General features: G+C 42.5%; 8 protein-coding genes, 1 non-coding gene and 1 pseudogene across 14 annotated transcripts; 5 read left to right on the top strand and 5 right to left on the bottom strand.

The window, feature by feature from the left end:
• Window positions 1–10,654: 10,654 nt before the first annotated feature.
• Window positions 10,655–22,853, bottom strand: mtnr1ab (melatonin receptor 1A b). The gene is made up of 2 exons (XM_077021306.1): window positions 22,453–22,853; window positions 10,655–15,065 (listed from the first exon to the last, which is right to left on the bottom strand). The coding sequence occupies exons 1-2, from the start codon at window positions 22,637–22,639 to the stop codon at window positions 14,197–14,199; spliced, it is 1,056 nt and encodes a 351-aa protein (XP_076877421.1). The 5' UTR covers window positions 22,640–22,853; the 3' UTR covers window positions 10,655–14,196.
• Window positions 22,854–28,814: 5,961 nt separating this feature from the next.
• Window positions 28,815–55,113, bottom strand: fat1b (FAT atypical cadherin 1b). The gene is given in 31 exon segments (XM_077021305.1): window positions 28,815–29,864; window positions 30,328–30,363; window positions 30,522–30,549; window positions 31,393–31,506; window positions 31,627–32,237; window positions 32,381–32,491; window positions 32,592–32,745; window positions 32,924–33,392; window positions 33,892–34,046; window positions 34,412–34,423; window positions 34,426–34,542; window positions 34,681–35,479; window positions 35,750–35,947; window positions 36,094–36,237; window positions 36,378–36,515; window positions 36,668–36,882; window positions 37,068–37,451; window positions 38,613–38,846; window positions 39,479–39,632; window positions 39,852–40,048; window positions 40,497–44,558; window positions 44,912–45,122; window positions 45,293–45,568; window positions 47,264–47,403; window positions 47,581–47,649; window positions 47,870–48,080; window positions 48,233–48,547; window positions 48,988–49,049; window positions 50,242–50,556; window positions 51,005–54,276; window positions 54,991–55,113. Coding segments are annotated over 29 exon segments (13,170 nt in total). The 5' UTR covers window positions 54,270–54,276; window positions 54,991–55,113; the 3' UTR covers window positions 28,815–29,864; window positions 30,328–30,353.
• A 21,033-nt stretch (window positions 55,114–76,146) lies between these two features.
• Window positions 76,147–82,001, top strand: asah1a (N-acylsphingosine amidohydrolase (acid ceramidase) 1a). The gene is made up of 14 exons (XM_077021304.1): window positions 76,147–76,301; window positions 76,431–76,474; window positions 76,619–76,709; window positions 77,427–77,510; window positions 77,638–77,716; window positions 77,932–78,006; window positions 79,468–79,513; window positions 79,658–79,802; window positions 79,893–79,947; window positions 80,097–80,178; window positions 80,302–80,433; window positions 80,541–80,664; window positions 80,789–80,845; window positions 81,023–82,001. The coding sequence occupies exons 1-14, from the start codon at window positions 76,233–76,235 to the stop codon at window positions 81,110–81,112; spliced, it is 1,173 nt and encodes a 390-aa protein (XP_076877419.1). The 5' UTR covers window positions 76,147–76,232; the 3' UTR covers window positions 81,113–82,001.
• A 3,454-nt stretch (window positions 82,002–85,455) lies between these two features.
• Window positions 85,456–88,432, top strand: fgl1 (fibrinogen-like 1). Its single transcript, XM_077022930.1, has 7 exons — window positions 85,456–85,700; window positions 85,849–86,017; window positions 86,122–86,281; window positions 86,436–86,533; window positions 86,718–86,806; window positions 87,476–87,663; window positions 87,948–88,432. Exons 1-7 carry the CDS (start codon window positions 85,635–85,637, stop codon window positions 88,105–88,107), a joined length of 930 nt encoding a protein of 309 aa, XP_076879045.1. The 5' UTR covers window positions 85,456–85,634; the 3' UTR covers window positions 88,108–88,432.
• Window positions 86,853–86,924, top strand: trnaa-cgc (transfer RNA alanine (anticodon CGC)). Its single transcript has one exon. It is a non-coding gene; the product is annotated as a tRNA-Ala (tRNA).
• Window positions 88,433–88,647: 215 nt separating the features above from the next.
• Window positions 88,648–91,559, top strand: LOC143526716 (uncharacterized). Its single transcript, XM_077021302.1, has 5 exons — window positions 88,648–89,168; window positions 89,511–89,623; window positions 89,944–90,104; window positions 90,296–90,428; window positions 90,506–91,559. The coding sequence occupies exons 1-5, from the start codon at window positions 89,030–89,032 to the stop codon at window positions 90,959–90,961; spliced, it is 1,002 nt and encodes a 333-aa protein (XP_076877417.1). The 5' UTR covers window positions 88,648–89,029; the 3' UTR covers window positions 90,962–91,559.
• Window positions 91,056–92,757, bottom strand: LOC143526717 (uncharacterized). Its single transcript, XM_077021303.1, has 2 exons — window positions 92,583–92,757; window positions 91,056–91,975 (listed from the first exon to the last, which is right to left on the bottom strand). The coding sequence occupies exons 1-2, from the start codon at window positions 92,702–92,704 to the stop codon at window positions 91,189–91,191; spliced, it is 909 nt and encodes a 302-aa protein (XP_076877418.1). The 5' UTR covers window positions 92,705–92,757; the 3' UTR covers window positions 91,056–91,188.
• Window positions 92,758–92,799: 42 nt separating this feature from the next.
• mtus1a (microtubule associated tumor suppressor 1a) lies at window positions 92,800–125,257 on the top strand. 5 transcript variants are annotated; one of them, XM_077021297.1, is made up of 15 exons: window positions 92,800–92,911; window positions 98,576–100,051; window positions 100,810–101,038; window positions 102,337–102,516; window positions 105,732–105,833; window positions 106,351–106,458; window positions 112,446–112,657; window positions 115,992–116,058; window positions 121,137–121,351; window positions 121,678–121,783; window positions 121,954–122,027; window positions 122,107–122,202; window positions 122,784–122,900; window positions 123,109–123,206; window positions 123,814–125,257. In XM_077021297.1, exons 2-15 carry the CDS (start codon window positions 98,699–98,701, stop codon window positions 124,031–124,033), a joined length of 3,177 nt encoding a protein of 1,058 aa, XP_076877412.1. In that variant the 5' UTR covers window positions 92,800–92,911; window positions 98,576–98,698; the 3' UTR covers window positions 124,034–125,257. The 5 variants fall into 5 exon arrangements, with proteins under 5 accessions (XP_076877412.1, XP_076877413.1, XP_076877411.1 ...); XM_077021298.1 differs by lacking the exon at window positions 92,800–92,911 and adding an exon at window positions 95,497–95,702; XM_077021296.1 differs by lacking the exon at window positions 92,800–92,911 and adding an exon at window positions 95,497–95,980.
• A 6-nt stretch (window positions 125,258–125,263) lies between these two features.
• pdgfrl (platelet-derived growth factor receptor-like) lies at window positions 125,264–128,840 on the bottom strand. The gene is made up of 6 exons (XM_077021301.1): window positions 128,656–128,840; window positions 127,399–127,678; window positions 127,030–127,181; window positions 126,517–126,816; window positions 126,265–126,401; window positions 125,264–126,029 (listed from the first exon to the last, which is right to left on the bottom strand). Exons 1-6 carry the CDS (start codon window positions 128,708–128,710, stop codon window positions 125,838–125,840), a joined length of 1,116 nt encoding a protein of 371 aa, XP_076877416.1. The 5' UTR covers window positions 128,711–128,840; the 3' UTR covers window positions 125,264–125,837.
• Window positions 128,841–129,289: 449 nt separating this feature from the next.
• Window positions 129,290–134,311, bottom strand: LOC143527596 (exocyst complex component 3-like; annotated as a pseudogene). The gene is made up of 6 exons (XR_013134190.1): window positions 134,221–134,311; window positions 133,094–133,739; window positions 132,868–132,981; window positions 132,210–132,302; window positions 131,656–131,779; window positions 129,290–129,409 (listed from the first exon to the last, which is right to left on the bottom strand). The product of XR_013134190.1 is annotated as an exocyst complex component 3-like (transcript).
• Window positions 134,312–143,331: the final 9,020 nt, after the last annotated feature.

Here is a 143,331-nt window from a genome sequence, read left to right as displayed (position 1 = left end):
AGTATGATGGGTAATGGGCATGTAGCACTTAGTGATGTCTGGGCAAGTGCAAGTGACTGAGAATATTGCTGTGAACAGTGTCTCTGTGAGGTGAAAGGTCATTTAAAAAAGTGGTAATAGGGAATGGGGGATGAGGATTTTTTATTTTAGTATCCTTTAGTATTATGGAAACGTGTCATACTTAATGAATAAACATTAATTAAACATGAATAAACAGCAAGGTTTTAATGTGTTATTTGTATAATTTGTTGTTTGCATGTGTGTATGTATGTGTATTTCACTCTGCTCCAGCCCGTAGAGTAGAATTGTGGCCTCTGAGCTCAGTGTTCATATGTGAACAGAGCAGAGAATAAGCCATGATTCAGTGTGCATATGTGAATAGAGCAGAGATTAAGCCATGATTAGTGTGCATATGTGAACAGAGCAGAGATTAAGTCATGATTCAGTGTGCATATGTGAGCAGAGATTAAGCCATGAATAGTGTGCATATGTGAACAGAGCAGAGATTAAGCCATGATTAGTGTGCATATGTGAACAGAGCAGAGATTAAGCCATGATTAGTGTGCGTATGTGAACACAAGTCGTGACTCAGTGCTGAACCTGCAGGTCACACAATACACATGATTGGCAGATCCAGTTCTGTTCTGTCTAGTTCTGCACTGTCCAGTTTAGTGCTGTTCCAAGAGAACGTGGTGCAGACACAGAGAATGAAAGGCCTTTGCCTTCTATACACAGGTTGAAACATTTGAAATGATGGGTTATTAACATGATGTGTACAAAGTGTTTTTTTTTATGGCATCCCAGAACAATGCAGATGTAAGAACATGGGTGACGCATCTCAAATTGATTTGATTGAGTATTTGGCTTCTATGAATAGATTGTGTTTCATGATCAACAAATACAAAAAACCTTACTGTGTGGCCTAGACTGGCATGGCTAAGTGAACTAAACACCTCTTGTCTATTTTATTGCACTATTACTGTGAATGAAGCACTTTATAAGACCTTAAAGGGTAACAGAAAGACAAATGTCATAAACAGAAGGCAAATACATTCTACTGCATTTGATTTCAAAGATTTTGAATGGACTACTTTGTCATATAATATAACAGCAATGACTTCATCACACCTTAACTGAGGCCGATGTTGAATTTCACTACTGCTACATTTTTCAGAACTTCAAACCTGTTGTGCAGTGCTACACTAACCCACAATAGTTGTCCATCCATTCATTCCCTAACTTTAATGTTCAAACTTCACTTTGTCAAAATTAAGTTTTGATGTTCATATTATCCCAATCAGTTGGGCACAGTCAGTCATGGAGATCTCACCAGTGCCAGTACAGACTTTGTTAGTCTTATGGCCCATTTCCACTAGGGCCTGCTTGGCGCGGTACGGTTCGATTCGCGACGGTTTGTGAGTGTTTCCATTAGTACCAGGTCCCAGTTTGCCGGTCCCTTCGGGTACTTTTTTCGTACCTACTCGCTCGAGGTTCTAACCATTCCGAAGCGATACAGTTCTGTGACGTGGAGGAACAGCATGACACTGATTGGCCAGGGAGTGTTGTCACAGGTTGCGTCACAGGAGAGCGACTCCTCCGCTATGGACTCCTCAGCCATTTTTAAAACCCAAGGAGCGAAGTCTGTTCCCTGGTCAAACGCCGAGGTACAAACCTTTCTGTTAATAATCAGCGATCAAAAAATCCAGGGCGAACTGGACGGGCCACTAGAAATGTAAAGGTTTTTAGCGAGGTTTCCGCACTAATGGCCACTCATGGCTACCAGTGGTCCGTTCAGCAGTGCCGGTCGGTCCAAGCTAAAAAAGCTTAAAAGCGATTACCGGGCGGTGAAGGACCATAACGGACGCAGTGGAGCAAACCGCAAAGACTGGAAATGGTTCCAGCAAATGGATGCCATATACGGTCACCGGCCAGCCAGTAACGGAAGAGAAAACGTGCTGGACACGACAATGTCGGTGCTGCAGGCCACGGAGAATGGTGAGTGTATTGTGATTTCACAGTTTTACTACTAGGCTCATAAAAGATGTAATATGAACGTAATATGAACGCATCTATTGTAAACGCAGGAATTTAGAGCTGTGTTTGTAGTTAATGTTACCACCACAGTCACTACTGTACAATAGCTAGCTCTTAGCCTTGCTAGTTGCTAGGTAGCTGTAGCCATAAACAAAGCATGAGCAGCGATGACGTGCTACACATTTTGTGCAGTTACGTTATATTGTTGTTGCTTTCACGGGAATGCTTGTGTTTAATATTTGTTATTTTTTACGTTCAAGATTCCCCTTCCACTGACGAGGCGAGCGGAGTTCGCAGAAAATGTTTCCTTCAACCGGGCTTTCTTCGGGGTGCTTGGTGAACTTGTGAACACCATGCGAGACAGACGCCAGTAAAAGCACACAAAATGTTGCTTGTAGTACTATAAATATTTATTTCATATAAAGCTATACGTTATTTTTAGGTTATTTGCTTTTTGCACTTTTGTTAACTATAACTATATTATTTACATATGTTGTACTTTAAATATCTATATTTCATAATAAAGTTTGATTTCATTTGATTGTATGACTGATGCTTTTTATGCAGGGTGTGTTTAGCCTGTTTGAGTAATACCAAATTATCAATAATTAGAGCAACCACATACAATAATGAAGATAAAGATAAATAAGATACAATAATGGTATGTGTTAAAGGGCATCGACCGGTGTTGTGGTCGCATACAAATGATGTCACGACACTACAACCCGTGCGCCAACAGCGACTCCACCCACATTGTGGTGGTCCACCATTGTAATGGAAACACAACGTGACCTTACCGTTCTGTTGCGAATCGATCCGTATCGAACCGTACCGCGCCAAGCAGGCCCTAGTGCAGGGGTGGGCAATTAATTTTTACAAGGGGCCACATGAGAAACCTGAATTGTGTCAGAGGGCCACACAAATGAAAATGACGTCATCGCGGTGGCTCCGCCCATTTCGCGCGAACTTCCGCGAACGGCGGAGGCATTTATACTTGCCGCATCACATTCTGTGCAGTGTTGTCTGAAACGATATGTGTTAGTGTAAAGAAACACCCCTCAAAAACAGGGGAAGTAACATTTACCTGACCAATTTTAATGTTGCTTTTTGTTTCAGATTTGAAAAGTGCTGGAATTTAGGCTAAATACTTGAAAATGCTTGAAATTGTAACTACTTCGTTTCACAACAAATATCTGTCTGACTGAACAGTTTTTTTGTATTACGTCTTGTAATTCCAGGACGAAACATGAGAGAAAGCGAAGACGTTAAGACGTTTTGAAAATAAACCACCATTAAATAATGTGATTAAAAGCGAATTATTTCGAGTATATGTTTAAATATTTAACTTAATTATGTTTAACGTGCTGGGAAATATTGAAATGGACCTTGAAAGTGACGTACAAGTGCTTTAATTCCACCTTGTAAAGATGTATAAACCCTGCAAACATGACTTTGTTCTAGTGATGTGTCGGTCGCGAACGAACCGGTTCAAAGAGCCGGCTCTTTTAAGTGAACTACGAGAGCTGGTTCCCCTCTAAGACCGAGGCGGAGTCACCGCGATTACGTCATTTTCGCCCCGCGGACCCTCGCGCCGCGTCAAGTATAAATCACTTCTACGGCACTTTCAAGGTCCATTTCAATATTTCCCAGCTGACTCAGGTTCTCTCTAAGCTCGGTTTCTGGAACGGAAAACCCTGAGTTTTCGTTAACTCTGAGTTTACTTACCCGGTTTCTTCACTGAATCCGCTTTCTGGAATTACCCCCCTGTTCAGTCAGCTATTTGTTGTGAATCGAAATACAGTCACAATTTCAAGCATTTTCAAGTACTTTAGCCTAAATTCCAGCACATTTCAAACCTGGAACACAATGCAACATTAGCGAAAGTATAAATTCAGCCTTAATTTGTCGCTGATCACCTACCTAACCCTACTGTTTCCCGCAGAGCTCACACATGCGCACGTACGTCCACACGGAATTAACACAAATGTAGCGATTTCAAAATAAAAGCATCACAGTTGTATTGCACGCACGACATAGATATTTGTTTCATTTATGATTGGCCTCTCGCGGGCCGGGCAGGGACGCACAACGGGCCGGATATGACCCGCGGGCCGTGGTTTGCCCAGGTCTGCCCTAGTGGAAATGCGCCATTAGTTAGCACAGTGTAACTCCAGTTCACCCCATTATGTCTGGACAGAGAGCGATGGCTCAGGGTCAACCTCATGACACCATCCATCCAATGACTATGAGAAAGAAGGCGTGTCTGTGTGACGGGGGCATAGAGGCAGTCGGAGGCAATGGTTGTGTGTCACGATCTTTATTATCCATGACCACAGACAGAAGCGAGAACAAAGAATGCAGCAAAGCGAAGAGCAAAAGCTCACGAAGAGCATAGAACACAAACAGAAAGAGTTTTAACTTAAGCCTGGTTTATACTTGACGCGGCGCGAGGGTCCGCGCGGCGAAAATGACGTAATCGCTGTGGCTCCGCCCGTGCGCGTGCACCTCTCGAATCTTCAGCGCGATGGATAAAGTCATGTTTGCCGGGTTCATACACCTATACAAGGTGGAATTAAAGCACTTGTACGTCACTTTAAAGGTCCATTTGAGTATTTCCCAGCACGGTAAACTTAATTAAGTTAAATATTTATACATATACTCGAAATGAATCGAAATAATTCGCTTTTTTATCACATTATTTAATGGTTGTTTATTTTCAAAACGCCCAATCTTAACGTCTTCACGTTCTCTCATGTTTCGTCCTGGAATTACAAGAGGAACGTATCGTTTCGGACAACACTGCAAAGCCATATTTTACACTGCAGTGACGCTCGCGAAAGTATAAACGCCTACACCGCTCGCGCAGGGTCGCGCAAGGTGGGCGGAGTCGCGCGCTACGGTCGCTCGCGAAAGTATAAACCAGGCTTAAGCCGTCTTCTTTGTAGAATGCAGCTTGCGTAGAAGGCACGTTGTCCTCGGGGAGTGTGCAGCACTGGACTATACGACCTGTGGGAAAACAAAGGGTGCACGCTAACAAAGAAGGTGTCAATAATCTTGTGGTTGGGACCGGGGGAGTGGCTTAGTGCAAGGGGGCGTGTGCCGTGTACGTGCACGAGTGGGTACACGCTCCCTCTGGTGGTCTCCCGGCTGACCCACCGTAACAGTCTGTTTACCCTTCCAGGTTTGTCATTTTAAATATCGGTCACATATTAAATTAAAACATAGTTTAAAAATCTTCTGAGAGTTTAAGGTTTGCTGAGAATTGCTGAAATCGCTAAAGAGCTGCGTCTTTTGTCCTCTGGTGTCATACAGTCACAAACGTAACCCCAGGAACATGAAACTGTTTTATGGGCAGATGAGCCGAAACTACAGAAGGTGGGATTTGGTTTAAAATGGTTATGCACACCAGTGATGATCTCACCTGGACACTGAACACCACACAGGTGCTAAAAAGGGCATAGCAGCGGCTGTATCTCCTGGAGGAAATTTGGTATGTCACCCAAGATCTTCAGCAACTTCTACAGCTGCCTCATTCAGTCCATCCTGACCAACCGCATTACTGTGTCGTATGGCAGTGATCCTCTGTGCAGAGCATTCACCAACGCAGGGTCCACAGGAGAACTGCCTCCATCGCCCCCCCACCCCGCCCACCCCCAACACGGACTATTCACACTCCCACCTTCAGGCTTGAGGTATAAAAGTGAAATGCAAAACAACCAGATTAAAGAACTCTTTCTTCCCTACGGCTATCGAGAGGTGCACAACCTCACGATGTGACAGCATGTGGGACCAACCCGCATGGGCGAAACCACCGCTATTTTATTCACTATTTCATTTTATACTATGACATCCATTGTGGACAGCAAAGTAGAAATGTCACTGAACAGGGAAACATGTTTCTTACTGTGCATTTGACAATAAAGCTTTGAATCTGATTATTACACAAGACTGATATCATTACACATGCCGGTTATTATTACACAGGGCTGTAATTATTACATAAGACCGTTATTAATACACAGGGCTGTTATTACACAGGACTGTTATTATTACACAACACAGTTATTACACAGGACTGATATTACACAGAACTGCTGTTATTACACAAAACTCTTATTACACAATAATGATATTATTACACATAACTGTTATTATTACACATGGCTGTTATTATTACACATAACTGTTATTATTACACAGGACTGTTATTATTACACATGGCTGTTATTATTACACATAACTTATTATTACACATGGCTGTTATTATTACACATAACTGTTATTATTACACAGGACTGTTATTATTACACATGGCTGCTATTATTACACAGGACTGTTATTATTACACAGCACTGTTATTATTACACATGGCTGTTATTACACAGGACTGCTGTTATTATTACACAACACAGTTATTACACAGGACTGATATTACACAGAACTGCTGTTATTACACAAAACTCTTATTACACAATAATGATATTATTACACATAACTGTTATTACACGTGGCTGTTATTATTACACATAACTGTTATTATTACACAGGACTGTTATTATTACACATGGCTGTTATTATTACACATAACTGTTATTATTGCACAGGACTGTTATTATTACACAGGGCTGTTATTATTACTCAGGGCTGTTATTATTACACAGGACTGTTATTATTACACATGGCTGTTATTATTACACATAACTGTTATTATTACACAGGACTGTTATTACACAGGACTGTTATTATTACACAGGACTGTTATTATTACACATGGCTGTTATTATTACACATGACTGTTATTATTACACAGGACTGTTATTATTACACAGGACTGTTATTATTACACATGGCTGTTATTACACAGGACTGCTGTTATTACACAAGACTTATTGCATAGGACTGTTATTATTATACAGGACTGTTATAACAATTCAATTCAAATGTATTTGTATAGCACTTTTCACAACACGTTGTCACAAAGCAGCTTTACAATAACACAGGGCTGTTATTACACAGCACTGTTATTATTACACAGGATTGATATTATTACACATGACTGATGTTATTACACAGGACTTATTATTACACATGGCTGTTATTATTACACAGGGCTGTTATTATTACACAGGGCTGTTATTATTACACAGCACTGTTATTACACAGGGCTGTTAATATTACACAGGGCTGTTATTATTACACAGCACGTATTATTACACAGCGCTGTTATTATTACACAGGGCTGTTATTACACAGGGCTGTTAATATTACACAGGGCTGTTATTATTACACAGCACATATTATTACACAGCACTGTTATTATGACACATGGCTGTTATTATGAAACAGGGCTGTTATTATTACACAGGGCTGTATTACACAGGACTGTTACCCAGATTTGGGTGGTTGTCTATGAGGATTGTCTAATGTGTCTTACTCCCTTCCCGTATTTCCAGGTTTCCAGGTTTGAACAGATTTATATCTGATGAAATACTCAGGTCATTCACTCAATCTCAAAACAGGTATAAGCTGCACAGAAGACAAGCAGTTCATGTATGTACCCTGCTGACCTGGATTCACAAAACGTTCTGCCTCCCTGCACTACACAGGAGACTCTGCATTGCAGGACACTTTTATAGTAAACACGATTGAAGTCATACTGAAACACTCGGCACACTTTGTGCTTGTGAAATTGAAGTAATAATGTTTGAACAGTATTGCCCTGGTCATGGTGTTTAGTGAGATTAATGCTTTCTGACCTTCAAACATATCTTCTTCCAGCATGGAATATGTCAACCAAGCAGTTATTTGGCAGGCATTATTCTTAGCCACCTGCCTCTGGGGAACTTTCTCTCTCTCCCTCACTCTCTCTCTCTCTCTATCTCTCTCTCATGTTCTCTCTCTCATGCTCTCTCTTTATCCTTCTTTTCCTCTCCCTAAGGACTTGATGCCATCAGGACCTGAAGACTTTTTTTTGTTTATGCTTTGAAACATCTTAATTACATCAGTCTTGAATATGGGTAGTGTCTTGGTTCACAGGTAGTTTCATTGTTAGACATTGTTTCAGACCATGCATAGTAAACATTGAATTTATCTGGTATTGAGGCAGACCTCAATATTTTTTGTTTCCTGACTTTGTAGTCTGGAATGTGTAGTTGTGTGAGTTGTGTGAGTGTAGTTGAAGTTAGACTGCACTTTATTCTTGTAGCCTCTCTTACGTTTTATGGCCCTCTGTAGGCCATACGTGGACATCCTGTAGATAGAGAGCACATGCACTCCATGCTGAGGGGAAAACAACTCAGCATTTTCCATTAGTTTTTACTGTGCACTTACCTTTACCGGTTTTAATTTCAAATATGCCAAAGGCTATTGCATGTGATGCATCTAACTAACTTGAGTTTTCTAGACTGCTGATTCTCATAGGTCACCCAGATTTGTCTGCTTGAGGTTGAGTGTAGACAGCTGTAAGTTGCGAGCTTTGACAGAACTGAATTCCTGGCAGACAGAAGGGACGAACCTTGATAGCAATGAGATGGATGTTTGGAAGACTCACAAGCTAAATACACTCCCACAGAAGACTATCCCACTGCTCAGCCTTCTGAAGACCTAAAATTAAATTAATCCAACTTCTGAAGGTTCTCTCTCTATCTCTCTCTCTCTCTCTCTCTCTCTCTCTCTCTCTCTCTCTCTCTCTCTCTCTCTCTCTCTCTCTCTCTCTCTCTCTCTCTCTCTCTCTCTCTCTCTCTCACACACACACACACACACACACACACACACTCATGCCTTTATTTCTCTTGGCCACACTCACGCAAACAATAGACCTCACTGATGTGTTGAGTCTGGGACCTGAACTGGTTGATTGGAGAGCAGCTATGATACCAGTCCCTCTGTACCGACTCTCTCCAGGCCTGATGTCATGACAAGGCCACATTGTTCATAGATGTGCAACGCTGTGACATGTCATCATCCTGCTCCGGGGCCTTCCAGGACACAGTCAGAAAAAAACAACAGTGAACGGTCACATTCACCATCATTCATGCCCGCCCCAGTGCAGGACACTTCACAATCACTCTGTCATCCCTCCTTCATTAGATCCTTCTGTCACTCCAGGCGCCACTGGACTCTTGCTGTTGGAGGATGAGTATCACCACTTCTTCCAGAGACCCTGTCCTGAGAATCAGGCTTTGCATTATGAATTACAAGAAAAAAAGGTAATTAATTGTTTATGGGTGGGAGGGGCAACGCCAAAGCCAATCAAATAACTCCTTTAATCTTTTCAAAGGGAGGTTATTACAGCTTGAGCTGCCCAGGGAAAATAAAGAGACTTAGTCAAAGCTTTACAGAGACACGCAATTATAAAAGCGTCCTCCAATTTTTGAGACACTACTTTCGGCTCCATTCCCAGAAATAACCCTCCGTGGGCATGGAAACAGGTCACTGTTAAAGCCTTGAATTTACACATAGAAATAACTCCATACGTAGCTAGAAAGCATGGGGGAAATGACCAATTATGTATGCTAATGTCCAAATGAACTCAGTAACAATGGAAACCTACCAAACATGGTCCACATCTGAATTCCTTGCTAATTTCATTCCCATGAAGATACCATGAAGCACGAAGGGACACAGACGTTTTCTAGAACGTAAAACCATATTTGTTATAGCAACTTCAGAAGGTCCTAATGAGCATAGCCCCAGCTCAACACCCACCATCACACCACCACCATGCCAGTGTTCCTGCTGAGAATAGCTCTTCTACCACATCTGCTCAGCAGTGGCTGACTAATTGTCCATGGCCACAGAGGGGCTACGGTATGCAACACATACAATGCTAATATAAGATGGTTCTAGCTAATAAAGCAGCCAATGTTTGTTTATGATTAAGTGCCCAGTATGGTGGATGTTGTAAATTGTTTATTTCATTTTGACACCTTTTGGACTGGTTAAATAGACAGCTAAGTTAAATAGAGAGATATCAATATCTGTTTATTTCAATCTGATAAGCTTGCACTGGTCCTGAACCTATCATGTTGAACATTTTCAACAATCTGTGCTCTGTTCTCACACTAAGCCAGTGATTTAAACAAGATACTTTTGCGAAGAATGTCCTGCAACATAAACGGAGGTGTCAATTCCAGGTTCAGAAAGTAAAAGTCCTCACCAGGATTTTGCTCAGGCTTCCTGGATTGTGTTGATTCCACTAATTTTACCTGGATTGCACTAATTAGAAAATCTAGCAAGCTTGAGCAAAATCCTGGTGAGGACTTTTACTTTCTGAACCTGGAATTGACACCTCTGAACATAAAATAAAAAACCAGACTTACCTGGGGTACATGAGTACAAACATTTTATTTATGGTATTTCAGCTTTTTTATTTTTACATACCATTACGCACACATGATAATGTTCAAACAAATTCTATATACAAACTATAATTTACATCATGTGTGTACAGAATCCATCAGCCTCTCACTAGATGATAATAATAATACTATATGTATTAAACATAGTAGATAATAGTTAGATTGTGTGTGTGTGTGAATGAGACAGTTCCTGATCAATATTTTATTGGCTTATCTAAATGCCATATGGCAAAAATCATCAAATGCATATTGAATTGTGAAATCTGCTCATTAAGGTCTCTCTTCAATGTATTTTGTTATTTTGTAAAGACATCAAATAGCACTGATGACATTGTAATGTCCGTAAAGGATTCATATGCTAAACAAACATGTCTGTGCTCCTTAAATAAATGTACATGGAGACAGAGGGCAAGCAGCAGTTAAAACACACACCCACACACACACACACACACACACATTAGATTAACCGTCTGCACTTTTTAAATATCCAGTGTATTATACTGTTCACTGTTTAGTGGCTGGAAATGGCTGAGATGTTTTTTATAGTGTCCCATAATTTTTGATTGTTTATACTGAGTCTTTGTTCACTTCATTGTTGTTTGTCATTAATGTACATGGTTTTGATTCTGCATGTGACTTAATTTAAGCTGGTGGAGAAAAAGTTCAAATTACACTTTTTTCTCATCGGTTCTCATTGATCCTGAAAATTCGGTTTTACTTTAATTGTTGTAATTGTCACAATAAACTTCCACCAGTTCACATACAATAGAGGTGGCCCATCAAAACCAGACCAAATCATGATATCTGTATGATATCATGATATCATATCCAACAGTCTGTTGATGATGACACTTATGTCTGTAGTGTGTTGATGCAACTGCCATATGTCCACATTTTGCTGGAGAGCAGTGAAGGTCTACAGTGAGGAAATACATTTTATTGCAACAACAACAAAAAAACATTTTGGTACGTGTTACATATAACAAAGCAGAAAGGCCAATTCAGAGTAAAGTCATCTGATGTAATTGTTTAATCAAATCTGATTTCAAACCCATTTAAACATGGAGCTGACAGCTTAAGGTTAATCTCCTTGATAGAATGACCAATTTTCACACATTAAATTAATACATATCCTTCCATTATGAAATATTGTAAACATTGAGACTGAGGACATGTGCAGTGTGCTTTTTTATAAAGAACCAGTAAATTGCATCCACCCTTTATACTTAAATATGTTGTTTATACTTTTAATACAGTACGGTATTCTTCCAACGCATTCTCAATCTTTTAATACAGTACGGTATTCTTCCAACGCATTCTCACTCTTTTAATACAGTACGGTATTTTTCCAACACATTCTCACTCTTTTAATACAGTACGGTATTCTTCCAACACATTCTCACTCTTTTAATACAGTACGGTATTCTTCCAATGCATTCTCACTCTTTTCATACAGTGCGGTATTTTTCCAACGCATTCTCACTCTTTTAATACAGTACGGTATTCTTCCAACGCATTCTCAATCTTTTAATACAGTACGGTATTCTTCCAACGCATTCTCACTCTTTTAATACAGTACGGTATTTTTCCAACGCGTTCTCACTCTTTTAATACAGTACGGTATTCTTCCAACGCATTCTTACTCTTTTAATACAGTACGGTATTTTTCCAACACATTCTCACTCTTTTAATACAGTACGGTATTCTTCCAACACATTCTCACTCTTTTAATACAGTACGGTATTCTTCCAATGCATTCTCACTCTTTTCATACAGTGCGGTATTTTTCCAACGCATTCTCACTCTTTTAATACAGTACGGTATTTTTCCAACACATTCTCACTCTTTTAATACAGTACGGTATTTTTCCAATGCATTCTCACTCTTTTAATACAGTACGGTATTTTTCCAACACATTCTCACTCTTTTCATACAGTACGGTATTCTTCCAACACATTCTCACTCTTTTCATACAGTACGGTATTCTTCCAACACATTCTCACTCTTTTAATACAGTACGGTATTTTTCCAACACATTCTCACTCTTTTCATACAGTACGGTATTCTTCCAACACATTCTCACTCTTTTCATACAGTACGGTATTCTTCCAACACATTCTCACTCTTTTCATACAGTACGGTATTTTTCCAACACATTCTCACTCTTTTAATACAGTACGGTATTCTTCCAACACATTCTCACTCTTTTAATACAGTACGGTATTCTTCCAACGCATTCTCACTCTTTTAATACAGTACGGTATTTTTCCAACGCATTCTCACTCTTTTAATACAGTACGGTATTCTTCCAACACATTCTCACTCTTTTAATACAGTACGGTATTCTTCCAACGCATTCTCATTCCCATTTCATTATATGATGAAGTGTGGGCCAAACACTTTGATCAGTGTACACACTGGTGCACTTTCGGTGTCAGATTCTGACATGCATGGCATATATAATTTTTTTATACATATCTTTGTCATATATTAGACGGTATCATGATGTTTCACTTATGGAAAATTAACATAAACCTTTGTCAGCGCGTTACCCATATTATACAATAGTAATGCCAAAACACTTTTTGCTGTGTGCTGCAGTAACACTACTGAATAGCACTGTCTACTTTCCTGTTTTCTGGAAAATGACAATATCTTGTTTAATTTCATAAACAACAGAGCTATTATCTAAAGGCTAAAGAAATGTCCTTTTTGTTATCTTCCTCTGGACAGGGCAGGCAGGTCAGAGATAAATGACCCCATGTTTGGACAATGTAGACCGCACCATCAGCCTTCTGTGACCCATGCATTGTGCCCAAGTACAAATATATTTAAATTAAAAAAGATCAAAGCAACATTCCAGAGGCCTGCGGACCAGCCGTGAGATTCAGAAGCCCCAAACTAGGTGCGTTACACATTTGAAGGCTTTGGGTCAAAAGGTCGATGTTACACAATCCTTTTGTTTGGCTATGTAGGGAGTTCACAGGTTAATTAGCATTGTCACAGTAATACTCAGCAGACCCGCACCTTGGCTGGCCAAGCAGGTGCCCATAAATTGATTCATGGACATGGCTTAAGGGAGACAGCATCTGCTGAGTTTGAAGGCCTAGGTCAAAAGGTTGGCATCCAGTGACCTTTCACATTTCCCAATACTGTTCTCATTGTCACGTAGCCCTTTAAGCAGTGAGTTAAAACAATATTGGTTTCCAGAAAACATGAAGTCATAGCTCTTGTCAACCTCAAGCCCTTGTTATGTAAAATAAAAAATATATTTTTGTTATGTTTGTAGAATAAATGTGTGATGATTTACATATTATGGATAGTTATTCCAATGATACTATTCCTATATATCCCCAAATTCCTGTGCAGTTTCAATTTTCTCTGTGGACAGACTGCTATTTTTTAGCATTGTAAAATAGAGCATGGATTATGAAAACAGCCAGTGTACCTGGACAAAACTTTTGCAAATCTGATAAAAATAAACTATAGTTAAAGGAGTAAATCAGCATTCAACAAACCAATACCAGACATACTGTAAAATAAATTTAATCAATACAAGTGGGTCTCTTTTTGCCATACGCATTGAATTTCGATGTAGTACAATTTAGCTTGATACCTGTGGGACTGTTATGTGTCATATTGGCACCTGAAAACAGCACTTTGGACTATACATATATTGTCCATGCTTCAAAATATGACACGTTGGGAATGAGAATGAGTTGGTATACTTGTTTTTTTGTAAAATGGCTAAGATGTGTGTTTGGTATATTCCTTGTTCACAGTGTCCCAAGTCTTTGAGGGATTATACTGAGTCTACTTTTATTTGGTTGTTGTTGGTTATTAAATGGGATGGCTTGCTTTTGATTCTGTCCACGGCTTCATTGGAGATCTCTGGGAAGAACACCTTAGCAGTGCAAAATGAAACAATAATCTTTTTGTACTCTCGACGGAAGTTCTGATTGAGCAGCCCGTAGACGATGGCATTAAGGCAGCTGTTGAAATAGGCCATGAAGTAACTGGATACGAAGATCCACTCAGGGACGTGTGGTGCTACCCGCTCTGGGTCTGCGGCCACGGCCAGGCCGATGAGGTTGAGCGGCGCCCAGCACACGGCGAAGAGCACGAACACCACGAACATGGTGACGAAGTTCCTGACGTCGTGCGGCGTGAGCTTGGGCCGGAGCTCCGGTTTGACGCGCTTGCGAACCTGAATGACCAGGATCCAGATCCTCATGTAGCAGTAGGTGACGACCAGGATGGGAAGGAGGAAGTGGAAGGAGACCACCGCGATGGTGTAAGCCGAGCTGGCCGACTGCGCAAACGTGCAGGAGAACACACGGGGGTCGTACTGCAGGGAACCCACATAGAAGTTTGGCACAATAGCAACCACAGTTAGCACCCAGATGAGGAGGACGTAGCACAGGGAGTTTTTTTTGCTGTAGAGCTTGTCGTACTTGAGGCTGTGGCAAATGTAACAGTAGCGGTTGATGGCGATGGCCGTGATGTTGAATATGGAACCCACGACACTCAGACCCATCAGGAAGCCGCTGATTTGGCAGTGGATGAAGCCCAAGTTCCATCCGTTCTGGAAGATGGAGGTGAGGACCAGGGGGTATGGGTAGACGGCCACCAGCAGGTCTGCTACGGCCAGGCTCACAACAAATGTGTTCCCTGCAAGACAACCACAGCACACGCTCAGCGTTCCTTCATCATCAGACATTTATATTCACAAAATAATTCAAAATGCCAAGGACAGATGATGCTCATAACTTTCTTTAACTTTCATAAACAAAAATGCTCATAACTTTCTTTAATTGAAATAACAAGCTAAGGGTTTTATCTTAAACAAAGATTTTGCAGAGAGCCTGGACATGTTTGCAGGAGACATTTTTGCTTTTCTTCCACACAAAGATGAAAGGAAATGTTCTCTTTTTCAGTCACCAGCGCATAATAAAAGCACATGGAAAACAGATGATGACACAAGCCAAAAAAATAAATAAAAACATGAAACGAAAAACTTTCTTGTTTCTCCTGACATCTTTAAAGCATAAGGTCTAGACATGCATGTCCTATCTTTTTAACTTGCATTTTAATAGCCTGACCTTTATTGCATATAATTAAGTTAGGTCTTTTCTAAGTAAGTCAGCTGCCTACTCTATTAAAAGGATTTGGGTGGCACCTGCTACTGTCACATGATATGTAGGTCTCCTGTGAAGAACTATTTAAACTTCTGAGCCTTGTCTCAGTACATGAATTCAGCTTTAATATTGAGAACACTAACAAGTAACGAACAAGAACTTGATTCACTGGATAAGAACTAAACTCTGTCGGCTGGCAGATCACTAGTACCAGGCTCGGGCACGCCTGGCCTACTCACTCGTTTATATTTTTAAAATATGGGAAACCTTATCTTTAATAACCAGTGTAACTTCCTTTTTAGCAGTAATCAATCCTTCTATAGCTGCAGATAAATCTTGCTCAGCAGTATGGAGGTATTTCAGGACATTTCTCTCAAAACTCTCAGTGTATGAATCATTTTAGGATATCCACCTAGGATAACCACCTGGGATAACCACCTGAGATACCCACCTAAGACTGCCAGCTGGTTGATTGATTTGTTTGCTTATTTTTCAGTGCTTTATTTATTGTTTTGGATGCTGTTGGATCCCATATTTTGGTTCACTGACATGAATCCAGTGCACATTTAGTAAAGAGTTCACCTGTCTCCTGTGTCCACAGAACAGTGCGCTGGCAGTGATGTGGTGCACGCCAGACAGTGAGGTTTCTTGTAGAGCAGTGAGCTGCTTGTGTATGTTAACCACACAATCTGTGATGACCTTGCATTGAACAATATACATGCTCAGAGTGGTTCTTATGTGTAGACTGGCAACAATGTTATCAATAATAAATAAATAAGCAATTCTATTTATAGCAAGAAGGTTAAAGGAAATGTACAAGAAGTGAACAACATACCTCAGGCTCATATAAAATGAATATCTACTAATGTAGAAAGGGCCAGGACAGTTTAAAGAATGGTCATCTCTGAAAAGTATATATGAAAGAGAAGCACACAGAGGGATCGGAGGACTGGTGTAATGTGATCTCTAATTCTAGCATGAGTGAGGATTATAGCTGCCACATTCTGAACTCATTTCAGAGTATTAATATAGCTCTTGGCCAGATAAGAGTGTTACAGTAACACAGTCTAGATGTGACAACTTTCTATACATTTCTCAGTGGTAGCAAAGGAGAGAATGCCACAGGCTTTAGAGATGCTATGGTGGTTATGTACAGTTTGAAATTTTGCTAGCAATGTTCTTGAAACTGAAGCTACTGTCAACTCTTAGATGTACCATATATGTGAAGACAAAGAATTCTTCTGAACTTCATTTCCAATGATAAGAACTTCATTATTAACTCGACTGTGATCTGAAGGTCTTGACTTGTTTGCTCTGTTGGCTTTTATTACAAAAATCTTTTTATTTCATCGTAATTGTTACGGGTTTACACACATTCTACTTCCAGCCTAAATCATAATGAACATGCACGCACAACAATAAGCCTTAAAACATTTATAATGCCCTAAGCTAGCAAAGGCCATAATTCTCTGAGCTGATCGGATGTGTCAATCAGCTCACATACCGCAGGCGAGACCTTGAGGCGTGCACAATAATGTGATCAGTGCTGACCTGCTTCTCTCAGTCCTACATTATTATTACATCTGTGGGACCCTGGCCTTCATGAGTCACTGCAGGAAGACACAATTACAATTTAAAGTGTTTTGAAATATCATGTGTGTTCCATCTTTAGTTTGATGCACCCTGTTCCCCGTGGCTTTGAGAATAAATTAATCTGGCTTTCATAACAAGGGGCTTCTGACCCTTTACCGACCTGGCCGGTTTACCGACCTGGCCGAACCGATCTTGTCATCAGTGAAGGCCAGAACACGAGATCGGATTTTCTTCTCTCGTGTCATACTGTTGTCACTCTGCTCACCATGACAGATCATGTGGTGGGGCTCCAGGAATACCCAAGCACATCCATTCATGATTTAGTGGACGCTGGAGGCCACCACTGGAGCAGAAGAGCGCTCCGTGTGGGGGAACATGTGGGGCCTGGAGTTGTTCTTGCAGTGGTATCTCCATATCTTCATCTTCTGGATCTGGATTGACAGATTCCCCCTTTACGTAATGATGAGGGATGAGGGACAAGCATGGAGACGTAGCCATTCGGGTGGAGACCTGCTACACCCAGCAGGCGCCCCCGGTGTGGCCCTAGATAATCTCACAACACGTCATGGCCATCTTTTCCAGCTCATAAGGGAAGATGTGGCTCTCTGAGAACACAGGCGATAAATAAGACTAGAGTGCCTCACTGAAGTACTCCATCCATTGGATGACCGTACCATAAAGACCATTATTAAATATATTGCATAAAGGAACAGTAAGACATATTATACATTAAGGTCTGATGTGAGCACTTAAATTGAAAGCTATGAATGAAGGGGTTTAATCTCCTTGTCCAATCGCAGCCCAAATGGCAATTTGCTATTGATTTTTCGACTCCCACTATATTTCTCATAATTAGAAAATTCAGAATGCCTGGTATTATATTTTAGGACCTGATCAAGAATTTTGGGTTCTGTTATGTGGGCAATATGGGCTGACAAGAAGTCCTTTAATTTAGAGAGGGGAGAAAAATTACAGACATGCATAAACAAATACTGCTAATAGAAGGTAATTGAAAAACCATGCAGTATTCCTGTTTCCAAAATACCTTCGGCATATCTTCAGAAAGGCTATCACCTGCATTAACTTATTCTAATATCGAGGCCATTCTGAACATGTCAAAGCTAAACAGTGAGGACTGTATTGTCAGTTTGCCCATGACACTAATGGCATTTATGCTGAAGGGCAAATCTCTCATGATGACTTTTCTACACACAATAAGAGATGCTAGTTTTGTCAAATCCTTTCAAAGCCAAAGAACGTCAAAGATCTCTTCCTCATTCTTTCAGTGTACTTAAGGTCAAAAGTGCCTTTTCAAGCCACAAGCCGATTTCTTTACATCACATGCTATGTTTAAATGTTACATTTTACATTTGGCAAATTATTAGCAATCAATCTTTATAAAATCAATAAAAATTCATTCCCGGGGGATGGGGCAGTGGGCACAGAGAGAGAAACTCTTCCCAGCTCTAATTTTCATTGCTTTTTTAGGACTGGGCTAGTCAGTTGAACAGACACAACCACAATCATATGAAACCAAACCAAAAATAAAAAGAAAATAGAAAAATAGATCAGCTTCAAGGGAGTAAAACCAGACAAAAAGGAACAAGCTGTTAAAAAGCAGGACGGATCACGTCGAGTGAATAAGAGAAACAGCTGGTTGTTCTTCCTGACAATCTGACCAGCTTGTGTGGACTTTCTCTCTGGCAGGATCGGCCCCTAAAGTGCTCTCTGTATCCGGCGGGGACCGAACGTATCCATTCTTCACGGTTGAACATCAGGACTGAGCTCATTTTATTATCTCCTTTTCCCACTGATAAGGCTGTATGCAGACTTGGACAAATAAATGGGATGTGGAATGTTCACTTTGCTTTGAAGAGTTTTCCAGCCCTGCAATCTGATCCAGGGCTGATTTTGTTAAGCCTTGGGAACAGGAAATTGATGATGCTCTAATTAATTTGAAGATGATGAATACACTGCATCGAGCTATGTTTACTCATACCCTGCCATAAGGTAAACATAGACACCAGAAAAAGCAAAAAAAAAAAAAAAAAACCCAATCACTCTTTGCAGACTAACACACCACAGAAATGTCCTGTACCACACCTCTGTATCTTTTGCATAAGGTACCATGATCTCAAGGTGACCCAAGACGAGTTGGGTTTTGACTGAAGGCTGTCCCATTACTGCAGAGATACGACCCCTGGCAAAACAACAGACCTGCAACCCAACACACTCCTTGGCATGTGAACTATGCAGAAAAGCTTCCCAGAGCTGAGGTCTGTTGGCAGCCTGCACTCGTGGGTGATCCCTGTGGATTCACACTCCTCTCAGCTATGTGCGTTTTCACATGGGCTTTGGACTTAAGGGTCAGCAGCACCTCGGTCTATGGCTGAAAGACAACACTTGCCAGCCCACATGACTCAGACGGAAGGTCTATGCCGCTCCGTTCGCTTCAGTGTCCTTAATTCACCACTGTTTAGAACAAACACGCTGACATACTGCTGAAAAGCTCTTATTCATCTCATCATAAGGCAGTTTCCATATGAGAGGCAGCAAGAGCTGACGTACATAACACAGGGCTCTCTTTGCCATCTATTCTTTTTTTAGATTCGCTCATTCCTCTTTCGGGCATGCTGAACGAACATGACAACGGTGTCTGGGTTTAAAATGAGAGTTTTAAATCACGGCACTAGGCGTGATGTGTTTTTTTCCATTGGTACAATGAACTTATTGGATGCTCAAGTGCTCAAGGAATCGATGCTATAAATAAACGGACTGCCTGTTTTCCAAAGCAGCTGTTTATAACTCAAGAGTTTATAATTATTAGGTTTAAGGTCGATATAAACATATGTCTTAGTTTTGTACGTTGTGATGTAAAAGGTTTGGCACTGGAGAGGCACGTGTTCTTAATGGTGAGTGAGAAATTGTGTAGGTGTAATTTTGGGGGATGAGAATGTTTCTCCTAAAAACAAAGCAATATATTTTGCAGTCATGCTGGCCCCCGATTAATATTAAACTGTAGCAATAAAATGTATTTATGAATACCATGCCTGCAATGTTTAAGAAGAGGAGTACAGGAGAAAGACCTTCATGGAACTTTACAGGCGGAAGAGATGTTGCATTTGATATTCACCTTTTATGACTGAGAGTAAATTAAGGTTCACGGTGGACCCGAAAATGGCTTCACTGCCATGTATTTAGAACTTACCTTCTCTAGCATCCAATAAAGTCTTAGTGCAGCAAGAGGCTTCTTGGTAGCTTAGAGACCAATAAGGTAACAAGCAGCACACTAACACAGCCGTGAGCCAGTCCAACAGCTGAATCAGACACACAATGCCACAGTGTACCAATTAATAACTTCAGCAGCGGTTTGTACCTTGCGGCAGTGGAATAACCCCGTAGGCAAGCTAAAGGCCAAGCCACAACTGAGGATGTGAACTTCAGTGTCAACTACACCCCATCACATGGCATGAAGCCATAGCCAATGATATGTCCAACTGATTTGCTTGCCAAGTTATGGCACTGACATTGAGACTTTGTGACATAATAACAAACCATTAAAACAAACAAACGACCCAAATCTACATTAGTTAAACGATCAGTCACTCCACGGCTATTTGCCCTAGTTGTCTCACTGTGAACGTTAAATGAATGCCTGTCACCTTTCAAATGAAGTACTCAACAGAGAATATTCTATGCCCCCACATAAATAAGGTTCATTAAAAGAAGGATTCCTTCTGTTACACAGCCCTTTTGCACAAAGTGCTGCATTGTTCTACTTGAATGAACAGCAGGCTTCACTTAAGTCTGCCGCAGGCTGCTAAGACATGTCAGTGCCACTAAAATAAAATGAAAAGAGAGACAGACAGGCAAAGTGCAAAGAAACCCTCTGTATGACAGCTTCAACATATACCAACTACAATATCATCAAGAAGCAACTCTCTGTTAACCTTTTGAAAAACAGAGTTGAACTTCCTGTGCACACTAACACGGTTACACACTAACACCTAAGGAAGCAGCCTTCGGTGGTGAGAGTAGCATCACGTGTGGCTGGATGTGAGGCGTATTGGCAGTAGAGTGCCGTAAGTAATGCTGCGTGAGACGAAACGAGTCCCACAGAGCAGCAGGGAGTGTCTGCTCTGAATAATCCAAGCGGACAGTGATGTCATGGCAGGCGCTGGGGGGCTGAACTGGTTTGTCTACATCAAGAGAGAGAGAGGATGCAACACTAACCCAAATAACAGCGCGAAGCAAATTGCTGGGTGTGCAGGCATAGTTTGCAGTCTGTATGGATGTGTGTGTGTGTGTGTGTGTGTGTGTGTGTGTGTGTGTGTGTGTGTGTGTGTGTGTGTGTGTGTGTGTGTGTGTGTGTGTGTGTGTATGACTGTACTGTATGGCAAGTTATTTTAAATAGGCAACTCATTATATATTCCAAGTGGGTCAGTAGACTGTACTAAATTACATGGGGCTCTCACTAGAGAAAAACATAATGAAGCTAACATCATAACAAACAGAACAATTACAGAGTTACCCTGACCCACTAATCTCTGGCTTCATGCTTATTGGGAGTTCATCCCAAAGCTCATATTCTATACAGGGTTCCTTAGTGCAGACACACTCTCACAGTATCAAGTTTGAATGCCATCTTTTTAAATTCATATAAATAATCACCAGTAAGATAAGTAATAAAGGTAACACAGCAAGTGTAGAAATAGCATTGTTCATCCACGGTGACAATGCGGTTAGTATCTTGCAATGTAATAGTGTATCGCAATGTAATATGGACAAGGTTTACATTTTTGTTAGAATTATCGGTTTTCCAATCAATCCTGATCAATCAATTTGGAGTAGTTGAGTATTTACTGTCTTCACGCATTTACACACTCCAACAATCAATATAAATCAAAATAACATAAAAAATAAAACATAATAAAAATAAAAATCGTCAAAATAATGTAAAAAAACTACTTGCATGTCTACGGACAGGCTACTGTAAACGCCTGCTATTAGGGGCAGGTGCTATATCAATGCCTTACTGCTTACTGTTATTTAAATTTAAATATTTTTTTAATATTTAGAGAAAAATAATATTAGGCGAGTGTACTTTTACGGGTTTTAAAACATGCATTGAACAACACTAGACTCGTCGATATGAGTAGCCTACATGTGAAAGCCGTCACAACGTCTGCTTAACTTCAGCGTGTGGACCACAATATACCTGCCCTGGTACACATCATGTTGAATCTGGGCAAATGCAGAAATCATCATCACCCAGTCAGTAAGAGAAATGTGTTATAAATCCTGTCCACGGTTAAGAGATTACTCACCTGCGTTTCTTAATTTCTTATTCCTGTACACGGAGAAAATAACGAGCAGGTTACCCAGTATATCGATGATGATGGTGAATATCAGGACGCTCCCCAAAGTTGAAGAAACCCACGGAGGACGACTGAGGGTGAACTCGGAGGAGTTCGGAGAAGAAATGTTCATTAACACACTGACATTTCTTTTCATTTTATCTTCACCTTCTTAATCCTCAGAACTAGTCACAGGTTTTTGCTCCATCGCAGCGCGTTTATACTTTGGCATCGCGGGAGAACAACTTCTGTGCCTCCGTAACACTGGCAGGTAGATTAAGTGGACGTGAGGCTGAGCCCCGACATGGGGGAGAAGGTTTTATACCTGCATCAGTTTGGTGATATGTGATATTCGGCGGTAACTTAAGTTGGTCTCATGTGCCATCACGCTTCCCTCCTCAGAAACGCTGCCCCGCAGTGGAGGAGAATTAAACCAGTCCTACATATATATTCATACGGAGTCTGTCGTTTATCCGTGCGTTTATTTATTATTTAGCATGATTCATTATTTTTATGTTGACATTTCAGCCTCACTCATTTCGGTGTTAATCTGGTTAGTGACTTATTTGATCCCAAATCAAAGAAGCATTGTGTGTTTCGTACATTACGTGTGTAGCTTTATTGTGTTTTAACAAAAAAAATAGATTAAAAAAAACAATTTTCATTCAACGAAAAAGATGTTTTGGGGAGGGACAATGTTGTTTCATATTCACTTATTTAATGTATATCTAATTTATGCAGTGCTTTTTAGAAATTCTCACAAAATATCGTAAATGTGTGGGTTCAGAAGAGCAAACCAGAGGTAACAGTGGCTAGGAAGAAACCTTGGGTGGACCAAGACCCTTCAGCTAATAAACAGTTTGTGCTTTACTATGTTTATTATGTTTAGTTCAAATGGGCATTTTAGTACAGCTGTGGCAAGTTCAGCTATCCCAGTGGATATAGGATGGGTGAACCCTGTCAGTGTCCACTGTAGACTAGACAGATATGGTAGCATCAGTTCTGGACCATAGGCTTAGATTAAACCCATGGCATAAACTAATGTAATTAGCATTTTTATGTTTGGTACTGCCAATATACCACAGAAGATGCAGTCAGGAATAACTCAACCATAACTCACCAGGGCAGTAAACGTTTAGGCACATTCACACTTCCCCTTTAATGTGTTGCTCATCTGTACAGTAGGTGACATATGACATGATTTTGGCTGAACATGTGTAAGTATTTATTCATTACATGAACAGTCAGTGAAAGTGCTTTATTCAGCTCTGCGTACTGTCTGGTGATTTTCCAGTGCAGATGTTTTGCTTGAATTTAAGGGGTTTTGATGAGCAATTTCCTAAGTATGTTTATGCTTCTTCCATGAGGCTGTAGAACCAACAGCAAACACAGTATGACTGGAGACATATGTATGAAGCCCAGTAAAGGAATTATGCATGAATGTCCCACACGTCCTTGGACCCTCTGTGTTGAGTGAGGCAACTTCCCCCGATTTTTGAAAAATACAGATCAGCTGGTGGTTAGAAACCAGGCATCGCATCTCCCAGGTCCAAATGGGAGGAACCACACTGAGTGGTAGATATGGACCAGGCCAAGGTCTGTCCCAGTGGTGCGTGACCCTTGCGTGACCCTGAATCTGGAGGACCGGCTCCAACAGATTACTTCATAAAACAATCGAACAGCAGACATGTTTTGCTAACTCACTCCGTGAAGACGGAGGTCACTGAGACGAGAGGGACGTCCTCAAGTCAAAATGTCTCTCAGAAAGGAAAAGTCCAGTACTGAGCTGGAGAGGCGCTCCAGACGGTGGAACCTCATACCACCCGGTGTGCCAGTAAAAGTGGGTGACAGGTGTGAGGGGTGAATTGTTTGGAGTCTGTGATGCCTCCCAGACCCTGTGGAGCAGCTACCTGGTGTCACTGACGCTGTGTTGGGGCAGCAGGATGTCGTACAGCAGATCATCACCTGAAGAACCCAGAAGCGGTAACCGTTTACTTTGTTTACATGTTTTGTGGGTGTTTCATGTTGGTGCTGTTAACACTGCCCTTGACGGGAGTGATCTGGTTCTCAGAGGTTAGTTGCAGGTGATGTTTCCTTTTTCGATTTTACTCTCATTAATTATTAGGATTAAATGTTGATTTATTTAATTTTAAGCTCTGTTTTTTATTCAGCAAAGCTGAAAGTGATGGTGTTCTCTAAGTCTCGCTGTTGTGGAAGGAAGGAGGGATGAAGAAACCAGTGGGAGGTGAGGGTGAAAGTGGCACTTCTTTAATATCCATATTCAAAATGGAACAAAACAAAGCAATCGCAACAAGCGCTGTGACAGTCTCAGGGCGCGGTTGTGCAATACAACCTAATGGAAAAATCGTCTCCGAGCGCCAGGATGACGCGAATATTTAGCTCTAGTACATAGCAATCTCGAAGACGTCCCAAATAATGTGCAGTACTGGAGCACTGGACCTGTGGGGAGAGGAGAACAGCTTCCAGGGACAGGTGTGTGTCTGGTGACAGGTGTGTGTGAGGACAGGTGTGTGTGTGTAAGGACAGGTGTGTGTGATGACACGAGAACTTTGAAACAACATTCTTAATTAGGTTCTTGCTGGGCGTGAAATTTATGAAAACATTGTGCTAGTGTCCCTAAGTGAACACATAAATAAGGCATGTTTGAATGTCTTAATAACTATTTGGCCACTTCGATAACTTTCATAATGATCTAATATCATTTTAGGTCTGACTTCATTTAGGTGAACTATGAATATATCAAGGTTTTCTGTCAGGATTTCAGGGTTTTTTGGCACGCTCAAACATTTTTGTCTGCTATGCAGTTTTTGATCCAATAATAAAATGGCCTACCAAAACACCAATGAGTAAGGCCCAATAGTTGGAACAGTTAGGACTACTTGGGCTGGTTGTGGAAACACAATCTTACCTAAATCAGAATATGTTAATGAATTAGATCTCGAGAAAATATATCAAAGAAGAATTCAATATATTTTTGCATGAGCTCATTTGTTGGGAGTTTAAATAGTTAATGATACAGACCTTCACCCTGCTATCAGCACACATTAACATTGGATTATAATTTACATATGCCAGCACTAACCTTAAAGACACAAGACATGCAAGAACGTCTCTCATTATTTACACAGCAACTCCTGCTTATCAGCTATACATCTCATTTGACAAAATGAACTTGAATGTATACTGTAGATACACTATATTCACTTGAATTCATGTTGTAGCTTATCAGAAGAATAGAATAGATACTTTATTGATCCCGAAGCAAATTAGGCCACCTGGGTATTCTTACTAAACAGTTTGTTGGTATTATTTGTTGGTACTACTGAAAAATTGTCCTACTCACGTTTATTTTGCCTTGCCAGACTTAAGCCAAGGATATAACTGTTCTAATAACAGCACCAGTGTCTTGACGACAACTATTAATGGCATTTCTCCCTCAACCCAATTCAAATTATTTTTAGGTCTTTCCCTAAGGTCAGATGTATTTACAAAAAAAAAAATAGTATTTATCTTATTCTTTCAAGGTCAGTATCTCATTGCCAGCTCGATGAAGATAGAAAACAATATCCCAGAGTGTAAGATCTAGCCTACATCCACTGCGTGTCTACTAGTTTTAGTGCAAAGAGAGTGAATAAATGAAAAGAATGATGGACTTATGAATGTAGATACAGTGTCTCTCCTGCTCTGGTCTGTGGTCTCAAGTTTCTTTGGTCTCCCAGAGCTCTGATTCCATGTTGTATTATGGATTAGCCCAGAACTTTCATTCAAGGTCTTCAACCTGGTCTTAGTTCTTAAAACCCCTGTTTCATCTCACCATTGTTAAATCCTGCTGGTCTAATAAAGATGTTTTTGACTACAGTGATAATTTAAATTAAAGTCCTGATAAGGATTATAAGGAGGTCATGAGGCCATATAGATATTTTATTAATGTAATGCTTTTGTTCGGTCTTGATAACTTTGGTGTATTGGTACTTGGTTTTGAAGAAAATCAATACGGTAGCAGATAGCAAATTCAGTTCTTGATTCGTTATGACACGGAGTGAAATGAGTCTGTTAGTTTCTGAGTATGTGTTGCTGTAGGTCATGAAAATGTTCCATCTTTACCAGTGAGTAAAAGTGAGCATGGAAATGTGTTCTGGGTGGAGCATCAAGCCCATAACACCCCAGAGCTGTGAGGGAGTTTGAGAAGGTTACATTAATGGAGGAGATATGTGGAAGAATCAATGTACCAGTAGAGTAGATAAGAAGTAGGAGTGTGTGACATTAGATCGATATGTAGTGAAACTGCACACATTTTGTTGATGTTTGAAGAACTGTAGTCAGAAAGCAATGGTGGACAAGAGTGTGTTTTTAATGTGCCATATCGAAATTTGTCTTTAGCATTTACCCATCTGTGCAGAATACACACACACACACACACACACACACACACACACACACACACACACACACACACACACACACACACACATACACACTCACACACACTAGTGATCACTAGGGGGCTGTGGTGCACATGTGTACAGAGAGGTGGGCAGCCCTAGAGTTGGATCTTAGGTGCCTTTAGTCATGGCCTTGGGACTGGGAATGGAACCCACAGGTCACAAGACCAGATCCCTAACCACCAGACCAGGTGAGTTTATGTGGGTAAGTTGAGCTGTCGGCATTATCATCACATCTGATATCGGTTCACAGGCAATAAGCAGTTACATCACAGGCAACTCTATGCTTAAAAAAATTAAATGTGCCAACAGAATGAAACAATGGTGAGAAGGAACGTGTTAGAGGGATAAAGTCCAGTGTTTAACAACCGCAGACCGCAATGGGTCACTGAAGGACTGAGGGGAAAATAAAAACACTGCAAAGATAAAACCAGGCAGACAATACCAGAAGAAAAACAAAATTGTAACATAAAAAACAAAGCAGAGTAAACAGTAAACAACAGAAGGACAACATAAACAAAATAAACAGTAAACAACAAAAGGAAACATTACAATGTAGAGTCAAAGACTACATAAGGAACTGAAGGAACTTGTACAAGGAACTAAATGACAGATTAGGACAATAAGAAGACAGCCGAAGAAGAACGGAGAAGTTTGGTGAGGCTGCCCTCTGGTGGACAGTCTTGCCCAGTGCGCTTGTGCCACATGATGGGTGGGCAAAAATTTTTTTATAAAAAATTAAAGGAATATGGATCAACAATTCGGTTAGCATGAATAAAATCTGTGGATTTGGAACTATGTACATGACATAAACGTCGAAAGGGTGTCTAGGCAAATATTGTAGGCTGAGCCATCCATCCCTACTGTCAAATGTCACTAGACTCCCACAACTGCACGTATTTACCCTCAAGGCTTGAGGACCTGTGTTGGACTCACTTTAGATGATTGTGCACGAGCACATAAATCTCTCTTATGCATGATTTGTGAATGATGGACTGCTGTGGTTGCCTGTTTGATAAATGCCCAGGTCCAGTAAGGTGTCCAAGAGAAGTATGGGTTCTAACAGAAACCGGGACTCCCACTCCACAGTAGTGATAGTGTCACACGGTGGTGTCACATTGTGGCATCAGATATGGTGATGCGTCATGTTGTTGTTGATGCATGCACTCTTCCCTCTGATAGGCCGCTGTCAAAATATGTCAAACCAAAGTGCTGTTATTAGTACACCAAATTAATTTGCGAATCTCAGCAAATTCCAAGCAATTTAGGGCTATCACCAAGGACATGTCTAATGTCACACATTGACTTCATGGTGTGAAATTGGAGGTGAAAGCTAATATATAAGTCCAGCATTTTTTGTTGTTAGTTTTCGATAGACAGATGTTACTTTGCATTTCCATTTTGAGCACATATCCTGTCTTCAGCAATCAACGATTTTAACACATATACTATTTGTTCTGTTTAACATGGAAAAATGTAGAAAAAATAATGCATCGTATGTAGCAGTATGCACAGTTTTGATCATTATAATTACAATAATTATTCATTAGTATAGTAATTATTAGGAATAATAATTTCTAATAACTGACAACTATACATACGTCAGATATTTTCTATTGTAAGAGTTTGCTGCCCTCTAGTGTCCAACATGCTTACCGTCGTGTTCTGCTGCCTTGCCGTTTGATCCCCGTTGTCTTCCTGAGGACTTGTGTTGTGCAAAATTCAGTGGTGATCTGAATGTGAAAACTGCCCTTATGTATTTTTCTTTGAAATAAAACGTTCTTGTGATCAAAAATGAACCCACACCTGGTTTTCATTATAACGGTATTATATCTAAATGTCATTCATGAGTCAAAAAACAGGACAGAATCTATTACAACTATTTATTACGGACTTGTCTGTTGCATACCAAAAGTGCTACACAAAGATCGAAACAGCAAATGGACAATTTTACTTACACTACATAAAGATGGAACATTATTCACGTGATTTCAACAAAACATTCAATTACAGTAATTTTTACTTATTTACTTATTGTAATAATAAATGCCATATAAAAGTGGTCACAAAAATTGCACACCAAAAGTTAAGTCTCCTGTTAAAACGCAATGATAACAGCACATAATGTAGTAGCTTGACTGGCCAGTTAGTGCTTCAACCCAAAACATTAACTCATTTCTATATGTGAAATAGAGAAATTTGAAAAATGACTAATACATTTGAGCACACATAAGACCATAAGACCATATGAGAACATTTAAAACTTCAATGTTCACAGTGTCTTCATCCAGCACTAGTGTGCTGACATCATCAGACAAACAATTATCAAGACTCTTACACACATTCACCATTAGACGTGGTTCCTCACAATTCCCAAACAGGTCTGAGGGACAGATTAGAGGTATCACACAAGCAAGGAATGCACTCTTGGTCACCTTGCCTATCACTTTCAGAGTCAATATTTCCTGATGTAAATTCAAATGGTCCTTGTACTTAACCCTGATGCACTCTCTGGGGTTTCTGGTTCATCTGTGGATGGTCCAGGTTGAGCTGCTGCAGATGGCTGGTGGTACAGCATGGCCCTGGTGGTGTTGGTGCGATGGTGGTGTTGACCTGTACGGCATGGCCCTGGTGGTGTGGGTAGGGTGTTGGTGTTGACCTGTGGCCAGGCCAATTTGTCCTTGCTCTGTGAATGAGATTGCTGCTTATTGTGAGGTGAGGGTTCTGGAGGTGGTAAGAAGTTGCTTTCAGTATCATCACCTCTAGCAAGGAAATCTTTCCCAATGAAATGAAGTCTGGGGTGCAACTCTGCAATATCAGGGTTCACAGAGGGCATCTGCACAAGCTCATAGTGGAGAAGGCTCAAAAACCCAGGAACCCGACTACTCTGCATCCAGTCTGAGGTGTCCCAGTGGTAACCTGTTGGGGTTTGAAACATTATGTAATGGCACAAAGAAAACTTTACATATGCATATGCAGGTTTGAAAACACAGTTTTTTAAATATTGGTTATGATATTAGTTATGATGATTGGTTCTTTGGAAAAGTCATGCTAATGTATGCAGACTGATATTTAAGAACTATTACGTTTCTGACAGTGAGCACCCATTGCAATTGGTGTGTGAGTATGACAAATGAGAGTATAACAGTATGATAGTATGATAGTGTGACAAATCTCCATGCACTCATCTGAAGGGGCTTAAACTCTCATGTGCATACATCATGACCCTGAGATGTAAGGCAGTTAGAGGCAAATATAGAACAGTGGAATTCATTCATGGAGAACCATTTCATTTTCATTTCCAAGGCAAACTGAGCTTGCTGTTCTAAGCTAATGAAACACGCAAGAAAGACTCAACCAGTCAGAACTCATGCAAAATCACCTCTGGGATTCTTCAGATCAGAAGCCTCATGTGAATCTTTCAGTGGAAAGCAAGGAAAAATAAGAATATTTAATATTGTAAGATGTTAGAATACATTTAATGTAAAATGTAAATGTAGAATTTCAAATCAGGAAATTACAGTAAACATGTTTCTAATGTACTTCCCATCGTATGAAAGAAAGGAGTCAACCTACTTATTTGAAAGGTCCATTGTTATGGAGGCTTGTAAAATTAAGAAACAGAAATGACAGTGAAATTACAGTGACAACATTTGAGAACAACAGGGGATATATAATCGCTGTATGCAAAACTGCAGGGGTTATATAATAACTGTATGCAAAACTGCAGGGGTTATATAATAACTGTATGCAAAACTACAGGGGTTATATAATTACAGCATGCAAAACTACAGGGGATATAAAATTAATATATACAATATTACAAGGGAAATATAATTACTGTATGCAAAACTACAGGGGATATATAATTACTGTATGCAATAAAGAAAGCGATGAACTCAACTGTGATGAACTGCAACCACAGATTAAAAACTCTCCTTACAGCAGAATGGGAAACTGAAGCTAACTGCTTGTCCTGTAAGATTTTTCATTTATGCTATAAGTATAGTTTTTATTTGTGGCAACATGTAGTTTACTACAATTACACGTAATGGGGATTAAGTTACAGTTACATCTGAAACATTCCTTTAGGGTGTATTGGCTTCATTCATTTATGAGCTGTGGGGTAACAACACTACACAGACTGACATGGCGATTAACGGGTGTCTAGGGAGTAATTAGCACAGGGATCTTGTGGTGTGGTTCAACATTTCAGCAACATTTGGATTTCAGTTTTCACATATATTTTCATCCTTGTTGTATTGAGACCTGGTTCAGAGGTTGAAGCCATCGCCAAAAAAGCAAGAAAACTCATGATAATTCTCAACTGAATTGAACCATATTTTTTTATTACGAATATAATATACAGGTTATGGATTCTCATATTTTAGTTCTCATATGAAAAGCACATTGAAAAGAAAGTAAGTAAACTAAGAAGGTCACTTACTGTTATCATCTGTGAATTGGAAAGAACAAGCAAGACCTTGGGAACTTGCTCTTTCACTGACCTCTGACCTCTCATCTCCCACTGGCAAGTAAGATTTTGTGTCCTCTGCACTTCCTGAGAATAAAATACAAATTATGGAAAAAAAACTCAAAATTCTAATTCAGGTTTCTTAAATATTATTAAAATGAAACTATTTAAAAGAATGCCTTCGTTTATTTGAAAAGAATCTCATACTTCTGGCCTGGTCCAACACTGTCTGACCTTCATCTTCCTCATCCAACTTTTCTGTAGGCGAGCTGGAGACTCCACAGCGGGACAGGTTCGGTGATGCTCTACAAACAGCCACCATCTTTCTAAAGCCAACCCTCATATCTGGAGTAAAGGAACTGATCTCAGGCACGGAGCCTGAATTTGTGGCCTTAAGAGGGTCTCCAGGAACGCTGGGACAATGAGACACAGGTTTCACAGGCACCTGTGGTAGAATACGCACAAAGGTCTTTCTACTGGACTGGAAGTCCAAAACAGCCTTCTGGATGCAGGTCTCAGCAGCTCTGCTTAGCTCTATGTCTCGCTTCTCTTTGCCAATCTTGCAGGCGCCAGTACAGACGAGAATGAAGAACAGTGCCAAGAAGAAGATGGCCGTCATGAAGAAGAGTATCCCAGCCAGCTCAGACAGGTCCACGTTCCAGGACGAGAAGAACACGCTGTGGACGTTCCTCTGCATCTCACACAGCCGCCCTTGGAAGCTGGACGGACAGCTACAGTTGAAGGAGCCGTGGGTGTTCACGCACCAGCCGCCGTTTAGACAAGGCCGCTGCAGACATTCGTCCACGTCAGACGTACACCTGGTGAGGAGGAGGTGATAACAGCCCTGTCCACATACACACCTGCATTCTGTGCTGTTAAACACACACTTTATGCTGGAAACCTGCTGTCCTCATCAAAGATCACAGGGAAAACTGAAATAAAACAAGACCTCAGTACACACCTTTCTCCCTTGAACCCAACTTTACACTCACAGACAGGCCCATCCAGACTGTCGATGCAATGACCCCCATTCATACATGGATTCTCCTTACAGTACGGCCCAATCTCACATCTGCAGTTGCAAAGAGATTTCAAAAATGTCCTTTACAAACACTAGTAATACCAGATTCCTAGTCATTCAAAGTGTGTGGAATTCATAACCCTCTGTATACCTGTGTCCGGTGTACAGCCCTCGACAGTGGCAGTAGTAATCACTGTTGTTTTGTATGCACGCTCCACCATACAGACAGGGGTTGGAAGCACATGGATTCACACTGAACTCACAATGAACTCCCATGAAAAAATGATTACATTCGCAGTAATAGCCTGCAAAAAAAAGAAAATAAATTAGTCCTCTTGGCAATACCTTGGACTCCTATACACATATAACAATGTGTTTTTATACATTTATAAAAACTGGCTTTAGTTGAGAGGATGGATAGGTACTCAGATAAGCCTTTTGTAGTGATTTCCCCTCACTAAGTTCATTTTGTGGTCAGTCTACCTCCACTGAGCCTCTGAGAGCAGCGTCCTCCATTGAGACAGGGGTTGCGTGTGCAGTCCGTGCCTGGGTTTGAGGTTATGTCGCAGCCTGCCGTCACTTCTGCCATGGCCTCTAATGTAAATCCTGGCAGTGCCTCCGCATGCAGGAACAGGTTCTGCTTATTAAGCTGCACCATGTCCATACATCCCCGCAGGCCGCTGGAGACAGGCGGTCTGCGTCTGGGCCGAGAGCCAAGCCGCCCCGCGTATCTGCCCAGCACCACCTGGGCATCCAGACCGAGGCAGGAGTGCGTGTGGGACGAGACGCCCCGGGCGGAGTGGAGGCGGTCCAGCACCAGTCTAGCACGGGTTCCCTTCACCTCCAGCTCCACGGTGTGCCACTGACCATCGTTTACTGCCACACCGTGCACAGGCATGGTGACCGGCCCTCTGCCACAGTCCAAATGGCAGTGCAGGTGTCCTGCTGCCACCTGCAGGCCAGACAGCACAGTGCAGGCATTTAGCGCATATGAAGCCAATGTGCTGAAGCAAGGAATTTGCATTTTGGAATTTGCATTTTGTACATTTGTAATGTTAAAATTCAGAAATCACCCATCAAGGACAATTAGAGTATATTAAAGTTGGATGGAAGTTTTATGTATTGGGTCAGTCATGGCCTGGTGGTAGGGAACTGGTCTTGTGACCAGAGGGTCGTGGGTTCGATTCCCAGACCTGAGGCCATGACTGAGGTGCCCTTGAGCAAGGCACCTAGCCCCAACTGCTCCCCGGCCACCGGGCTAGGGCTGCCCACCACTCTGGGCATGTGTACACCACAGCCCCCTAGTAATCAGTAGTGTGTGTTCTAACTGCACAGATGGGTAAAAAGTGGAGGACAAATTTTGATTGTGGTGAAAATCACAATTGACTAAATATGGCACATTACAAATGTATATAATTTTTTTTTTATATTGAATTTTTAAATATTCATACCTCCAGAATGCTGTAGCCTCCTCCTTTTATAGTCAGCACTGTTCCAAGCCAGGAGAGAGTTTTAAACCTAAGAGAAAACTTAATTTCTTCTGTAGTGTTCCTTCTCCAGTGATATTTGATGTAGCTTTTCTCACTGAATCTCATTAATGATCCTCCTGGAGTTAAGACCACCACAGAAAGTGATGGAAGAAACAAAATCTGTGTTCAAAGGCACCACTCATTCAAGAATATCTTTTAAGAGACGTCTGTCTTCATATCTCTTTTTCAGGCAATGAGCATCTCAAAGGCATGTTTATGAGCGAATTTTGAGTGACATTGAAAATTATTATGAATATAATGATTTCTCATCTTACATGTGGTCAAATATGGTTATTTAAAATATTATTTCATTTAACTGTGGTCCACTGCACCACCACTGCTGCCTGCAAATTGTTTTAAAATCTAACCACCTATTTTGGCTGGATTTATATTCTTTTTAATGGAACACTGAAAACAGTTAAGAAAAAATACCTTAATTTACCTAAACATTTCCCTTTTTACACTGTGGACATATGCAGTGATATTTGTCTTTTACTTGGAGGGACACACACTGATAGCCCTGTGGGCATGTGTTATTACAGCAGTCTTGTCTTCCCTCAAAAGATTTTTCATTTATAACCAAAAAAGAAGAACATGTATCAATCTACTCAAAGTAAAAGTACAGATGATGTCATATAAAAGCTCAAGATGATGAGGACTCTCTGCCACGTTAGACTCAACTTATGATCTCACCAAAGAACTTCTGCTAACCTGCGCAGTGACATCCAGGAGTGATGTGGTGATGTGGTGTGACGTAGCTCACTCTGCTCGTGCCAGAAACCACCATGCTGCTCGGATCCAGGGTCACCAGCCGTCCACACACGCGGTCCGGACACCCAGCGTCGTCGCATCGGCGAGGAGTAACACTCACCACTCTCAGGCCACCCAGCCACCCGAGAACCACTGAGGAGTTGTTGATCTTCTGCAAGAGGTCCTCCAGGAAGGGGTGAGAACTTCCAGACTCTGAAGACACGAGCACGTCGAGGTCGTCGCCAGCGTCCGCACGCTGCAGGCTGAGGATCTGAACTCGGGACGCACGCTCGCCCCCGACGCCTCGAAGTGCATGCTGGACGTTCCTCCAGTGCTCACCGATGAAACGTGGGCCAGTGGTGCCGGCGAATCGCACGGACGCCGAGTCGTCCAGCATCCGCCGCGTGACCCGCCGCACGCTCACAGAGACACTCACCCAGACGGAGAAGCGGCCGTCACTGACTGAGACGTTGACCAGGTAGCGTCCCGCATCCAGGGGCCGGCGTGCCAGCAGACGGCCGTCCGAGCCGGACACGGAGAACAGGTTGTCGACCGGAGGCTCAACACTGTATGTGAGGGCGTCGTACCCGTCTGGATCAGTGGCATAAACGTTGCCAATAAAGCCCCCTGGAAACTCCTCTCCTGGAACCAGGATGAAGATCTCTTGTGGATGCACAGATGGAGGATACACACTTGCTTGAACGATGAGAATGGTGAGAATGGTATTTGACTGGAGAGGTGGTTTGCCACTGTCTGACACCTGAGAAGGTGATAAATTAAGCAAAATAAACATCTATCTATTAATTTAACATTAATTCATTTAGAACATAATGACAGCTAATGATGCTGTGTTTTCTTTATTAAGTAGCTTTTCATGTTCTTAAACCAGGAGGTCATTTTAGCTTTTCAACAGAAGAGGGCGCTCTGGGCATAAACCTGTGGACATAAACTTCCTATTATCAATACATTTTGTAGCATGTGCAAAGGTTCAGCAACTGACACATATAGTAATACAGCAACCGGGACATACCTGCACATGCACAAAATACTCGTCTTTTCTTAAGCTCCTGATAGATGTTGTGGTCCTAACGACTCCCTGCTGGTCTACATCAAAGACCTTTGCTATGTTGCCCTTAAGAATGTTGTAGGTGAACGGGGGTCCGTTTTGGGCAGAATCAGTGTCTGTCACACTGAGCTGGAAGATACTGGACCCTGCAGGTAGATCGTCCTGTGACACAGAGATAAACAGACACACAGAGCTCAGGGGATCATCACATCACAAGGGGAGCTAAGATCTCTCTGAGGAACATGAAGGAGAACAGAGGAGTTTGTCAGTTTCAGTTTGGCCAGCTTGGTATGCCAGGACTCCCTTACCTGTAGGACGATGCTATAGTTAGCCTGGGAGAAAACAGGGGGATTATCATTGACATCAGTGACTGTTATACTGATCACAGCGCTGCTCGACTTGGGATGATTTCCACTGTCGGAAGCCAAAACAGTCAGATTGTAGCCAGCAACCTGATTTAAGACAGAACAGAACAGCTTTTGAGAGAAATTAAAGTAGACAGAGTTATTATTCTGTCTTAAAAAGGAGCGTGTTTATCAGGAGGCAAAAAGTTATGGAGTTAACGAATTCAAGAGTCTTTCTAAAGCTCTACCTTTTCTCTGTCTAGCCGATGAGCCACTTTTACCACTCCGCTGACTGTGTCTATGATGAACAGATTGCCCTCGTTGCCAGCCACAAAGGAAAAGTGCAGGCGGTTGTTTGATGGTCCGTCGAAGTCGCTCGCCGACACCTTCAGAAATGAACATTAGGAAACTAATCACCAATGTAGGAGCTTCTTTATTCAGACTATAGAGTTGTTTCTATCATCCCAGCAGATGTCAAGCCAAGTCATGTCAAAGACAGCAGCCAGTCTTCGTACTGGCTAAATGAAACTGCACTCACGGTTAACACTGAGCACCCAGGCTCAGAGTCTTCCTGGACAACTGCAGAGTAGACCTCTTGGCTGAACACGGGGACGTTGTCGTTGACATCAGTCAGGTGGATGGTGACGGAGGCCGTGTCGCTCAGAGCCCTCTCCCCACCGGAAGTGGCCCTCACTGTCAGGAAGTGCTGTCGAGACACCTCGTAATCCAGCCGTGCGATAACGAACATGTCACCTGCAGAGATGGAGGGTCTCGGGGAGTTTTGAGGGCATAATAAGAGTCTTCTAGAGATGACCACTCTCATGCAGTAAGCATGAATGCATAAAGGGCCATGGAACCAGGGAGTGTGGCCACAACACTTCTGGACGTTTTGTCGTAACTAATGGAGGTTTTGTTTGTGGCTGCCGGTGAGCTTGTACCTGTGTGAGAGTTGATGCTAAATGTGCCGTCCTCGTTGCCACCGGCGATGGAGTACTGCATCTGGCCAATCGCATCTCTGCTGGCAGCAAAGACGGTCAGAAGCCGGGTGCCTACGGCGATGTCTTCAGGCACAGTGGAGACGTAGTATCTCTTCTCAAACGTAGGAGGACGGTCGTTGGCTTCCACAACGGACACTTCCACAGAGCAAAGCGTGGAGAGCCTGCGGGGGGCGCCGTGGTCTACAGCGCGCACCCTCAGCCTGTCCAACGCCGTCTTTGATGTGTTCAGAGGCTTCGCCAAGCTGACGATTCCAGAATGTTCCTCAATAGAGAACAGACCGCCGGCAGAGTCTTCCAACAAATAGCTGATTTTACCGTTCAGCCCTGAATGCAAATAAGAGGTAAAGGGGTTTATGTGTTTGTTAGAGGGTGGGCAACATTAAACACGGGGCACCACAAGGGTTGATTCTGGCCCCTCCTTGTGACTGAGGTGAAAATAGGAAAACATGCTTGGTGGAAAAAGTGAACACTTTAAATACTTTGTCCTGAAGTTCACACTTGAGCATGAATTGTAGTTTGTCTTTAATTTCACACTGACATGTCCACAGTGCTTGTTGGTGCAGTTGATTAGAACATCCTGTTTTCCAGGCCGTCCGGGCCAACTACATCACACTCATTTCTGCCGTTGAAATTTTTCTATTAGCAGCTGAATGAATTGAGCTTAATATCCTGACAGCCTCCAGTCACAATAATAAGCACTCAAAAATAAATGTTGTACATTCTAATCCTATCTAAACTGGGATAAATGAGTAAGAAGAATAAGGCTGTGATTACAGAGACGTTCACCCAGGCAGTTGTTTACGCCAGTGATTAGCGCATACAATAGAGTTTATGAAAGAGACAAGACTCCAAACGACTTTGAAAAGAATGGAATATGATGAGGAATGGAATATGTACACACAATTTCCTCATATCACAGACAACATTCATCAAAGCGACTGCCGGTGAAGAACTACAGGAAAAGACGAGATGTAACAGCAAACCAGGAGCTGCAGGAATCAAGTGAGCAGACTTCCGAAAATTCGGAATTGCATCAACAAACAGGCGCCATGTCTGAGGGACGACGCAGGAGAAAGTGCAAAGCAATCTCAGCCCTAATTGATACAGAACTGCCACTATCATCACGCCGTGAGCCCGAACCTGCCGTGCTGCGCGAGCGTAATTGCTGGGCGTCTCTTCTAAAAGACTCAGACAGACGCAGATGGCGGGAGATTGTCCTCCGGACCAGACGGGTGAAGCGGAGAACGTGTTGCGTGAGGCGAGCTGACTCTTCCGACCAAACCCGGTGCATAATTAACAGCTCACGCACACAACGCGAACCAAACGATCTCTCCCAGCGGCAAGCAAACGCGTGTGGCGCGCGCATGCCAATTCCTCCTTTATCCGTAACTGGACCAAGACAAAAGCGTAGAGTTTGTTTCCAGAGGCACCACATAACCTATGACACCTGTCTCATCATGGAAGTATAGAAGGAAATGTTCTTACCGGTATCAGCATCAGAGGCCTGTACACGTATCAGACAGGCCCCAGGCTGTGTGTTCTCATGGACATTAACACGGTACAGGTCAGAGGTGAAAACAGGAGTGTTGTCATTAATGTCTTCAACGGTGATTAAAACAGCAGCCTGACAGAAGCGATTCTCCCCATCCACCGCCTGCACTGTAAGGTTATACACATCTCTCCTCTCTCGGTCAAGGGGCCGTCGTGTCCAGAGGGTACCTTGTAGAGAACCATAAAAATGTTTGGAATGATCAACAGAAGCACAATATGACAGGAATGGCTTTGGTATAAATTAATTGTGATCAGAAAACTTTATTTCTATTTAGTATTGGCATTTTTATTTACTTTTTTGTTTTTATTCCTTTATTCTAATACAAGATAGTAAGAAAGTTTATCTCAGGCCACTACCGTAGACAGACAAAAACACATTAACATCTGTTTGTAAATATCTGCAGTATAAATGTCAGCTGTAACACATTTAACATATAACACATTTAACATATAACACATTAACATATAACACATTAACATCTGTTTGTAAATATCTGCAGTATAAATGTCAGCTGTAACACATTAACATATAACACATTAACATCTGTTTGTAAATATCTGCAGTATAAATGTCAGCTGTAACACATTAACATATAACACATTAACATCTGTTTGTAAATATCTGCAGTATAAATGTCAGCTGTAACACATTAACATATAACACATTAACATCTGTTTGTAAATATCTGCAGTATAAATGTCAGCTGTAACACATTTCTTCACACTCTGTGGTATTGCTGCAGCTTACAGTCACACACTGTGATATATTGAAAATGACTCCAACAGGTATTTGTTTTTACCTGTGGTGGAGCTCATCCTGAAAGCTTCAGCTCCGCCGCCGCTGAGCCGATATGTAATTTCAGCATTTGATTTGATATCTGGATCAGAGGCTAAAACCTGCAGGATGAGTTTTCCTGCTGCGGTGTTTTCTGGAACTTTTCCACTGTACAGACCCTAAGACACATATAGAACTGAGACTCCCACCAGAGACTGACAATGTCTGAAAAGAAATATTTCTCCATGAGCAGTAGCATGGGCCACGTAGGTCTTGTGTGTTGCTGAAATGAAACGCTATCTGATTTGACTAAGTCACATCGCTGTCCTGACAGCTGGCCCAAAACAGAACTATTTTCATATAGTTCTATATAGTTCTAGAAACTATAAAAAATATACCTTCTCACAGACAGGGCCATTGTCATTTGCATCAAGAACTGTGAGATCTACTACAGTCCTGGTCATGAATGTTCCGTCTGTGGCGGTGATGTTGAGAACGTAGTGATCCCTGTCTTCTCTGTCCAAGGTTTCTCCAGTCAAGACTGTGCAGGTACCATCCTCGTACCTCACAAGAAACAGGCCCCGAGGTTCTTCACCTTAACACAGAAGAACCGTTTACGTCAGGCTAACGAGGACTTGAGTAGGAGACAGAAAGGGATCACGTGTCTAATAGCCTTATATTTACCACACTGGGACAGGGTGTTTTCACTGCAGCTAATACAACAAGCCTTTATTATAATACTCAATGAAGGCAATCACAACTGAGGCATATCTCATTGGGAATTAAACCCCTTTGAACACTTTCTGTTCTGTATTAACCTGCGCCTTCGCTCACATCTCGTTTTTATTGCTGATTATACATCTCCATTAATACTGATTATTTTTCCAACATTTTATAGTAGCTCTCTCTCTCTAGTTGGTCTCTGTTGACCAACCCGTAGTCTCACACTGTCTGACAAAACGCCTGTCAGCCATTAAAAAGTCGACATTTTTTACCATACTACATTAAATAGTTCGGTTGGTTGTTTAGCATTGATGCCTTACCTGTGATAAAGCAGCTGAATTTCCTGTTGACCTCCTCCCTGTCATGGTCCGTGATGCTCAGGACGGTTATGACGGTGCCTGGTCCAGACTCATCTTCCCTCACTGTAGCCCTGTACAGTTCTTCAGTAAACACTGGAGGATTGTCGTTCACATCCACCACAGCCACCTCCACCATGGCGGTGCCTGTCTTCTGTAACTCTGCTGCACTATCTATAGCAATAACCATCACTGTGTATGTGTCTCTTTTCTCCCTGTCTATCTCTGAGACGGTGGTGACCCAGCCTGTCCTGCTGTCCACAGCAAACAACTCCACAATCTCCGGACTCTCCTGATTCTCGTCTAGGTAATAAATGACCTGACCGTTCGTTCCCGAGTCTAAGTCAGTAGCCCTCACCCGCACCACAGAGGTCCCTCCTGGTAAGTTCTCAACAATGAAAGACTTGTAGGTGCATGAGTCAAACTGGGGACTATTATCATTGACGTCCTTTAACTCTATACGTATGTCCATGACTGAGGTCACCTCCATGTCCTCTTCAGCGGCCTGGACATGTATTGAGAGCTGATACCATTTAGTAGTCTCATAGTCAAGTTGTTTGATGAGTTTTAGGTTTCCGGTGTTACTTTCGATGACAAATGCGTAATCTCTGTTACTCTCGGGAGTGTTCCCCCTTACAAGGCTATAGAACACAGGATCTGGGCTTTTAGACTGGATGACTTCGAACTCACTCCCAACAGGGAGATCTTCTGCGAGTTCTAGACGAGAAAATGTTTCAGCGAGCTTTGGCACGGGCAAAACAGAAGGAAGTATTTTAATTGAAACCGGAGCAACAGATTGCTTTGGAGGGAATCCAGAATCTTTAGCTTTCACGTAGAAGGAAAATATGCCATTTTGTGCTTCCATTAGACTTCCTTTTGTGACAACTGCCCCACTAAGGGGATGAATAACGAAGTGCGGAATATCCGAGTCGATTGAATAAACAACGTCAGCGTTACTTCCCTCATCATCATCTGCAGCTGATACTTTTATCACAGTCGTCCCTATGGGAACATCGGCCCACACGGTGGCTTTATACTCGGATAGTCTAAACTTTGGTGCGTTGTCGTTGACGTCTGACAGAATCACAGTGACGGTGCAGAAGCCAACCTTCCCCCCGCCGTCCTTCGCCAGAATGTTTAGAGGGATCACTGTCTCTGCTGCGTTCTCTCGATCAAAGCTCTCCGCTGTGTGTACCTGCCCATCATCATTTAAAGTGAATTTGTCTCGGCCGACGTCATTTACGATAAATAACGTAACTTCACCATGTTTTCCAGGATCCCTGTCATGCACCTCTACCCGGGTAACCAGCGTCCCAACAGGAGAGTTCTCCAAGAGTTCAGCGACATACATGTCCCGTGTAAACAACGGGCTGTGCTTATTTGCCATTATTACGCCGACGTTTACCCGAGCCGTAGCTCTGAAAACGCCGTCGGTGGCAAACACTATTAAGTTATAGACACTCCCCAGTTTTCGCATCTGGTGGTTTGCAATGACAATTTCTCCACTGCTCTTATCCATGGCAAAGACATCGTCCTCGTTCCCAGACAGAAAAAAAAACTCCAGCTTTGCGATATCAGTGCTGTCGGCATCAGAAGCGTGAACACGAGTGACGAAATGGCCTGGGGAGCAGAGCTCACTGACACTAGCATTGTACACCTGCTGTGAAAATACAGGTGGGTTATCGTTCAGGTCAGTGACATGTATTACCACTGTGACCATACTGTACAACTGAGGAGTCCCGCCATCCAGAGCTATCACAGTCAGTTCATGCTTTGGGTCCATTTCATGGTCCAAGGGAGCGGTAGTCCAGACGATCCCACTTTGGCCATCTACTCTGAAGTGATCTGAATTAGACCCATTTTTTGCATACAACTGATAGGAAATGTCTTTGTTGATGCCACTGTCAGAGTCTCTAGCGGTGATTTGCAATACGGAAGTATCGACCATAACAGACTCGGAGAGACTGATATTATATAATGTCGTATCAAACATGGGCGCGTTGTCATTGACATCTTCTAAAATTATGTCAACAAATACTTCAGTGTGAGCCCCGGTAAGAGAGTCTGATGCCTGAATAATTAACCTGTGGGCAGGGTGTGTCTCATAGTCCAATAGCTTAATCACTTCTATGACTCCAGTGTTAAAGTTAATGGAAAAATGTCCAAACAGGTCTCCCTCGTAGATCCTGTAGACAGTGCGCGGCCCAACAGACTCGTTTGCCGAGACCTGCACTACCGAAGCGTGTAACGGCACATTCTCTGGAATTTCAATCTTATAAAAAGATCTTTCAAACACTGGTGCGGCGTGGTTCACAACAGTAATGCTCATCTCTGCTGTTGAGGAAAGGGCGTCATGTCCACCATCCACAGCTACAACCTTAAGCAAAAACCTTGTGTTGAGACTTTCCTGTTCGAATTGCCTCTTTAGGGAGACTTCACCAGAGGGATTTATCTGAAAATATTTATCACCCTCTTCCAAATGGTATTGTATCTCTGAATTTCTGTCAGCGTCCTTGTCTACTGCAGTTACCTGCCTAATAACGGTTCCCATCACAGCATCCACCTGAGCTACAGTGCTATAGGGCAGGTTGACAAACACTGGTGCATTGTCGTTGACATCTTCAATAGTGACTTTCACAAGCACGTGGGTGGGTCCAGCTCTGTTCTGCTCCTTGGTAACCTCCACGACCACATCAAACGCGTCCTGCTCCTCTCGATCAAACGGTATCCCAGTAGTAAAGAGAACCCCAGAGGTACAACCTATATCAAACCTCCTGTCTGGATTCAGAATGGAGTATAATAGAGGTTCATTTATTTTGTTCCCGACTGCAGCAATAATAACCAAGGCTTTCCTCCCTGAGGAGTTCTCCTGTATGGAGGCAGTGAATATTTCCTGGGCGAATTTCACACCCTGGTCTTTATTCTCCTGAACAGTGATTTTTGCTGTTGCGGTACTGGTAAATTTTCCATCAGAGACCCTGACAGTCAGAATGTACCTGCTACACAGATCTGTGGCATTCTGCACAACAATCTCACCCAAAACAGGATCAATCTCGAACGTGTTCCCAGTGTTGCCCTCTAAAATAGAGAACAGCAGTTTGGCATTGGGTAGAGAGTCATCATCTGTGGCATTTAATGTGATCACTCTTACTCCCTTGTATGTTGGCAAAAGCAGGGTTGTTTCAAAGGCATCCTGGCCGAATCTCGGGTTGCAGTCGTTGACGTCGATGACATGCACCGTCACACTGGCGGCGCTCGTTGTAAACAAACACGGCACGCCAGCATCGTGGGCGTGTACCGTGAAGTGGAATACGGGCCAACGCTCATAATCAAGACCGCCGATTGTCTGAATTACTCCTGCGGCAGGATCAATGGCAAAGTAGGTGCGCGCGAACGGCTCCACAATCTGATAGACAATCCTGGCATTTGCTTTCTCGTCAGCATCTGTCGCACGAATGACAAGCGGAGCGTTTTCATTGGTCAGGACGACCGTCCGAGGCGCGGCCGCTTCGCCGATGTAACCCACGAACTCAGTCCGAGTGAAGACGGGGGCGTTGTCATTCGTGTCCTTTACAAAAATGAGCAGCATGGCGTCACTTGACATTCCAGCCATGTTCGTACCACGCACAGTCATTTTATACAAGGACCGGGCTTCATAGTCCAGCTTCCTTCTGGTGAATATGGCTCCCGAGTTCGGATTGATGTCAAATGTGCCATTGATGTTTCCTTCTTTGATTTGATAAAAGACAGTCGACTGACTAGAGGCTGTGACCACGGTCACAAAAGTCCCAACCGGGGCCCGCTCACTGATCTCAGAAGAGATTGGACTGGGATTGAACTTTGGCTTGGCGTTATTGGAAACGGTGACAGTGATGTAAACGGTTGTAAGAACACTCAGTGGTGGATCTCCTTTATCTGATGCTTTCACTTTCAGCTCATACCGACTCCTGATGGCAGAGTCAAGTTCCTCTGCGACCTTTATTACACCCAATATCGTGTCTATTTCAAAGGAATTTCTACCATCTCCTGCGGCAAAGAAAGGTCAGCGATATATTAGTGAATTGGCATGAACATTAACCTTTCATGCTGTTGAACAATGCACATCTTATTAGTTATTTCTGTTTTGTGACATGAGCCAATTATATTAGATATACCAGAGAGGACAGCCAAGATTGGTCATTCATCTGCATAATTTCCTTATGGCACCTGCACTCATTGACTGCAATCATCAAGATATTTCCTGATCATAATTACTTGTCATACGTCCAATTCAAGAGTTTGGACGGGTTTCATCTGCTCAGGTGCTGCTGAGTGAAAACTACTCGATCATCATTGCATTAGGAGAACATTCCTGCTTTAGATAGACAACTGGCTTTTACCTGACTCTATGCTGTAAAGGATCTCTGCATTCTGGCCTTTGTCCTTGTCCAAAGCAGTGACCTGTAATACGGCTGAGCCAACTGCAGCCGATTCAAACACCTGGCCAGAGTACTGAGAGCTGGTGAACCACGGAGCATTGTCATTGCTGTCTTCAACGTGGATGACCACTCTCACCAGGGTACGCTTCACAGGAACGTGCTGATCGCTGACCTTTTAAAATTAAAACTCATATTAGACCACTATGTGTCGTAACAAAATAAAGCATGTCATTATATTTGGCTTATATATTTACTCATGATGCAACCAATGAAATACAACTTGCAAAGTAAATTTGCTCTTTTGTTTCAAGAAAAAAAAAACAAGCATAAACCCCACCTCACCATAACAGTTAGGATGTGTCTGTGTTTAGTTTCATGATCCAGTTTCTCAGTGGTGTACAGAAAGCCTGTCTCAGGGTCCAGACGAAACTTCTTAAGGCTGTGTGGGTCTGTACTGCTCAGTATCTTGTAGGACAGTTTTTTCTTCACATCTTTATCTGTAGCACTAATCTTTAGTATCTTCGTTCCTGGTTGAGTCTCCTCTAGAATTCTGATTTCATACTTAGTTTGGGTAAACTGGGGCTGGTGCTCTTTAGTGGCAATAACTTTGATTAAGACCTGTTTCAGAGAGCAGAATGAAAATAGTTGTAAACATAATTAGCTGTAAATACATGTTAAATAGATATAATATTAATAACCTTACTATGCTATACAAGAAACTATTGTATCATAGTGTGCTGTGCTATTATGTTAACAGTAAACAATTCATATATTTTTTTATAAGTAAGTAATTATTGCAGAACATGTGCCAGACTGCTTTAGAGAAACATACACTGTTGATGCTGTTTTAAGTTCGTGGGCACCATGTAAAAATCCACCAATATACTAAATAAATCATGGCTTTTCAAGATAAGAATACCAAGCGAATATTGTCTGCCCTTAGCTGCACACTGCAGATAAGATTTACACAGACTGAGAAAATGTCCAAACGCAAGCAGCCCATTACGATATGACAAACTGCATTTGCTGGTCCTAAGGGGGGTGGAGCTCTCTGAAACACAAGGGGAAGTCTGAGAGTCAAAATAGAGAGGAAGTCAAAACATCAGGCTCCTTGAAAACATTACACCTCCTCACAGTGCCCTTGTGCCCTGGGGCAAACCTGCTTCCACTGATAGATGAGTATCACGTTGTGACCTGATAAGGCTGGCTGCCTCGGCCGACACACACAGGTATAGCCTAAAGAGAACTGCTCCCAAACTGTGACACAAAAGGACAAAGACGGCTTGCATCACTGCAGTACAAGGTGCAACACGGAGCCAGTGTGATACCGCAGTCAGTGATTCAGCCATCAAACGAATTTACGGCAGAGGCATAACTCCAGGCGCCGGAGAGAAGTTCAGACTTTAGCGCTCACAGCTCGCACGCCGATCTCAGCAACTCTGTCTGTTTAGACCAGTTCAGTTTTGCTGGGATGAATCCACCGTGCCAAACTCCGAGCGCACCATCCCCCAGGTGACTTAACTCATTAAGGGCTTTGGAATTAGCGCACATGCTGACTCAACTGTGTTAGAGTGAGCATGACCCAAACATTTGCAAAGCAAATCGTCATTGTGGGGAGTGAGAACCACTGTGTGGCCTTTCAGAAGCAGTGTGAGTCACTGCTGTGATGAAAACAATTCTACATTAAATAAACTAGCAGGTATTCGCAAAAACTCCTACCAGCTGAAATGTTCGTGGGTATTTGACTTATGTCATTAATTGTTATGTTTTTGAGATTGTGCACACAGGGCTTAAAGCAACGAACAGTGTTAAAGCCACGCTGGTTGCTGATAAAACTGGATTTGTGACTAAACAATTGTGACAAAAGACAAAAAATTTAAGTGTCAATCTGATTGATTCGGATATATATGATAGCTGTGTCCTAAGTGGCACTGTAATATTTAAAACCCACCTCTCTAAGACCCCTAAAAGGTGTCCCTAAAAGGGATCTGGACCCATATGATTGTAAAGCTGCTTTGTGACAACATGTGTTGTAAAAAGTGCTATACAAATAAATGTGACTTTGACTATTCATCCTAAATAGTTCCATCAAGTATCTTTGCAATATGCTATTGTCTGATTTGTCTGATTTCTGCTGATACTTTATCCTGCTAGTGTCCTCAGCCGTCTCCCAGGGAATTGTACTAGAACTATATAAGATGGGAGTATGAGTAACGGATGTTATCCTGTCATTATGGACGCTTCCATGCACCCTTTAAGTCCCAGGATTTAATTCAGCTGATAAAGAACCCTTATGATTTCCTGGTTTGATACCTGGGTGCTGATAGATCTTGCTCCATCTGTTGCTTCCACTGTTAGATTATAATCTGACCGCTGTTCTGTGTCCAGTGCCTTGGCGGTGATGACAGCACCAGTGACCTTCTCTCCATTGTGCAACCTGCCATCATTTCCACCTGTAAATCCCAACATGGACAACATCAGTTTGCAATATTAATACTTCAGAGGTTTTTAATCTGTCCCTACCAAAAATATGAGTAAAATAAACTCATGTCTATTTGACACAGTTGCCTAAAATTCATTTTCATGCATTAAATTAGCAAGTGTTGTAGCATTATCGCACGGCTAGATACCTTCTGGTCTACAGTTCAGATCACAAGCCATCTGAATGATGAGAAACGCTTCTTTAGCATTTGCGTCTCCTTGTGCACAGATTTGAGAGTGGAAAAACAAGAAGGCATTGAGAGGAGAGATAAAGTTAAGGAAAGAAGATTAGTGCACACTGCTAGTGTGAATATAATGAGCAGAACAGTGCATCCATTTACCCTGAAATAAGCTCGGTGGAGTATTTAAAACGATTACATGGTGACATTTCGTCTTCGCTACCTTTTTAAAGTGAGTGTAGAGAATGATATTGATTACCTTTGATATCAAACCAGACAGGGAAGTCAAGGGGCTGTGTTCTGATAACTCCCACCATATGGCCGACAGAATCACTCTCCATTACAGAAAACTGGAGCGAGGTCTCCTCAAACACTAGTGGCCCTTTAGGTAGTTCAGGTTTTGCAGTCCACTCAATGTGCAAATGACAGATCGATGACTTCTGAGGATGACCACTGTCCAGTGCTTTAATCTGCAAGACAGCAATGCACGTGAGGGTGTGCCGTACCAACTTATGGTCCTTGATTGTGAGAGATGGAGTGTTAGTAATCTCTGGCTAAATCTCAAAGGTTAAGACTCCGCTATCATGATGTGGAAATGGAGAAATGAGAGGAAGAAACGTACCGTGAGAATATGACTTTGCCCTGCTTTGAAAGCCTCTTTGGAGGAGATCAGGCCACTCTGGGGCTCAATGAAGAATTTGCCTGATTCATCACCCTCCTCTATGGTGTATGAGATCTCAGAGTGAGGACCCTCATCTCTGTCATGAGCAATGACGCGATAAATCGGCTCCCCTTTGATGGCCGTTGCCCGCTCTACTACCTTGATTTTATAGACCTTCTCAAGGAACCGAGGAGCATTGTCATTCTCATCCTGCACCTTCACTACCACGTGCACAACTGTAGACATAGCTGGACTGCCATTGTCAGAAATGGTGACCTGTTTGGAGGAAAGAAAAATGAACTCGGAAGACTTGAGATCAGTCTCGAACAACTCTGAGCGTGAACCCCATGAACCCAATCAACAGTGTTAACCAATCATCAATGTTAGATAAGAACATTTCTGAGAGGTTTCCGGGAACATTTCTGAATGTCTGAGATTATTATATTTACCTGACTTCAAGTTGTGACTCTTTCATCTATGCATCCTACAAACATGGCTAAATATCAAACGTGATCAAAAATTTTAATCAGTCATGTTGGAAAAACATTTCTCCGCTATTATAGCCCAAATTATTCCTAATATTTATACCCTAGAAGTACATCAATGGTAGAACAGAGCTGAAATGCCTTTTTAGAGGGTTATTTTAAAAGAAGGTAGGAGGGGGATGTGCTGTATCTGTCTCCTGAACGCTTCAAAACATCAGTCACATGTCTTACATCAAGCACATGCTGTTCTTGCTCTTCACGGTCCAGGTGTTGGGAGGTTGTTGTCAGCAAACCTACGAATATAAGGAGAGATATTCATAGATTTTAATAACTCACTTCTTTTGTTCTTTAATTACGAAAGTAGCAATAAATAAAAGCCAGATCAATCACTAATAATAAACATAGTGTCAGTGGACCAATGAAAATTGAAAGACGATTTAAACTTTGAAAACAATGGGTCAAGGTTACGTTAATTCCGACTGCACTTTGTCTTTACACAATACTGATCGATATTCCTTTGCATTCCAGTAATATTCATGCTGTGATTAAAAGATGCACATAGACATAGACATGGATCTACTTTTTAAACATTTATCAACATAAATTCAGGCATTCGGTTATATATTTTTCACCATGGACGTATACGAATGTGAAGTTCTAACACTTCAGAATTATGACTGAAGTAACACTCTTGAAGAAACAATCTTCAATAAGCAGCATGCCTATGTGCGCTAGAAAACTATTAAGATGCACCTCTGTAATTGCTCTATCCAGCATGTACTGAAATCCCTGACCTGTTCCACCCATAAACTGTCTGGGCATGTTCTTCCAAACTATATTCAAAGGGAAAGAACTGTAACTACGCCCGACACTGCTTATGTGTGTATGTCAATTACATTTTGGTAATGCTTGTAGAAGTCAGATTAATTAGCATTCATTTCATGTTGTGTTCAGAGAATGCTAATCATCAAGCTGTTGTCTCCATGAACTCCGTCATTGCTTCAGTAAATTCAATTAGGGTCTCATATTTGCTACTTTGTGGGAAATTAAAAAGACACAGAAGTTTGAGAATTCCTCACTGAGTAATCTCCTCTTTGTTGTATTACGTTTCTAATTAGTTGTGGTGCTAACTGCTTGTTTTTGCATGTAAGTGCAGTTAGAGCTCATGTAAATGCAGGTGCTGATTGTTAAATAGCACTGGCTGTCTGTCTCAGCCTCTGTATCTGTATCAGTAGGTGGGCCTGCCTCACCAGTGTATATGGGCTTTAAAAAATGAGACTTCAATTCATATAATGAAAACGTACCAGAACAAAAGAAAGAGGAGGAACAGTCAAATATATACATTTTCATGTATATATTTAAAAACTTTTAAAATCTTAGAAGTCAAAATGTCAGTACAGAATAACTCTGGAATATTATTGGCTCATGGAATTGATGCTAACTCTCATAACACACTATGAACCATAACACGTTAAGGCAACCTACCCGTCTGTGAGTTAATGGTAAAAAGTCCCTGCAGATTCCCACTGGTTATCTCATAGGTTAGTTTGTCCCTGCTCTTAGAGTCAGGATCGAAGGCTTGTATCTGGATGATGGAAACATCTCTGGGCGAGTTCTCCAGCACAGAGGAGTAGTAGACTGCCTCCGAGGTCTCTGGAGCATTATCATTGACATCCTGAATTTCAATATAGACCTCCACAGAGGCAGAGAGAGGAACTACGGCCTGGTCTGTGGCATAAACAGTCAGCCAATAATAAGCAGTGGTCTCATGGTCCAGGTGCTCCTGTGTCCTTATGACACCTAGGACAAAGATAATCAGAGACATATTCAACTATGTAAAGTGCTGTTGAAGCACTACAATGAATGTTCATTACGCATTTAGCCATCTGAGGCAAACGCTGCTGTTGTAAAATCTGATCACGTGATCATGGGTGTTTGACACTGTCAGGTGGATCATGAAATCCGTGATGACACATTCACTGTGGTCATTTAAGTGAACATTAGATCCTGTTCCATCAAGAACAATATTGTGCTAAAAATTGTAAATTGACAACAGCAAGTTTTATACAAAACTCTGAAGAAAATGGGTAAATTGGTGTGTATTTATAAGAGACCAAACTCAAAGTTTCTTTCAAGTATGGCCCTGTTGCACTGAACTGCTTATACACATAAGTTTATATTATTATTATTATTATTATTATTATTATTATTATTATGAAGGCTGTACATGAAACATAAAAACACTCACCACTTGTTTCATCAATGGTGAATACTCCGAGACCCGAGCCATCGTGGATAGCGTAGCGCACTTCTCCATCTCTTCCTCCATCCTCATCCAAAGCCGTCACTTTCATTACAGACGATCCAGGAGGGGCTTCCTCACTCACGGCTCCCCAGGCCACAAAGAAGGGGAAAGACGGGCCATGCGAATTCTCATTGACATCCACTACTTCCACGTCAATGAAGCACGTTGAGGATAAGGAGGGTCTCCCCCTGTCTCTCGCCTCGGCTGTCAGGTTATAGACCTGTTTCCTCTCAAAGTCAAGAGTCTGAAGGAGGTACACCGCACCGCTCACTTCGTCCACCCGAAAGCTCCCATCCGCATCACTGGTCAGGCTGAATCTCACGTGACCGGATTGACCCAAGTCGGGGTCGTGCGCCTGCAGCCACAGGACCAAGGTGCCTACTGGAATGTCCTCTCTCACCCTCACGTGGTAGAAGAGGGGCAGAAAGGCAGGAGCATTGTCGTTTACATCCTCTAAAACAATGTTAAGTGTGACAGAGGATATCCGCTGAGGGCCATCGGTTGCCTTGTCATAAGCAGCAACCTTCAAAGCAAAGGATGGGATTGCCTCTCTGTCCAGTGGGCTTTCAACTGTTACAATCCCTGTCTCCTCATTTATACTAAATGTGTCTGTTTTGGTCAGAAAAACATATCTCACCTTCCCATTGAACCCCAAATCCTTATCTAAGGCCTCTAGCTGAATAATATCTGTCCCCACAGCACTGTCCTCTCGAACATCCACTGAGTATTCATTCTGTAAGAACTCTGGACTGTTATCATTAACATCCAGCACATTGATCTCTAAAATACGTGATGAGGACTTTTGTGGCAAACCAAGGTCATATACTGTTATGTTAAGTGTGTAGTGGTCAGTAACTTCCCTATCAAGAGGTTCATTAATTTTAAGCCAACCAGTATCTGTTTCAATCATTAAACTATTGTCAAAGTTTCCCCCAGAGATGACAAAAAGCAATTTCCCATTGAAGCCGCTATCATCATCTGCTGCTTTGAGACGTACTATGCTTGTCCCCACTGGAAGGTCCTCTTTAACCTCCATTACACTAGGACTGGAGTCTAGAAACTTTGGGGAATGGTTGTTAATTGAATGCATGTCTGAAAACTCATCCATAAATTGCCTTTCGCTATGTACTTTGGAGCCATAAAACAGCATCCTAGCAAAAGTTCCCAGAACTCCTGTTTTCACACAATTTGAATTTATTTCTTTCAGACCACTATCAAAAGTTAAATTCAGATTCATTGGCAAACTCGATATCTCACCATCACTAGCTGTTATTTCTAAACTAGAAAAAAGTTGCTTTTTCCCATCCCTGTCAATTAGTGACTTTTTAAGGGTCAGTGCACCAGAGTTTGGATCAAGAGCAAAGAGCTCCCTGTCATTGCCAGCAGTAATATGATACAGCACAAGTCCTAAATTGTCTGCATCGGTGGCAGACACCACTGTTATTTGTCCACCGACTCCTAAAGACATTGGCACTGCCACTTCACAGTTGACATTTTCAAAGATGGGCTGGTTGTCATTAAGGTTGTTCAGGGTGATCGAGACGCCCACTTCAGATTCCCGGCGGTAAGGGCTGCCCCAGTCAGACGCCCGAATCCTTAGATAGAACTTCCTTGGCATTACCTCATAGTCCAAATCCTCAGAAGTGCTTATGACACCAGTGAAATAATTGATCACAAAGGGCTGTTTGTTCATATTGACGATGCTGTAAGTAACATAACCGTTGTCCCCATCGTCGTCGTCTCTAGCATGGACAGCTACGATGCTGCTGCCCATTGGCACATGTTCATCAACACTGGCTTCATACGCAGGCTGATCAAATTTAGGAGCATTGTTGTTCATATCAGCGACATTGACCACTACTTTAGCTGCAGCTCGTCCATCGCTAGTAACTACATTAAACTCATACTGGCCAACACACTCTACCTGGAGAGATTCCACAGTGGTTATGAGGCCAGTGTTTGGATTAATAGTGAATGGTCTGCTGCACTGTTGAGTCTTATATTGTATTAAATACTTTGTATTTACGCACCAAGGCACAGCTCTGACCTTGAGTACTGGAGAGTGAGGAGGGGCAAATTCACTGAGAGTAACTCTGTAGGTGCTTTTTTCAAACTGAAGTGAATCCATGCTTTCATTTGGGGGTTTCACTTTTACAATCACTGCTGAAGAAAACTTTGGTGGATTTCCCTTATCCTTGGCCTCCAAGGTAAGGTTGTATCCGAAGTTATACCCCTCCCATGTCACCGTTTTTACGGCTTTGATCTTGAATTCCTTGCTTTGAGGGCTCACTCTAATGGCTTTAAACTGCTGGAATGGGTCCCCAGCCACTATGCTCAACGAGGCTATCTCCCCATTCTGCCCTTCGTCTTCATCTTCCACAGTTACGAAAGCGTAGCTGGGATCCTGGTTAGTGTTCCATGGGGTTAAAGGAATGGCGGTGACAACGGGAGCATGGTTGTTGGCCTGCAACACCTGCACCGTCAGTTTTGCTGAACTACTGGCCGTGTTGCTTCCATTGAGTTTCATGCCTCTGTCCACAGCTAACACTTCAAGCTCATACTGCCCCATGTCACGGTAATCCAGCTTGCCGGTCAGAGTTATGATGCCACTTGTAGGATGGATTGAGAACACAGGCGTCCACTCTTTGAAACTGAAATAATATTCTCCATTGGTCCCGACATCAGCATCTGTTGCTGAGACTTCTCCTATGCTAGTACGTATCTCTGTACTTTCAGGTACAGTAATGCTATAGGAAGCTGGTGAAAATAGAGGTCTGAGATCGTTTGTGTCCAGAATTTGCAGGTTAACTTGTGTTCGTGCCTCCACACCTGAATGTCTTTCTGTGGCTCGTACAGTGATCGAGTACTGGTCACGTTCTTCCCTGTTGAGCGTGGCAGAACTCCCACCTTTTGTCCTTACTCGCAGGAAATTGAAGTCACCCAAAACATACGTCTCAGCTTTGAACAGCTCTTCGTGGTCCCCAGATTCTATTCTGTAAGATATATCCCAAGACTTATCCATTATGAAAATGCCCATTTTAATGGGGCATTCAACAAAGGTTTTTGGAACAGAATTCTCACGTATAGTTGCGTTGTAGAGAGAATGTGTAAACTTTAAAGTGAATGTCTTTTTCTGGGCCCCCGTGCAAGCCCACAATAAGAGTAACACGACACAGTTCCAGCGTTTATCCATTGTGACACAATACATGGGAACACTGAAACAGAGCAAAAGAAAAGAACACAAATCAATTGGTAAAGATTGATATACAAATAGTCCAAAAGACATGCTTCTATGCATTTAACTGAAATGCCCTACATAAACTTAGATACATAAAATAATCTAAAAATACACAAAATTCAAATACATAATACAGGATACATAAAATTAGATACTAAAGCGCATTCATTAATTCGGTAATTTTCATATTTAGTAATATTATTAATCGTCTTAACAAATATAAAATAATATTGTGTATTATATGGCATGGTAACGAAAAAACTCAGTTGCATAGCTGTTCCTGATGTTGCAGACTGCAAAATTTTGACTGACAACACTTATGTAGGCTAAGCGATATGAACGTCCTGACACGTCTTAACTTTATAACTTATGTAAGCTATACGACATGAACGTCACGACATGAACGTCCTGACACGTCTTAACTTTATAACATATGTAGGCATGAACGTCATGAACGTCTTGACACGTCTTAACGAGTGCAACTGATTGCTTCTCAGAGTCTGCTGTGACAGTTCACAAGAAACCCCTTCTCATCCTATGTTTTATTGTGATGTTTATACATCTGTAAATAACATGCAATATGACGTTATATGACTAGACATCAGAAACACAACATGCACAGATGCGCAATTCAAAAATGCTCCATTGTCTTAGTACTTTTGATTTCTTTTTAAATTATGCAAATACTCACCATATCAACCAAGAAATGTACTCCTCACAAGAGTTTAATGAACTTATCAGCAGAAAACTATCAACAGTTCGCGTGTACGAATTCCTCAAAAGTCCTTTTGCTGTCTTTCCACTGTCCCCTTGCACTGCCCGGTGCGCGTGAATAACGTCGGACCGTTCCCCCGCGCGCTCTGTCCCTGCTCGACGACGCTCTTACGTAGGAACAGACTGCGATGCCTCTAGGTGATGTCATCAATCACCGAAGCCTTTTCTAAGCCTGATGTGACAATCAAAGCTTCTTTATGGTACCATGAGTTATTGCATAGGCTGTTGTGAGCCCCCAGTCGCGCCCTGCTGCACGAGTGTAATTCCGCCGGGTCTTTACCTGTTGTAAGTTTTCCGTTCTAAAAGGTGAAGACAGCTGCCTTATATCCGAATAGACTCGAAGGTGCAATTTAAGAAGAGCCAACGTCGGACAAAGTTAATTCATTATCATTTAGCATCGGTTAAATCATTTGGCCAACTGAGACAAGCATGAAGTAGGTTATACGAAGTAGGCTATGAAGTAGTCTGTTTGTCAGATCTTTGTAGATTTAGCCAATTACAAAATGCAAGGTAAAATATTGCACTTTTTAAAGGGATTTATTTTTGGTTTATCCTCCAGTTAAAGTTGCAAAGGAAGTAGAGCAAAACGTACGTCACACTGCGTAAAAAATTTACTTTTATTTGGACTTGAGTACTATTCATTTTATTCATTATTTTGTGATTATGCCTTCTACTACACTTTTAAAAATAGATTTCTTTTACTTTTGTACATTTTGAAAGCATGTGATTATACTTGATAAAAAGTTCTATATAGTACTGTGTAACCAAAATTGCATGTTAAGACATATGTATTGCATTTGCAATGTCTCACCCATATGTAAAGTTATTGTAGGTGGATGTCTTGTACCTGGCATACATATGACAGTGATTATTAAATGAAGCCTAAAATCTTTATTTCGAAGTCAATTTAACCTTACATATTTTTTTCATTTTTGAAAGTTAATTTAACTTTTATTTTAACAACCAGATATTATTATAAAATTAGAAATGTTAATGATGTTTACTCCTTGTTTTCAGTATGATCCGTATCAAGACGTTGGAATAGTTTTAGTCCAATCTTGTGGTCTGATTGTACATTTACTATGCAGGGAGGAGTGCTATGTTGATCTTAGTGTGGTCAAACTGAATAGTGCTGAAATCTGTAAATCACAGAGGAATCCTGTGGAGATTAAAAACAACTGCCGAATTACATTTGCAAAATGGATTTACATGTTTAGGTTTGCAAAGTCATGTAATGGAAGCTAGTGTTTGCAAGAAAAGTGCTGTCTTACCTGGATAGTGGGGGGGGGAGCAGAAAAGAAGATTCTATTTCAGATATACATCTGGCAGTCTTAAGTGTGCCAGGATATGTCTGATCTATTTTTTGACAGTCTACCTGGGGGTAGCTTATCATAAACGGGGTTCTAGTTGTTTCCAGTGAGCTGAACTTCAACAATTTTATTTGTTAAAGCGAATGTGCTCATTTGTATTCCCCTGATTCACACGGAATGATACAGAAAGAAACCTATAAATTATGTATAGTGATCATGTAATGAGACGGACACTAGAAAAGCAGAAACCAAGCAATTGGTGCTATAACAAAGACGTACCCAGTAGCACTGAGTCATCCTCACTGTGTAAACACAAACAGGTCTGATAGTGTTTGTGGAGCACTTTAATAGATGAACTTTTATTATGAAGTCCATGGGTGAACCTCATTATACCAATTTCAACTGGCACAAGTATCATCCTCTGGCAGAAGCATAATCTTTTTCAAAATCCTGTCGTGACGTGAGAATTGCTCTTATGTGTGAAAACTCCCTACTGTGGAAATCATGTTGGAAATGTGTCACTGAATTTTGTCCATGGCTTACAATTCAGCTGCCCTCATTTCTCTTTGTCCCTTAGCAAGAAGGAGCATTATTGCCACTTTGGTAGGCATTCTGTATTACAAGCTGTTCAATCCAATATGTGGAATATCAATAGCACAATTATGATTCAATCACTTAATTAAAATGCACTAGATAGTGTTTTAATCCATTGAACACTGTGATAAACAATTAGGTTTATATATTTTAATTACTGCAATTTTGTAGTAACCTTTCAAAAGAAAGTGTGATGGGTCTTGTCAAACTAAATTAGCAGTATCATTGCAGATAATGTATTCGCTGTATTGGCACTGACGTTACCAATGCAAAGGGTGGTTACACAGTGTGGCAGCTGTAAGATCTGCTCTGATTGGATATTGAACAAGTTGCTAAGCAAACTCTCAGAACTGAGGGTTCCCAGGCACTTTACCGTCATGTCTTAAAATTTCATTTGCATTCAGATCCACTTGGTGAATATAGAAAAGCACGAGACTCGTGATGCCTCTCCATACATCCTCAAAATAATATTCCCTCATGGTATAACATCTTCTCTGCATGCTCATCTTCATAGCCAAAAATGATCTGAAGGCTTCATTAGAAAGCGTTGGGCACGAAGCAAAAAGGAATGTTGCAATATTCTGATCTGCTCAGTCTTCTCATTCAGGACCCTTAAACTATCCTGCAGTCTGAAGAGAGCACTCATTACACACAGTCGTTTCCTTTAAGAGGAAATGTATGGTTTGCCTCTTTTTGATCTTCAGTCAATAACCACATAAAATATGTATGTCTGGGAGATGAATTTGTTTAATTTATCACTACACTAAAGTTCTTCAAACTTTTGAAAATGTGAAATTTTTGCTCACTTTGGAAAAAACAGAAAAAAACTTTTGGAAAATGAGTATGAACACACACACACACACACACACACACACACACACACACACACACACACACGCACACAAACAAACTTTGATGATTTTATTAACAACTGTGAATGGTGAAATGACACTATTGTAATCTGCCATCAGCAATGAAGAGTATGTCTAATAACAAATAGGTATGCAGTTATTAAATTACTATCGTATTCTGTTCTCAATAATTTGGGGGCGAATCTAAGGAACAGTGTAACTATGCAAATAATTACTGTGAAACTGTGTACTGTGTTATAATACATTTACACTCTAATTTATCTGTATTTCCTCCAAATGCCTTACTGATTCCATCATGTCAGTGAAGAATAATAAAGTGCTTATTAAACATTGATACTCTTTATATTACACTGTAATTATTATAGTTATACTCCAACTAGTATTACCGATTTTCCAAATGTTACTGGAAATGGGGAACCTCTTGTGTGTTGCATGTTTGAATGAATGACCTACCTATGAATAACATATCGCATGTTGGTTTTGTCACATCTGTAATAAAGGCTGAAAGGGGACAAGCAATATATTGGGGACGGAAATCCAATTAATGTGATAATTACCTGTTCTTACAGAATAATTTGCTATCTTATCTGAGGAGGCTGAGAGGCACGGCACAAGATGAAAGCTAGGACTGAAAATTGTGTGGGAGGACAGGGTAGCGTGGAAATCTGAAACATTGCTGGTGACAGTGAATAGTCTTAAATCATTTATTAAATCTTTTGAAATTGGGTTGTTCAAGTTGTGATATTTAAGGTAAGGCACCTGGGGTACGGTACCACCTGCCTTACACTAGCCTTTTCAAACATATATGTCGGTAAGCAATCTTCAATCCAATTCTGACCCAATTTCACTGCCCTAAATGTGTACATTGACACATTACTAATTTATGGTACATGTTGTTTATTTATGTCCTGAAAATTACACATTGTTTTAAAGTAATCCTCAATGCTATCTTGTTAATTTGATCATAGGCTAATGCAAATTTGTGCTTTGTCGGACGAATAATAAGTTAATATTAGAACATTTTTTGGCAGAATTCTGTTGGTTGATTCATGGCTCAGCAGCTAAGAAGGGTTCAGCTAAGCACTCGCTCACTTTCAGCAAATTACACTGCTCAGGAAAGAGGAAAACATGATTACGCCGCGTTGTCTACTTTGCGAAAATGGCAGTGTTGGCCAAACCATTTAGAGTTACTTTTTGTCATGGGTTTCCTATAGGATGGATTTATTTAGTCAACACGTTATCCTTAGATTAGCCACACTTAGAGATTAGGAAGTCTGTACTGTGCAGTTCTCTGTTTTCGGTCTGATGCACGACCACGCACTAACAACCCTATCATGTGCGTTTGAAAGGCCATTTTCCTCACAATTCGGAAAGTCTCTTTCTACGCATTTCTGAAATTGCACTACCAATAATTTTCAATAATTTTGTAGAAGTAAGTGGACGCAGAAGCATGAATACAGGCATAAACAGTGGACTCCATGTCGCTGTAATTCCTACGTAATTTGCTGTGCACTTCGCATCGGTGGCATTTTGACTCAGTACCCGGGAAGCTTGGAGCACCTGCGGAGGGCAGATTAGAGAAGATTTATAGAGAAGGTGCAAAAAGACGTAACAGATTGCCATTGATTTGCATTCAATTTATCATTTAATCTTGCTGACTTCAGCATCCCCCGCTGCTGTCACACTGGGAGTAAGGATGCAGGAAAGTTAAACAGGGCCGGAGGGCCAGGACTCTGCTCTGGATCTGAACTGCTTGCCTGACTCTAACACCACCCACCCAGTCAACCCCTGAGCTTCATTCTGTCTGATATAACCAGAAATGTGCTTTCACACTCTTGGGCTTTCACACGCTTTAAAGAGGGCTTGGAATTATAGACTAAAAGAACGTGTTGAGGGCACAGTTGATTTTTCTCTTTTTTAATGATGACTGCAAGCAATGATCTATAAATCACCTTGTCTGTTAAGAATTAAACTTAAAATTTTAACAGCATGCCCTTTGGTCTGAATTTGATTTTTCATTCCGGTGTTTTAGGATAACTCATGCCAAAAGTTTCCACTAAGTTTTGTTTTTTTTTCCCCCATGAAGCAAAACTTCTCCAAGTCAATTCTAATTTGGTATTGGCAGAAGTGCCGGTGCTCAACTCTCTCTCTCTCTCTCTCTCTCTCTCTCTCTCTCTCTCTCTCTCTCTCTCTCTCTCTCTCTTCAGCACTGCCGTGTGCTGATATAATGCAACTTAGCCAGTGCAAAGCACTACAAAGACAATAAGCTGTTGTGGACCACTGGTTAGAGAAATTGACTAATAGGTGAATGACTTTCAGCATGTAGAAAGAGAAAACAGCATTATACCATTGTACAAAGCCAGTACACCCCCCCCCACACACACACACACACACACACACAACAAAAAGCCATTTTATAAAATATCTAAAGGACAACTTTCATCTGTTCCTTTTGTATCAGCATAACTCTAGTGTAATTTAAAAGCAACATCACGCGGACCACAAGGGTCCTCCGTGGGCCACAATAGTAGTTATGAGTTGCCGAGGTAGGAAAGGAAAACTGTTCATCTTTAACTGATGAACGCATGATTAAACATTAAAACAGTTTAAAAAGCACCTTATTTAAGCATCTATTAAAAATGAACGGGGGGGGGGGGGGGGGGTGCAGGGGTCATACAACAGTATGTAAAAAGCTCAGGTGGTGTAACCATGCCCAAGGCAACTCCATGCCTGAAACCTGCTTTATAGTGTGTCTCCCTTCAGTCATGTCAACATAAAGTTGTCCTTGAGCTGGTCTGTTAGTCATGGCCCATTTAATGAGTAACGATGCAAATATCAAGTAATCGCATCCCAGAAAGTATTCTCCTCTGTGCCCTCTGTAGCACTGCCTCTCTCACAGCTGTCAATGCACATCTGGATGAGCTCCAGCACAAATATAACACATGCCCATCACTTCTACGCTGTCTTTCAAAGCCACACACAAAGCAACATGCCGTTAGATTTTGAAAATAGACACCGTCAAGCCTTCTGGGAGGAGCGCAAAAAGGAACATGCAATCTAGTGTTGGAAAGCGACATGTTGAAACATTGTTGAAAAATGTATTTATGGAAATAACACATAAGCCCCTCAAACCAGTTTTGCCACTTCTAGCCAGCAAAAGCTTGTAGCTTGTATGTGTTAGCAGGTGAATCAGTCAGCCATGTTGCTTTGTTCTGGGCTCCAGAGCAGTGCCGACAACTTCACTAGCATTAGGACCCTGCAGGTTTCGTGATCCTGTGCCCATGGTCTCTCTGCCGTCTCACTGGCAGGTCAGTGAATGCTCTCAACTGGGCTTCCATACCACCCATCCCAACCACAGCTGGTTCACTCCCTGCAGAGCATCCACTACACCCTAATCCACTGCGGGACGCACGCTTTACACCACCCAGGCTCGGGCAAAGGCCCTGCACCACATCCAGACAAGCCTCAACACGCAGGTGCTCTCTCTGTGAGAGACCTCGTCTGCTCTCGCAGTGGGTGGATGGATGTGAGCGAAACAGGGATGGCAAGGAGCCCAAGGATCAGTGTGTATTCTGTCTGGGGATCACTGTCACTTCCAAAGACCCAAATGGCAGATATTTATCTGCCACTTGCTCCAGAGTCCTCCAAGCTGATTGGAAGGAGAGCCTGTGCATAATGTGTGTATTTCATTTTGTAAGCTTAAAGCTCACAAAATGTGAATAATGTGATTTTTATTTATTTTTTGATACATGGTACGAAATTTTGCTGTTGCATTTTGATGTTTACATGAGGATAAATAAAGCTGTATTTTGAAAATGCCTAAACATGACTTTTTTTTTACAATTATAATGTTACTTTAACCAGCTTAAGGAAATTCAGAACAAGAATCACAATTTTCTGTGTCTTAAGTGTGCTAAAGTTTCTTCAGTCAACCTTTGTGACACTGATTTTGGAAGCTTGTGTGTTGGTTTCAGTTAAGCGAAGCACTGTTCAGGGTTTTGTGGAGTGCAGTGAAACTGAACCACCAAACCCAAAGCCTTCATGCAGCAGTGCTATGTCCCTGCGTTACCACTGGATTACACTCTAGCTAGCGCAGTAGCAATATAGTCTGTCTCTGTCATCACTTTAATTAGACGCTAATAACCCTTGTTAGCCTATAATTATGCAAGGTGAGGAAAGCGTTCACAAGCAGAATTCATGATTGCCGGTGTCAAGTGAAGACAAAATTGGCATGCTAACCTTTAATCTAACAACCAAACCAATGTATTATAATTACAACTAATAGCATATTTTAATAGTTGGCAGAGTTAGAGAGCTGACAAAGTAATGCAGTTTTGAGTAGCCATAAATATTTAGTCATTTACAGAGATATGGTCATGTGTACTCAGTGTCCATACCATTTCCCACTGACCTTAATGCAGTGGTTTAACGGTTTAACCCTAATGTCCTGGTTTCCAACACTATTGTCGTAACCTTTTCTCCAGCCTGTGGTTGGAGCAGTCTCACAGAGGAAGCCCGTCAGAAGGCCTGCGCTCACGTATTTGATCACTTGTCTTTTTAGTGCTAGACCTCAGTGAGTCTGTGCAACAGTTTTATGCATTTTTGATCACAAGAGAATGATGTAATTTTTTCACACAGTGGGAGGATACTGGGCGAAACTCGGCTGGTTGTGATTCTGTGTCAAAATATTGTTGCTCTTAACCATTTCATGATGTCAGCAGGCGTTTTACAACAGCTGTGAAAAGAACTGTGTCTGAACTACTGGTAAATTCTGCATTTGTTTATCTTGTCCATAACCATTAGAAGGGACAATCATATTGCTTGCACGTACCAAATGTTTGCTCCTACACAGATGGAGGCGGTTTAATACAAAGATTATGGCTTTTTTTTTTACTGCAGCTGTTTTGGTGGGCTGCTGGTGCTGTTCTAATGAATCGTTATTCAATTGATGTTACAACTTCTGAGTATGGTTTTAAGTTACTTTAGCCCCTTCTGCCACTGGACTGCAAAGATTACTGGTTCTCACATTCATGAATTCACCTGCCCCCTCCTCTGCCACCTCACCCAGCCGTCTCCTGGGGTATGATATAGGACACTGTAACACGGGGGTCCTCTGCACACTGCCAGTTTGACCTCCGAATGGTTGATCAACAGCCTGCCGTCATAGACGTCTCAGAACAGAAGGTGTGCTTATTCGTTTTATTTAAAAAAAGTCACAAAATTAAAAAAAAGAAGTGTGGGAGAAAAAAGAACAGCTACTTACGGAGGAGATTTCTGATGCGGCCGCCGGTCCGGAATATCAGCTCTGCCGCTGTGTTCTCGCGCTGTTCATTTGCATTCCCTCTCATCTCAGAGGGAGCACGTGCCGAGAATCCCAGCGCTCGCGGGCCTCCCATCTGTCTCCGCGCGAAGGCGCCGTTCTCTCCGCCCCCAGCAGCCCAGCAGTGCCGCCATGCGAGGAGGGAACACCTGCACTCATTCTTCTGCCTCCATATAAAAGAAAACGACACGTCTGTTTACAGGTTTCTGCTGATTCACACGTGTTGAGGTAAAGGTTCGGTTCGGGGAATCACTGGGCTACATTTATGTTGGAATAGACTCCTAGGCCCATCTATGCCTCAGGCTTTCTACTGATCATATGAATCTACCCATATGAGTCACTGTATGTTCTGAGCCAGCATAGTACATGATTTTGTTTGTTGTTAAAATGCTAAATGGATAATTTGCCATGCATAACCAAAAAAGTATAATTTTTTTTAGTGGCAGTGTTAAAATTTTTGTTTTGGAGATCCTAACGGGACAGGATGTGACTATGAAGAAACAGGAAGTTCCTCCTGCATATCTTTTCAAGAGCTTTTTCATTTTTAGGATGCAAATAATTCTGCAAATAGCTGCCTGACGAATGTGCCTAGACTATTTCTTGTGTTTGCTGGTGATTCCTTGGCAAGTGTACATGTATTTTTAGTGCATTCTTCATAAACTTACATTTTAATTCCTGGACCTGGGAACATCTGAACGTATTATTTGAATTATTTGAAATATTGTTTATTTAGAACAAATGTCACATTTCCACTTCAAAAAGAAATTTGTACTAGTATTTACTTACAGATTCTAATGAATGTGACGCTCGTGGGTCGGCAAAGGACGAGACACAGAATCCTTCCTTTATGACTGACGTCACTTTTATTTTCGACAACGATTGCGCAATAGCGCACAGATAACAAAAACACTCACACAGCAACGTGTAGACTTTAGACAACGACGAGCACAGGACACTGCGCGAACGCACATTAAATAGACAAACCACATTAGCCCCACGTGATTACGAGACGATTCACAGGTGAGACACATTATCACACGACATAACCATAACCACGGAGTTCCACAGACGCAGACAAAGCACGTGGACAACGTTAACACACGCCCAAAAGGGAGGGGCCGGGGTTCTCAACGTGACAGACGCCCCCTCCAAGGGCACTACCCGTCCCGGGGTGCCAACAGGACCGAGTGCCCCGAACCCACGACCATGGGCGGATCCGACACGCTCAGTCCTGCATCTGGGAGGTGACCGCCCTTGGCGAAGCGTCCGTCACGGACCGCCTAGAACACCCTCCCTGGGAAAACAGGGGAGAAAACGTTAGACAAGTTGGACAGGATGTTCACAAAAATACACACAGGAACATTAACACATAGAGGAACAAATGGGAAAAATGGGTTTGGTATACACACGGGAAGACTCACAAACACTGGGACATACAAACACGTAACAGGCGCCAGGCTACGCGCCAGGAGGAGAGCGATGAGAGGGGAGAGGTCGGGAACTGCAGGTGCTGCAGTGGGCAGTCCCCCTCCTGCCCTCGCTGCGAACCCTCCGCCGGGTGCAGCGCGGCTGGCGGACGTGCCCGGTGCAGCGCGGCTGGCGGACGTGCCGGGTGCAGCGCGGCTGGCGGACGTGCCGGGTGCAGCGCGGCTGGCGGACGTGCCCGGTGCAGCGCGGCTGGCGGACGTGCCCGGTGCAGCGCGGCTGGCGGACGTGCCCGGTGCAGCGCGGCTGTTCTCCCCTCCTGGTAGGTCGTAGGGACCTCCTCCTTCGCTCCCCGACCACGCTCTGAAGCGGGCAGTGTGGCCTTCTTCCTCGGCTTCCATCTCCTCTTCCTCCTCACTGCCCAAGCTCCAGCTCATCGGAGTGGCTGGACTCTCCCCCCGAGAGCAGTCCATAGCGCTCCCCTCGTATGGGTCCGAGGATGCGCTCACCGCCGGGCTGGTTCTCCCTTTCACGGTCCTCAAGGAGCGTTCCGATGCCACCGGGCTACCCTCGTCTTCCGTGTAAGGTTCACTGTCCGTGTACTCGGACACGCCCGAGCACACGGACGGAGGGTAGTCCTCCTCACCTTCCCCATAGTCGACGGTGGGAGCGGAGTATAAGGAGGGGGGATAGTCCCCTTCCCCCTCACCGTGGTCGTCTGCAGAAGAAGAGCCCACGGAGGGAGGGTAGTCCTCTTCCTCCTCGTCGCCCTCCCCATAATCCACGGTGGGGACGGAGTAGACCGAGGGAGCCGGGTCCACCTCCCCGCTGTAGTCCACGGTGGAAGTTTTGCCCACGGATGGAGGATAGTCCTCCTCTTCCCCACCGTAGTCCACGGTAGGGGCGGAGTACAACGACGGAGGGTAGTTCTCCTCCTGCTCCTCCTCTGAGTCCCCCTCCTCAAACTCGCTCTCCGGGGTCGATGAGGTGGCGCCGGCGACACAAGCTTCCACCCTCAAAGGCGAGAGGGCGCGGGAAGAAGACAGGTGTAAATGTCTCCAGATTCTCACCGTGCCATCGCGGAACACTTCCGCCATGCCAGGGTCCTGGCACGCACGAGCCGCGGCCAGCTGAGCAGCACACACCAGGTCCTGCTCCAGTTCTTCCAGCGTGGGCGTGGCCTCGTGGCGCGGGGAGGAGTCCCCCTCCTTCTTTCTCTCCTGGACACCCACCCGCAGGGGCGAGAGCCCCTGGCAGGGAGAGGGGCGCTTCTCCAGCCACACCCGCACAGCTGTCCGGCGGTATTCCTCCGCTAACTCGGGAATTGCCGTCTCCCGACGGTGCGTAGAGCAGGTAGGCGCACTCCGGATCTCCCTTGAGCTGCGCCAGAGTCGGCGGGGCTTCGCGGCGCTGGGGGGAGGAAGACGTGCAGTGATGCCGCTTGCTGGGGCGCTGTGCCCTCTTCGGCCGGGTGGCATAGCCTGGCATTCTCTCGGTGTCTCTTGAACGGCTCGTCGTTCTGTGACGCTCGTGGGTCGGCGAAGGACGAGACACAGAATCCTTCCTTTATGACTGACGTCACTTTTATTTTCGACAATGATTGCGCAATAGCACACGGATAACAAAAACACTCACACAGCAACGTGTAGACTTTAGACAACGACGAGCACAGGACACTGCACGAACGCACATTAAATAGACAAACCACGTTAGCCCCACGTGATTACGAGACGATTCACAGGTGAGACACATTATCACACGACATAGTCATAACCACGGAGTTCCACAGACGCAGACAAAGCACGTGGACAACGTTAACACACGCCCAAAAGGGAGGGGCCGGGGTCCTCAACGTGACAATGAAACTCAAGTGATCAATTGTCTTTATGAAGATGAATCAATATTGCCCATCAGTTACATGATTTCCAAAAAAAACCCTATAAACTAAATAAAAATTATATCTAAAAGGTGAATACTTAACAAATATGAGTCACTATTTCTCAGTAGAAAGAATAGAGTCTTACCAGGTTATGGCTTATCCACTGGGTACGAGTGACTTGGTAAACCGAACTCTGTATATTTTGCTTCTAAATTGCATTTACTGAGTTTAGGAGTTATGTCTTTACTACACCAAGGTGATGTGTAGTCACGAAACAGAGTGAAATCCAAAAACAATTACATGCATGGATAATCCATAATGCATTAATTCATTATTCATGATAATTACATTAGCCCTTTTAAATTCTTTCACACTTCATTTGCAGCAATAAAAGATAACAGTTCCAACCTTCACAACCAGTGTCTTTCCACTTCTACAGAGTAGCATACCACTGTGATACTAATAATGACCACATTATGAGATTGACTACTGTTTAATCACAAAATCATTTCAACGTCTCATTAAACTGTGACTGTAATACATTGGGCTTCTGTAACTGACACTGTGGACAAGTCAAGACACACAGACTCCAAACAATGGATCAATTTATCATATCATTATTTCACTAGAGGTTTGGGGGGCGATAGTGTTAACATCCCAACCTGTTGTTGGTGTCCTTCCTCCAATTTTGGAAGCACTTTACCACTTCACCGGATTCGCTGCTCTGTGAAGCACATTAAGCTCCACACTCTCCGCAGCTGTAGTCTCAGATTAGTATCTGTCAGTGGCACCTTGAGACAGTGACAGATTAAAGCTTCGCTATCTCAACAACTGAAAGAGCTTACCAGGGGTGCGGCTTCTACCCAGGTTTGACAGAAACTTTCATTAAGTCCACATCCATATATCTTGTGTCAGTGGAGGACAATGATTGAGGGCCAAAGTGATACAATATTCTCTTTTCTATTTCTGTCGGTGCAAGAGAAACAGCATAAATCAATGATTCATCCACTCATCAATTTCCTAATATCCTGTGTAAAGTCTAAAATTACTATGTATAGAATTATCCAGCAAGCTTTGAAATGAGATAAAAGTGAGAAATGAATTTCCATCGGACTTATTTCAGCATTATTTATATATTTTTTTAGTCTTGAGAAGATATGAATAACCTCAACCTTTCCACCCCAAAAAAAGCAACAGGTTGTAAATCACATCCTTTCAAATGTTGTTGTCTGGACTATAATTCGTGGCAGGCTGATGTGTTCAGCATGTGTTCTTCATCAGTACAGGTTGCACCAATGAATTAGGTCAGCACATCAAAAAATAAAAAACTCGAGGCAATTGGCTTTCTTTTAGCATCGCAAGATTCATGAGATTCATGAGGTGAGGTAGCAAATCTGGCATTAGGAAGTTGCACCTTAATCATTTCTCCTGTACACACACTCTTGGGATCTTGGTTTCTAAGGACAAATGTAAGGTTAATGACTGCCTTGATTACCTGTCAGTGGTGTGTGTTCTGATAGACACCAATGAAATGTGATTAGACTGATTAGCAATGGAACATGTTTTGCAATTAGGCTCAGTATGACCATGAATAGCTGATGCACAATACTCTCCTGCTAGTGGACTACAAGCATCCCTGGAGGACACGAGGATTTCAGAACGGGAGCGTTGTGATTCAAACCAGAACCAAACCACCAAAACACTTCACCACAGATGTGAGCCACGCTCTGTGATTTCTACTTATTGGAGGTTGTCATGTTGAACAAGTGGTAGCATAACAACATAACATACAGCACCAGTCAAACAATGTAGTTGGTTACTGTGTTGGTTAATGTAGTTGGTCTCGTGTCTGTTATTAGTGGACATGAATTGAGGAAGAAAAGGTTGGTACATCTTTTCACTAAATATAAGCACCTGTCTTTGTGTCTGGTTTGTTAGGTTTATGCTCTGAAGGCATTTCTGACTCTGAGGGCAGTTTAACTGTACAGTTACATGTTTATTTGTCTCTTTTTTTCATTGAATCTTTTCCCTTCACACCAAAGAACACCCAATTCTGAACAAAGATTTTCCAATTTAAAGCACACCTACAACAATTCTTCTAAAACAGGACATGTAACTTTGAAGAAATTATCCTCAATCAAAGATTTTTTGATTAACTTTTGATTGAGTTTCAAAGGTAAACAACGAAGAAAGAACAAAACACACTAACATAAACCGTCATCACATTAACAAACAGAAGTCAAAACCAGGAATCAATGATTTTTGACCACCTACATATCCTCGTGGTTATGAGAACAGGAGTAAAACTAAAACAACAACAACATTGCAGTGGCATAATGAAGCTCTCTGCCTGGTGCGTTGTTGCCATGTTGAAGAAGCTGATAGTGCTTCATCTCCTTGACTTCTGCATCCTGAAAAGGCCCTGCGGTGCAAATCTATTACCTTCCATCTGAGAGGGGAGGAAGCACACTCACACACTCCTCCAGGAACACTCCCAATTCCCAACGCATCTGACCCAAAAACCAGAAAAGAGCCAGAACAGAAAAACTCTATTTGACTTTTTCATGGAAATTTGATTTAATATGAGGAATCACAATGATGGCAAAGGCAAAATTTTGTTATTGTTTTATTTCTGTGATATTCACAATAGGCTATACTAAATGCAGACTGGTTTCATTAGTAAAGACACTTTAATTTAACATAAACATTGTCAGGGTAAAATGCTCAATTAAGAAAACTATGGAATACCTTCACCAGTTTCCTCTGTGTACCGAAACAACTTATTTCCCCATACAAACTAGGCTGTGTCTAAATGGCCTGACTTTGTTGAATTGTTCTTGACACCTTGTAGACCCTGAAACAGGCCTGTGTGGAGTGTGGTAAGAGGTGCGTTGGAGCAGAACTTTTAAAGTGGATTTGTGCAACTCTGCGTCATCCCCCACTGTCTGAACCGGCACAAGTTAAACGGCTAAATAAAGCAACTCTCAATCAAAACAATGTGTTTTGTCTGGTTAGTCTTTAAGGGAGGAGAGTATGCACAGTATGTCTCCGATGAGCTATAGTGGAGCTCGGGACCACAGCCAATGACAATTCAGACATCTCTGAATCCGAGATTCCAAGCCGTTAAACATCCACCTGGTGCCAAGCGGAACCTGGTAATCCCTCTTTGAGCCTATATGGCTCTTTCTCCACAATATCCAGGGGACAGACAAATGGGATGCAGCCTGTTTGGCAGTGACAACACCTATTTCCAGTCGATTAAAGATTCGCCTTGTGGGCTGACTCTGAGACTGAACCTTTTCACTCATGTTCTGGGGGAAGATCATGTAGCATCCAGTGGCAATGTTGGTAATGCCACAAAGCTTCTCATGCTTTCTGATGCCCGTGCTGGTCTCTGTGTGTGTGTTAGTGGATCAAGACAGTGACTGTGAATGCTTTCTACCTCCTGTGCAGCTCCCTCTGGGGCTAATGTCTGTTACTGTAGGCTGTGAGGCTAGTGTCTATGTTAAGAAGAATGAAATGTCCACCTGGGAGAGTGACATGCTTAAATGATATTTGACAGATCCTTGCAGACGCTCAGATCTCAGCATCTCAGCAACCAGATAAGATTACAGGTCCTCATAGCAGAAGCCAGTTCATTTTCTCTGGTGTGACGCAGCATTATTTTAATAAATCACATTTAATGCCTGGTTATAGCTAGCCTAGAGTTTAAAAAACATCTTCAGAATAGCTAAATAGCTTCAATATAACTAAATTCAATATAATTTAAGTATGCTCCAGGGGGGTCACAGGAGGTCACCATGTTTTTAGTAGCAAAGGCCCTAGATTCTTGCTGAAGGTTAATGGGGTTTTATGCACATCAGATGTCACCCATAGTGCAAAGCAAGGACGATAGTCTTTGTCCTTGTTTTAGATACGTGTCCTCTGTGACCTTATGGGTTCTCCTCTCTGAATATATGAAAAAAAACATATTGAAAGATCTCTAATTTGGCATTTTAGTAATGGATGTCAGCACTAAGAATTCAGCTGGAATGCAATCAATAAACATTGCCCAGTCCACTCACCAAACAATAAGCAATTTGCCATGCGGGAGCATTCAGCAATGTCATGGAAACGGTGGTGCTCGGGAGACTGAAGGCAAATGAAAACACCGCAATACATCTAAGCCATTAGCCTGCAGTGCACTACTGGTGTGTGATTTATTGCTCTGCAAGACAGATGCTTGAATCATTTTCAGCCTAAACAACACTGGGAATACAGGCACTCTGGTCAGAGATGAATCATCAGTCATTGATTGCTGTTATTGAAGTAGATGTTTTGGACACCAAGTTCTTTAAGTGGGTTCCTTTCGGTGAATGAGGTTGAGGAGGAACAGATGTTTTTGTCCTGCAGATATAAACGCAGTACACACGACAGAGCATCACATCGGTTAATGGTTCGATAAGGGATTCAAATGGAATAATAGTCTTCTGCAGGAGACAGATAGAGGTATCTGACATGATGGAACTCCTCTAAATCAACTAAACTTAAACTCAAGGGCATAAAAACAGTAAGCTGATGTAAACAAAAAGTATTGGAAAAAAGAATCTTCCTCACAAAATGCACGCTCAACGCTAGAGCAATAAATCAATCAACCCTCTCACCGTAGCAAATTACAAAGTGAGTGCACCTTTTATTGTGTGATAGTAGAGATTGAGTCAGGTGCCTTGGCGGCCAGGGGCGAGCCCGTCTCTGTTGCCGCTCATTGGTGAAATCCTCACCATTATCCTGGAACCCAAGGTGCAGTTCACCAGGGAGTAGCTGGAAGATGTTTAAAGACAGTTCCTCAAGCCTCTGAAACAGGGGGCCTGAGTTTAGAGCCAGTGAAGATGGATGAAGTTGAAGGGCCGTAATGGATGTCGACCGTGAGTGGGAAGAGTTTCTAGTTTTTCACTTTCATTTATAAATGAAGTCATGCTGCTTCACCAGCGCTGACGCTGCATGTGTGAAAATCTGGGGGAAGAAAAATGGTTTCACCACTTCCACCACCTCTTTCACCACCATTTTCACCACTCTTTCCCTGTGCATGGCCCTCAGAGGCTGCAGTCTGGGTGTGGGTAAACCACTGTCACGTCACCTTAGTGAAGCCACGATGCAACAAACAAAATCGGAGGCACAAAAACATCAACGGTCTCAGCGAGACCCGTGGCGTGTGGACTCGCCCTTCGCTGCTAATGGCCTTAGCTGTCAGACAGCTCCTGAAGGATCAACAATTACATCACTAGTATCCAGAGGACAGAGAGTGTCCTGTCACATCACGCTGGGTTTCAGTCTGAGTGCGTCATGTATTGAGAAGCGAATTAGTATGAATGTACCATGACAAGCACCTCAAACCTCATATCCACGCAGTTCTTGAAACAAGACGCTGTCCATGCTTAGTTTTATGCTGTACTGTTATTTATAAATAAACTGAATGGTGACACAGTTATGTCATTTCAACTAGCATCCCCAGTTAATTTGACCTGAAACAACAATAACTGTGTGTTTGAAGTGTTGAATTCCATTTTAATGATGGCATTTACAGTTTCACATGGTAAATCCTACAGGAGTCACAGCCTGTTCGTATATAGTCCTCACACTTTATCTGAGCACTTAATATGTTTCAGTGCACTTCAGAACTTCCTGCTGCCATTGCCATCGGCAACACGGCGGCAACAAAAAACAAGCAAGTCAGTTGTAGCTCACGGCACGACGCTCCACTGATGAAATCGCAAGCTTTCAATTACGAGCAGTTCCTCTAACGAGCTTGTTTTGTTTTCTGGTTTTTTTTTTCTTACTTCAGCGTGTCCCACATTCCGTCACTCTTGTAGAAGTCTGGTAGAAGTCTTCCTTCTGTCTGTAAAATTGCCCATAATTCTACAAGCTTTTTTCATGCACAGATGTTAGAGGTTTGGAGTCTGGTTTTCACACTCACCAGCCCCTTTATCTGATACACCTACCATGTACCTACACTCACAATATAAGCTACTCACTTAGCTTGAAGCTGAATTTGATATGTTTCTGACTCCAGGATCTCTGCTGATGTTATCTGGCTAGCACACTATTCTGGACAGCATTATTACTGTTAGAAATGGTCAGGAAATGACCACTGACGAGGAGGGAACGCCTCTATGTTTAATCCGTACATCTACAATGTGCCCCTCATGAAATGCATGGAGAGCATATGTTCTTGAGGGTTACCACCACTTTGATAAACATTTTAAACTGTCCTGATACACCCATTTTATGAAATGATTATCTTTTTGTCATAAACACTACAATTATTCATATATTCCCTTGAGTTAATTGCTTTACACCCCTGTCTGAAATATATTTTTAATAAGTGATTTTGAATTAAAAAGACAAGGAACAGATTTTATTAAATATTTTTCTAATTAGCTCTTTTTGTAGTCTTGTAGAATGCTATTTATTATCCTCAATTCAACGTCAAATAAAGAGTATAAATAAGGCGTTATCTGACAACTCCGTGCTGGCGGGATTTGTGTCTGAGGCGTGGAGTATGTGACATTCTGCGTGATTTGTTATACACCGAGCTGTGATGATTGCAGGCCTTGTATTTGGTAGCATCCTATAACAGATGAAAAAATCAGGGATAGAAAGGAAAAGAGGAGCAAACCTTGCCAGTAAATCAGTCAGATAAAAATAGCAAATCAAGTCAATTGTAGAGCAATATCCTATACAGATGGCATATGATATATATTTGAAATTGTAAAATCAGAAATATGTAAAACACAGCTGCTATAAATCAAATTGTCAAGTGCAGCTGAATTAGCAAAAGACACCTGGATAGAGAAAGAATATTAACCAGAATGAAAACGTACCTGTCTTTGAGACTTGAAAAGTTTCGTAATTCATGAACATTGCACTTGAGTCTTTCTTTTTATGAGCTAATATATTTAAACCGAATTATCTACATTAAAGGACTAATTCACTTTGCCCTTTATTATATCTCAGAAATATACAGTTGTGCTTGAATAGCATAAATTCAGTTATGTAACTGATATTCTACTGAGTAACTTTGCAAAGCACAGGTAAAGGCTGTTTCACTTCCACACATTAGAAAGCTGAGAATGCTCCATTTGTCTTATCATGAGTTTACACCAGTGGTGGTTCCTCTCTCTGACATATCTCCACACTAGGTGAACACTCCAGGCTGGAGGGCAGCGTTCTTCTGCCTTAGAAGATAAGCTCTATCAACGGGTATAATCAGTAGGAAGTGTGTAATTAATGGAGGACCTTCAGTTGGCCAAGTGGCTTGGCCGTTTTTTTATCTCCCAGGTGTGAAAGATTCATAACTCAAACTCTCTTTTGCATGCCCCTGTCCTCTGCAAAAGCACTTGTACACTAATGGCACAAAAAGACTGAATGCAGGAATACTCCATAAAGGAATACCCTTGCTCGATACAGAATTATGTTCATGCCTGGTATGAAATTGAAGGCTCAGATAATATGTGAATGTCAATACAGAAGTGACTGATCCATTACTCTTAGGTTTTTCCGTAAGAACATAGATCTGGTTCTCAGCAGTGGAATTTGTGAACAATTTCAAATGACCTTTAGAAGAATGATGGTATCAGACTGGAAGATGTGGAAGATGTGGAAGATGCCTTCAACATGGGGTCTTCTCTGCGTCACCCACACTTACATCTTCAGCACTGCCCACAGACATTTGCTGCGTTGTCACTATGGAAGGATTTTTTGTACATAATGTATGTTAAGCTATACTCTAAGAATAACATTAAGCCATTAAGCTAGAAGCCAGCCTGTCTTATTCCTTCAAGATAGGGTCCTCTACCAGGGACCTGGGATTTGGAGAATCCTGCATGGTATATTTGTTGCTCTGGATGGCACTCTTCTGAATGGAGATCCCAGATCTGCTGGAGCCGTTCTCCCAGTTTGTGTGCCACAGCTCCCAGTACAACGATAACCACAGGAACCAATATTGCCTTCATCTTCCACATCTTCTCTAACTCTTTTTTTTCTATCCCTTCTCCTCATTCCCATCCTCCTCGGGTCTCTGCTGTCTGAAGTAGGCCTACTCATTAAGCACTTCATCACTTGGGACCATCTTCCTGGCACACTCCTGGATTATGGTTGTTTTATTTTGGATAGTGACTGTGGTGCCCACTAGTCTTCAGCCTACCTGCTTAGTGTACACTCTGAGAGTCCTGGATTTGGGATTTAACCCATCTGATGATAGTGGCTTCTGTCTCCTCCTTTCTTCTTATTCTTCATTCGGCAATTCCCATTTAGGGGTCGCCACAGCGGATCAAACTCCTCCACCTGGCCCTGTCCTGAGTGTCCTCCACTGACACACCAGCCACTCTCATATCCTCTACCACCCATCCATAAACCTCCTCTTAGGTCTACCTCTCCTCCTCTTGCCTGGAAGTTCCATCCTCAAGACCCTCCTACCAATATACCTCTCCTCCCTCCTCTGTACATGCCCAAACCATCTCAATCTCGCTCCTCTAACTTTATCTCCAAAACATGCTACATGTGCTAATAAACTAATTTCTGATCCTATCCTTTATTCTGTCTCCTCCTTTGGCCAACTTATTTTGCCAGCAGGAGATCTGGTGACTGGTAGAGTGTAGGTGTTGATATCCTAGATCTTGTTCTTCTCATTCAGATGATGTCTCGGGTCTCGCCTCACTCTTATTTGTGAGTCAGATGCTGTAGTTTAGAAGGTAGGCTGTTGCACTCACCATTACTGGATTAGTAGTGTGGTTGCATTTCACTAGTTTGATACATCATGTCCCTTGCAGTTCCACAGAAGACTATCAGAATCTTACTGAGATATGATACTCAGGGCTTTCTGCCATTCTAGACAGTAAACGTGTAAGTAAATAAAGGTGTTAAAATAAAAAAAATAAAAAATTATTACAACTTAAATGTTTTTCTTTTTTTTTTTTAAGTTGACCATTACGCCAGTTACACCGAGGCTCACTAAATGGAGAAGGTCATATTTCTAAATTAGAAAGGACAGTTCAATAAACGTTTTTTAAACCTAAATCTATACTGACCCCTACTGGATGTTTTTAACTTCATAAATGAAGGCGTAAGTTTGAATTTCTAGACGATTTCTACAGGCTTACATCTGGCGTCGCATTGTTTTACTATTGTTCGTTGACATTTCCCAGTCGCTGTCAGAGTGATAATATTATAATAATTTTAGTTTAAATGCTGGCAGTTTTTTCTGCCTTTATTACATGTATCCCGCGCATGTAACTTCACGCATGCGCATAAGATTAAATACGCAACACCAGAAAAAAATGTGTTTCTTTTATTCTCCGAGTATCTTCCAAAAGAGGAATGGATGATGTTGCTTAGTCACAGACATGATTGTTTTTGTAAATAACGTTTGGTTACGAAATGCAATATATGAATATGAGCCTCTTTATAAATAGGCACGTATCAACTTCCTTGTTTAGTATCGGAAGAAAACATCGTATTGATCACACGAGGGGTCTCGCGAAGAATAATATAAATGAACATTTGAAAGCAAATCTCTATTGAATAATGATATTGTTACAGTACATGGTTATTTCAAGACTGAACATGTTAAAGTACATAACAGTCTCGTATACTCGTTTTATGTTCAGACTAAATAAAATCGATATTTCTGTGGATACCTATCGCCCTTGGTATAGCCCGGCTCGAGATTTTTGTTTCGGAACTCGTCTGGACAAAATCATGAAATCTGAAAGTTGACGAAAGATGCAACGGCCAAACTTTCGTTACGTTTTGCTGACATTTTTCAGCCTTTCTACATGTTTTGCTCACAAGGTCAGCCGTGGTCTTTTCTTATTTGACATTGTTTAGACCGACACTATAATTCATGCTAGACTAGAATAGCTGTGAGTAGAGTTTGAGGGGTTATTTTGTATGTATTCCTGACCCATGTCTCGTTTACAGTATGAGGAGTGCCGGGGCAGCATGTACCCGCCCGACGGACCCACGTACGTCCACACACCTCTCTGTCATTATGAGGGCAGAGATACTTTAGAGCTTTCATCCGTTAATGTTGGTGCATTGAGCCTATAAATGTCTCCTCCTGTTTTCATGTGAGATTTCGGGTTAATTGTGTCCTGATTTCCCTGCAGGTTTAAAGGCAATGTCACCTGGTACACAGTAAACCTCGATTTACCGCCCAGCGAGAGGTGGAATCACCTGATGAAGCAGAAAAAGTCTGAAGTAAGTAACTTAATAATACACTGAAACATAATGTTTTAATACATATCATAACAGGGTCTGTTCCTTTAGCTGTGGGTCCACAAAGCAAAGCAGTCTTCTGTATACCCCACCCAGCTATGGAATTTAGATCTGTAAATGTACAGAAAAAATTATATATATATATATATATATAGAAAGCAGCTTACATTTGAAGTTTTTGAAATCTGTGTATACTCAAATAATGAGGTCTAACGTTCACATACTTTGTTTAAATAAAGCTCCAATGCTTTGACATTTTAATATCCTTTCTATATAATTCATACTTTCATCAAATATATATATATATATATATATATATATATATATATATATATATATATATACATACACACACACACACACACACACACACACACACACACATACACATGTGGTGATTACATTGATCACAGAAGACCAACTACAGTGGTGGTGATGAAGTGAACTCTTCAACCAAATGGCTACAGGCTGACTGCAGTTCTTACGTTAAGTTGCCTTTCCAGAGCAGAAATTGTTTAAGTATTACAAAAGTGTTCTTCGCTGTGATGCATGATGACATCAGGTAAATCGAGAACAGAAAACAGACCAGCCTGCTTTATGGAATGGGGAACAATTTACTTGAGGTATCCAAAACAGAACGTTGAAACTGAATTTTGTCCATTGTATATCACAGTAATGAACTTTTTTTCTTTTTTCCAGCTGTTATCAATGATACAGGCAATAAAAGATTTAGCTGGTGGGTTTTTCCATGGACAAATACTTGATTTAGTGGACAACAAGTTGGTGGGTAAATTCTGTTTTTGCATCATCCTGTAACCCTACTCTTTTGACTCTTATGACAACTATCATTTGGTTATGTAATCTCAACAACTACTCACTGTTGTGCTGTGATTCTTTCTGATCGTTGCAGCCTTTAATTGTGGACACACTTCCTTACCCTTTTAATGAGGAGATTAAAGGAATTGCTGTTGTCACTGGAGTCCCTTTAGGTGAGGTTTGTTTATCCAATAGTTTCTTAGATTTAATTACATTTATTTGATGAAAGTATGAATTATATAGAAAGGATATTAAAATGTCAAAGCATTGGAGCTTTATTTAAACAAAGTATGTGAACGTTAGAATTAGAATGTTAAAACCTCATTATTTGAGTATACACAGATTTCAAAAACTTCAAATGTAAGCTGCTTTCTGCTTAATCCTTTAGGAGAAGTTGTGCTGTTTAATATCTTCTATGAAGTTTTCACTGTGTGCACATCAGTAGTTACAGAAGATGTAAAAGGTGAGAAATTTCATTTCTGACACTGTATATGCACTACAAAAATTTAGGGATGTTTGGCTTTCGGGTGAAATTTATGATAAAAAAAAACGTTCAAGCTACAATGAAATTATATAATTTAAGCAATGGTCATTTCCTCATCTCAAAACAATATTGAATCAAAAGCCAACAACAGTCAATGTCTCAAAAATAGTGCTGTCAATTCCAGGTGCCGCGATTAAAAGTCCTCACCAGGATTTTGCTCAAGCTTGCTAGATTTTCTAATTAGCAATCCAGGTAAAATTAGTGGAATCAACACAATCCAGGAAGCCTGAGCAAAATCCTGGTGAGGACTTTTAATCGCGGCACCTGGAATTGACAGCACTACTCAAAAACCTTTGTTCCCTTAAGCATCAATTACAACTACATGTCATGCCGTTTCTAGTAGTACAGGCTTGTCACTGTGCTTATAGCAGGGGTGGCCAACCCGCCAGAGACCTAGAGCCATTTTTTGTACTGTGTAACGGCAAAGAGCCACATCATGCATTGGCGAGTGTAAGTTGTCGAGGGGAGGGGGGGGAGTGTAAGTTGTTGAGCGGGGGGGGGGGGGGGGGGGCTAAATTATTAGCTGTGAAGACAGTCAAATGCGTGTTTTCCACTACGGCGATTTAAAAAGTATTAGCGGCTCGCTAGGCTTGTAAACAAACCGCGCACCACGAAAATGTAGCAGTGTGTCGCCCCGTTAGTGCAGGTGAGCCCGCGGACCGGCTGGGGAGCCGCACGAAACCAGGCAAAGAGCCGCATTCGGCTCGCGAGCCGCGGGTTGGCCACCCCTGGCTTATAGTGTAGGGCAGTTTGTACTGACTAGACACACCTGACCACACCGTAACACCACCAACACCAAAGGCTCGTCTGGTGACAACAGTGACTGATTCATAGCACTCTCCATGACATCTCTAACATCGTTGGCAGCCATAATTTCTGCTCAGCGTGAAACAGCTTTCATCAGTGAACAGCTCTGAGGCCCACTGGTCCCTCGTCCAGCGTAAATATTCCCTGGCCCATGCAAGATGATGACACCTGTGCCTGGTGTTGTGGTCTAGCACCCAGACCCTTCTAATGTAAACGGATTAGATTGGTCAGACATGACACTTGTACATGACACACATGACAACATCAATAGTTCGGTGTCGTCTTGGTCTCGTGATGTCGATTCATGAAACTCCTGTTGTGAATTTTGCTGTTAAGCTCCTTGTTAGAGGAAAGCACGATGTGCAAAAACTTCTGACATTGAACAGTTGAACATGTGCATTCAAAAGTTTAGAGAAGGTCGCATTAAGTTCACCTGTAAAGGTGAGAATGCATTTTAGGTTCATGCAAAACTTTCACCCAAAAGCCAAATAGCCCTAAATTTTTATTAGTTGTGTATGTGTAATTTATTATTTATTACATAAGTCACTGCTTCTCATTCTGTGTATATTTCAGGCAATATTTACCATGCTCGGAATTTGGACTTTGGATTGTTCATGGGGTACAGCTTTCTGTTTTGTATTGTATATATATTTTTTGTCTCATTGTTATAATAGGTTGTTAGATTTGTTTTATATAAAAAATAATATTTTAAATCATTGTTATCAAAGGTTGATTCCAGCTTTTGAAATGTTCTTCCTAAAAGGTGGGATCAAAAAAATAAGACCTGGATCATAACTGAGAAGCTCAAACCGCTCGTGGTGAATATTGACTTCATTCGGAACAACAGAACGCTGCTCAGATCCACCAACTTTGCAGGATATGTAGGAATCCTCACAGGCATTAGACCTGTAAGCTGCTTGGCTTTGTAAAAGTGATTTGCGTCATCCCATTTCACAAGTACACAAAAACAAAACCTAATCATACTCACTTGTTTGTAGAGAGAGTTCACTCTAACCACGAATGAGCGCTTCAATGTTGATGGAGGGTACATAGGTAAGAGATAACGTTTTTAAACATGCAGTGATACATGTAAACAGTGCTGTTTTTACTTCTACTCTGGTCTTAGGAATGGCAGTGTGAACATCTCATCTGCCTAGTTTCTTTCTTGTTGACAAGGCAGATAACACATTATGTTTTTTTAGGAATCCTGGAGTGGATTTTTGGCCAAAGAGATGGGATGTGGATGAGCTTCCTCACGCGTCGTGTCCTGGAGAACGCGACCAGGTGAAAGCCCTTGTCCTCTCCACCACATGTGCGACAGTCAAAGAAGACGTTCGTACCCTAAAACCAAAAATGAATCCTCATTATAAACATGAATGACAACATGTTTGTTTTTTTTCTTAACAGTTATGAGGATGCCAAAAAACAGCTGGCTATGACCAAGCTCCTGGCCCCCGCGTACTTCATCTTGGGTGGGAACCGCACCGGCCAGGGCTGTGTGATTACCCGCACTAGAGTCAACACGCTGGACATCTGGGAGTGAGCCCACATCAACCCACTAAAAACACATATAAATGATCCACTTTCCAAAAAACAAAAGCTATGAACTTAATATTAACATAATTGTAACACGTATGGTGTTACAGGATTGATTTGAAGCTTGGCAGATGGTACGTCCTTGAAACCAACTATGACCACTGGGAAGACCCGTTCTTTCTTGATGATCGGCGTACGCCAGCTATGAAATGCATGAATAAAACCACACAAGCAGTAAGTGACTAGAGTGACTAGAGTGAGGTTTATGTGCATGAATGCGTGTTGTGTGGATTTAATATTGCTTAAGACCAAGTCCTGTACGGTATGGGATTAACCACTTAAATCTGTGTTTTGTCAGAACATTTCATTACAAACTATATATGATGTGCTTTCAACAAAACCAGTGCTAAACAAGGTAAGGTCCTCCCTTATGCACACACACACACACATACACATACACACACACACAAACCTTGAACTTACAAAGTTCCAGCCTAGAAAGTGTTTATTATACATAAGTGATCTTATGCTGATAGTTAATACTCCTGTAATAGTGTACTAATTTTGTAATGTCACTTGTGTCACTGTCTAGCTGACCACCTACACTTCTCTAATGGAAGTCTCAACTGGTAAATTGGAGTCTTATATTAGAGCCTGCCCAAGTCCGTGCACACCCTGGTGATTCATTTACTCATTCACTACTACTGGACACAGTGGTGAACATGAACAAGTTGATAGTGATGACAGACAAGAGGCCTCTCTGTCATTGCAGTGACATTTGTATTTGTTATTGTTACCCCAGTGTTAAAATAACGTTATTAAGAAGTTATTAGGCTTATTGTCCTATTGACTTCAGTCTCCCTCTGGATACAGTTGACTGTTCTACCATGAGTGATTTTAAATAGGAAAGGTTTGTTTTTTTAATATATATATATATAATGTTTACTTTTACTTTTATAAACATTTACTTTTCCAAATAGAAGTATAAAATATACTGTATTTGAATAAATTATTTTAATAACAGATGTATAAACATTGTATATTTTTAGTATCTGTGTTTCTCCTTTGCTGAAATAAGGAAGCTCTTTTGGAGCAACTACCACAGACCACAAACAAGAAGTATGTACGAAACTGGTGAAATCCATATTACATGTACATTCGACAAGCTACAATACAAAATCACACAGTGACCTTGTTAAGTTAGGTCATTTTCTTCAGTGTATTTAACTGTATTCAACATAGCTAGGGTTAATCATGTGAGCAAAAACAGACGAGGTGGATCGCTTGCTGGTCTTAACTGACTTGGCTACTGACACAAGTGCAACATCAACATCTGATATGTTTCCCATTAACCCCTTTAATCGCGTGAATGAATGTAAAACCTTGCCGAAAGAATGCTGGTGGTAACATGCTACACCAGTGCCAGAGTAAACATGCAGAGTTTACACTCCAACATACTTGATCCAACAGGCCGCTTAGCCCACTCATTAAATATTCTTAATTGCTATCATAACTGGAAAGTTCATAAAGATACAATTATGTTTACTCTGTGTTGACTGCAAGTCAGTAGGCTACGTGACATGTTTAATAAAAAAATATTATTTTTAATACAGAACTAATATTTGGCTGCAAGTGCATTATTTTCTCTAGGAAGGCATTGGCATCTTTGACAGAAGTCAGAAAAAAAAACCCATTCAAGCCAAAAGGTTAAAACAACATGTTTAGGTGTCATGAAATATTATCGTAGGTTTCTTAAAGCCCCTTACTTTTATATTTCACCATTTTCGCTGGAAGCAGAAGAAGAAGACTTTGTGGTTGGAAATGTCGCAGCATGTGAACAGAGGTTGCAGCATAACTGATAGTAACCGATGGAAACCTGTGAGAGAGGCTCGGCGGTGCTCATACCCCTAAACAGAACGACGCTTTTAGGTGTGTGCTGTGATACACACACCTTTAGTGCTTCTATCTTCATGATGACCCTTCAAACGTGGCGAGGTCTTTCTTCTATATGTTCATGAAAGTATGAACGCTTCAGTTCATCCTGGGGCTGGGTCGTTAGCTAGGCCGTTTTCTGCCACTAGAGGGAGACACAGAACCACTTCGCAGTTAGCAAGCCCTGTTCGCTTGGCTACGAAAGAACACCACACAAAGTCACGTGCAGTCTTTGCTCAGTGTTCTGACAAAACACCAGGCTGGTATTTCACGTTGTCTCGTGGGTCTTGAGCTGCCCCCCCCACATTGAGCAAGCCAAGGGCAACAGTGGCAAGGAAAAACTCCCTAAGAGCATGAGGAAGAAACCTTGAGAGGAACCAAGACCAGCCAGTCACCATGAAAACAGTAATTAAAGAGATACATAAACAATTAATTATCATCTTTGTGTTTATATACACATGTTCTCTATGTAATTCTTATTTCTAAGAGTCATAGACCTATTGATGGTCAGTAATAGTAGTCCAGGGCTGTGGAGATACAGTCATAGCAGGGGAGAATTCAGGGTGCCAGGGCAGTGGGTTGATCCTTCATCCATAGCTGGTTAGGCAGGAGGTGGCTGGCCCAGGGTGGATCTCAGGAAATGCCGTAAATGAAAGGCTTTTCTTTCCTTGTCTCAGTATTCCTTGGGTAGGTGGGCATTCATTTGGAAAAAGAAAAGAGGGACAATTAGCTCTATATGGGATTATATGCGGGACAGAGGAAATTAAAAAATTTCTGCAGTGTGGCAGCAACTACGGCATTAAATTATTACAGCCTAGCTAAAAGGGCAGAACCAGAAGGTAACACAGACTTGGGAGCATCCTGAGACATTGGCATCCATCCACTGCACTAAACTTGAGTGATCTTGAGTCAGCTAAACTTGAGTGATCACATGCAGTGACAGGATGACAGCACCAGCGCCCCAGTTTAATATAAAACTCTTTGCCCATGAACCCCTGGATCTGTAACCTTTACCTAATGGGGCACATTAATTACCAAACGCTAAACTAAATAAGTTTTCAACTTAAGCTTAAAGACTGAGACTGTGTCAGAGTCCCGCACACATTCTGGAAGGTTATTCCATGGTTGGGGGGCCTTACAAGAAAAGGCTCTTCCCCCTGCTGTTACCTTATTAATTTGTGGAACTAATAAAAGACCAGCACCCTGTGATCTTAGTGGACGTGGGGGTTCATAGTAGGAGATAAGTTCCTGGAGGTATTCAGGTGACCTATATACTTTATAGGTCAATAGAAGGATTTTAAAATCGATACTGGGCTGATTGGGGGCCAGTTTACCTGGGAGCCAGTGCAGGGTTGATAAGACGGCTGATGTGATAAAATGTTCTAGTTAGAACTCTTAACTGTGGCATTTTGAACTATTTGAAGTGTATTTAGATTCTTATTAGAGCATGCTGACAGTAATGAGTTTACATTTTACATTTACATTTACGGCATTTAGCAGACGCTCTTATCCAGAGCGACTTACAAAGTGCTTTGCTTCTGATCACAGAATACATCCTAGGAAATAGTACAAATAGGCCAGAATTCAAGACACCATTGAGTCAGACTACTACTAAACTACAGGAGTCAGTATCATTACCTAGTGTTTTGCAAGTTAGACATTTGCCAAGAAGCACAAATAACCATAAACAGACATACAATTTAAGAACAACGGCAAGTGGTATCAGCTGAGTTAGTGATCTGGTAAGAACTCAACAAACAGGTGAGTCTTCAGTCTACGCTTGAAGATAGCAATAGACTCTGCAGTCCTAGCAGCTAATGGAAGATCGTTCCACCATCTTGGAGCCAGGACAGAGAATAGTCTGGAGCTTTGTCTTCCATGAGACTTTAAGCATGGAGTTTCAAGTCGAGCCAAGCTTGAGGTTGAGCTTGAGTTAAAGTAGTCTAATCTGGAGATAACAAAGTGTGTGCTAATTTTTCTGCATCATGCTGGGATAATGCATTACTTAGCTTGGTACATCAAACAGAGATGTAGAAATGCTACCCTAGTAGTATTATCATTTATCAATGATAGGTCAGAGTCTAGTATGATGCTGAGATTTTTGGTGTACGCTGAGAGCCAGGTGTAATGGGGAAGTCTGCAAAATTTAGCATTATATCTGATATTTTCTGTCTTGTGGCCTTTGGGCCCAGAAGGAGAACCTCCGTTTTGTCATCACTAAGTTGGAGGAAGTTTAGCGACATCCAGCATTTTAACATCTCTTACACAGTCCTCAGTTTTCCCTAATCATTCATAACCAGACAGAATGCCAGGCGACGTCTAACGTGTTCCACTTCACCTGAGTATTGATATCACCTGTCTGTTATTATCTGAGTATTGATATCACCTGTCTGTTATTATCTGAGTATTGATATCACCTGTCTGTTATTATCTGAGTATTGATATCACCTGTCTGTTATTATCTGCGCCTATAGGATACTTCCCTTCCCCTTCACCTTTGCGAAGTATTGCCTCATTTATTATGACCAGCATACCGAGCATTCCTCCGGTTCGACACACACACACACACACACACACACACACACACACACACACACACACACAGGTTCTGTAGTCAGTTTGGTGTACCCTGTGGTTCACCAGGGGTTAAACAACAGATGGGCTTCACACACATTTTTCTCATTTTGATTTTATGTGTGTATCAAATCAGGTATTCTCAGCCATCTTTTAAATTTTACTTTAACATTTAGCTTCAACATTTCTTCATTTTTAAAAGACATTTTTGCACTTTGAAGTTCTTTTGCTCTGTAATTTTGTTATATACAAAATGATTAATTTAGTTGAGAGGGAAACCTGGGCCTCTTTGCTTAGGCTATTGCCCCTGCGACCCGGATAAGCAGATGTAAATACATGAATGGATAGTTTTGTGGAATTATAAGGACTTTCAATGGTACAACAGCAGCTTTGTACGTATGTTGATGTTGATCATAGCAATCAGCACCGGCAGACCGGAGCCATGATGCTTGAACAGGTTTCCTGGTTTGGTTGGTGTTACTCCAGCCCTTTTTTGCCCTGCTGTTTGTCTGTGTTCATCAGCGTTGCTCCTGAGTGACTCCACCCAAAGAGCACTCCAGTCATTCCAGCTTGAAAAGGTCACACCTGCTAGGCAGAAGATCTTTGATGCATAAACTGGATCAGAGCATATGAAACTGCGGGACTAACTTTTGTGCAACATTGTTACCGCTTCTTCTCAAACACTGATTCATTCTGTCATGGAAACATCTAAAACGTCATTTCTCGTCATTTGGATCATTTTGTTTTTGGACATGACTCACTCTGTAAGTATTTCTGTGGTGGATTTACCTCCTGGCTTTCTCCTAACTTGATTGTTCTGTCATTGTGGTCCATATCAAACCTTCCTCTTAAGCTGCCTGTTAAAGGATTTTTGCTGTATTAGTAAAGCCATCTTATACTGTGTGTGCGCAGTTCCTTGATGACTGTGAGGAGGAGAGAGACCGGCTTCGTGAGCAGTTGAGGACCATGGAGCTGCGTGCCGTGAAGCAGCAGGAGACGATCCACCGCTTCACGAACATCACACAGCAGCTTCCCGCATATAAGAGCAAGCTGACCGACCTGGGAGACAAACGACATGCAGGTTGAGCGGCACTTTGCCGTCTTTTGATCATTGCTGCTATCATTTGTGGATTGTCTCTGTCTTTCTGTTTGCGTTCACACACAAAATGCTCTTCGCCTGTGAAGACTGTGCTCAGGTTTTCAATAACGGAAACCGGGAGAGTGGATTTTACATGATTAAACCTTTGCGGAGTCCAAACCAGATCAGAGTGTACTGTGATATGACCGACCAAGGAGGCTGGACGCTCTTCCAAAGGCGCTCAGATGGCAGTGAGTCTTTTGACAGGTAATCTAAATACTGGAATATTGACATACAGAAGATACATAGTAAGAATGTAATGGATATACTGTAAATGGGGTTACAGTATATGGAGCACAGAGATTTGAGTATTGTTTATGACAATGGTTTTTCCCCAGTAACTCCAGTATTTTTGTTATAGGGATTGGAAAGATTACAAAACTGGGTTTGGTGATATGACATCTGTAAATGGAGAGTTCTGGTTAGGAAATGACAACATACACTATCTGACATCCCAAGGTTGGCTCATTATTTTACTTGTGAGCGCTGGACCGGAGCAGACAGGGAGATGCATGTTACAGACAGGATTTCTTGGCCTTTAAGTTGAAATAAAAAGCATGTTTTGACATTAGTATTTTTTACATCTGAATTATTTACATTGATATTTTTACATCGGTATTATTTACGTCTGTATGTCATGTAGGTGATTACACCTTGAAAATCAACTTGGAGGATTTCGAGGGCAACTACCGTTTTGCCTTATACACAAAGTTCAACATTGACAATGAGGAGGTAGAGGTCTATAAAGCTCATAGCAAAATGACTCTGGGCTACATATGGGGATGTAGCTCAGTGGTAGAGCGCATGCTTCGCATGTATGAGGTCCTGGGTTCAAGCCCCAGCATCTCCAACTAGATTTATTTCAGACTTTAAAACACTCAAAACCAACAGACATCTTTGAAGTTTCTTTCCCAATTATGTATCACCTTCCTTCCCCAAAAACAACGAACTGAAATCATTACTGAAGCACCTGTCTGGACTAGTGAACTCTCTTTCCAAACAAAAATCTATATACTGTATGTTGTGTTATTTATACATAGTTTGTATATTCATGTACATATAAATTATAGTAAGTAAGTAATTTTATATTTTACGTAAGTAAGTAAGTAAATTTAAATATATTTTTATAAATTCCTTATATAAATTATACTCTACTATTACACTATAAATTCAGTAGTGCTGGTTCCTTGTATAGGCCTACCTCTTCCATAGTTATCATTAATGGCAGTGTACAAGTTTCCTGTTGGTGTTAAACTATTTCCAACATTTTCCATCACACTAAAATGAATCCCGGTAACGGACCACCACTGGTGGATAAGTGTCATTCTGACAGCTTGTAAACAACGCAGAAACTTTATTTTCAGTTTGAATCCTAACCACCGTCTCCCCTCACTGTTTTAGAACAATTACAAGCTGAGTTTTGGTGGCTACACAGGGAACGCCGGAGACTCCCTGTCAGGTAGCGTCCACCCTGAGGTCCAGTGGTGGTCCAGTCACCAGGGAATGGCCTTCAGTACACGGGACAGGGACCATGATCAATATCAACGCAGCTGTGCTGTTGAGGATAAATCCGGCTGGTGGTTCAACAGGTATCGGATGTAGCAGTTACTTATTTATTTTGTTTTTTTAAAGCAGTGGAAAGATATGTATGTAGATAGGGTTGTATAATCTCAATCTTTAGTCATACGGATTTGCTAAATAATTGTTTTTATTAAATTAATGAATATTTACTTTATTCGTTTTATTATTAAAACACTAAAACGTGGACCTAGCAAAGGTTTTTACAGGTATATTAGGGAAAAAAACATGTCCACCAAGTTCCAAAGGAAACTGTGACGAGGTTTTGAGGTGCTGTTCCATTTTTGTCCACTAGATGTCACGCTGCCAATCTGAATGGCCTCTACTATAAAGGACCGTACAGCGCAGTGACTGACAACGGAATAGTGTGGTATACATGGCACGGCTGGTGGTACTCACTGAAGTCTGTTGAGATGAAGATTCGACCATCTGAATTTGAATCAAACGACGCCTAACTTCATAGATTTAACCATTGCCCAATACTTTTACAAAACATATACACAGTATTCCCAATTCACCATGAGACTGGTTCGTGTTGAAGAAGCTTTCAAGATAACTTTCATTGTATAGCCTACTTTAATATTCACAAAGTCAGATATGAAAAGCTATGAAATGCATGTTCTAATAAAAAATATCGTATTATTATGGCATGCACTGTGAATTTAATGAAATGATGCAAATTGGGAAATATAAAACATCAGGAGAAAAATACTAATAAACATAAATATGGCTTCTAGATCATTTTCAAACTGTAATAAAAATGCTCATGTCAAATTTTAATCATGCTGCTATAACATTTTCATTCCGGCCTTTGTCTCCGTTCGCTTCCCAGTATGTATCATTAAATCTTTAGTTAGTGACATCGTTGGCTGGTGACTCGCAGTAGGTCTACTTGTCAAGTGAGTTGGAACTGAACTGTATGAAAACTTAAACAACCCCACCTCGACTACTAGACTAACGCGCGCTATGACATCACCACGCTGAGTGTTATCCGCTTGTTAAGTGTGACGACACGCGTGACGTTTCAGCCGCTTCCGGGTCCAAACAAACAAGGATGGCGGAGCCTGTAAACCTGTTTACGATAACTTCGTTCTTTAGTGAGGCACCATTGAGGGTTAAAAAAGGTCTAAACTCTTTCAACTCCAATAGAGTACTAAGTGTATCTGTTCTCCCAGGTGGTATATTTAGGGGTAGAGTCCAGGCGTCCATGAAAAAGACGATTTACGAGGTTGAGGTGAATTGAGGTGAATTGAGGTTGAGGTGTGGTGACTGAAGTGAGTATGGGTGAAATAACGTTTAATACAGGTACACGTTGAGGGTCAGGCAGTGAGGTACAGCAGCTGCGTTTGCCCAATCGGTAAAGACAAGTGCCATCATATGGCAGCCTTGTTGATTTGGGTGGAGAAAAACGTGTCCCGCACCGATGTGGAATGCGTGTGGAAAAGGGAGAAGACCCCGAAAACGGACGAAATTGCAGCCAAGAGAGTATCTGAGATGGCCCCATCCACATCACGAGGTTAGTAAATAATTTGCAATTGATGTCAATGTTGCATGGTTTATTAGCTTAACGCTATGCAGTTTTAAGTTGCGGTTTCCAAACCTGGTCCTGGAGGACATTCAGCCCCTCACATTCAGCCTGCTGGCAACACACCTGAACCATGTAATTTCAAAGCCATTGAATTTTGTGAGATTAACTTTTATTAATTGAATAGTTCTGATAAACTCTCACAATTTGTTAATCTATTTTAGAGCAGACTAGAGAGAGACTATAGTGTATATTGCATGTTTTAAAAATCTACAATTAAAGGTGTGTAATAAAATAAGTCATAATTACTAATGTTACTCCATTTTATTTAAGCTGGAATCAAAAGACCTGTCACACAACATGACAAGGAATGGGCCCTGGCATCTTTGTCACAGCTTGGGCGTTTTACTGGAATGGGGTGGATTTTGAGTTCTGAACCGCCTCAGGTATGACTTCTGTATTTTGTACTCTAATATGCCCTTCACATTACCAGAAACAGCACAATTGCACTACATTGAGTATTTTGACTGGGATAAAGCGATTACATATTGTTGTTTAATGTCAAGATCATGGTTTGACACATGACTTACAATACATAGAAATGTGTAAACCCATGGAAATTAGACAAGTTTGCACTTATGATTCTCTGCACCCAAAAACAATTTCACATAGAATTTCACATTTTATTTACAGGTGTTTTGTATGCACCAAAATATGTTGGCACCTAACCTAAATCTCAACACTATGTGCTTAACTTTAAATCTAGACATCTCTCCCCATCAAGACATTTGATGGGCTAGTGAGCAGCCCAGGTTATGGCCAGGCTGAGGACAAGGCTCTTTATGTGCTATCATCACTCGCCGTCACCACTGAGGAGAAGCAACAGATTGAGGGAGCTACAGTTGGGCAAGCAAAGAACCCATTATGGTAAGAAATGCAACTTAACAAAATGTATGCAAAGCATAAATTAAGTAAGCAGCTTGACAACCCGTACACATAATTTAGACATGGTTGTAATTTGTTGTCTTAATTTGTGGGACATTGTGCATGTGTGGTATTTTAACATGTAACTAATTATAAATTGATTTAATTCTTTGTTTTGTTTTTATGTATAACAGGTCAGCATATCGCAAGAAACGAATCACGGCAAGCAATTTTGATTTGGTCTTGGCAGCAGTTCAGCGGAAATCTTACCCCCCTTCCTTATTCAAAACACTGCTTGGCCAGTACAACCTCAAAGAAGGATCTAAAGTAAGTTGTGGGTCTTCATGAATATTTCAACTTAAGTTATGTGTATCTAAGAGTAAGTGACTGTGTTTTTATTAAAGGCATGTGATTGGGGAATCCTACATGAGTCGCGGGCAAAGCAGCAGTACACAGCGGACGCTGGTGTGGTGATCCAGGAGAGGGGATTGTTCCTGTCTGGCAGTGGTCTACTTGGTGGATCTCCAGATGGGACAGTGTCTGATGACTGCATCATTGAGGTGAAATGCCCATGGTCCGCCAGAACTAAGACTGTCCAGCAGGCAGCAGAGAGTAAGAGAGACTTTTTTCTAGAGCTGGATGAAGAGACAAGTTCCCTCAAACTAAAACAAACTCACCACTATTGGCATCAGATCCAAAGCAACCTACATCTGACCAAAGCTAACTGTTGTCATCTACTTGTATGGACTCCTCTTGACCTGGTCATTCTCCCAGTGCTCAAAGACCTAACATGGGTGCTTAACATTGACATTCTCGAACATTTTTATAAGGATATTTTCCTACCACACATTCTAAGTTAATTGTTCAATGCATTACAAGTGCAGATTGAGTTATAGTGAATTAGGTTGTAGCACATCACAACACTAACATGTTCCTGAATGTAAAAAAGACAAACATTTTAATCTGGTTTTACTTTTTTAATAAAGGTTTTCTGCAAAGTTGTGTAAATCATTCTTCAGTCACAATAATTGTAAACATGTTTTAATTTGCCACTGTCCTGCTAACTGATTTACATACATCAGATATTTCATTGAATTTCACGGAGAATTGGGGTTTGCAAATTTGTAAGACACACACATACTTTCAGTATCTTGTTAATATATTTCCTGTACTGGTAAGGGATGTGGTCCAAAATGCAAAACAGTTTCAGCCTCTGAATAGACCGCTCCACATGTATCCTTGCACAGGAGATATCCTTGCACAAAATATCATACAGAGCACAGATGATGGTGGTAAAGATGTTAGTTACAGTTGCTGTGCTACAATTAAACCTTGTTGCAAGGTCTACATGGCCACAATTCAATTTAAGCTTCATCAAAGTAAGGAGTAACTGATCAATAAGGGGCATAATTTGGACAGTCCAATCAGAATGATACTGTAGCTCAAATCTAGAAAGAAGTGCTTCCAAAAAAAATACTGTGGCAGCATCAGGTAATCCAGTGTAGTATTGGACTTTGTTAGGATGGGAGGAAATCTGACTGAAAGAAAAGGTTTGCTTTTGTTTCTCCAACTGTTCTTTCAATTTTTTGTTCTCTTCTCTAAGCATGTCATTCTCAACCTCAAGCATGACAAGACTTGGTTGGGATGTAGTAGGGGTTTGTGGGGTTGCCATGTCAGCTGTGTGTCCTGTGTCTGTTGCATCATCACTGGAAGGGACAATCTGCTTCTTCTGCTTAGGGGGATTGCTGGGGTGGTCAGGAAAATGAAAAGCCTTTCCCTGGTTCCAAGCGAATCGCGAAGGTCCAGCAGCTTTGCCATTGGGAAAGTGCCAACTACACACCCTGGAGTTGCAGTTTGGGGTGAAGTTTTCACGTCTGTAAAAGAAGAAAAAATTATCATTAATCATTAGTCACAGCTTACTTGGGTTCCTCTAACAAAGTGCTAAAGAAATAAGGACCTTATAAAATTGTGTGTGTATATATATATATTGCAATAAAATGTGAGAATTATGTATGGTAAGTGTACGGCAGTAATAAACTAATGGAAACGGGCTAAGCAGTAATGTATATGCATACTGAAAAAGGTAAATATAGGATGCAACAGTAGCATCAGCTGTATTTTTGCTTGGTATTTTTACGGACACTCCTGATCAGCTAACCGTTGTGTGTGTATCCATACAATACATCAAGGATATCCAAAAAGATATCCTGGTGTTGCCTTTTACGAGCTAGCTAATCTAGCTAGTGTTAGCGCCACTAGCTAAGTTAACCAGAGCTATCTTTACTTTAGCTGGACAACAAATAAAACAAAACAAGAACTAAAATATCTGTATGTGGCAAGAAACATTGTATTAAACCCATAGCTAGAATATCAAGCAATCCAAAAAGGGGCAAGTTGGCTTTTTTTTCTCTGTGGGGTTAGCTAGCTAGCATTAGCGCCCACGGAGGCACTGTCAAGATTTTTTTTAGAAATAGAACTTACCTTATCAACTGCACCCATTTTCTTCTCTCTTTCTCATTGCAAGGAAAGCGGTAGAAAGACAAAAGGGTCGTTGTTTTAGACTCGGATCTGTTAAAACAGCAGGGCACACAGCACTGCGGCATATTAAGGGACTCAATGCAGCGAGTGTTTGGACCCGGACGTGACGTTTCGCAAAGATGATGCGTCACAGCTTAACAACCCCATATGAGTATCTGACAGCAGGCCTGCGGCTGCACGCGGGCGCGCGCCCAGAACGTGACGTCATTACTTGCTCAGGTGAAGAAGGCATGGAGCGCGTGCCTGCTGCGAGGACACGTTGTGTTCATCAGGTGAGATGAATATTTTAGCAGTCACGCTTGAGATAGTTTGTGATAGTTACGGAAGTTGCTGCTGTTGGTCTGGTAGGCTGGAATAAACCCGTCTTTAGATGCTATGGTGTAAGAAAATGTTACACAGTGGATGCAGTCGTGATATAAGAAGTCTGCCATTATTGTTTGTTTGGTTTGATAATTTCGCTTAGTAATTATGCACCGGTCGTTATTCTTTTTGAAAATGCCGTGAGTTCCAGGCAAGTTGTCTAACGTTGCTCTAGCACGTTTAAGTGATGCCCCCTCACTTTAAAATTTAACCCGATAACTGCTGAACACCAGAAATGTTCGGAGTTCAGCTACTGTACCGTGTTTGGGCCTTAACACCTTTACCTATAAGCTCCAGTCAGCGTGTAGATAAACGAGATCACAATTATGTGTGTACAACCGCGTTTCATGCGTTTAGCAAAGCTGGTGAATTTTGCATTTTGCTTACACTGATCTGAAGATATTTATTAAAGGTTCTGAATTCATACTGGGAAAGCAGTTGAACAGTACATGTTTAATTATTATCTTGTCCCACTGTATTGAATTACTCATTCTCCCTACACATTACCCACTATAGATTTACAACTGTGTGTAGCCCCTCTACATAAAGAAAGGAAGGATATGTAGATAGCCTCCTGATGTGTGTAAGTCCGGTGCTACAAAAGAAAAGCTATTTGCCTGTCAGGATTCAAGAAACTGCCTCATGGTGAAACGTGACCTCATGAGAAATAGGAGCTGAAAGTGAACAAGTAACTGGACGTAAATTAGGCCATCCAAAGTTGTCTTCACCCCTCCTGCCTCTCCCTTCAGAACGGTCTCCTTTCCTCAAGCCGCGTCTCCCCTTAAGTTCAAAAGCCCGGTGTGCACTTTCCTGGTGTACTTGAGGTCGGGAAAGGGGTCAGCTGGTGTTCGTATGGTTCTTAACCGGCTTGCTGGAGCTTGGAACGGCCATAAGCAGAATCTGGTGGTCTCAGTCCGTCGCAATAACGGAGTGGTCATTTTTGTGTAACTCTGCATGAATCACTACTTTTCTCTTTCAGCGGTGAAGGGCAGGATAGGTCTGGTCTGCTGTGACTTGACCTGCTAAGTCTGACATCTTCATGGAAGTTTAGGCATGTTTTTTAGGGACCCCAAAGTGTTTAGCTTCAACCCACTCACACTTTTGTAACTAGATTCACAGTTTTGTTGATATTTTACTTTACTTTGCTTGAGAAAGAGCACATGACAGAGATGACGGGCAGGGCAGTCATGGCCTGGTGGTAGGGAACTGGTCTTGTGACCAGAAGGTCGTGGGTTCGATTCCCAGACCTGAGGACATGACTGAGGTGCCCCTGAGCAAGGCCCTTAACCCTCAATTGCTCACTTGTATAAAAATGAGATAAAAATGTAAGTCGCTCTGGATAAGGGCGTCTGCCAAATGCCGTAAATGTAATGACGCTGTGTTCACATTACTCACGTGTATTATTTCTCATTATTGAAGTTCTTCTATCCCATTTCATGTTTCTACAGTTAGGCTGAATGCTGAGAAATGTTTCAGTTGAACTGCCTTCCTTTAAAAAAAAAAAAAAAAAAAACCAACAATAATTTTAAAAGAGTACATGACAGAAATTGGCAGAAATGAATGCTAATTATATGAATTCCTGTTTGTAAGGTTTATTTAGAATGTGGGATGTGTTCATTGGAACTATTCAGTCATACTGACATGTTCCTGCAGTCTTCCAGGTAAACAATAATTTCAGATGCAGCCTAATCTCAGTAGAGATTTGGCCTTGGTACCTATCATCATGATGGCTGTAATCACTGGTTACATGTGAAATACTATATGTGCTTGTGTGCATCCCAGTCTTCAACTCGCACACAGCTGCAGGTCTTATCATTCCATTCCAAATCACTCCTTCCTTCACAGGCTAGCTTGACGGTTGTCTGAGCCTTAAGACGCACTGGTGAGTTTAATCATAATAATAGTGGTTTTGATTATGTTTGACGTGCATTTGGACAGTGTTTAGATCATTAATCCAGGTAATTTTCCACCTCTTGGTTATTTGTTCTATAAATATTTCTTAGTTTTTTTTCTGTTTGGTCACTATTGCTTAATATGGGTTCATCAGGAATAGAACCAGGTTCTTAAGGTCAATAGAGTCCTAGTCACAGCTAGTTCATGCCCTCTGACCCAGAAGTGACACCACCCGAGGTGGTGTGTGCATGCTACACACCTACGTGTGGTGTATTTTCATGGAGGCATTTTCTGTACAGACTGAGCCTACATGTAGGTTCTCATGCTGAATGATTGCTGTATTCACTATAAATTCTTCTATTTTATCAAGCTAATCCAGGATTCTAAAGATTAAAAACTTAGGGTGAGCTTACACACACACACACACACACACACACACGCGCGCACACACACGCGTGTACACATGCACACGGATGACTGGTCTCAGTTTCAGGCCTTTACAAAAAAGCTGGCTGTTCGGAACTCTCTCATAAAAGGAGGGCTTTGGTTGCCTGGTGACAGCGAATGCGGCACTTGGTCTGGTGCTCCCAGGCCCCTCCTCCCTGTGCAGGGAGTTGGTAGGGATAAGGTAACCAGTAGCTCTCCCTGAGTAAACTTTGCCCTGGAACTTGGTGTGGGCTCTATCTGGACCTTGAACTGCATGCCATGTGTAAAGGAGTGCTGGAACAAGCAGTGTGTGTGTGTGTTTGTGTGCCCGCGTACAGCCGTACTGACGGACCATCACGGCGGGCGTGTGTGACTCTTCGCTAGGTAAGGAACCCTCACCGCGAGCCCGGGACGTCCAGCGGACGCTCTCTGCAGGGTGGAGTTTGTGCCGGGCTGATGGATGAGTGTATCTGCAGGAGAAGCGTGGCTGTCAGCCTTCTGATGCTCGGTCCTGAGTGGTCCGTGTAGTCCCGGAGTGCGCTTGCTGCAGAACTAATGGGATTGATTCAGAAAGAGCTTCCCTGAGTCAGGGAAGAGTGCGAGGTGGGTGAACACAAGACCACGAGGAGATGCGCAGGGCAGACATGGAAGCACTCTGATAGGTAGGTCTCGGCTCTTTTTGCTGCATAACTTGGCTTTGAAGTTGTTACTGGGATATATAGAGAATTACTAACTAGCAGAAAAGTTGTTTTTTACCTAAATCAGTAAGACAGTTCTCATCAAACTGTATATTTCAAGACTTGGGTATTTAACAGCATGTTCATGGAGTGGTTTAAATAACAATGGAAGAAGGATTAAATCTTCTCTTCTACTCTCAATCTCTTCACATGTGCCTGTGTTACGTAAGGCATCAGATTTATATTATGGCATGAAAATGTGTCATTGGAACCGAGATCTTTATTATGTCATTTATTATTCTAGTTGTCTGTGCTATGCTGTGGACAGAGGAACCATTGTGCTCTTTATTACAGGTTCTGTGTGAATAAACTCTCGGTAGACAGGAGCAGCCCTTGCCTAATGTGTCTTTAGGACCCCTTTGACAAAAATAAGCTCAGTGTCAGAACTTGGCTGATCATTTTTGTCATTTTTATGTTTGTGTACATATGCCAGTAGAGGCGTCCTGGGATATGGCCGTCGGTGAACGTTTTGTGGTGGCATGGTAACAGAGAGGTGGTTGGTTTTTTAGCAACTAATTTGGGGGGGGGGGGGTCCTGCTGCAATTGACTGCCTGTTCCCAAGGTAACCTTTTACTTTGTCAGGAGACTGGGGAATTAGACATTTTTCTAGTGTGGTTAAGATGAGGAAAGGGCTCATACAGATGAGGCGATTTTTAGCGGAGGAAAATAAGCCTTAACTCATTTGCACGGTCACAAGTGTGTGACTCCATGCAAGTTGTGCTGGAATTATGTAAGGTGGTAAACTGCTTTGAATTATTGCAGTGAGGGGTGTATAACTGTTGATCTTATTTGCTTCCTAACAAGGTTTCTTCACCAATTTCCCACTTTTTAATTCTAGCACAGAGGTCACTAACAATTTCATTAGGCTCAGGGCAGAAGAATTTCTAGACTTATGTCGGTCGATACATTTTCCCCTTACTAGGTTAGTTGTAAAGTATTTCCTCCCAGAGATTATCTGGGTGTTAACATCATACTTCTGTATTAGCATTGGACCTTTACTTGCAAACAAACCAGTGTCAGGGTGTTCTATTCATGCGTAAAGATTGATTAGCCTAACTGGTAGAGCATAAAGTTTCCATCACATGAAGTATGTAACACTACACAGATTCAGCAGACATTTAGACCCTTGGAGAGGCAATCCCAGCCCTAGAGCTAGGCATAATTAACCATCTGCAATTTAATGCAACTCCTTCAGAAACTCATTCAGACCACCCTTGCTTGGTGTCGAATGTTCTCTCCTGTTTGAACCTCCCTCTTTCTCAACCTAGACTAAAACATTTGCTAATGCAGTGCTAATGTTGTTGTAAAATTGTATGAACTCTAATACAGCATCTTCATTAGGTATCTGCCCTGAACAAAGCGTTTTGATGGACTCTTGTCGTTATATTATGGTAGTCTTTGGTCTTAGCATTGCTTCAGTTCGTTCCAGTAAGAGGCTCTGCAACAGAGATCTCGCTGCCGTTTGTAAACTCCCTTCGATTCTGATTCAACCTGACACGAGTGCAGTGGTGAGTCTTTCTTCCAGCACTTCAAACAGTTCATGCTGAGCTTTTTTTCTTTTTTTTTACCCCTGTGGGCTGTTACAGTGATCATTGCTTAAACAGGCATAACATTAAATCTGATGACAGTTTAAGCTGAAATTTTCCACACTCTTCCAGCACGTATCGTTTATTTAACATTTGCCGAGTGTACTTGGTTAATGTAATTTTATTAAATTATCCTAAAGCCTCTCTGGTTGAGTGCAATATGGTTTGATTTAAAAGCAAGTTTCAGGTTTTTTGAGTGTAGGTATGTTGATTTCGAAACCATATTCTAGCTATGCCACAGTGAGCCTTTTTGTTTAGAGATGGGCCTTGTCCTCCTGTCTGCAGTGCCTATCAGGGATTTAAACTGATCAACAAGCGTTCACTCTGATCCCTCTGCAGGAGGTTTTCTGTTACATTCCATTACGTATATATGCTTGAAATGTACTGCATGAAACAGTCCGATTGGTTTCTGGTTCCTCCTCAGCCCTATGAATGGTGTTGTTTGGGTAATGTTTAATTACTTTGAATATTGTAGTTGGACACTGGCCATGGCTACAGTTAATCAGGAACTCATGCTTCAAGTATTTCTTAAGGCCTTTCTAGAAAGTCGGGTCAAATGGAGATATCGACTGTTGGTGAAAAGCATTATGGTCAAACTCTGCTAGTTGAACAGTTTGAATGTTGTTCCAGGTGACATAAAAAATTCAGTAGGATATCATGTTCTCATTATTGGAAAGGTAGTGCACCTAAATGGATTGTGAAACATTAAGACAGTAAGTGTCTAGTTAGCCATTACCAAGAAATTGATGGTACCTTTTTGTTTGTTTGTTTGTCTTGTGTATTCTCTCTGTGTCCTATAACCTAACAGTCACGTCTTGCTACGTTTTGTGTGGGATTAACTGTTTGAGTTGCTGTAAGACTAAACGGTAACATGTTTCAGTTGGGGTCAAGATGTGCACGGTTTGATCATCTCGTGCCTCTTCTCCTCTCTCAGGTGCGTCCTCTTGGCTGAAGTTTCTCTGTACTCGTTGGCTAGACGTGGCGACGGGCCAACTAGGACAGAAGCAAAAAGAGAACGGAGGTACAGACGTTCACGTCTGATTAAACCGCCAAAGGCATGGAAGAACTCCGCAGGGCCATGCGTCTCACGTTCTCTGTGGAAGACCAAAATGGTAACGGCATCGGTGGCTCTTCTGACTCTTCCCCCGATTCCCCGAGCACCAACGGTAGATTGATTCATAGCAGCACAGCTAGCCCCGCCGATGTGAACATGGTCGAGGTCTATTTCAGTGAAGTGGCTTCCCTTGAGAACGTAACCAAAATGGCAGATTTGCATTCAGAGGCTGGCTTGGTCCGTGGTTCGCTACCTGATGTCTGTGAGGGACTTGTTAATAGCAAGGTCAGTACTTCAGGGGAAGATGCCAAGCATGAGGAATTGGGGGTCACTTTCATCCAGCCATGCAATCACACGTTCATCATGGAGGAGGACGTTTTCCAGTCACCATTAGGTTCTTTTGTTTCTCTGAAAGGGACTGCAGATCGCAGGTCTTCACACCTGGTTACAAGCACAGATCGACCTGAAGGTGTCACACCAGTTCATTGTAACAGACGTAATTCAGAGGGTCAGCAGATATCACTCAGAACCAATGGGTCCACTCACTCCACACCAGCTGGAGGAAAGACATTCCATCTTCACACCTCTGAGGAATTGGACATAAACGATGATGTCCAAACTTCTACTCCTGTTCAGTCTTTGGCCTCCAAAACCATTGTCTATCAGTCACTCTCAAACTCTCCTTGTAGGAAAGGTCAGAACGATCTGGGTAGTCCTCTGTCCCACACCTGCAAAGACCAGCAAAGTTCTGTCTCTCTGAATCCCAAAACACCATTGACTGCACCAATCAAAAGCAAGTTAGAGGTCAAAAAGTTTGACAAGCCTGACTTGAGTAATGTAAAATCTAAAATTATGGCAAGAACTGCAAGTGGCTTAAAGTCATCAGGTGTGGGAGTTGTGAAGACTTCATCAAACATCACACGCCAAGCCACCAAGAACCGAGCAACAAAGACCTCCAGCTCCGTGCAACGCAAGTCATCTCTTACCACGTCTACCTCCACAGTCTCCTGCAACTCCCCTGTCGTACCTCCCTGCAGTAGCTTTAAGAGGGGTCAAACCACCGCAATCAGAAGAATCCGCTCAATTTCTCACCAAGAAGAAGTCGTCCCAAGGTCTCGGCCTCGCACGCAGTCTGAGACGTGCTACTCACCTCGAACTACTAGGGTCGAACCTAGTGAAGGAGACACACAGGGCAGCAGGACCTTAAACGGCTTAACCACCGCAAAAACCTCATCTGTAGTGCCGAATCAATCTGGGATAGCCAAGCTAACGGACAGAAATGCTTTTTCTAAAGAAGACAAAGGCTTCACGGAGTCACTCGACATGCGTGGGAAACCTCAGAAACCCAGTCTGAAAGTGAGTAAAAATCCGAGGCAGAAAATCTGCTAAATAAACGTATGCTGCATTTTTCTGTTCGTGTGTGTCTCGCTGTAGAGATGAACAGAGATGACTTTTGTGCCTGTACAAACTGCCAGTGTAACAGTGTACAAACTTGTCAGTCTTAAAGTGACAGCTGCGGTATCCATTTCTAATTCAGGTAATGTCTCAGGTGTCTTGAAGCTACTTGCAGTCTGGTTCTGTTGCATATAGAGTATCGGATTGTACCAAGTAGCAGAAGCATCTGGTAAAGTTCTGTAGTTTTGAGAATTTAAAACAGATTCTCAGAAATCCTACCTTTTTGTTCTTGCATAATTGAACATAAATGGTAAAAATTCAAATTAAATTTTTTGGCTCTGCAATATCCAAGCAGCAAAGGCAAAGCGAGGGCCAGACTGTCATACTGGTGCTTTGAATTGCTTTAATCACTGCTTTGAATATGGCCTTGCGGCTCAGAAACTCTAGAAAATATATTCCATGTGTACACGTTTACTGTGTTTATAGAGTTGGGGGTGGATGGGGGAGGTGGTGAGGAGGGGGGGGGGGGGGGAGGGGGACTTGGCAGGCAGAGACCTCCAAATTCCCAGGAGAACTGAAGTACAATAGCGGCTTGACTTCCAAGCAAGCCCTGCTCACACTCCAACTCCGCTATGGCCGGCACCATAGTGAGGGCGGCCCACTCCACCTTCAGCCCGTTCACGTGGGGCAGCGACGCTGAAGGGCTCGTCCTCTTGCAGGCGGACCCGTCCCGACCGGCAAGGACGGCGGCGTGCGACGGGGGCCGAGGCAGACCCGGCGTCCCGCCATCGGCTTCCAGGACGGGAGGCGCCCCAGCCGCACGAGCTCCAGCTGCGAACCTTCGACCACCGCCGACGGCATCAAAGCCCAAGGTGGGCCCGGCGGGGAGACGTGGAAGCATCGCCACAGACATGCCTTCCCCGGGGAGCAAACGGGGCATGAGTCAAGGTAAGGATATGGGTTTGCTCCGGAAAGGATCGCTTTTGCCAGGTCTGTCTGTTTCAGTTTATACCCTAGATAGGGTGCTTAGGAAAACATAATCCTCATGTTACATTGTTTTGTTTGGCTGTTGGAAGTTTATAGTACTTTTTAGGGCATAATGAACTTTGTTTTTTCCTGCTTCTGTTCGTGCAGGACGTACATTAGTAAGTCTTTACCTAAACAAACTGAATGTTGCCAGATCTTAACTTTATTCAGCAGCTGCTGGTAATCATTGTCCACAAAAAAAAAAAAAAACATTGTGGTTATGTAGTAGGTACCTCTCACACTTATTACTCAACAAATGATCACCATTTACACCATTTAAGATTGGAGAATCTTCCTGGAAGTCTTCAAATATTTTTTTTAAGCAAGTGTTCTGTGCTCTAAAAATGTGCACTAGGTTTTAAGTGACTATAAACTTCACTGCGCATTTTGTCAGCATGTAAGAAATCTGTTAAGATGGGACAATCATGTATGTTTCTGCCACCATCCAGGGAAGAAGAAGCTGGACTTTTCTACCTCCTAAATTATTTTACCATAATGAGCAGCTGGTTTCTGTTGGAGTTCTGCAGATTACAGTGGGGTACAATGTGCAGATAAGGTCACGTTGGTAAATGCAGTCATTAGTTTAATACTCTCAATTTTCTCCATACTGGCTGTGAAATAATGCTGTATTTAAATAGAAGAATAACATCCTATGTAGACCTGGGTGCCCCCAAATTACAGCAAATATTTTGCACATGTTAAGTTTAGAGTGCTGGATACCAGAGGTAAACAATCATTTGGCAAGAAGGTCATGTGTTGGTCTGGCTGCAATTCTCATCTTCACCATTAGGAGGCGGATGCTCTGTACTGTTGTCAAAGGAGTCTTTCCTGTTTCTAATGACCAAAGCTTATGTCATGTTCCCAAAGGCCCAACAGAGGATACAGATGCACCTTTTTACCTCTTGGAAGTTTAATAGAAGCGAGCCACTCCCTTTACTGCTGGTCGTTATGGTTTTGTAGCTAGAGAAGAAAAGAAGAGTCTCTCTGAGAAGGTCACCGCTGAACAGCAAGCAGGTCTAAGAGAAGAACCAGGGAATAAAGATTTTCTGTAATCTTGAACTGGTTCCAAATCTTCTACCTTTGACCTATACCGTTTGGATTTAGCATCTCATGTTGTAAAACTGCAGAATGTGATTGTTTACTTCTATTTACTTGACGGACCCCTGAAAAGGTTGGTCGCTTTGCAGTATAACTAATGCAAAACTCCCCTTGCTTTTTAGGTAATTTGAAAATGCACCTTACTGAGGATTCGGGAGCTGTGGCACCTGGGGCAGCACCTGGGGCAGCACATCCCAGGCACAGAACTACTGCCCATCCACTTCTTCCAGCCTCAAAACTGCCAGTGAAAACACGAACACGGACCAGAAGCCCCTTGGCCTCCACCAGCCATGCGAAACCAGGCAAGGGGTTTGTTTTAGTTGTCGCAATGTTTTCTCTTGTATCCGTGTGCGAGAACGCGTGTGTGTGCTAGTCAATGTCTGTTGTCTCAGCAATAAGGCTCGTGTTCCTTAAGGACCGCTGTACAAGCTCAGTGGTACGAATATGTATTTATTCACAAAACACATTAGTGTGACTCAAGGAGGGGGGGGGGGGGGGGGCTTGCATATTTTACCATTATTGAACATTCAGTCCCATTAGTGTACGAGGTTATTCTCGGTAATGTGCTGCTAGTGATGTGGTCACTATTATTACAGCACTCTGATAGGCACAGTGCATTATTGTACGATCAGTCTTATTCTTGTATACCTTGTTCCATGCTGGTTGATTGCATCTTTTAATCTAAAACCTGAAGATTTAAATGCTTCATTCAGGATTAGTTTTTCCCCTAGAATTAGATTGTAGAGCATTTGTGGATGCTTTAAGGATATATCCACTAATTTACAGCAATACTGGTGTGATACCATGATGGAAGAGTACTGAAGTCACTTCAAGACGTAGATCGGTCCACTTGGGCAGTTCTGTCCACACTGCTGAGATATTTTGTGACTGAGCCGGCATTGTCTTTGTCTGAAGCCAGTATAAAATGCTGTCGGAGCAGGCAGGGTAGGGGAGCCCAAAGGAAGAGCCCCCCCCACCCTTCCCCACGCACTTCTCTGATTGGCAAATGGCTGTGCTGCTATGAGCAGGGAGCGTCTCACTCCCAGATGGCCAATAGGCAGGGTTTGTTCCACTCCAATTCCCTCAGTGGTAAATGAGGAAACTGTGTAATATAATCCCAGAAGGATGGGGCGGACTAGGATGGGGTTAACTGGGACGCTCCATTTTCTGCGTGCATTACTGAGTTCACTGCAGTATGTGGGGCTGTCGCCCCTGGACAAAACTGTCCATACCCATCTACAGCAATCCGGCCCTGGTGTGACGTCACTCTGCTGACGTGTCGTCTTGTTGGATCCTATCACATCTGTGCCTTTACTAGCAGCCTGTTACAGGAACCCTAGAACTCTGTTCTAGAGAAGTAAGTCACGAGTTGGGGCATTTTCTGAGACAACACATCGAATGAATTATGAGCAGCATAAATGTTTTTTTTTTTCTATGTTTTTGATGCTGTATGCTAGCTGTTAAAAGCTCCTTGGCAAAAGAAATTAAATGTTTCTTTTTTCTGTCTGATCATTTATAGTTTAGTTTCTATATTGCCACTGAAATGTCTTCAGTAGAAGCGGTTGTAAAGCTGTAATATAATCCCTGTTGCTATGGAAACTGAAGTAGCTTGAGAGGGATTTCACAGCAACAGTGGCTTTATTCATCACCGATGCCCGTATGCATTACAAATCCCTCCTTAAACAGTACGTTCTGCTCAAAGCTTCATAAAGCTTTCGAGAAGAAGCATTATTAGCATTTTCAGTCTAGATCCTTTTTAGGCCGCACTGGTAAGACGGGTGGTGTGGTTTATTGAGACATTCTAGTACATTGAGATTTCACTTCATATTTTTTCTTTAATTTGAAATACCTGTTTTATTGTGCTCCAAGAATCCTATTTTTAATAATTTACAGACTTTCAAAATACTGTGCAAAGTTCACTGATAACTGAAATATAGTCAGTTGCCTCTGTTTTATGGCCGTGTAACATTCATGTAGATAATGCTGAGGAAAATGATGTCAAACATTCTACTTTATTAGATTATTTTGGTCGTGGTGAACCTACACAACGTCATGCTCACCCTGTGGATCATTACTAAGGGACTTGACATTTCTAACCTTGTTGTTAAAGACATTGCTCTGATGACGTTTGTTTCCTTTGATATATTGATGTCTCTGGATTCTCAAGCCAGCTTTACTTTTGTTCATAAAATATGCATAAATATGTGTACATGTGACGAGATTCTGAAGGCATTAGCTGTGTCTTCATTCATATGTTCAGACTTTTCAATGTCATATGTTCAATTTTTAAATCTCATGGACGATATTGTGCTGGAAGAGACAAAGAAGACTTAAGACCATTAACTCCTTCCATCTCTTGGCTCATTAACAGGAACATAAACAATACCTGCAATCTATTTATAATGTAAGCTAAGCTATGCCCCAAGGATTTTCTCTCCACTGGCAAATGTAATGATTTACATTTACTTTTGTTTTCTCAATTAAATCAGAGACATTGGACTTGAGTACTTCCCATTCACATAAACCATCTACATGTTCTCTTGGTGCGTTACCAACCGACTTCTGAAACTATTTTGCTGCTGATCTGCAAGCAGTTAATGGTTCACTCCTCATTAATATTTTCTCAAAAACAGCAACTCTGACTGCTCCTCTATTTAGACGCCTGTCTGAAATCTTCCTTTTCGAAGTATCATAATTATACACCACTATATCATTTAAGTTATATTTGTTCCATACAGGATTCTGACTCTACCTTCCTAAAGGTACTAAATGATGTACTTCTGAAAACAGCCTGGTAAAATGACTATCACTAGATCTTAGTCCTTCATTTAACACTGCATATAACAGAGGGGAAATTAGAGGGATGTTGGGTAGGACTACCTGGAACCGTCCTTAAACGGGCTGAATTTTATTAGACAGTTTGAGTTATGAATATCAATCCAATATGATTGGATAGCTGTAATGTGGAATTCCCCAAGGGTCAATTCTGGATCCGCTTTAATTCAACCTATATATCCTACCCCAGTGATGCATATGATGCACAGAAATACGTGGCTTTCTTAGCATATGTTTACAGCCCAATAGACACACACCGTGTATGTTTGGAGTGCATTAATAACTGCATGACAGAAATTATGATATTTGGCAACAGGGAGGAGGATATTAAATAAGTTTACATCTTGAATCTGAGCAGCTAAAAACGAATTACCTTTGATATAGAACATTTTCTCTCGGTAAAGCTTGATCTAGCAAAACTTTATTCTGATATTTTATTAGTGCGCTTTAGACTTTCAGTGCCTTTAGTCCTCTTTCAATTCAATTTAGTGTTTCATAATTTAAATCCATTTAAATAAACTTTTCCTTTTGATCTGCAAAAAAATCCCTAAAGTGTTTGACCAGGGCATGTAGTAAGCACCATTAATTTGTTCTTCTATGTCTCTGTAAAGCACTTCCAAGAATGTCCACTATATAAACTAGAATGCATATTAAACACGTGTCTTCCCTTATCTTTTCCTAGATTGTATAGAAGCTTCTCCAGGGGTTCTTGGGAGACCTCCTAGCAGGACGAGATCAGTTAGAACCAGACTCCAAAGTCAGCCTACCAGATCATCACCATCAGGTGAATGAACCCACATACACACTGCTGCATAGTACAGCACACTGCATTTCATTTGACCCTGTTGGAATAGAAAATGTAGATGCATTCTAATTGGAATGTTACAATTACAATGAAATGGTTTGTGATGGTCTGTGTAAATACTGGCCGTCATGTACGTGTTACATCGTACTGGCCTATAAAACCAGTTCCTCCAAGAAGTCTTTAATTGTCAAAGTATTTGTGGTATCCCTGTTGTTCCCAGAGGTATTGTTCCCAGAGGTATCAATTCCAGGTTCAGAAAGTAAAAGTCCTCACCAGGATTTTGCTTAGGCTTCCTGGATTGTGTTGATTCCACTAATTTTACCTGGATTGCACTAATTAGAAAATCTAGCAAGCTTGAGCAAAATCCTGGTGAGGACTTTTACTTTCTGAACCTGGAATTGACACCTCTGTTTTTTCCTTGAAGAAATACAACCATACCTCTCCGGTCTTCCTCTAAAGCTAAACCCAATGTTTTTTTCTCTGTGCTGTGGAGCAGGATGCAAGAACACATCATCTTCCTCACAAGCATCCATGAGGGCTGGAGTGAGCGTCCTGAAAGCCCAAGCTTCTCCACGGCCTGGGCGGCGCCCTGCAGCTTTGACAGGTACAAAACTGCTTAAACGCCCAATCAAACACTTCAATTTTTTCAATTGTTCGGTGTGTTCTAAAGGTCATTCAGACCTTGGTAAAATCAGAATTTTTTTTACCAGTAAGATTTTGTGACACCATTTAAACAATTTGAAAATTGCCACATATATGAGATACATTTAGTTACATTTATTTTAAATGGCTCAAACAGTGTGAAGTCTCTTTCCTGCCATTGACCCTTTGGCCCGAGCTGAAATTCTTTGTCCCAGCACAGCGGGAGGGGGAAGTGTGTGTGTTCATGGGCAGCGGTGTGCAGTGTGTAAGGAAGAAAAAAAAAACCCCTGTGGTTCTGGGTTTTTCTCAGTGAATGTAGTGAGTGTGTTTCTGCCACGTGGACTCCACTGAACCGCCCCCTGAGCAGCACACAGGCCGCGGTCCGATCCGTACACCCCAGCAGGGTGTTTTCAAGATGGACATCGTGCCACACAGCCTGCTGTGGAATCCTGCTGTGGAATTCATAGGCAGTTTCACCCCAAAAAGTAGCCCTTTCACCATTCTGAAATTCCTCTATCCATCTTCAAATGCCTATAATTACTGTGCATCCTGAATTTTTTTTTTCTTTCCCAAGTGCCAGCATTCCATCCTTTTACATATCCTCTGCAATTTGTGAAATGACAAACGGTTCATTTTATCTGCTTGTCTTTGGTCTTGAGGATTAGCATGTCCGCTTGGCCTGTGTAATCACGCACGGCCTCTGCCCACATGTTGTCCCTATAAGCAGAGTCACGCTGAGGCTGGGTGTGACCTCAGCAGGCCACTGGCATCGTCTCTACGGTCCTGCATGTCATGCAGCATTCACGTCTGCTCAGCTAGCACGGGGTTATTGTGTGTCCAGCAGTCTTGAGGTTGTTGTCTGCAGATTTTTGTTTGTTTGGTTTAGGGATTTGAAGATAATCTCTAATGAGAATTCCATAGCAATACTATAGTTTAATCAAATGAATATTTTTGTATGTGTTGCTTATTCATCTGAAATTAATTATGTGTTTGATCTTCATGCTGACATTGTTCTAGTATATTAAGACATTTATGTTGCATCCCTTTCTATTAAAGTACTCTTGGTTGCAAAGAGGTTCATGAACCAGTTTTTGATTTGCTTGCCATTAGTACAACGATTCACAAATCAATTTCACCTTATAGAACAGAGCCTGTTATCACAAAGCCCTAATTTACATATTCCATAAATGATCGATATCCCTGCGGAATTTGGCACCAAACACTCTTTCCCAAGAGCTGTCGCTTTCATTCCCTCCGTTCTGCTCCTCCTGCTTACGCGTGTGTGAGTGGGAGAAGTGGGGGGGCGTGTCTCAGCTCGCAGCTCTGCTGCTTGCTCCGCCCACTCCCCCTCCCCCTTCCTCTAGCCCTCGTATCCCCCCCCCCCAGCATCCTCCACAGCAGCAGCGCCATGGCGAGAGATGCTGCTTGGGCTTCGTCTGGGCTGGCGGATTAGGCTCGTCTGCCGTTGCTGCACCTGTCTGTTCCAGGAGCCCTACTGTTCCAGGAGACGTGCCTGCACCCTTTCCCTCTAGCTCTGCTGTGGCAGTTCCTATTTAGGATCCTTACTTTCCTGGGGGAAGGTCTTTTTCTTATTCCCCCTCCCCTTTACAACCTTTTCGTGGGTTGTTATTTATTTATTTGTTTTTTTTGGACGTGCCACGCGATGCCCTGAGCCGTCAGGCATCCTCTCACGCACACACACCAGCAGCTTCTCCGGATGCTGTTCGCCCGGTTCTGCTCGAGAAGCCTCATCAGTTGCGCGCCCTTTCGGACCGGCACGATGCAATTCTCGCCCCGATTCTCGCTTTCCAACATTCACGTGAAGATGAGCGCTAAAGGGTTGCTCCGGAGACTACAGCTGCTGTCTGGCTGCAAGAGCAGCACGGTGGTGTTTCGAACAGGTCTGTCCATCAGTATGTGTTTGTCCCAAAATGGTTTCTGGAGATTTGCTTTTACTATGCACAGACACCCTGGGAGAATCCAGTTGCCTCCTCAAAGGCTCTGAGGTGTTTGTGTCTATTTTTAGCATAGCTATAAACTTCCACCGTTTTAGTATTTGATTTGTTCTGCTTGTGTACATGCTGAAGAAAAAAAACAACACTCGCTGACCACAGGTTTGTATAGATGTGAATAGGTGTTGATTGTGGTAGCAAAAGCTTATCATACGTTTTGTTGCCCAAATTAACCATCCGCTAATGCAGTAACCTGAGAATTTGTTTTTAGACTGTTTTGTTATTTTTGGACTGCAGTCTCATGTCTGTTCTTGTAAACATACATTTTATTCCCATATAATCTGAGATTATTTGCTGGGCTCGTTCATCTTTGGCACAGAGATCGGGCAGATACAGACTCTCCTGGACACCTTGTTTTTCCCCCCACAGTGTTGGATAGCTGAGATGACCTATATTTAAACTGGGCGACCTATGAAAAGGTTCAGGGGTCGCATTTCAGTTGCTGATATGTACATCCCCATCAAAACAAAGATATGCTGACACTCCTAGTATAATGATGGTGTGTGATCTCTAGACCTCATTTGCTGTAGGGCACAAATGTTGTGAAATGTGTGTGCAATATACGTGATTAATCTGGGTCAGACACATTTCTTTGGGATAGATTAAAATGGCTGTTTGTAAATTTTCAGGCTGTAGCTCCTAATGGCACTTTTCAAAATGCAATTGAAATACTAGCTATTGCTGCAGTTTGGCATAAAACTGTGTTCTGAGAATCTGAGTGGATCCACATGCATATTGAAGGGAAAAGTTAAATAATAATCTTGTCTCGTGTACTCCGTTTGCACAGCTGGGTTTTTGGTTATAGGATTTCTGTAGTTCAGTCCTCGCTAGATGAGAAATTGCAAAAACTCATTGTTTTCTCATTCAAAAGCAACACAGTATTATGACATCACGGCTGTAGCACTGATGGTGTGTGCATGACTGACTTGACTGTTCTCAAAGAAAGACATTTGTTCTGAAACAAGTAGCCCACCAAGTGTTTTCAATTAATCCAGCAGCCCACCCACATGGGCTGAGATGTCCCCTAGTGGCCCACGAGAAAGAAGAGCACTCATTATGTCATTCCATCTGCAGCAGTTCAAGCCTTCTTTGATTTAACGTTTGCAACGAATCCTATACCCAAAGAAACATCGCAAAAAACAGTAAAAGGCCTGTTTTTGAATCTCGTGGTTTGAGTGGCCAAAATGCAGACGTCTCCTCTGCACTGCGTGGCATTGTTGATCCCAGGCTGTAACCTACCGGTTACCATGGAAGTAATGATTGCTGTAGAAGTGATGGTTCTGTCCAAGAGCACAAAACATATCTTCTCTTAAACCTGTCCAGGAAATTCTAGTGTTGGATGATGAAGTCATTTATAGCAGCATGCAAGCTGCTGTTGAATGCATTGCAAGCTTTTCTATAATAATAATAACAATTGCAAGATCTGCTTTAATAAGGATTAATCTCATTTTGTTCACCTCTCTCTCTCTTGCAGTAAATCCTAAAAATGTAGTTTTTTTTTTTTTAATTATTAGATATTAAACCTCGATCCAAATTGGAGAGATTTCTGTCCAGGGCTAAACACCAGTGTTTTTTCATTGGGTCATGCATGTATAAGAGACTTGTGCATTGATCATGTAGTATCATCATCCTGTCCCAATGGGGGAATTGACAGTGCAAAAGAAAAGAACCTGTTGCTGCACTCTGATCATATGGAGTAGCATTCTTCTGTTGAGGCAAATTAAGTTCTGGTGAATCCTAATTATATCGATAAAGCATTTGGTAATACAATTCTAGCTGATGGTGAATAGATAACACGAAGTATAAAAAACATTTTTTGAAGTTTGTAACGTTTTTAAGATGTGATGTCTACAGAGACCTCTGGAGGTCAGTCCTGGAAATACAGGGAGAATCTGTTAAATGCCTTGATCTTGCAGCTAGTTCTAGCTTTGCGATGGAAATTATTAAAATTTTATTTTTTAACCATTTTTAAATGTTTTCATCTAACGGACAAGCAGCCGTTGAGCACTGCAAAGTTGTGGGTGGGTGTGTGTGGGTGATGTGATGTGATGTGACTGTCCTGCTTTCGGACATTCTTGCTCTGTGGAGTGCGTGAAACTAAATCGTGACCAGCAGGGGGAGCCATCACACACAGACGTTTACCAGTCACGACACGACGATGGTTTTAATTATCCACTCTGTGCATTCCTTAAATTTGGAAGGAATATTTCCAGGTATGCCGTGTAGCTCTCCACCACTGCAATTTCCCGTCCAAAAGGATTAAGTTGCTTAGAAATGACCTATGGATATTTTTGCACCTGCAAAGATCATGATAGTATATCACGCAATTAATTTTAGCAAAGATCTTACCAAAATCCGAAGCACGTTTTTTTGCGTGACTTTTTTTGAAGGTGAACTAAATCTGTAAATCGATTCCTGCTTTCATGACTTCTACCAGCACAGGGGGCTAAGAGGTTGCATTTCATCAAGCGTGTAAAAGTTAAGCAGGTGGGATATTAGGATATTCAAATGGGCCGCTGCATTACTGGAAAACCTCCGTGATGCTCTCGGTGTCTCTGTAGGGGAGTCGCCAGCCGGTCCTGGGCAACTCGTTTTGAGTTCGCGCTGTTCCCCAGTTCCAGAAGTACATGCGATAAGAACATTTGTTTGTTTTATGGGTGGGAGCAGACTTGGGAGGTTTGAAACTATTTGCTTTTAGAAAGTAGCGTGTGCATGCTGGAAGTCCAAAGTCAACACTATATGTGCATATAATCGTCTGTAGTGGACCACATAGACGTTTGTTGATAATCATTCAGATTTTGTTTAACTTTTTATTTTATTTGCGATAGCAGCAACATTGGTAGACGACACCGCTTTTTCCTCTTTCCTCAGAGACTTGCATTCTGAAGCATTCTGGAGCATTGCGTCGCCCGGCCCTCATTTATGGCCTACAATTATATACTTAACCATTCTTATTAGCAATGCACATTTTTTAATGGGATAACTTTTAACGGGTACAATGTTTGAGAAGCCCAATTAGCTCATAGTTTTCATGTCAGACTGTAAGGAGATAATGAGTAGTTCGTGCAGTGTTGTTTAACTTGTGTTGTATGGCTAAGGCCTTTTTTTCAAGCTCTATTTTAGTGTTTGTTTGTGGTCTGTACCCAGATAAATAAATAATAGTAAACAAATTGCTTCTGCACATGGATTTGAAAACATGGCTAACTTAGTTTGGCTATGAATATTGACTGACATCATGGGGAAAATTTGTACAGGGGCTTTGACACCCTCATCACTCTCTGCCTACACACACACACACACACCCTCATTGAAAGTGGCATGTCTGTAATGTCCTTTTGCGCCAGTCAGAGCCGTTATGTAACTCCATATAGGCCCTTTGTGTCCAAAACTCTGTTCAGGTCTTCATAAAACCAGAATCGCACAGGAACACTTTCCCCACACTCTCTGTTGAGCCTTTAAAGATTATTAAGCTCACTGGAGAATATTTAGCTAAGGTGTCTTTTTATCCCCTCTCTCCATTCTCAATGTTAATGCCTCTCTGTAATAGCCGCTCTGGCCTTTATTATGCCTGGGTGTTGTATTTATAAAGCTGCTGTAAACCAAAACTAGTGTGGCCCAGCCAGGCTAAAATAAGAGCACTTAGAGGGGGAGATGGGATCAAGAGATGGACACCGTCTCAATCTACACTCCATTCGGTGGCAGAGCAGTAGGGGCCCGCACGACTTGCGGTTTGCAAAGCGTCTCTGAGATCGTCCTGGAGATGGTATAGACGGTGGATGGAGACTCTTGCGATCAGACGCTAGTTCTGAGCTGTAGACAACACCTCACCTCCCACGCTGAAGGTGTGGGTTCTGGAAGGTTCTGGAAGGTGCAGGACGTACGCTGAGACGAAGCATGCTGACCATGGGGGCGCCACTAAACGGGTGTTCTCTTGCAGTCGACAAGGTCAAGTCCAAGGCGAGCCCGCGGGGACAGGCAAGCGGCCAGCCCGACCTGGTGCCGCCCGAGATCAAGCCGCGCGGCGTGGAGTACTACAAGACCTTGTGTGAGCGGAAGAGCCAGACCATCCAGCAGCTGAAGAGCAGCTTTCGGACCAGCAGCCGCAGGTTTGAGGCCATCGCCGTGGTGGTGCAGAACCTGTACGCTGAGGTGAGTGGGTGAGGGGGGTCCAGTGTTTAAGACCTAATGCATTCTGGGTCTGCTGTGAAATGTTCATGTTGAGAGTTGTTACATTTCTCTCAAGACTCTGATAGTTCTCAGTTTGCTTAGTATGTTGTTTATTTTGGCCATGCCGTGAAGAGCCTAAGGACCGCTCAGTTTGGGGTTTATTTGGTGCGTGCGTGCGTGCGTGTGTGTGTGCATGCACTCGTCGACACACTGTTCTCTGCTTTGTTTGTTTTGGTGATACTTTCACATAGCTCAGTGATTACCTTTCACAAGTTGGTCTCTAGGCTGGCAAGTCTATCTCGTGAATCACCCACAACCCCCTGCTAGTTCCATGCTTTACATCACACCATGAGCAATGCAGAATATTTGAATTAAAATGTTAAAATAAGATAAAAAATCTTCAGTCAAAGCTTTACTTTTTGTTGTTATTTTCTCATTTTTGCTGAAGACGGCAGTTTTGCAAACAATGCATATTCGCCATTTCACTAAATTCCTTGACTATTTTATGTGTGCAGTAATGTTGCCTCCCTCAAAGCAAGTCTGTACTCAGAATGTGGGGCCTCGGGGCATTTTTGTAGATCCTGTGCAAATCACATAGAGCCGTCCTGCCTAGCACACTAGCTATGTGTGACCATTCACATATGAGCGCACACTCAGACACTCGCTGACTTGTTAAGGAGAGAGTGAACTGAGAGAGAATTTCTGCAACTCTCCAAAGACCCACCAAAAATCTTTTATCAGCTCACTCTGTCATTTCATCCATCATAAGTCAGGAGTGAGTAAACGAGTATTATCACAGTGCATATTTATGTCCATTTTTGAATGGCACTAGTTCATGGATCAATACCGATCCACACATGATTTGATGGGGACTCATAAGCATGTCTGACACCTGATATTTAGTGACTGAAGGCTTGTACACTAGCATGGGTGGAATCGATTAAGCCTCCGATTCAAGAACAGGGATACTGGAGGAGGAGTATGAGTTACTGAAGAGGGTTTTACATTTTAGAGGTTTGCAATATTAGTTTCTACTTTCGTCTGTTGTGTACATTTGATATGAGGATCATCGTACCACGTAAACTCAGTTTTAATTTGATCCCTCAATTCAGCCATCTTGTAAAAAATTTTTTGGTTAGGAAATGTTTATATAAACATTTATATTGACTACAAACACCTTACACTGAGTCTTCCCACCTTCATCCTTCGTTTGCTATGATGGTAGGTAATTATATTCAGTTACATGTTCACTAACAAACCGATTATTTTTGTTATAGGTACACAATATCTTGCTGTTGAACCTGTTAGTGTTTGGGTCTCCCTCTCATTAAGCACATACAACTACTGATGTCCTGTAGCTACAGGCAAAGTCAGACATTCCCAGAGGTGAATCTGGCTAGTTTATGGCATTTTGTTTGTGAGGAGTTGTCCGAACATTTAGCATGTTGCCATAAACTTGCTGTAAGAAGGTGCACATCCATTTTGTTGACTAGCATCTTTTGCATTACTGACTAGCATGATTTACACAGCTTGGAAGTAGCGTTTCCAGGGATCCTGTTGAGACTACTGCTGTCTGCTTCTGATACCGTTTATTAGCAAGTCCATTAGTATCGATCTGTCTTGATGGGACTTTTGAAAGAATTACAGTGATTTTCTCTTGTGACATTGAAGGCATTGAGATGTCTGTGTGTGTCTTGGGGCTAAGAAATAATTTTTAGAATTGGCACAGAAAACAGGCTTTAATAAAAACATAGGAATTGCTTTAGGCTTCGATCTGTGTCTAGTTTGATCTCATGTTTTCTGCACCATACAGACATGCAGACAACATTTTACAAAATATATATATATTATATATGTAATAAAAATACTTAATTTTGTTCCTACCCCATGTATTTCTATGAGCTATATCACATGCAATAAATTAGTATATTTAGAGGAGCACTGGTGTGTGTGAGGAGGTACGCAGTTCTCAAATAGCGTGAACCTGAGCTGGCAGAGCGGAGTGCAGCCTCTCCCCCTCTCTCGTCTGCTGTGGGAAGGTCATTGCAGACCCCTTCTACCGTAACATGCTGCATTTCAGTAAGTGCCACTCGATCAGGTTACTGTCAGACTTCCGTTTGTTTTTGTTCCATCACCCCCCCCCCCCCCCCCTTCACTCCGCCCCCTTCTTTTCTTTGCCCGGGGTGGCTGTCTCAAAGTGCAGCAGTTACGTATCCTGCCCACGTGCACAGTGCTCCTCTATTAGCGACATTACGGTAAGCCCTCTCTACTGAGAAGCGAGCGGTTGGTGGAGCTCTGGACCAATGGAATGGCTCTATCCTGCCAGCCCTCCGATGTAAAGGGGGAGAGGGAGCAGTTTGTGTGGGGAGGTGGAGGTGGCCACGCTTCCTCCACCTGGGCTGCTGTCTCCCTGCAACTCCTCCTGGACGGAGCTGAGCCGCCCCGGAGCACTGCACCATGGGCTGCTCGGGCAGTAGAGCGTGCCTTAATGCCCCCTGCGCAGGACGCCGGGTAAAGACACTCACCTTCTCCTCTGGGACCCGGCTAGGATAGGAAAGGGGATATGGATCTCTACCCAGGGCATCCAGAGTTTTTAATTATTGAGCTCGTGTCATGAGGTCTGTGGGCTTTAAGTGACTCATCATCTAATGTCTGCCGTTTGTCAGTCGGTATTTCTCCTGTATGCTCTGCCAGAGGTTGTTTAAATAGAGTCGTTGGGTCCCGTCTGGTTCAGACGCTCGTCTTGGGCTTTATTGATCTGCGGGGGAAGGCACAGGTTGGGAAGCAAGCAGGCAGCTGTTGCGTTTCCCCTGCGTCTTTTTGGGAGGGGGAACTGTGGCAATGCAGCACTGTGTCGGGCTGCCGCGCTCCTAAAACAGAGCTGTTGAGGGAGAGAGCAGCAGGAGATCGCTGGGCAGCTCTGGACACAGCTGCATGAACAACCCAGCTGCAGTTCACATGTGCTCCCAGTGCTGCTTTGTTGTTGTTTAGCGGAGACTGTCAACTTCACGCACAAGGCAGAAGTGGATGTGAAGTGGTTAGATTTACTCTCCTCGTCCATTTAGACGGTGATATCCTGCTCGTCTCGTCCTATGATGAGCACATTTTGTCGAAACCGATTGCCGTTTTTTTTTTACCTCTGATGTCTGCAGATCCGTGTTTTGTTTTAACCACATCACTGTTGGGATTTAACCCGCGTTTGGGTCCGTTCATGTCACATGATCACTTGTTCAGTTTCGTTGGTCGGTATATGTTGCATGTTACTTGGTCAGGTCTGCGTGCGAATGGCTGATGGATTTCCCCTCTCCGCCCACAGCACGAGGACGCCGTGAAGCGCCGGCAGGAGCTGTCTGTGGAGCTGCTCCACCTGCACGAGAACCTCGGTGAGTGGGGCCCCCGCGGACACGTCCCGCGCGTTGGCGACATCCGTCCGAGTTCTGCCTTTAACAGGCCGATTGTTCATTTAAGTGGAAGTGACCAATGAGCAGAGTGCTTGGGACGAAGGTCCTCCCCTCGCTACAGGCCCCGCCTCCGCCCGCGGGGGTTTAATTTGGTTCCTCTCCTCCTCCTCTTGGTTTCACCTAGCCGCCGGGACATGTGGGTCGGCGCACCGTGTCGGGACAGAGAGGAAGATGAGTTTTCTGTTTCTGCTACCGTGTAGCATCACAGAGCAAAGTCACCAGAGCCTCGCTTTGCTTTGAGGGCAGTTTTAAAAGAAGGATGTTCTTCTTCTTCTTCTGTCCTCTGGAGTGCCACTGGGAGAGGCGGCCATCCCAGCATGCACCAGTGCCTCAAGGCCCAGACCCTGATTCTGCCTATACAGCGCAGAGCCCCTACTGTGGCAATGAGTGGGACTGACTTGTAGAGGAAGAGGGGCACGTCTAGGACGTTCCTATAAAAACACATATCATTAACGTCTCCATGGGGATTATCTGTTATACATGCAGTTGTTCATAGTCTTGTTGGACGTGGGTATGAACTGGTGTTTGTGCGGTAAGGTCAGATCCATTCCTTATGACTCTTTGTAACGGGTTGCAGTGCAGGACGCCAGAGGGTCTGTCTGAGTACTTTTCCATTATTCTATGTTGTTGTGTCTAGCGTTCTTAATCCTGGACGTGATCCTTCACCGCCATTATAAATTATGCTGTGTCAGCCTCTTCGCACATTCCAGGTGTCTGTGAATGTTTGAAGACGGTGCCAGTATTTGAAGATCATCATTTTTGTTATCAGCATGTAGATTTCAGCACCGAATGTCCACGTGCCGCTTCGTATGGATTCTAGAGTGACATCACCTAGCTGAGCGCACTGGAGCATGAGACATTCAGGCTTGGCTTCTGGCCAGACTCGCCATACAGAGTGCCTAGTCTTGTTAAACGGCACTAATGGAGATTGCTCTTGGAGGTCTCAGAAAACTCGTCAGTAAGGCCACCGTGTGGGCTTTGTTCTCCCTCCTGCCCGGCCTCGTCCATACGGCCGCACCATACGACCTCCACGCACATACACACATGGCTTCTCGAGCTGGAAGTTATGCTTTCGAAGCCGAATTAAATGATTGCGCTCGGCACCAAACCAGCAAGTCATCACAACATGGAGCCACCATTTAAAGGCCAATTAGGACTTTAATTAGGGCTCTATACAAGGCTATTATAATTTTACTCGAGTCGTGATTATGCAACGCTTTTTTAAGTGAACGTCTGCGGGGATGGCGGTCAGCCTGCTGGATTCCCCTCGTATCTGAGGCAGTCCTATATCGGGTCTGCACATGGCAGCTCGGATCAGCCACAGCGTGTCCTCCTCAGCCACATTCCCCAGTGACTGACACACACACACACACACACACGCGCGCGCCTATCTCCTGCTTTTGTTTTTTTTTTTTCTTCTTTTCCATTCGCTCACATCATTCAGAGTATTTATAGGCTGTGCGTTTGAGGCCTGCTGCATAAATTTTCCCTGTAATAGAATTACACTGCAGATTTATGAAACGCGTTCATCCATTAACGTAGCGCTGGCTACGGCTCATCCTCTGGTTCTGCCTGCGTCCCCCCCGCCCCATCCTGGATCCTGGAAACAGGTTGCAGAACAGATCCACCCTTTCGTGAAGCATGTCATCTGTGACCTTATTTTCCGCATCACTCTCGTGTAAACGTGACCCTATTAAGGTATTTGTATAAGGTGTGCCTGTTTACCCCGAGGGTTGTTTAACTGCTTTACGTTACAGTCATATATTGATCTGACCCCAAGTACCTTCTCATGATTTGTGAATACAGTCAAATGCAGGTCAGTGACTCATTATGTCATGAGTCAGTAGTCACGGTAAAGCCATTTTCCGAAAGGAACGCTGAATGGTGCACAAAAAAAAATGTCTGGGTTGAATTTCCGAGTTGAGATGAGCTTCGCTTTCTGATCGTGAAGTCCACAGCTGCCCGTTGTCCTTGCCAATTGTGTCACTGTCGTCGCTGCGGGCAACAACCCTTGTAGGCTGACAGTCGAGCTGCTAAAGGACAACGGACATCCAAAAAGCGGAAAGGCGAGCAGTCAGGCCACGAGCCTAACCTGCCGCCGTCTGAGATGGCTGATTGACAGCCCGGCCTTGCACACGCTGCAGAATACAAAGCGCGGCAGCTGCAGGCGTGACTCCCGAAGCCGCCTGACGACTCTCCCGGGCAGCACGTCCCTGCTCCCTGAGGCCTGAGAAGCATCTGTCGTCAACGCCACAGGAAGCCATTCAGAAACGGAGAATAACTCCAGTCCCTCTCTGACACTGAAACGTTGGGCTTGGACTCATGAGAGAGCAGCTTGTGTTCTTTTCTCGTCCATGGATCTGTAGATCATGTTATCATCGGTCACAACTCACTCTCTCCCTCCCTCCCTCTCTCTCTCTCTCTCTCTCTCTCGCTTTCTCTGTTTTTTTTTTTTTCTCTTCGCAGTTATGGCTCAACGTGTCCCGTGTAACAGTTGTAGCTGTTGTAGCTTTGCTTGCAATGGCACTAGAGATTCCACAACTGTGCTGACAACTGTGTATTTGAATGGAATGCTTTTCTAGGAATCATACCATCAAGTGTTGGCAGGACAAAACGTCAAGGAAGCAAATGGGGTTTTGTCTTTGTCTTTCACTAGTGCACTAGGCACTATTCAACACTTGCAATGCTTTGATTTATTTTATTTTTTTTGTAAGTTAGACCTTTTAAAAGAAGTTTTAAAAACATGCACATTTATGTTTGTGTTCATGTAGGTTTTCTAGGGAAAACTGAGTAAAAAAAACAATTTGCAACACCAACCCCCAAAAAGAAAGCGGTGATTTAAAATTTACTTCACTGCACATATACACTCACTGGCCACTTTATTAGGTACAGCTTGCTAGTACCGGGATGGACCCCCTTTTGCCTTCAGAACTGCCCCAATCCTTTGTGGCAGATTCAACAAGGTACTGGAAATTCCTCAGAGAGTCTGGTCCATATTGACATGATAGTATCACACAGTTGCTGCAGATTTGTCAGCTGCACATCCATGATGTGAATCTCCCGTTCCACCACATCCCAAAGGTGCTCTATTGGATTGAGATCTGGTGACTGTGGAGGCCATTCGAGTACAGTGAACTCATTGTCGTGTTCAAGAAACCAGTCTGAGATGATTCAGTCTGAAATGAATCAAGGTTCGACGTGTTGTGCGTTCAGCTTCTGCATGCCTCGGTCATAACTAGTTATTTGAGTTACTGTTGCCGTTCTATCAGCTCAAACCAGTCTGGCCATTCTCCTCTGACCTCTGGCATCAACAAGGCATTTGCCCACAGAACTGCCGCTCACTGGATATTTCTTCTGTTTCGGACCATTCTCTGTAAACCCTAAAGATGGTTGTACATGGAAAATGCCAGATGATCAGCAGTTTCTGAAATATTCAGACCAGCCCGTGTGAATATGAACCATGCCACGTTCAAAGTCACTTAAATCACCTTTCTTCCTCATTCCTATGCTTGAACTGAACTTCCAGCAGATTGTCTTGGCCTTGTCTACATGCCTAAATGCATTGAATTGCCATGTGATTGGCTGAGTCGACATTTGCGTTAATGAGCAGTTGGACAGGTGTACCTAATAATAAAGTTGCCAGTGAGTGTACACTATATTGCCAAAAGTATTCGCTCACCTTCCTTGACTCAAATATGAGCTTAAGTGACAATCCATTCAATATAAGGTTGGTCCACCCTTTGCAGCGAGAGAAGCTTCAACTCTTTTGGGAAGGCTGTCCACAATGTTTAGGAGTGTGTTTATGTTTGAAGAGGAAGGGGCCAGCTCCAAACTGTTCCCACAAAGTTGGGAGCATGGAATTGTCCAAAATGTATTGCTATGCTGAAGCATTTAAAGTTCCTTTCACTGGAACTAAGTGGCCATGCCCAACTCCTGGAAAAACCACCCCATACCACTGCAACCTCTTCGCAATATGCGCTTTGCTGTCATTCCCAAACACTTCCATTTTCTTATAGTACAGTTGACTATGGAATATTTAGGAGGGAATATGGAATATATTGACTGTGGAATGTTTTATTTTGGAAATATTTGTAAATGTATATCCATTCACGACATTTAGACCTGTAATATATTCCAAAATAAAAGTTGGGACAGGGTCAGTTTGAGGCTAGTAATGAGGTAAAATAATTAAATAGTGATGTGATTTGAATCCGCTGATGTCAGCAGGCGATTGTAATCATGTTTTGGTACAAAAGCGGCATTCATAAAATGGCCGAGGGCCACCCTTATGCCAAATAATGTGAGTCATTAAAAATCATTCTTCAAAGAAAGATGGGAAGAGACTTTCCATATTTTAACATCTACAATGCACACCATAAAATAAAGAGTCGACAAATCTAGATGAATTTTGGTGCGTAATAGGCAAAGGTGCCAACCTAAGCTAAAAACCTTTACTGTGACAGACCCTGGCTTCAGGTCATGGGCTCAGAGTCAGCAACTTGCACTTCTGTGATGGTACTATAAATCTGTAAAGTACAAAGAGATTCTGGAGTAACATATGCTTCTTTTGTATGGTAGACTGGCCTGTCTGTAGACCTTATCTGCCCAGTAGAAAATGTGAGACTGGCTTGTTGGGAGTCCTGACCTGTCTCATGTAGACAACGTGTGGCACAATTTGAAGTGCAAACTGCGACAACACTAACCGTTGCCATTACTGTGTAATGTCGCCTGAAACACTTCTTTACTGTCCCAACTTTATATATATATATATATATATATATATATATATATATAATATGTGTATGTGTTAAAAGAAAAATTGCTTATTTAAAAAAAAATGTTTGAGGTATAAAATCAAATAATGTGCTGTTGTATTATCAGTACATTACAGGTCAGGGATTTATTTTTAAATCAGTTTTGACATCCATGCTAGCTTTTTTTCTTGATCTGGGTTTGGCATTGATGTGCCTTCTGGGTAATGTGGGTAATGTGTTCCACAGTGAGCTCCGTCCATGCGTGCGAGCGCTTGGAGCAGGAGAAGGAGGAGTTGCGCACGGCCTTTGATGGCGTACTGCAGAAGGTCCAGGAGCAGCACCACTCTGACCTGCTTGACCTGGAGGAACGCCTGAAGACCTTCTACTTGGCCGAGTGGGAGAAGGCCCACCAGACCTACCAGGATGAGGCGGACAAGTGCAAGGCCCAGATGGAGCAGCAGGTGAGGGGGAATGAAGGACGTCTCGGCACTTGGGTTTGGGGAATTCTCAAATTCTCACACATCCTCTTGGACATCCTGTTGGTGACTTAGTGTAAAACTCATCCAGGCAGCTTTGTCATTCCATGAACATGCCTGTAATTCTCTGCTTATGTTGCTCACTGTTACTTGATCGTTGTTACCAGAAGTTTCCATTTATCTTCAGAGTTAAGCATGTTGATGATTTATATTTTTGGCTTATAAGGGTTTTTTTTCCTGTGTACCCATTCGTGTGCGTGAAGTTTCTGAAACACTTGCCAAATACTGTTATATTTTTTTTGCCTGTGTAGCTGGAGGAGTTGAAAGCCAGTCATGATTCTATGAAGAAAGATCTGGAAGCCAGCCATGAAGAGAAGGTGGAGAGCCTTAAAGAGCACTATGAAAAATCTTTGGAAGGTACCAAGCATTGGTTTTCTCTCATAACCCAAGCTGTTAACCAGTATGCATGCAACATCAATACCAACTGATGCCATGAAACATGTTGATTTTCTTTGCTTATTTGATGTTTGGCTAGTTTTGTTTTCTGGGTTTTTATTTATTTATTTTTATTTATTTTTTTTTTTTAGAAATCCGAAAATCTCATGATCAGGAGATGCAAGCTCTGGAAATAACACTGAAAGACGCCGAAGCAACATTATCCGTAAGCCTGCCCTGTGGTAATTGGTTACTTTTATAGGTATTGAAGACTTTGATACTCACTCATTCTGTCTCTCTATCAGAATCAAATTGAGGAGCTTGCAGCAGAGAACGTCTTCCTCAACGAGAAGCTCAAAGTGGAGGAGGAACGAAAGAGGCAGTTTGCTGAGAAATATCAGGTAGGCTTCCCACCACCCCACAGCTCTTTAACGTCTCTGCTGCTATTTGTCCCCGTTATCAGGGAGATAGGAATGGTCACTGATAGCAAAGTTTGAACACTCTCTGTCCATTTAGGGCACCGCATGACTTTCGGGGAGGGGAAGGTTAATATTAGACAGGGCTCTCTGGTCAGTGTTAAGTGGGTTTTGGCTCTCTTTGCATTCTTCAAGTGCACACAAGGGGATTCAGATTGTCAGCTCCATTGAACTGCCAAACCTTCTGTATACAGCATAGAGAAGAACAGGATTACCTCAGTCATTCAGTCCTTTGCTGTTACTACATAATGATATATTAGAGTTACTGGACCTACTCTGAGAGAAGATTCAAAAGTCCCCCCCCCCCCCCCCCCCCCCCTCCTAGTTTTCCAGAAAAAATGCTTTTGTGTATATCCTCAAATGAACAAGGCGATGTCTGCTTGTTTTACCATGCATCAGTTTGTAAATCCTTCTGTAGAATCTTTTGCAAGACACAGAGAGTCGGGTGTTTTTTGAGGACGAGAACAAAAACGATGAGCTTGTGCGTAAACTTTTACGGATTTCAGAAGGACTCCCACACCCTCTACCTGGAACAAGAGCTGGAAAGTCTGAAGGTTGTTCTGGATATCAAGAACAAGCAGATCCACCAACAGGACAAGAAACTCATGCAAATGGACAAATTGGTGAGCTCAGATCGTCATCCTGGCCCTCGGTTTTTATCAGCCTTCTCTCATTTCACTGATTAATGAAATCGGAGGAGGCGGAGGAAAATCTGAAACAGAAGGCGTCCGTTTGGTGTTATACAATATGTCATGTGGTTGTCATGGTCAAACTGGTGAGGCAAAGGGCTTGAGATCATGACCTTGACTGATTTTAATTGCGTTACTCTAGTTGGAGAAGAACGTGAAGCTTGACGAATGTCTTAAAAAGGTGCAGCAAGAAAACGAGGACTTGAAAGCCAGAATGGACAAACACGCCGCCTTATCGAGGTATCGTCATCTGTTGGGTTGGACATCTTAACCAAGGACTCTTTAAAATGCTATTGTTAAAGCATAGTGCACTATAAGGACTGAACTCCAGTCTACCACAAGGGCGGCAGCATTGTAACCCCCCACGTTCTCCATGTTCTTGCAAGCATTGCTTCTTCAGGCTGTTTAGAATAACTCAAACTAATCCTCTGTACCAAATCAGATGATTATAAAAATGGGCAGTGGTGGATGATGGTTATAACCTATTCACTGGAGGAATTATTAACTTTTTATTATCTAGATGTGCAGTTTGAGACCAGTCCCACCAGTCAAAATTATTCATTCTACTTTCTGAGCACACGGGACCTCTGTTGGCTGGAGGTTTTTGGGTGCTAGAGCACTCTCAGCTCAGCATTCCTGCAGTGACTGACCAACACATACCAGCATGACCACCGTCATGTCAGCACTGGTTAAACTGAGAACATCTTTATGGGCTACCCAAATTATATCCAGTCAGCATTGGTCCTGTGGGCAGAAATTGACCACTGATGGTTTGGTTACAGTTCCTCATCGCGTTACATTGGTTCGGTGTGACTCATGTGCCCTTTTTTGCATTTTTTCTCATCAGGCAGCTCTCGTCGGAGCAGGCCACCCTGCAGGAGTCTCTGCAGAAGGAGACCAAGGTGAACAAGCGCCTGTCTATGGAAAACGAGGAGCTGCTCTGGAAACTGCAGAACGGAGACCTGAGCAGTCCACGAAAGATCTCCCCGTCCTCCTCTGCCTCCGTCAGCCTACGTTCGCCCCGCAGTTCCGGTGTCTTCTCCAGCCTCCCAGTTTCACCCAGATAACCCTGGCCCTCAGCTTCAGGATGGCCCTTCTAAATAACACTACCACAGAGAGAACGCTATATTAGCCGTGTCTGTGTGATCTGCTCACCTGGAGGACGCTAATCGAAAACGGAATCTTCTCTCAGGTGGATTCGTATACAGTTGAACGACTATAAAGACTGAAGAAAACATTGCACAGAAGCACTTAACCAATGAGGCCACCTTTTTATACCTTTTTGTCTTTCACGTCTCGTTCTGGAAGAGAGAGAATCTCAGGGCTTGTAAATATTTTTTGTCACTGGCCTTCCGTTCCTTTACCTTCAGCAAGTGGATGCTTCGCCAGTGTTCTGTTTTATGTTAACTGGGGATGCACATTGATGGTTGTGTTTTGAATGGAAGGATGAATGCTTTTTTTTTAGTGCGTCTTCAGATTCTATGCAGAAGACTAGTGTGCCATTAGAATCAAAGGAGGCGTAAAACAAAGAGCTTTATCATTAGCAGATGGACTACCATCACCTATTTAACAGTGGCTAATGTCAACCTGCCATGGACATTTCCCAGTGTAAACAAAGTAGTAAATGTCCCTGAAAAGTTTTCTTTTGCACAGTAAATACAAACAAAACATTTTTCAAGACCAAGGAAAGGGAGAGTGTTCAATCAGTGATCAGGAATAAGGTCCTGTTCACAGTAAAAAAGAAAATGCTTAGGAAGTTCAAATGTTTCCCTCAGGGGCAATTTGAATCTTCTCATTTTGACATGCCAGATTAGTTTCTAATGTTCTATTTATTTGCCTCATGAGTTATGATGATGATGATATGGGTTTTAATTTCCAAGTTTCAGAGTGTTGGCTCGTCCGATTGCTGACTCCTTCTAGCAAATTAATATCTGCCATTACCTGAACTGTGCATTTAAACATGAATACGGGTTTAGGATCTTACGCATACAGCACTGTTGAGCCCTGAGGAGAGTGATGTCGCCCCCTACTGGACCATGGGACCAATAAAAATGACTGTGCATGCTTCAGTGGCCTCCAGAGCACCCCTCACTTTACGCAACCTCCTATTGCAGCTTTAAGGTCTGACCATTTTCAAAATCGTACATTAAGGTTGTGAGGAATATGTGAAGGACGACCTGGCCTGGACGAGTTCCCTTAGTTACGTGTTGCTAAGATATTTTGTGTGGGTATCAAATTTATTGCTGTGAAGCTGAAACTCTTTAAAATATGCAATTAATAAAGTCATACAAAAAAAATGCCACTAGCAGTTGGTTTGTTTATTACAAAGTGAAGCATTTTCGTTCCTCTTTTTCGTTTGATATGTACTTTTAAATTGTAGGAGCCCTGACCGTAGACGCCAGTGGCAGCTAGTCGAACGCAACGGACACACCAGCCACAGATGAAGAAATGCAGGAAGTCTGACTAAGGCTATTGCAGGAGACGCAACGCAAGACGTGAAGAGTGAGACAGAAATACGCAGCCTGCCTGCAGGCCACATTCCACATGCGGAGTCCATTAGACCCTTCAAACACTTTCTACTCTGAGCTCATCACCAAGCCCGATCTGTGGTCACTACCAGCAACACACAGGCATGTATATTGTATTGTAGTGCTTATAACAGCATAGTCCTATGAATGTTTTGCAGCAATTTCTGTGGTGTATCATAGGTAATATACAAAGAATAGCATGAAATCCATTTAAAAATGTCCCCCCCCCCCCCCCCCCAAGTTATCACTTTACAAAGAATGCTCTCAAAAAGCCATTTAAGGCCATACCATGCATGGCTATACATCCATTGTAGGGGTTCCCTTCTTGGCCATTTAGGGGTAACTAGTCATACGAGTTCACTTGAGTGGCCACTGATGTCTCTCCGTGGTGGTTTCTGGCTGTGCATATGTAATCCCCAAAGTCAATAGTCTCCACGTCGTCCACAGTTATGACGCTCTGGGAGATTCGAGTGGTGTGGCCCACTCCTCTATTTATCAGCCTCCATGTGTCCTGAATATTCACGGGTCTTTCGTCCTGCAGCGTAGGAGGACAGGGGCTCAGTGGTCGTGCAAAAACATTAGCTCTGCCTCGGTCTGATAAACTGACATGCGTTATATCTCCTTCGACAATACACAACCAGCTCATTACCTCCACTAAACAACCGTGATGCAACATCTCAGGATCTATTAGATGTGTGTCACTTAGTTAAAAAATAAAATGTTTCATAACAGCCATTTCTTCTTTTCTTCATATTCATTTTGTCACGTACCTGGCCAGGAAAGGTCCAGCTGAAGTTAACATCAACCTCGGGCTCACCCAGAACTGTGCAGGTGACGTTAAAGATGTCTCCCCCACTCACTTGATTCTGAGAAGCATGAATAGACGTAAAAGGAGGTCCACTGGGTACTAGAATATGGGAGGCAGGAACATGGATTGTACAATGTCATTAACTACAAATTCTCATTCATATCTTTACAGTAGAAAACAAATCATATGTTTTAGTCCCAGTCATCCTTCTGACCTTCAACATAGAGCAACTGGAACTTCGTGGAGATCTGAGGGGTTGTTTTGCTGGTGCTGTTGGCCTTGCAGTAGAAGGCCCCTGTGTACTCTGGACTGGGGTTCTGCAGGATGAAGCCTTTGGTAGGCTTGTACGAGAGGAGGTTCCCGTCAACGGGGATCTCCTCTGGAGGCACCTCCCTGTGCAGCGAGACTGTGGCCTTAGGGGTCGTGACCCGGCAGGGCACGGTGACGGGCTTATCGGGTCTCAGGTACACGATCTCAAAATGGATGGTGGACGGCACAAACAGCTCATCTTTGTCTTTGCAGAGGGACAAAGATGTTTGCGTTATCTGTGCTCCAAGCTGAAGAATATTGTATTAACATATTTCTTGCTAAGCAACTGTTAAAAGCCAAAATTGCACTTGGAAAAACCGTGAACTGAAATGAAATGCTAGTACTCAAGTTAAACCAAATTCAACCGCTGTATTATCAGGGACTGTGTTTTAACCTGGAACTGAAGGACACACTGTACCTGCGAAGTATATGTAGGTGGTGGAGGTGCGATCGGGATCCTTCTCACACTCTTCCCCATCACAGAGCAGCACCCAGCAGCTGTATTCTCCCGTGTCAGCGGCAGAGGGAGATGTCAGGGTCAACTGACCAAACTTCTCATGCTGTTTAATGCTGAAACAAACATAACACAGAAAACCCATGGATCTTACTGAAATACATTTTAGCATCTTCTCTAAGGCGTCATCATTTTTGGACAATAAACAGAAACGTATATAAACTCATATAAATAAACTCTTGGATTTAAACTGCACCAGCCAATTAAGAGAGTATGGTTTCAAGACTGAATGATTAGTATATCTGATCAAAAGGACTACATGAGGTGGAGTACCTGAGGCGGGAATCATTAAAGATGTCCAAGTAAGGGGGGTATGCCCAACCAATCTTGGTCCCTTTGCATCTTAGTTCCATTGTCTTTCCAGGATTCAAGACTAGAGTGTCACCAAGACGCAGGAAACGGCCTTTGTCCAGGACTTGGGTGAGGATGGTTGAAGTTCTTCCTCCTGCTTCTTTCTCCTTGCCCTTTGGGTAGCGTACCTTGATCTTCTTTCGTCCAGGTCTGGTGCGGTTCTCAGCAGTGTCCTTCTTATGGCTGTCCTGCTGACTCAGTCCTGGCTCGACATGAGGGACAAACGTTCAGCAATAATTTTTTTTTAAACTGAGTGCAATAGTTAAGTTATGTGCAATACCCCTTCTGCTGGACACTTTAGCTCGAATATTCTATTGTTTTTTTTACTATTTATTATCATTATTATTATTATTATTTAAGTAGTAGCTTTTTAGTTATTTAGTTATCTGTGTATGGATATCCATTCTCTTCTCCTCTTTTTTCATACTGTAATGTGCTGCTGGAAACTCAATTTCCCTGAGGAGAACCTCCCAAAGGGATCAATAAAGATTGATCGATCTATCGATCTATCTAACATGGCAAGCATGCATCTCAAAACAGAAACGTTTGTGAGAACTGGGAGAACTTTCAGCAGGTGGCAAGAGGCTGAATAAATATGCCACCTTCAGGGTTTCTTGTTTTCTGCAGTGTGATGAAGGTGTGGAAGAGGGGAAGGACGTTTCCCTGGTAATGAGGGTCTGATTTTCTTTTGCTCTCTTTCGAGACTGCAGGACAACACAGCAGCAGTACTCCCGTCTGGAAAGTTTCTCCATTTTGTGTTTCCAACTCAGCTGAATAAACAGCAGTGCAGGAAATGTGCTTTGTTGTCCTTTATATGTAATGATCCAAAAAGCTGAAATCTGCTGACACTACAACTATTGTAATGTTGTCAGTTATATTGTTAAATTGTGTACTAAAAAAAAAAAAAAAAAACAATGAACTGCACATCTACTGTGCAAAAGAAAAAAGGAATTTTATTAAAAACCACTGAATGATAATGAAATTTGGTTACAAATAATTGTTGCATGAATTCTTGTAAACTTCTTTCATATATCAGCTGTGCATCTGTTTCACATCCAGCAACTCTAATTTGACCCCTGGCAAACTGCACAAGCCACACAACCACAGGTCCTTTCACGTTTATAAGCACAACTTCTGGAGGACATGCAGAGCAAAGCAGAGAGAATGAAAACGGCTTACCGCTTTGAAGTTGCATGGCGAGCACGGCCAGCGCCAGCAGCACGCAGGGCTTCATGGTTGCGGGTGCGGACCGTCCCAGCTGTGAGGGGCTTTTTTCAGTCCCGCGAGAGGCCCACACAACAGAGCTGAAACTCTGCGAGGAACGACTGCACTTTGGGATTTCCCCTCCAGAAAAAGAACGCAGCACTGCAACTCCCCAACCAAAACCCCAAATTATGCAACAACCATCCTCTGCTGCCATCTGCTGGGGGAATGGACACCCTGCTGCTAACTGCCGTCAAGGAGGAAAATAAACCTGGATTTTATTTTTATCCTAGCAAATGTCAAAAGTAAAATAAAAAAAGACAAGCTAAGTTTGGCCCTCATTGGTTTTTTTTTTACTTTTCTCTAGGAGATCAAAGTAGTGGATGCAGCCAGTCACAAACTGGTCAGACCAGAGACTGTATATATAATGGACGGTACGTCACCGTTGACGCCCATTGTAAACTTTTGAAGCCACCAAGATGACCGCATGGACACTGCCATCTTGGATGCGCTTGCGCAGTAGATGAAAATTGGAGCCAGAGCATGCGCATTAGAACCGGTAGGCAGGACAGTATCTCCGCCAGAGACCGTATCTCCGCCCCGACATTCGTTAGGACACGCCCACCAGTATAGACGGGGTCGCGCATACGGACTGTGCTTCACTGAACTTGACTTTCAGCGGAATCTTGCTACGAATTACAAATTGCTGTACGATGACAACCGAAATGACCTACACAAAGGAGGAATAGTTTGATGAGGTTTAACCTCAGTGAATTGGGTTTGCTTCCCACCTCTGGCAAGCCACCACATTACAACATGAACATGTATAATTGATGCAGGAGATGTTCCCTTCAGAAAGTCCTCTGTTCTTCCTGCTTCAGCAGCTTGTTGTCATGGAATCTACTTCTGCTGCATAATTCCTCTGGCCACTAGTTGCTAAGAAACAACTCTGACTGCCATAATGTAAACTGCTGTTTAATACTTAGTTTCCTTCATCATGTGACTAATCAAACAGCTGTGATTTGGGCAAAGGAACAGGAAGATGTAAAGTAAGTAAGAAATTTTATTTATATAGCACGTTTAAAACAAAGTGCTGCACAATAGAAAAAAAACATTCCCACCCCTAATCACCCACCGCAAACACAGAACAAACATTAACATTTACACAATCCTTAATCCACAGTTTGTCAGCTGCCAAATGCTAAAGAATAAAAGTGTGTTTTAAGTTTGGATTTAAAACTCGTCACAGACGGTGCATTTCTGACATCAGTTGGAAGTCCATTCCAAAGCCTTGGTGCAGCAACAGTGAAAGCACGATCCCCTTTTTGTTTAAGACGAGATCTTGGAACTGTTAGAAATGATTGGGTCGAAGACCTTAAAGCTCTTGGGGGCACATACATACAGAGCATGTCCACAATATATGCTGGTGCAAGTCCATTTAAGGCTTTAAAAACCATCAATGCTATTTTGAACTGGATTCTGTAATGCACTGGGAGCCAATGCAGGGATGCCAAAATTGGGGTGATGTGTTCTCTTTTTTGGTACCAGTTAATAATCTGGCTGCACTATTCTGAACCAACTGTAAGCGTGACAGAGTAGCTCCATTAATACCAAAATACAGTGCATTGCAGTAATCCAATCTAGATGTAGTAAAAGCATGAATGACCATTTCAAGATCTGAAGTACTAAGGAACGACTTTAATTTGGAGATTGTTCTTAGCTGGAAAAAGCAGCCCTTGACTATTGCATTAATTTGCTTCTCAAATTTGAATTCTGAATCAAAGATGACCCCAAGGTTTTTAACCTGAGTTTTCAGATAGGGTTTTAAAGGGCCTAGATTTTCCTTTAGATGGTTAGTTATTGAAGGAGGCCCAAACAGAATAACCTCTGTTTTACTGTCATTCAATTGAAGAAAGCTTTGAGTCATCCAGTTTTTTATATCCATGATGCACTCATTGAGTCTATCTAGGGGGTGATGATTCCCAGGTTTCAAAGGTAAGTACAGTTGTAAATCATTCGCATAACAATGAAATGAGATTCCATGCTTACGAATTATTTGACCAAGGGGAAGCATATATAATGAAAACAGGGCCTAAAATTGATCCTTGTGGAACCCCAGAAGTCACCATGGTAGAGGTAGAAAAGTATTTGCCAATGCTCACTGAAAAGGTCCTGTTTTTAATATAAGAGGTAAACCAACTAAGAGCCACACTCTTGATTCCAACACAGTATTCCAGGCGTTCAATGAGTAAATCATGGTTGACAGTATCAAATGCAGCGCTCAAGTCCAGCAGAACCAAGACTGAAGAACCTCCAGAATCAGCATTATATAAGAGGTCGTTGGTAACTTTTAAAAGAGCAGACTCTGCTGTGAAATGCCCTAAAACCTGATTGAAAAGTCTCATAAATTTTGTTGCTGTCAATGAAACAGGTTAGTTGAGTTAAAACAGCTCTTTCTAAGATCTTAGACAGAAAAGATAGCTTTGATATAGGCCGGTAGTTACTCAGATCCCCTATATCCAGATTATGCTTCTTTAAGAGAGGCTGTACAACTGCATGTTTAAAACACTCGGGAATTGTGCCAGAGGCTAAACTTGCATTTAAAATTAACAAAACATCAGGGCCAATTGTGTCAAAGATTTTCTTAAAAAACCAAGATGGAAGAACATCATCAGCAGAGTTAGAACACTTCATTTGAGAAACAATGTCAGCTAACTGAGACAAGGAGATTGGGTCAAATTTCTCAAATGTTGGAATACCCAGCTTATAAACAGCAGGACTGAACACCGACGTTGATATATTAGCTCTAATATTATCAACCTTGGCCAGAAAGAAATCAAGAAAAGCCTCGCATGTGTTGTGAAAACAAACCTCAGGTTTTATTGGCTGTGCTAAAACATTCAAAAGTAATTTGACTGGCTTCCTACAATGTTACATTATATAACGTGAAATGTTCAACGTTGGTTGGATGGTTACCTTAAGTCCACTGTGTATCGGATTGAGAAGGCATTTGTGGCAGGAGTCTCTCAGGTCTTCTGCAGTGGACAGCAAAGCTGCTCTGTAGTCTGCTGTAAGACTCTGTGTCACCTCTATATACTCCCTGTGGACATAAAGTACTGTTTTATTTTCAAAAGTTCATTTTCTTGCACCACACACAGCAACATTGTTTAGCAAAGTGTTGAGATGCTGCTCCATGGAGAAGAACCTCAGTGGGAAAGTTTTGGCACCTGTGGCTCGTCTCGTGATCACTGGGGATTGTGTAGTTCGTCTATTTAATGTGCTTTCGCGCAATGTCCCGTGCTCGTCTTTGTCTGAAGCTCGTGCCATTTGTGTTTAATGTCAGAGTGCTGTGCGCTATCCGCGCTGGACTCCACCGTGTGTTAATAAAATGTGTGTTTCACTGCTACTAAGTTAAAATCAAAATCTTATTTTCAATTTATTGTAGGTAATGCAACAATTAATTTGTATCTATGAAATTTTCTATATGCTGATTTAGGATTTATATAGGATTTAGATTATAGCATTTATACCTTAACTGTTTGATGCTGACCAGATTTGCCTTGACATTATCTGCGACATGCTTGTGTTTCCCTTTGATGAGTTCATCTATGCATTTCTTGTAGCTGCAAAGAGAAAATATGTTTATACAGACATTTATTTTGCATATAGAACAAATATTTTGAAAGTTGAGTTCCAGTAAAGTGAAGGTGAAACAGATCTGTGTATAGAGGTGAAACAGCCCAGTCCAGTGATGGTCTTAACACATATGAAACAAAGCATTAGTACTGCACTTTACCTCACTAGGAAGGTATCCAGCTGATACAGAATCCTCTGACATTTATCTTCATTACCCAAAGTAGTCCGGGATATTTTCATGGTTTCATTAACAAGCTGTAAGGTGAGAGGGTCAAGGGTAAATGTGATGCATGAGGACTGAGGGTGTGAATTAGAGCTATACAAAAATCAACTAAATTATATTGTGTCAAACACGCTGTGTCCCTTGTAGATCATATGTATTGAGTCAACACTGTTTATTCATACATGTATAACATCCAAGCCGAGATTGGAAATGAAGTATCCGTCAATGAGCTCAGATGTTTGGTTATCCTGCCAAAATTTTTCCTCTTTTTTTAGAGCGTTGGATAGCCATTTCTTCAGCTCAGCCTATAAACAAGATTATAAAATCACCATAGTTTCTTCTGGTTTCTACCATTTATAGTTTCTACAGTTTCTTCTGGTAACAAAGCTCCCAGTGATTCACTGTTTATGTGTGATTCCAGCTCTTTCTGTTGCATCACATTGCTGAAAGGCAATGTTCAAACACACAAAATTGCGTTGACCTCTGGTAGAGTACATCTCATTGAACATAATGAAGGGTTACATTGATGATAAAACACAATCAGTTTTCACCTACCCTAAATAATATGTATTAATCCAACTTAAGATGTAGGCACATTCTTCCAAGTTGATGTTGGAACGAGTCAATTCCATGAGTTTGGTGGAGAAAGCTTGATGGTAGAGCTCAGCATACATGTTGCACATGCTAAATTCTGGGCTGTAGCATCCCTGTATGTCTTTAACCACTATCAGCAGGTCTCTCTGAATTTGCTTGCCCATCCGGCAGACCTTTGTGGTGAGGGAAGTGGACAGGTCATTAGCCCCGCTCTCGTCTTCTCCTGCCTGTCGCAGCCGTAGTTCCACCACCTTCTTGAGCAGTGTGTCATGGATCTGTCAACACCTCAAGGGCCTCCAACGTGGACGTTGCTCTTCATCCAACTCCATCCAGTGTCTGTCTCGCTGCTCCTCTTGAAGAATGGCAGTCATAGCACTCCTCAATGTCTCCTGGTTCTCCTTGTTGAAGGAGTCCTCGATGGCTAACCACAGTTGCAGCATAAGGCTCTCATAGTTCGTGTGCAACTTGTCCTCATCATTCTCGGAGTATGCACATGGCTCGTCTGATTCTGAGATGAAGAGGTTTACCTCTTGTTCTAAAAGTTGCCTGTCAGCTTCTGCCAAATGATGTTGTAGATTCTGGGTGAAATCCAGTACCACCGGGATCTCTGAAAATACACATCACTTTAATTATGTAGATATTGGGTCTGTCCAAAAACCTTGTCTTTTACATCATAGTGTGTACACTCAGTAGGCTGTCCCAATTGTTAAGATACATTAAATATGCTGCCTACTGTGATACCTTAAACTGAACGAATTTTAAGTCAGCATAGAATGGTTCCTCAGACCCTAACACATGATTAACCCCACAACGCAGACACTTTCATCACACCTTGTTGACGCCCTCGGCGTGTCAGCACGACATTTTTTCTCTGCTCTTGACATATTATCACGCTTTTATTTATCGCTGCTTGTTGCCCCAAGACGTTTGTTAGCTGGCTATTCACACCTTGAGGCATAAATGCTAACCGCTAAATGTCGGTTAGTATGCTGCTTACTTAAACACCTCAACAGGTTTTGGCACAGACCCACAATGTCTGGGCTTCGAGATGAATAGAGGAAGATTTTTAAAATTTTAGTAGGCTGTACCTGATTGAGTGTCAGGGATGCCATCAGCAGGATCCTTCTGAGGCTTCAGAAAGAATTTAGTTTTTATTTTGCTTAGAATTTGTATCTTCATTTTGCGTTTCTTATCTGGATCACTGGACTTTTCTTATCTGGATCACTGGACGTTTGTTCCACCACTTTCGCGAGCGACCGTAGCGCGACTCCGCCCACCTCGCGCGACCCTGCGCGAGCGGTGTAGGCGCGAGCGTCGCTGCAGTGTTCTCCGAAACGATAGGTGGCAGTGGAGAATAAAAAACCCATGCAAAACCGGCTACATCATCCAATTGCACACCCGGAGAGCCAACCGCAGTTTTAGACCTGCAGTTCTAGACGTGCCGTAGTTTTAGATGTATGTAACGTAATATCCAGATAGTGTTTTAGTATGTCGCGGGAGCAGATGGAAGAATATTTATAAGCAACAATAATATATGATAGATATATGATAATGTCTGAAGGTAATTTTTGGGTTATCGTAATGTTTGTCATGAAGGATGAATCTGACTAGCGTTAGTGTGTCTTGGTTCGTTAGTTCTGGCTACCTTTATGGCTACTTAGTAGCTACTTTGATTAAATTTGAAACAACTTAAAGGAAGGAAATTAGCACTTACTACGCTACTATTAATACTAAAAGTAGTAAGCAAGCTAAAGTAGCATTTCCCCATCATTATTAACCCATAAGAACCCAGACTATGTTCTGAATATTGATACAATTGAGCATATTAATATATGATACACATATATTTAGTCTGCTAAATGCCATAAATGTAAATGTAAATATGATCGGTCTGAAGGTCATTTTTGTGTTATCGTAATGTTTATGTAAGCTACATTGAGGAATAAAAAAGCAATACCCCAAGAGTCAGCGAGAGCAGGGGTGGAAGATGACTCACAGGTGGATAACATGGTTACGGACTTTGGAACGGACATGACTACGAGAAGTGGGTTGAGCATACAGGCAGGCAGGGTAGAAAAGGCGCTGCAGACTTGCGTGTGTGGGTGGCGCAAGGTCACGTCAGTGAGAGGGCTGAGGATTCACCAAGGGAAGATGAAATGTTTGAGTGAAGGAGTGCAGGGGCCCCGCATTGAACAATACCTTGCACAGAATTGTTCAAGTCAGTCGGCTGAAGTCCAGCGGCAGGTTAGTTACCACAGTCCGCAGGATATCAACACCCTTGTTACTATAGAGGCCAACTCAAGCACAGGAGGTGGAGAGGAGGATAGCGGTGATGGGCCAGGTGTTAGTGGAAAGCAAAAGGGAAGAGAGAAAGGGTTAGGGCACAGATCGAAGGTTAAATGGCCTGGGGCAGGTGATAAAATGTTGTGGAGGAGTGTTAATGATGATTTGAAAGGGATGTTGGAAGGGTTAAAGGGAACAGCGGAAAGTAAGTTGAACAGGCTAGGTAAAGTTATCTATGATTATGGTGTTGCAAGATTTGGTGTTGTGCAGAAGAAAGGAATGAGTAAGGCGGTTTGTAAATCAAGGAGGCAGGTAGAAATAGGAAAACTTGTCAAGGAGTCAAGGTTATTGAGGAAGCAGTGGAAGCGGGGTGATGAGCAGGAAAGAGAGGGCATTGAGTTACTGCAAGACGAGTTGAAAAGTAAGTTAGGGAAATTGCGGAGAGCAGAAGCTATGAGGAAAAGAAGGAAGAAGAAAGAGCGCGCAAGAGAGGCATTCTTTAAGGATCCGTTTAGGTTTGTTAAAACGTTGTTTAGTCAGGAGAAGTCAGGGAGCCTAAAGGTAGGAAAGAAGGAGCTTGAGGGGCATTTTCAGAAGGTGTACTCAAGGGAGGAAAGGACTAGTGAATTGGAATTGCCAGCAGATATTCCGCCAGTAGGTGACCTACAGTGGAAGATGGATGTTAATCCCCTTAAGTGGAGTGAGGTACAGGATGTAGTGCAGTGTGCAAAAGCTGGTTCGGCACCAGGGCCTAATGGAGTTCCATATAGATTATATAAAAGTGCGCCAGATGTTTTAAAGTTGTTATGGAGGTTGATGATTATAGTGTGGAAGAAGGGGATTATCCCAAAGGATTGGCGAAGGGCAGGTGGTGTTCTTATTCCGAAAGAGAAGGATTCTGTAGCCATAGAGCAGTTTCGTCCCATAAGCTTGCTTAATGTGGAGGGTAAAATATTCTTTAGTGTAGTTGCACGTAGGTTGGCAGCGTTTCTGAAAAGGAATAAGTTAATTGATACATCGGTGCAAAAAGCAGGGATTACAGGTTTTTCAGGGTGTATAGAGCATAGTAGCATGATTTGGCACCGGATTCAAACAGCGAGAGCAGAGAGAAGAGACCTACATGTGGTATTCTTGGATCTGGCTAATGCTTTTGGTTCGGTGCCACATGCTCTGTTGTGGAAAGCATTTGAATTTTTTCAGATTCCAGATGAGATTACGAGGTTAGTTAAAGCTTATTTTGGAGACATTCAGTTTTGTTTCAGCACAGAGGAGTTTGTTACATCTTGGCAACGTCTGGAAGTAGGTATAATGGCAGGGTGCACAATCTCACCATTGGCATTTACAATGGCAATGGAGGTGATTATTAGGGCTTCTAAGTGGGTTGTAGGTGGGGAGAGGCTGCATGATGGCACCCGGCTCCCACCGATTAGGGCATACATGGATGACATGACTACATTGACGACAACTGTTCCATGTACTCGGCGGCTGTTGGAGAAGCTAGGTGATAATCTTAGGCTGGCTAGGATGAAGGTTAAACCCAGTAAGTCTAGGAGTGTTTCAATTGTGAAAGGGAAGTTGACACAAGAAAAGTATGTGATGGAGGGAGAAGTAATACCGTCTATTCTGGAGAAATCAGTTAAGAGTCTAGGTAGGTGGTACACCGCAGCACTGAACGACAAAGAGCAGGTTGTAGAGTTAAGGAAGGAATTGGGTGAGGCTATTAATAGTATCGATAAGTCCTTTTTGCCAGGTAAATTAAAGTTGTGGTGTTTGCAGTTTGGATTGTTGCCTCGTCTAAGGTGGCCACTAACAGTGTATGATATTCCAATGACTGAAGTTGAGAGGCTAGAAAGGATTGTTAATAAGGCTGTAAGAAAATGGCTTGGGGTTCCACATTGTCTTAGTAGTGTGGCATGGTTTGGGAGAGGAGTACTAGAACTGCCACTAACAAGCTTAGTTGAGGAGTTTAAATGTGCCAAGGTAGGCAGAGAAATGTTGTTGATGGGGTCGAAAGATGCACTGATCAAAGCAGCGGCACCAGTGACACGTACAGGAAGAAAGTGGAGTTCCCAAGAGGCAACTCAGGCAGCAAAGAGGGCATTGGAGCATAGAGATGTTGTAGGGCAGGTGCAAAATGGTAGGGCAGGACTAGGGTCAGGTGAAACATGGAGGGCATTCAGCAAGGCCACATCTCCTGAGAGAAGACGAATGGTGACTGGTTTTATTCGAGAGCAGGAGGAGGAAGTAAGACGGGCAAAAGCTGCAGGACAGAGTAAGCAGGGTCAGTGGATGAAATGGGAAAGTGTAGAGAAGAGGAGAATCACCTGGCGAGAGTTGTGGGCATTGGATGCGAGTCGTATAAAGTTTCTTGTGGGAGCTACTTATGATGTGCTTCCAACTCCACAAAACCTTGGGCAGTGGTTAGGTGAGGATCCAACTTGTAAGCTATGTGCAGGAAGTGGTACATTGAAGCACATCCTGTCGGCATGCAAGGTGAGTTTGTCACAGGGACGGTATACATGGAGGCATAATCAGGTACTTAAATCACTGGCAGGTGCACTTGATAAGAAGCGGTTGGAAGTTAGTGGCATGCCAGTTGCTAGTTCCAATAGAGTAATTAGGTTTGTGTGTGAGGGGCAGCATAGCAAGGAGCCAGCACAGGTTTCAAAAGTTGGTGATAAGTGGGCTGATGCAAGAGATTGGAAACTGTTGGTTGATGTAGGCTGTAAATTGCAGGTTCCAGAGTGTATTGTTGTCACAAACTTGAGGCCAGATGTTGTGTTGTACTCTGAAAGTAAGAGGATAGTGTATTTCATAGAGCTAACTGTTCCATTTGAGGACGAAGTTGATGCAGCATATGAAAGGAAAAGGTTGAAGTATGCAGATTTGGTGGCTGAGGTAAGAGAGCGGGGCTGGCAAGCATATATTAGACCTGTAGAGGTAGGGGCTAGGGGTTTCGTGGCGAAGTCTGCCACAAGACTACTGGCGGAGTTTGGATTTAGAGGCTGTGTGATGAGAGCAGTGGTAAAGGAGTTGTCAGAGGTAGCTGAGAGATCTAGTCAGTGGGTGTGGCTAAGAAGGGCTGAGGGTAGGTGGGGTAAGGATAGTACTTGAAGAGATAAATTGTTTGGTGGGTGTGATGTTGAGATATGGGTAGGATTGTCACTTGGCTTTTCCGATAGCCGTCGGGTAGCAGGGTTGTTGGTAATTTTGCGATGGGCTACATTGTGAGCTTGGAGGGGGGTGGGTCTGGGACGCCAGACTCCACTGATGAGCCTTCTGGAGGTGTTGGGGGCTCAATTCATTGAAACACCAACGAAGGGAGGTGCCTTCCTGATGACCCCAAGGAAAAGCTTGCAAGGTATTGTGTGTGTCCATGTCACTTTGTTTTGAAGGTCAGTCCAGGTTTGTTTGGTGGTCTGAGTACTTGGCAGTTGAGGCAATGGACCATGAACATAGTGCGCTGTGCTTCTGGATCCTTGTCGAGCCAGTATCAGATTGTAGCTGCTGCTGTGTTCTGTTCAAGCAACTAGTGTGTGCATAGGGTGTGTGAAATCTATCTTGTCCAATAGTATTGTGTAGGTATTATTAGATCATGGTTGTTGGTTGGTTAATACATCCTAGCCAAGCCTGTTGCATGACTCCGGATGTTAGGTGCAGGATTTATCATCTTCCTGTTTTATGTTACTTGGTGTCTAGTTAAACTAGTGACTGCTGTGAAAAGGGCAGCTGACAACAGGGGAAAGACTCTGTGACAGCTTGGAAAGACAGCTGACAAGAGGGAACAGACCCTAACGGTGCTGCCATGGGCTAGCAACTCATGGCAGCAGCCACCATGGTACCCATGTGTGTGCAACCAAGTAAGCTACATTGAGGAATAAAAAAGCAATACCCCAAGAGTCAGCGAGAGCAGGGGTGGAAGATGACTCACAGGTGGATAACATGGTTACGGACTTTGGAACGGACATGACTACGAGAAGTGGGTTGAGCATACAGGCAGGCAGGGTGGTAGGGGAAAAGGCGCTGCAGACTTGCGTGTGTGGGTGGCGCAAGGTCACGTCAGTGAGAGGGCTGAGGATTCACCAAGGGAAGATGAAATGTTTGAGTGAAGGAGTGCAGGGGCCCCGCATTGAACAATACCTTGCACAGAATTGTTCAAGTCAGTCGGCTGAAGTCCAGCGGCAGGTTAGTTACCACAGTCCGCAGGATATCAACACCCTTGTTACTATAGAGGCCAACTCAAGCACAGGAGGTGGAGAGGAGGATAGCGGTGATGGGCCAGGTGTTAGTGGAAAGCAAAAGGGAAGAGAGAAAGGGTTAGGGCACAGATCGAAGGTTAAATGGCCTGGGGCAGGTGATAAAATGTTGTGGAGGAGTGTTAATGATGATTTGAAAGGGATGTTGGAAGGGTTAAAGGGAACAGCGGAAAGTAAGTTGAACAGGCTAGGTAAAGTTATCTATGATTATGGTGTTGCAAGATTTGGTGTTGTGCAGAAGAAAGGAATGAGTAAGGCGGTTTGTAAATCAAGGAGGCAGGTAGAAATAGGAAAACTTGTCAAGGAGTCAAGGTTATTGAGGAAGCAGTGGAAGCGGGGTGATGAGCAGGAAAGAGAGGGCATTGAGTTACTGCAAGACGAGTTGAAAAGTAAGTTAGGGAAATTGCGGAGAGCAGAAGCTATGAGGAAAAGAAGGAAGAAGAAAGAGCGCGCAAGAGAGGCATTCTTTAAGGATCCGTTTAGGTTTGTTAAAACGTTGTTTAGTCAGGAGAAGTCAGGGAGCCTAAAGGTAGGAAAGAAGGAGCTTGAGGGGCATTTTCAGAAGGTGTACTCAAGGGAGGAAAGGACTAGTGAATTGGAATTGCCAGCAGATATTCCGCCAGTAGGTGACCTACAGTGGAAGATGGATGTTAATCCCCTTAAGTGGAGTGAGGTACAGGATGTAGTGCAGTGTGCAAAAGCTGGTTCGGCACCAGGGCCTAATGGAGTTCCATATAGATTATATAAAAGTGCGCCAGATGTTTTAAAGTTGTTATGGAGGTTGATGATTATAGTGTGGAAGAAGGGGATTATCCCAAAGGATTGGCGAAGGGCAGGTGGTGTTCTTATTCCGAAAGAGAAGGATTCTGTAGCCATAGAGCAGTTTCGTCCCATAAGCTTGCTTAATGTGGAGGGTAAAATATTCTTTAGTGTAGTTGCACGTAGGTTGGCAGCGTTTCTGAAAAGGAATAAGTTAATTGATACATCGGTGCAAAAAGCAGGGATTACAGGTTTTTCAGGGTGTATAGAGCATAGTAGCATGATTTGGCACCGGATTCAAACAGCGAGAGCAGAGAGAAGAGACCTACATGTGGTATTCTTGGATCTGGCTAATGCTTTTGGTTCGGTGCCACATGCTCTGTTGTGGAAAGCATTTGAATTTTTTCAGATTCCAGATGAGATTACGAGGTTAGTTAAAGCTTATTTTGGAGACATTCAGTTTTGTTTCAGCACAGAGGAGTTTGTTACATCTTGGCAACGTCTGGAAGTAGGTATAATGGCAGGGTGCACAATCTCACCATTGGCATTTACAATGGCAATGGAGGTGATTATTAGGGCTTCTAAGTGGGTTGTAGGTGGGGAGAGGCTGCATGATGGCACCCGGCTCCCACCGATTAGGGCATACATGGATGACATGACTACATTGACGACAACTGTTCCATGTACTCGGCGGCTGTTGGAGAAGCTAGGTGATAATCTTAGGCTGGCTAGGATGAAGGTTAAACCCAGTAAGTCTAGGAGTGTTTCAATTGTGAAAGGGAAGTTGACACAAGAAAAGTATGTGATGGAGGGAGAAGTAATACCGTCTATTCTGGAGAAATCAGTTAAGAGTCTAGGTAGGTGGTACACCGCAGCACTGAACGACAAAGAGCAGGTTGTAGAGTTAAGGAAGGAATTGGGTGAGGCTATTAATAGTATCGATAAGTCCTTTTTGCCAGGTAAATTAAAGTTGTGGTGTTTGCAGTTTGGATTGTTGCCTCGTCTAAGGTGGCCACTAACAGTGTATGATATTCCAATGACTGAAGTTGAGAGGCTAGAAAGGATTGTTAATAAGGCTGTAAGAAAATGGCTTGGGGTTCCACATTGTCTTAGTAGTGTGGCATGGTTTGGGAGAGGAGTACTAGAACTGCCACTAACAAGCTTAGTTGAGGAGTTTAAATGTGCCAAGGTAGGCAGAGAAATGTTGTTGATGGGGTCGAAAGATGCACTGATCAAAGCAGCGGCACCAGTGACACGTACAGGAAGAAAGTGGAGTTCCCAAGAGGCAACTCAGGCAGCAAAGAGGGCATTGGAGCATAGAGATGTTGTAGGGCAGGTGCAAAATGGTAGGGCAGGACTAGGGTCAGGTGAAACATGGAGGGCATTCAGCAAGGCCACATCTCCTGAGAGAAGACGAATGGTGACTGGTTTTATTCGAGAGCAGGAGGAGGAAGTAAGACGGGCAAAAGCTGCAGGACAGAGTAAGCAGGGTCAGTGGATGAAATGGGAAAGTGTAGAGAAGAGGAGAATCACCTGGCGAGAGTTGTGGGCATTGGATGCGAGTCGTATAAAGTTTCTTGTGGGAGCTACTTATGATGTGCTTCCAACTCCACAAAACCTTGGGCAGTGGTTAGGTGAGGATCCAACTTGTAAGCTATGTGCAGGAAGTGGTACATTGAAGCACATCCTGTCGGCATGCAAGGTGAGTTTGTCACAGGGACGGTATACATGGAGGCATAATCAGGTACTTAAATCACTGGCAGGTGCACTTGATAAGAAGCGGTTGGAAGTTAGTGGCATGCCAGTTGCTAGTTCCAATAGAGTAATTAGGTTTGTGTGTGAGGGGCAGCATAGCAAGGAGCCAGCACAGGTTTCAAAAGTTGGTGATAAGTGGGCTGATGCAAGAGATTGGAAACTGTTGGTTGATGTAGGCTGTAAATTGCAGGTTCCAGAGTGTATTGTTGTCACAAACTTGAGGCCAGATGTTGTGTTGTACTCTGAAAGTAAGAGGATAGTGTATTTCATAGAGCTAACTGTTCCATTTGAGGACGAAGTTGATGCAGCATATGAAAGGAAAAGGTTGAAGTATGCAGATTTGGTGGCTGAGGTAAGAGAGCGGGGCTGGCAAGCATATATTAGACCTGTAGAGGTAGGGGCTAGGGGTTTCGTGGCGAAGTCTGCCACAAGACTACTGGCGGAGTTTGGATTTAGAGGCTGTGTGATGAGAGCAGTGGTAAAGGAGTTGTCAGAGGTAGCTGAGAGATCTAGTCAGTGGGTGTGGCTAAGAAGGGCTGAGGGTAGGTGGGGTAAGGATAGTACTTGAAGAGATAAATTGTTTGGTGGGTGTGATGTTGAGATATGGGTAGGATTGTCACTTGGCTTTTCCGATAGCCGTCGGGTAGCAGGGTTGTTGGTAATTTTGCGATGGGCTACATTGTGAGCTTGGAGGGGGGTGGGTCTGGGACGCCAGACTCCACTGATGAGCCTTCTGGAGGTGTTGGGGGCTCAATTCATTGAAACACCAACGAAGGGAGGTGCCTTCCTGATGACCCCAAGGAAAAGCTTGCAAGGTATTGTGTGTGTCCATGTCACTTTGTTTTGAAGGTCAGTCCAGGTTTGTTTGGTGGTCTGAGTACTTGGCAGTTGAGGCAATGGACCATGAACATAGTGCGCTGTGCTTCTGGATCCTTGTCGAGCCAGTATCAGATTGTAGCTGCTGCTGTGTTCTGTTCAAGCAACTAGTGTGTGCATAGGGTGTGTGAAATCTATCTTGTCCAATAGTATTGTGTAGGTATTATTAGATCATGGTTGTTGGTTGGTTAATACATCCTAGCCAAGCCTGTTGCATGACTCCGGATGTTAGGTGCAGGATTTATCATCTTCCTGTTTTATGTTACTTGG

The sequence above is a fragment of the Brachyhypopomus gauderio genome, chromosome 11 (assembly GCF_052324685.1).
Source record: "Brachyhypopomus gauderio isolate BG-103 chromosome 11, BGAUD_0.2, whole genome shotgun sequence".
NCBI lineage: Eukaryota > Metazoa > Chordata > Actinopteri > Gymnotiformes > Hypopomidae > Brachyhypopomus > Brachyhypopomus gauderio.
The sequence above is the reverse complement of the archived record's forward strand: the minus strand, read 5'-3'. Positions and strand labels throughout refer to the sequence as shown.

Bases quoted from the DNA above. Each gene is read 5' to 3' on its own strand.
- LOC143526716 (XM_077021302.1), top strand. From the start codon at position 89,030: ATGGCAGCCTTGTTGATTTGGGTGGAGAAAAACGTGTCCCGCACCGAT. The intron at 89,624-89,943 runs GTATGACTTCTG...CTTTAAATCTAG, and splicing joins TGAGTTCTGAACCGCCTCAG to ACATCTCTCCCCATCAAGAC. The intron at 90,105-90,295 runs GTAAGAAATGCA...TATGTATAACAG, and splicing joins CAAGCAAAGAACCCATTATG to GTCAGCATATCGCAAGAAAC.
- LOC143526717 (XM_077021303.1), bottom strand. From the start codon at position 92,704: ATGCCGCAGTGCTGTGTGCCCTGCTGTTTTAACAGATCCGAGTCTAAA. The intron at 91,976-92,582 runs GTAAGTTCTATT...CTTCTTTTACAG, and splicing joins AAATGGGTGCAGTTGATAAG to ACGTGAAAACTTCACCCCAA.
- mtus1a (XM_077021297.1), top strand. From the start codon at position 98,699: ATGGAAGAACTCCGCAGGGCCATGCGTCTCACGTTCTCTGTGGAAGAC. The intron at 101,039-102,336 runs GTAAGGATATGG...CTTGCTTTTTAG, and splicing joins CAAACGGGGCATGAGTCAAG to GTAATTTGAAAATGCACCTT. The intron at 102,517-105,731 runs GCAAGGGGTTTG...ATCTTTTCCTAG, and splicing joins CACCAGCCATGCGAAACCAG to ATTGTATAGAAGCTTCTCCA.
- asah1a (XM_077021304.1), top strand. From the start codon at position 76,233: ATGCAACGGCCAAACTTTCGTTACGTTTTGCTGACATTTTTCAGCCTT. The intron at 76,475-76,618 runs GTACGTCCACAC...ATTTCCCTGCAG, and splicing joins TACCCGCCCGACGGACCCAC to GTTTAAAGGCAATGTCACCT. The intron at 76,710-77,426 runs GTAAGTAACTTA...TCTTTTTTCCAG, and splicing joins TGAAGCAGAAAAAGTCTGAA to CTGTTATCAATGATACAGGC.
- mtnr1ab (XM_077021306.1), bottom strand. From the start codon at position 22,639: ATGAAAAGAAATGTCAGTGTGTTAATGAACATTTCTTCTCCGAACTCC. The intron at 15,066-22,452 runs GTGAGTAATCTC...GTTGTCTTGCAG, and splicing joins TAAGAAATTAAGAAACGCAG to GGAACACATTTGTTGTGAGC.
- pdgfrl (XM_077021301.1), bottom strand. From the start codon at position 128,710: ATGAAGCCCTGCGTGCTGCTGGCGCTGGCCGTGCTCGCCATGCAACTT. The intron at 126,402-126,516 runs GTCAGAAGGATG...CCCATATTCTAG, and splicing joins CCAGTTGCTCTATGTTGAAG to TACCCAGTGGACCTCCTTTT. The intron at 126,030-126,264 runs GTACGTGACAAA...CCTACGCTGCAG, and splicing joins GCTGGACCTTTCCTGGCCAG to GACGAAAGACCCGTGAATAT.
- fgl1 (XM_077022930.1), top strand. From the start codon at position 85,635: ATGGAAACATCTAAAACGTCATTTCTCGTCATTTGGATCATTTTGTTT. The intron at 85,701-85,848 runs GTAAGTATTTCT...GTGTGTGCGCAG, and splicing joins TTTTGGACATGACTCACTCT to TTCCTTGATGACTGTGAGGA. The intron at 86,018-86,121 runs GTTGAGCGGCAC...TCGCCTGTGAAG, and splicing joins GGGAGACAAACGACATGCAG to ACTGTGCTCAGGTTTTCAAT.